This window comes from Littorina saxatilis, linkage group LG2, assembly GCF_037325665.1.
Source record: "Littorina saxatilis isolate snail1 linkage group LG2, US_GU_Lsax_2.0, whole genome shotgun sequence".
NCBI lineage: Eukaryota > Metazoa > Mollusca > Gastropoda > Littorinimorpha > Littorinidae > Littorina > Littorina saxatilis.
The window spans coordinates 52,283,356-52,403,019 of record NC_090246.1 but is presented as its reverse complement, the minus strand read 5'-3'; the positions used below and the strand labels follow the sequence as shown (position 1 = coordinate 52,403,019).

The 119,664-nt window shown below is 43.2% G+C and overlaps 3 protein-coding genes and 1 long non-coding RNA gene across 4 annotated transcripts; 2 read left to right on the top strand and 2 right to left on the bottom strand.

The window, feature by feature from the left end:
• The first annotated feature begins 338 nt into the window (after positions 1 to 338).
• LOC138959207 (transmembrane protein 26-like) lies at positions 339 to 14,814 on the top strand. The gene is made up of 3 exons (XM_070330605.1): positions 339 to 3,584; positions 11,226 to 11,361; positions 11,583 to 14,814. Exons 1-3 carry the CDS (start codon positions 3,292 to 3,294, stop codon positions 12,315 to 12,317), a joined length of 1,164 nt encoding a protein of 387 aa, XP_070186706.1. The 5' UTR covers positions 339 to 3,291; the 3' UTR covers positions 12,318 to 14,814.
• A 25,995-nt stretch (positions 14,815 to 40,809) lies between these two features.
• On the bottom strand, positions 40,810 to 54,772 carry LOC138959204 (alpha-L-fucosidase-like). The gene is made up of 8 exons (XM_070330604.1): positions 54,287 to 54,772; positions 50,796 to 50,902; positions 50,033 to 50,163; positions 48,981 to 49,114; positions 47,974 to 48,071; positions 47,195 to 47,327; positions 42,313 to 42,483; positions 40,810 to 41,454 (listed from the first exon to the last, which is right to left on the bottom strand). Exons 1-8 carry the CDS (start codon positions 54,673 to 54,675, stop codon positions 41,193 to 41,195), a joined length of 1,425 nt encoding a protein of 474 aa, XP_070186705.1. The 5' UTR covers positions 54,676 to 54,772; the 3' UTR covers positions 40,810 to 41,192.
• Positions 54,773 to 54,778: 6 nt separating this feature from the next.
• Positions 54,779 to 59,076, top strand: LOC138959206 (uncharacterized). Its single transcript, XR_011453656.1, has 2 exons — positions 54,779 to 55,251; positions 56,416 to 59,076. It is a non-coding gene; the product is annotated as an uncharacterized lncRNA (long non-coding RNA).
• A 16,292-nt stretch (positions 59,077 to 75,368) lies between these two features.
• On the bottom strand, positions 75,369 to 107,890 carry LOC138959196 (alpha-L-fucosidase-like). Its single transcript, XM_070330596.1, has 9 exons — positions 107,205 to 107,890; positions 105,207 to 105,608; positions 102,563 to 102,669; positions 101,025 to 101,155; positions 99,151 to 99,284; positions 93,492 to 93,589; positions 92,177 to 92,309; positions 90,911 to 91,081; positions 75,369 to 76,642 (listed from the first exon to the last, which is right to left on the bottom strand). The coding sequence occupies exons 1-9, from the start codon at positions 107,207 to 107,209 to the stop codon at positions 76,381 to 76,383; spliced, it is 1,443 nt and encodes a 480-aa protein (XP_070186697.1). The 5' UTR covers positions 107,210 to 107,890; the 3' UTR covers positions 75,369 to 76,380.
• Between the last annotated feature and the right edge of the window lie 11,774 nt (positions 107,891 to 119,664).

Sequence of the window (119,664 nt, the reverse complement as noted above, 5' to 3'; positions counted from 1 at the left end):
CAGCATCATTTAGCCTTTCCTTGAGTTTTAATTTGTTTACACATGTGCAAAATGTTTGTCTTACAACCGTGAAGTCAAATTCACCAACAACTGACAAACATTTGCATAAACGAACAAAGGCAAATAAACAAACAAACAAACAATCAATCAAACGGCAAACAAACAAACAAACAAACAAAAAAACAAACAAACAAAACAGCTTGCCACTTACAACTGAAATTGTGCGTCTGTGTTCCCTACCCCGCAAGTTTTTTCAATTTTCATCGGGGTCATTCTTTCTGGGGTGGCTCAGTCGCCCTTTTACACTCACACACACACTCACACACAAGCGGCACCCGCGCCAGCCTCCCAGATTCCCCCTCTTCACTTTGGCGGGCAAACCGAAGTGAATCAGTTCCCCCTTGGGATGCTGGTTGCAGAGAGCAACTAATAAGTGATTTATCTTTATGAGGGCTTTCTGGATACGCCGCTCTATAAGACTCTACAAGTTGCTGTTCTACGGTCTGTTCTGCCTGCTGCCAGCTGATCACTTCCCTTTGGTGCAGTGTGTGAACTCTGCTGCTGATTATTTTCAAGTTACGTGCATGTGGTGTGAGCTGAAGAATTTACTGTTTCATCGGAATCTCAGATAGAGCCCATAGAACCTCGAAAAGAAATGTGGGAAATATGTAATTAGGCGGTGAGAATTTCTGTTCTACTAAATGCTGTTAAGTATCACTCGGTCTTTGAAATAAATATGTGCTGGCAATGTTTACTACCTACTGAAACTGTCTGGATTTCCCCCCTGAAACAGACACTGACTGGCGCTCAGAATACAGCAAGGGGTACAATAGTGAAGAGCAAGCACTTCAAAAGATTTCGCTTGAACGACTTCATCTACGCTTGCCGTTGAGCCGGTATGCCCATCAGTGTGTCACCAATGTTCTGCGTTGGCAACAAAACTACGCGAGGCAAGGCTAATTTACCCGCGAAAAGGCATTTTGAAACCAGTTGTGCAGTCAGCGACGCGTGAATCATATCAGCCCACGACTCAGCCCAGGTGTGAGTGGTGTCCCCACAGCATGATAAACCGACACTTGTCACGCCTCGCTGCGCAAAGAATATTTTTTTTATTATTTCCCAGGCTACGCATCCGGCACAGACTGAGAACCATTGGACAGACCGAGAGGCTAACAGATTACTAGTGCGGTAGTTCGCCTGGCAGTCTGAGGACTCACGGTTGGTAGAACAAGTTGACAAAGACGGTGTGATTTTAAAAGTGTGTAGATGTTGTAATTGGACCGTGAGTGTTTTTTTCTTCTGTCTAATTTCGGTTAAGAAGGCCAGAGACAGGTCACCAGTTATGAACAATAAAACCCATCTCGGAGAAAGAAAGTAGCCTAGAAGCAAGACGAAACGAAGCTCAGGGCAGAGGAAAAGAAAAACAAAACGAAAGAAAGAGAAAAAGACTATATAGAAGAAAGAAAAGAAACTAAGCTAGGAGTGGTATATAATATACAAAGAAAGAAACTAAAAAGAAAAAAGACAACAAACGAGTGATATATATACAAGAGTGATATACAAGAGTGATATACAAACGAGTGATATACAAGAGTGATATACAAAGAAAAAAACTGAAGAAACAATACAAGAAAGAACGAGAAAAAGACTATAGAAGAAAGAAAAGAAACTAAGCTAGGAGTGGTATATAATATACAAAGAAAGAAACTAAAAAGAAAAAAGAAAACAAACGAAAGAAAGTGGAGAAGAAAGAAACAGAGGACGGAAAAAAAAGAAATTAATCAGGCCTTGGAAATTGCAATCTGCGCCTACAACTTGAATCATCGATCTGTGCATCATGTGCGTTTATCATACGAGGAGGTGCTCTAGTCGGAAATCATCCCTTAACTTATTTCCTCAGATATCCATTGTAAAACTTTGAAAAAAAGTCTGAACAATGTGAGTTTCGCTGAACATGTTTGTCACACGTTGAAGCTAAGCTTTGCATAAATTTCTCTAAAACGCAACACACATAGGACATGTAACATATTATCGATAGACATGTATTAGTCAGGGCAAAAAACAGTCACACTTTAATTTTTTGGGACGGATGGTCAACTTCCGTGTTTTTATTTTAATCTCCCGAAAATACAATCGTTTATCATTTCCGTCAAGTCACACATTATACATAAGTCTGCTTGCCAACATCTTTTTGGATTTTCCGGTTGGCCCGAACGTCACAGTGTAGGTGGTGACTTAAGACTGTGAAAATAAAAAATAAAAGTCCGCTGTAACTTTGAACACTGCGAGGGGTCGCCATTGTGTGTAAAAGATACCATTCTTCTTCATAGTCCCGTGTAAGGTCTCAAGTGTGGTAATTTACGAGTTGCAATGGAGTGCCGCTGACTGTTCGGACAAAACCAGTTTGCCGCGAGAACTTCAGGGTTGCCTGTTTGGCAGTCCGGCAGTTTAGCTACTTTGAAAATCGGCAAGAACTTGTGTCTGTACTGAACAGGACAAGACGCAGTGAGTGGGCTCTGCTAGGTGGCTAAACAATACAAGAGTTTACTGGGAAGTAGTCTGTTGTAACATGGACGGTTTCATTGCGATGGAATTGTAAGTACTGATGAGCGAGTTTATATCTGGTGACTGCAGAGCCCACTGATTGACAAAACTACATCTCCGATGTCTTTCAACGAATGAATATATCACAGCAAGATGGAATCCTTCAGTGACCACAGTTTCGTCACAGCGTAGATATGCGGCAGCCTCCAGACCCCTGTAAGTTCTGACGGACCACCAGTGTGCATTTGTTACCATCAACTTCACAGCTCTGGTGGACTTCCAGCCTGTTTTACGTAGGAGGACCAACCGTCCACAATTGAAACCCTCATTCTCACAACCCGGAAGGCTGTCCCTAATTCATCCCAAAGCTGAACTTGAAGTTGAGCCCGAAGTCATTTTACCCAAAACATTCGCACCAAAGCTTCGTGCAGCAAGCCTCATACAGGCTGTCCTTTAATTGAACCCGAAGTCGACTTCGCGAAGTCTTTTTTCCCCGTAAACCCAGTGCGAAAGCTTCGTGAGGCAGGCTTCGCACTAGTGGACTTGGCCGAATTAAATTGAGGCTTCAAATCGACTTCACAAAGTCCTTTTACCGTAAACTCAGTGCCAAAGCTTCGTGCAGCAGGCTTCGCACTAGTGGACTTGGCCGAATTAAATTGAGGCTTGAAGTACACTTCGTGATCGAAATCGACTTCGCCTAATCAATTAAATACTGAGTAGGCTCGAAGGACCAGTCCACCACCAACCATGACAGCCCCTCAGCGCGATGCGGACGAGGGCAGCACGGACGGCCTGCACAGCAGCAGCGAGAGGTATGAGCAAGGCGGGAAGGATCTGTGCAAGGCGTTCCAGGGCAAGTACCGCGTGGCCGTGGCCATCCTGGTGCGACTCATCCTGCTGGTACACTCCGTGCTGGCCGTGTGGCTGGTGGTGTCCCTGACCGACAGGACCTGGTTGTGGATGCTGCTGGGGGTCAACCTGCTGCTCGTGCTGGAGACCATCTTCACCCTGGCCAAGCGGGGAGGGCGGGAGAGCAAGTGGTGAGTCCGTGTGTGTGTGTGTGTGTGTGTGTGTGGTGGTTGGATGGGGTGAGAAGGGGTGTGTGTGGGGGTGAGGAGGGGGTGGGGGTTGTGGTGTGTGTGTGTTTGTGTGTGTGTGTCAGTGTGTGTGTGTGTGTCAGTGTATATGTGTGTGTCAGTATGTGTGTGTGTGTGTGTGTGTGTGTGTGTGTGTGTGTGTGCTGCTCGTGCTGGATACCATCTTAAGACAGCACTTAAACACTCAGTCTTTGTCATTAGTTGATAGCAAAAGATGTCCGTCACAGTACTAGCAGACGATAGTCAATGTTTTTTGTGTGAGCAAAACAGAGAGATGAAAAACTAATTTCTTTGAGCTATATAAATAAAACCGTTGTGAAATGTCCCATTAAAAGTGCATAGCTCACTAACTTGCCCCGAAATGTTCTAGCTCACATCGAAATAACACGTAGGTTTGAATCTTAATGTTTCAGGGAATGCTTTCAAAGACTAATCCAAGTGTAACCCATTTGAAACTGCGTTACAGTTTGTTTGTTTGTTTGCTTAACGCCCAGCCGACCACGAAAGGCCATATCAAGGCGATGCTGCTTTGACATATAACGTGCGCCACACACAAGACAGAAGTCGCAGCACAGGCTTCATGGCTCACCCAGTCACATTATTCTGACACCGGACCAACCAGTCCTAGCACTAACCCCATAATGCCAGACGCTAGGCGGAGCAGCCACCAGATTGCCAATTTTAAAGTCTTAGGTATGACCCGGCCGGGGTTCGAACCCACGACCTCCCGATCACGTGGCGGACGCCTTACCACTAGGCCAACCGTGCCGGTCTCTGCGTTACAGATAAATACAGGTAAAGGTAGGGGACGAAGAGAGACTGCCGGTTTTACATGGGTTGAAACACCGACGCAATTGTGTAACTTAAAATATAAAACAAAAGTTAAATAACTTTGTTGCTATAGTTATATAAATTATGTCACCACACTTCCAGAATACCGTAACATTAGTGTTTTACTTTAAGCGCTCAGCTATTCACATTTTAAACGGCTGTAATCTTTTGAGAGGATGATTTCTTCACGAGCAGTCTTTGTTTTCTTTTCCGTCCTACTGCGGTACTGTTTGCCCCTGAGTGTGGGGAAATTTAAACTCTTTCGCCAGAGTACATATTATTCAAAATAGCCTTCGGGTTTAGATTTGAATAGATGACACCACACACGAGGAATGTATTAGAATTAGTATGTGAGCGTTCAATTATCCAAAACCAAAAAGGCTATGTTAACGTTGGGTAGTCTTTCGAGACGGTATGTCATCTCCAATAGATAATGTCTGGTACTGCCGTTTTTAGAGCGGCTAAGAAAACTGTTCGCTGATTAAATATCATTTAAGTAATTAGCATAGTAAGGGAGCATTTTCAAAAACATTATAGCAGGTGTGTCAAATGTACAGCGCAGTAAATATCCCTTGAGTATTTTACCGAACATGACCAGGAATGATAAATCAAAAACGGATAAGAAAGTTAAGTTCCCACATCATCTTTTGAATCTTATCGCTGGGCAACGACACAATCGTGCGGCCAGCCACAACAAAACTTATCTGTGATGTTTATATGACAGCCATTCGTCAAAGTTGAGATAGACCTATCAAGCTAGTGCACTGTCTCTTTATTGCGACGTGTGAAGAGCTTTGTACATACATGCGGTTTTAATGAAACGAGAATTGTTTAAAGGAATTGCAGCTTTTTGTGATATTGATAGATAAAGGTGGGGGATCTTTTGCAATGTTTATCCTTTACATGTCTTGGGATGCGCGCGCGCGCGAGTGTGTGTGTGTGTGTGTTTGTGTGTGTGTGTGTGTGCAGAGGGAGAGAGTGAGTGAGGGAGACAGACACACTTGTTGTTGATTCTGAATAATTATGCGTATCATGCATTGTACTATATGATTGATTAAACCGCCGTTTAAACCCAGAAACAGACGCAAATATTTTGAACAGTTCTATTTCTTATGCGTTGAGTAAAAATAAAGCCCGAGACTTAAATTTGTTTTCTACAGTACGTCCATTGTATTGGCAATGACATACGTCTATGATAACAGAAAATCGATCATGATCATTTACCGATATGTTCAATGGTGTGAAAACAGTCAAATGAGCGAGAAGTAGCCTACCGCCTGGGCACAACAATGAACACTCCTCAAGTAAAATATAGAGATCAGCCCTCTCACATATTCTGATTTGTATGGCTGAGTGGAACACTGGAATCAGTCAAGCAAGCAGTTCCGGCCTAGGTAAATGAAAGATACGTATTTTCTGGAATGTTTTAAAAGTAGGAGTGCTATCACACTTGTTTTGAGTTCTCGTTTATTTTGCGGTCTTGCATAGTCAAGTAGGTTGAAGGGTCGTGAAAAACCATCAACCATCTCGTTTCTTAAAAAAACAACCAAAAAAAACAAAAAAACAAAAACCCAACAACTTACAAGGATATTTTGTCAAATCGATTTTTGACAAATTCAAACGATTAACGCACAAAAAAGCACGTTGTCTGACATCCATATAATATATCATTTAACGTGAAAAACCTTTTAAGAGTAACATGGCCCCTCTTTTTACATTTAGTCAAGTTTTGACTAAATGTTTTAACGTAGAGGGGGGAATCGAGACGAGGGTTGTGGTGTATGTGTGTGTTTGTGTGTGTGTGTGTGTGTGTGTGTGTGTGTGTGTGTGTGTGTGTGTGTGTGTGTGTGTGTGTGTGTGTGTGTCTGTCTGTGTCTGTCTGTGTGTGTGTGTGTGTAGAGCGATTCAGACCAAACTACTGGACCGATCTTTATGAAATTTGACATGAGAGTTCCTGGGAATGATATCCCCGGATGTTTTTTTCTTTTTTTCGATAAATACCTTTGATGACACCATATCCGGCTTTTTGTAAAAGTTGAGGCGGCACTGTCACACCCTCATTTTTCAATCAAATTGATAGAAATTTTGGCCCAGCAATCTTCGACAAAGGCCGGACTTTGGTATTGCATTTCAGCTTGGTGGCCTAAAAATTAATTAATGACTTTGGTCATTAAAAATCTGAAAATTGTAAAAACAAAAATAATTTTTAAACGATCCAAATTTACGTTTATCTTATTCTTCATCATTTTCTGATTTCAAAAACATATAAATATGTTATATTCGGATTAAAAACAAGCTCTGAAAATTAAAAATATAAAAATTATTATTAAAATAAAATTTCCAAAATCGATTTAAAAACAATTTCATCTTATTCCTTGTGGGTTCCTGATTCCAAAAACATATAGATGTGATATGTTTGGATTAAAAACACGCTCAGAAAGTTAAAAAGAATAGAGATAAAGAAAAGCGTGCTATCCTTCTCAGCGCAACTACTACCCCGCTCTTCTTGTCAATTTCACTGCCTGTGCATCGAGCGGTGGACTGACGATGCTACGAGTATACGCTCTTGCTGTAAAAATGCAGTGAGTTCAGTTTCATTCTGTTAGTTCGACAGCTTGACTAAATGTTGTAATTTCGCCTTACGCGACTTGTTTTCTTTTTTGGGGGGGATAATTCGCATCTCATTCAAGAAACAAAGGAAAGAAAAGAAAGAAAAGAATGAGTGAATGAGAGGAAAAGAAGTATACAAGAAAGAAGAAAACAAACAAACAAACAAACAAACATATGCAAACAAATACACACACGATCTAACCCACCAACTGGCAAACAAATACACAAACAAACACAGAGACAAACAAACACACACACACAGCAACAGTATTATTCTCTAACTGCCATCATCGATTCACAGAGCAGACAGAAATCAAGACTTTTCCAACGGCCAAACTGACCCACCAACTCAGCCATTCAACCAAGATGTCTACCAACAAAAGCATGTATGGGAGAACAATACAAGCTTGTATGGCAAGCAGATGTTCACAACTGCATTGTTTTTCCTTTTGTTGATTTAAGATTTACTCGAGTGTTTCCATGCCAGGTTTGAGCTTTCAAGCCCGACATTACCAAGGCGTTTTTCTCCCCTCTATGCTTTTGAGAGCGACACGAAAACAGGGCAAGCGACATTCCGGCCTACCGACGCACCACCCACAGGAATACAATTGTCAACTTGGGCACCTTGGTCTGGAGCACATAATATGATTTCAGAAAAATTAAATAACTGGAGAGGGAGAGAGAGAGAAAGCGAGAGAGAGAGAAACCGAGAGAGAGAGAGAGAGAGAGAGAGAGAGAGAGAGAGAGAGAGAGAGAGAGAGAGAGAGAGAGAGAGAGAGAGAGAGAGAGAGAGAGAGAGAGGGAGGAGGTAGGGAGGGAGGGAGGGAGGGAGGGAGGGAGAGAGAGAGAGAGAGAGAGAGAGAGAGAGAGAGAGAATTGAATTGAATTGAATTGAACTTTATTTAACAAGGATTTAAGGCTACGCCTTTTCTTACAATCTGTCCTTGGGACGCATAGACACACAATTATATAGTTACAACATTAAAAATTAAAAAGTTAAAAAGTTAACCAACAAAAGGAGGTCGGAAAACGTGATAATAAAGATGACGATGATGATGATGATAATGATGATGATGATGATGATGATGGTGATGATGATGAAGATGAGGCATGAAGAGCATACATATGTGGTTATTCATAAAATCAAATGCATACTATGCAGGTAATTATAAATATAAGCTGGTAGCAATCGAACATGTAGCAATAGTGTAACAAAAATATGTTCAGAATATACAATGCACAGCATATCTTTGACGTCCATTATGTGGTTTTTAACATATTTTTTAAAACCTTTTAATGACTTTAAGTGCTTAAAGGATGATGGAAGTGAATTCCAAACTGAAGTACCCGAAAAAGCAAGACTGGTCTTATACTGAGAGAGGGAGAGAGAGAGAGAGAGAGAGAGAGAGAGAGAGAGAGAGAGAGAGAGAGAGAGAGAGAGAGAGAGAGAGAGAGAGAGAGAGAGAGAGAGAGAGAGAGAGAGAGAGAGAGAGAGAGAGCGAAAACCAACCAACCGCCCAAGCTGCTAAAATCTAGAGCCTGTAGCACTAGAGCCAAGAACAAACAGTACGAGAAAAAAAATGTCAGGAAGAAAAGAACGAAGACCAAAAGCAAAAACTGAACATAATTAGAAATTTAAATATGCGAAAAACTTGGAAATTTTTAAAGTTGTAGTACATTTTATTAAACCAAATAAAACTAAAAATTGATACTTGTTAAAGGCCCACTCAGCCTTGTGCTAACAGTTCGCCTTTCAATCTCTGATCTGGTCAGGCTTTCACACGGGATAAGACTATCCTTCCATTTGGTCACATACCAAAAATAACAGCCTTGGTGCTGTCTGTTCAAACAAAAATTAATTCAGTAAAAGGCACTGGCAAACAGAAATTACAGCAGCTTTAAACACCTTCTGGGTCTTTTTCATTAAATGTTGAACCGATAATTAAAGGAAGACGGACACACAAAATCAAACAAAAAACAAAAACAAAAACAAAACAAAAGAGAGCCCGAAAACCAACAAACCAAGCTGCCGGGGGAATTTCGGGGGGGGGGGGGGGGGGGGATTTATGTTGTACCTGTCAAAACTAACTCGGTTCACTATCATTCTCACTCTCAGACACAGACACAGACATACAACCGATCGGGAATCAAACCGATGACTTGGGAGTTAACAGTGTTTGAATACTGTCACTCTTATCCCCGCTGCCACTCTGCTCGTTTGAAAGTCGCTTTTGGAGACGGTCTAGCACTATTCTACCTCTGTCACTCTCACTCTCACTCCGGTGTCACGAACTGAAAACTCTGCCTGAACAATGCAATCCTTCTCATTGCGGTCAATGGGGAGGTTAGTCAGGTCGTGAACAAAATAACCCTAACCCTAACCCATGATTCGTTCGGTCAAAGGGTCGCATTTTTTAAGTCCAAGATTGGCGCATGCGCATTGACCGCGATGAAAAGGATTGTTCAGCAGAGGTTTCAGTTCATGACACCGACACCACCACTCTCTGGGTTTCTTGTTGTCACACCGGTATAGCTGGCGCACTGGCACCGGTCTTGTACCACCATTCTCACGTATCTCTCTCGCATCTCCACTCACACTCTGGCTCTTACACCGATCTGGCACTACCATTTACACTCTAGCACCCTCACTCTGGCACCACTCTCGTTCTGGAACCGATCTGGCACTATCATTCTCACTGTTGCACTTTCACCACTTTTCTTACTCCGACACCACCACTCTCACGCCAGCAACTGTGTGGCACCACAACTTTCATTCTGGCACCACCACTCTCACTCTGGCACTGGTCTGGCACCACCATTCTCAGTCTGGAACCACCACTCTCACTCTGGCACTGGTCTGGCACAACCATTCTCAGTCTGGCACCACCACTCTCTCTCTGGCACTGGTCTGGCACCACCATTCTCAGTCTGGCACCACCACTCTCTCTCTGGCACTGGTCTGGCACCACCATTCTCAGTCTGGCACCACCACTCTCACTCTGGCACTGGTCTGGCACCACCAATATCAGTCTGGCACCACCACTCTCACTCTGGCACTGGTCTGGCACCACCATTCTCAGTCTGGCACCACCACTTTCACTCTCGTTTCACGCTCTTGGCACTGGTCTGGCACAATTCTCGATCCTCCATTTTCAATGCACACACACACGTGCACACATGCACATTACGCTGGTACCAGTCTTGCATTGGTTGGGACACATACGTACAGACACACAAACACATAAACACACACAGAAATATTGACGGGAATGGGATTCGAACCAACGACTTAGGAGTCGACAGTGTTTGAATACTATCGCTCTTTTCCCCGCGGCCACTCTGCTCGCTTAAAAATCTGAGGAAAATTAGTAAATATAAAGTTTTAACTGAGCGAATGCTCACTAAAGACAGAATAAACAAACACGGATCAAACCGTGGACCACACGGAGCGATTTTAACATTTATTTCACTGCCCAGCTCCCCGTGTTCGTGGCTGCGAAAGGTGGGCTGACACATACACAAACACGCATGCGTGCATGACTGTGTGTGTGTGTGTGTGTGTGTGTATGTGTGTGTGTGCGTGTGCGTGTGTGTGTGTGTGCGTGTGTGTGTGTGTGTGTGTGTGTGTGTGTGTGTGTGTCCTGTCTGAGTTTTCAGAAACGTTTTTTCTTTACCGTGACAGACCGCATTACAATCCACAAAGAACACAAAATTTAATCGACCCTTAATAATCAATATGGGACATAAACAAAAATTCATCAACCAGCCAACTCCATGTCTGCCAACCTTTCGCAACCACGAACACAGGCAGCTATACGCAGTGAAATAAATGTTATAATCGCTATAAAGTTATACCGAACTACGGCACTGAGTGACTGGTGCGTCGTTACGTGGTTTAATCACTCCGCCAGTGGCTTTTTCTTGTATAGATGGTTATACGCTTATGAAGGAATCGGTTTAGTATTATCCGAGACGGTGAGTTGAACTGTTTTCCCGAGACGAAGTGGGCTTTTAAACAAAAGTTTTTATGAAAACATAATTTCATATTTTGTAACCAACACATGCACTTAAACTTACCTCACAAAACTCTATCTTTATTAGCAAACTTTTGAGTGAACGTTTTTGTTTGTTTCATTTGCACAGGATCTGCCCGTGCTTCGTTGCCTACCTGGCTGCAGTGCTGCCCCCTATCTGGCTGGTGGAGATGGATCGCCTCAATAGATACAACGACGCTCTGGACAAAAGCAACAACCTCACTTCACTTGTGGAAGTCAACGGGGTCAGTTCCTTGGGTTTGAATTCTCTTTAACTGAATCATCATTAATTGTTTTAAAAATAAAAATTATTCTCGCCATCTTCAGATCGACCGACTGACCGACTATTATGGTTTAACGTCCTCTTAGACTTGTTTGGCATATAGTGGGACAGGTATTGGTAATACGCTGAGGATATACCATTGTGTAATTAAATGTCTTTCATATTCGTATCTCCGTTTTTCAGCTGACAGTACCGATCAGACTGGAACCCGAAGTGTGGGTGTCGGTGATGGAGCAGACCCTGCTGTTCCTGCTGGTGCTGTGTCGATGGCTACTGCCCCGCGGAGACATCTCGCGCCACGAGCTCTCTCAGCTCCTCTTCGTCTTCATGGGCATCGCCTCCGACAACATGGAGCTGTTCGAGCTGTTCGACGAGCCGGAGGTGCGCGGGGATCGGGTGTTGACCTACGTCGTTCTGGGCGTGTGGTCCCTCAGTCTGCTGCAGTTCGTCTTCGTGCTGACAGCCACCAAGAACACCCTCAAGCTGCGCGGCGTGCAGCCCGCCATCACCGCCGCGCGGACTCGCCAGAAGAAAAAGAAGCACGGCGTCTGCGAGTTCATGTTCACCACGGAGATCTGGAGCCTGCTGTTCAGCGTCGTCGTTCAGGACGGTCCGTACGCCGCCACCCGTATCTACACCCTGCTGACGTACGACCTCCTCACCTACTCCATCATCTTCTTCATCTGCAAGAACCTGCTCGTCATCTCGCTCGTCTTCTACCGCCTCGCCATCATCTGCGTGGAGAGGTGCATCGACGACGACGATGATGAAGACGACGACGATGATGATGATTCGGTGACACAGAACGGGGGAGGGAGAACGGTGCCCAGCAGGAACAAAACGCTGTTGTCGGGAGCGAGAGTAGAGCCCGCACCTGTGCCTATGACACTCTTCAACAGAAACACGGACAGTTTCTGATAGGAAGAAATACAGTGGAACTCCCCTGTTAAGAGCATCACAAAGTCATGTTTTAAGAAGGAGTTTTTTTTTAATTGGGATACATTTACACTGACAGGTTATTTTGTTTGTTCGTTCATGGGCTGAAACTCCCACGGCTTTTACGTGTATGACCGTTTTTACCCCGCCATTTAGGCAGCCATACGCCGCTTTCGGGGAAGCATGCTGGGTATTTTCGTGTTTCTATAACCCACCGAACTCTGACATGGATTACAGGATCTTTTTCGTGCGCACTTGGTCTTGTACTTGCGTGTACACACGGGGGTGTTCGGACACTGAGGAGAGTCTTCACACAAAGTCAAGTTGACTCTGAGAAATAAATCTCTCGCCGAACGTGGGGACGAACTCACGCTGACAGCGGCCAACTGGATACAAATCCAGCGCGCTACCGACTGAGCTACATCCCCGCCCACTGACAGGTTATGAACAGAGAATGTGAAACGCAAGGTCTTTTAACGGGTTTTATAACGGGAGAGGTCTTATAAATTTATAAATTGGGGGTCTTAAAATGAGGGTTTCACTGTCCAATCATCTGAAAGGGATGTGTGTTTAATCTTGAAGAAAAAACTGATGTGGCATTACCTGACAAACAGACAAGCATCCGAACAAACCAACAAGCACACAAGCACGCTAGCAAGCCATTGGCAAGTAAGCAATCAACTAGTTAACAACCCGCCGAACAAACCAGTATTCCGTTGGAGGAAAGCTATTTAACCTGGACCGGACTTCTTCATCCATGAAGAGACAGTGATATTTCACAACTGGGCAACATGTGAACGAAAGAGGCCAGTCATGTCTCAGTGAAAACAAACAAGAAAATTCACTGCGAAAAATTGTTTTGTCTTGTTTTTTGAATGGATGTCTTTTTCTTTTTTAGAGGGAAATTATTTATACGTGGCTGTGCTTACTTCTGAGGTCCCTGCCATGCTGTAGTTCAACCCGAACTCATTTATGTGATATATACACACGCGTGAAAATATGGTTTCGTTTTCACATCCTGAGTGATCTCTCTCGCGTGTGTAGGATGAAGAAAGCAAAGTCATAGCTATAGGTATTCACGAACCGCTTAATGTGTGATCGCGATAGTTTGAAATAAGTTCAACTTCTTGATTAGGACTTTTGAAAGAAAATTCGAGTCTTTACAGAGCGGAGAGCTACCGTTATCATTAAATAAATATCGATTATATATAAAGAACAGATCTTGCCGCACAGAAATCTAACACATACAGAGTGGACTTTGTGGTGGTCTGACGGTTCTGTTATCGCAAACAGCTTTTACTATGCATGCCAGTAGAGGTCTTAATATCTCGGAGACCATTGTGATCTATGTTATATAATATGTAATGAAACAAGAGTAGGCTACAGTCTTCGTATCAGTCTGGGCTTGTACAGCAACATGGAGGAATTTATCGCAGTGACACAGAAATCAGTATTTTTAAAATGTAATATGTTTGGCCGGTTTAACGGAGTACAAAAAAAGTTTAAGGCCAACGTTTCTTTGATAAATACACAGATTAGACATGATTTGTGTGTTTTAACCTTGAATATATATGTTTATCATCAAATCTACTTCAAGCTCGAAACAACCATAAACCATTAAACCAACCCTAACATAATTGTTGGTTAGAGACCGGTACCTTCCTTTTCGTGTCAAACAACCACCGATGTGTCCGCACTTTAACAGGGAATAACAACATCCTTCCTCTCAGACACATAACAGTAAGCAACTTGCACATAGCTACTCCCTTCGCAAAGTGAGAGTTTTTGCCGAATTTGCTGATTCAGTGATTGACATGGGCGTCAGTTACAAAATTAATCTATCAAAAACTTCCAATCTGCGTAGAAAGGGGCCACGCTGTAGCATGTTGGTACGAATCAAAGTGCAATGATGCCCTTTCAAGAATGTAAAAGCCTGGACGGAACTAGGGTGGTTTACTTGACGGTTTACACGGGAAGTCAGGTAGGTTTCACGATTCCTGTAGGTATATGTGTCAAAGCGGACGGATGTCCCGAGAGCACGCAACAGTCCAGGTGGATCTGTGGTTATAAACGTGTTTGGAAAGTATTTCAAAACGAAAATGGTATTTGATCGAGCGCGCACTGCATAACATATAGCCTACACATCTGAGTTAGTTGTTCGAAACGTGAATGGCCGGCAGGTCTAAGACGGTCGGCAGCGTGTTGTCATTTGATCATAAGACTAGCTTGCCTAAATGTCTGCTACACCGCTTGGAAGTCCTGACACAGATATTTCCGAATGCAGTCGATTTACAAGACGGTTTACATGAGAAGGGAGGTACCTTTAAAAGATCTTTGTCATAGGTGTAAATAAACGGTCCATCAGCTACATTTATTTTTCTGTTATCTATGAGAAAATGCATACTTTTTCTCTCTGTCTCTCTTCACTCACAGACACACTTACAATGATACACATACGTGATATACGCCTACGGCACACACGTAGAAGACACAGCTGGGATGGCCAAATCTCAAAATGTGAACTCGCCAGCCGGGCGAGTAACATCAAGAAAATCACTAGCCCGGCAGAAATTTCGCTGGCCCGGTAGATACCACAGATGATCTGCAGTGTTTATATGGCTTTAAAACTCGATATTACATCCAACACGGTCGCATTTGACAAGAATTTTTATTGGCCAGCCGGACGAGTTGCCACTGAGTCGGTTTTTACTAGCCCGGCGGATTTTTTACTCGCCCCTGGCGACCGGGCGGACGATTTGGCCATCCCTACACAGCCACACCGAGACGCACACCCAGTCACAATGACAGACAATGCGCACGCAGACACTCTCACAGAGAGTAGAGAAAGGGGGAATGTACGTTCTGGCTCACCGATTCCGACAGACCCTAAATATTAACGCAAAATAGGCTTCTGGACTAAACTTTTACTAAAATGAAACATGCGACAAAATCAGAAAAATACTGCATAAATCCATACAAAAAAAATACAGTAAAGTAAGGTTGTTTTGAACCAATGCCGGGTCTGTCGGAATCAGTAACCCAGAACGTACATTCCCCCTTTCTCTCTGTGCAACGCTAAATTTAGTTTCCATTGAAATATTAACTAGTTGCAGCCAGCGTGCGTATTGATCCAATCTGCCCGTCGGTCGGCTAGCCATAACTACCGTATTGATCTGGTAAAAACAAACAGCAAGCTTGTCTTCTATACTGATTCCTCCAATGGCAAGACAAGATTAAATCATGTGATAGCAACAGTTACGTCACGTCCGCCCACCACTTGGTATTGATTGTAACATAGCCTGGTGATTTTGCCATTTCATTCCGGACTCGCCCGCCGTGCAGTTGTGTTTTCTGTGAGAGAAGTGTTTTTACTGTCACTATATTTGCTAAATATTTATGTCTCAAGATAGCATTTCTGAAGAATTAGAGAGAGAACTTCTTCCTCAAGATATGGATCAACAAAGCAGATGGAGTGTAGAACAACTTGGTATCATTGAGGAGCATATATTTCATCATAATAATTATGTTGATGTATTGAATAGAATGAAAAGAGAAGGGCCATCAGAAAGTAGGAAACTACCTAGATTTCTCTCCCAACCAAAAAGAAAACTGACATCTCTGTATGGGGAGCAGGTGAAAAAACGAAAGGTTATGTCACCAGAAGAACTCCATCAATACTTGCAGTCAAAAGAGGTTGATGTGAGTAAGACAGTTAGGAAAGAAGTTTTCTTTTTTTCCTCAGAGAAAATAGGGTCATCAGATGCTGCTATTGAAAAGCTGAAGGAAGGATACAGGCAGATTCAAAGACAGGAGGCCACCAGTATGTGTTTTAACCTTCAGTATGGTTCTCTTCTGGATGCATCTTTCAAATTCTTTCAGGAAGAAAAGGAACGAGGAATTCACAAAAACAAGTGGGAAGAGTGGTTGCAGGCAAACATTGGCATCTCACCAGCTTATTCACGCAAACTGAGAGAGATTGCTCGTTTGCTGAAACCATACTTTAGCAGGTTTTCTACAGTTGGTCTGTCTTTCATTGAAATCTACTCTCTGAGAAAAGATTTGAAGACAATGTTTGAAAGTAATGAGGAGATCAGAAAATATTGGACTTCTCCCATGCAAGAACCACTACAACTCCAAACACGATCCTCTCAGGTAGAAAACACTCAGTTGTGAGAAGTCAGTCACGGTTGAGCAGAGCGCTCCAGGCTGGAGCGCCAGGTCTTTGTATTGCCTGCTATTGATGTTTCTTCCAACCCGTCACTACACTCAGTTGTGAGAAGTCAGTCACGGTTGAGCAGAGCGCTCCAGGCTGGAGCGCCAGGTCTTTGTATTGCCTGCTATTGATGTTTCTTCCAACCCGTCAAACAACTTCTAAAGGCTGCCTTTTCAGGCGGCCGCCGAGTGCACTTTATGCAAATGACTTGTTTATTGATTCAAGCTTTGACAAGTGTACTTGGTGGCTGCTTTGAAACTCAACAAAGCCCACTCCCCCTTTCACACAAACACTTCCCAAACGCAAGCAACTTCCTCTCCCCCGCTGCAGTCAAAACAAAGCTGTCATAGCGGGTTTTCCCGATTGACAAACATTCTTATTACACACTCAGACTATTTGGAGTCGCGTTTGTTCTCCAGTGGCCAATTGCATAAGAATATTCTGGTGATGAATAAACGCGCTTTGTGTCATTAGCATCTAAAGATTTCTTGTTTACAATAGTTGTGTTGATCTGATGAAGCGCGGAACTGATCTTAGGGTTGTCATGGTGAAACACTCGCTTCTGAAACAGTGCTTCCTTGTAGTTATCATGCGATATGCTCGACTTTACAACCTGTTTGCTTACACCCTTTGCTTTTTTAACCACCCCTTTCTCACTTGCAACACTGTACATCTTTGCACGCAATCCAACATACTCCTTAATTATCTTCCCATTCATTTCATCTTTCATCTTTCCAATAACCTTCTTGTTAACATTTGAGTGCAATGGTGATTCTTTAGGGTAGTCGCAAGTGTCATAAAAAGAATCTTTTCCTTTTACTGCAGGACTTTCAGCTTCTAGATCTTTGTAAATGTCATCCGCTGGAATGTCAAGTAAGAATGAATCTGTGTCTGTGTAAAGTACTCTCGATTTGGGATATCTTGGTTTCAAATAATCATACAAAAACTCAAGCATCAACAGTTTTGACAACTCTAGCACAGTAAAGCCTATGAATACTGGTTTGTCAAGCTTGACTACAAGTTTTTTCATTAAGATACCATACAGCTGTTCATGAAAGTATTTAAAGTCTTGATACTGTGGTTTGGATGTCAGCTTGATGGCCTCATTTTCTCTTGTAACAAGTCTAACATCCTTTCTCTTGTGTGGGTTTTCCATTGTCTTACCAAAGCAACTGTTGTTCATCAGTTTAAAAAAGTCTTTCTCTGATGCATCAGCGGCTTTGGTTCTCAGTTCTGTGTTTTTCATGATGTAAGGTTTCATAAACTGTTCTTGATCAAATAAAATTATACGATGAACAGCCTTCAAAATTAATCCATGTCTAATGTAAAACTGTAACAGTCTGTAGTGACACACATACTTCTTTTTGTGAAACAGATTGGGCACCAGCTTTGGAGGTTCTCTTGGGTTTACTTTTAACCTCTCAGCCGCTAAAGGATAATCATTATGTAGATCATGAAGTGATAGTGGATAGTCTAAGTCAACTTCTAGTATCCATCCCTTTCGACTGTCTGGGCCTGCTTTTAATATTGTCAGCACAACACATTGTGAAAATGGTCCTGAATAGATCTTAAAGTTCCGAAGTGGAAGCGTCTGACACATTGCCCAACCATACAAATTGTTTGCATCTAGATACATGATGTAATTAGAAGGTTTCATAGGATCAAAGTCGTCCAAGTATTTGTTGTTGGCTTTGCAGTAATTGTGTGAAGCCATACTGATTCCTCCACGTAGTCCATTTTCAATCATCTGAAGTGTAGGTAGATCTGATAGCAAGTCAATCTTTACTCCTGTAAATCTAAGAAATGCATCCCAGCTCATGCCTGGTGCAGATATGTAATGTGAAGGATCTAGATTGTAGTGCTTCATACATGTTCTTCTGTAATTCTCAAATATATCTGCAAGTAAACAAACATCAGCCAACAAATATTGATCATGATAATCACCCATTGTATTACATCCTAATTTATTCCATGCAGTCTTAGCGTGTTCATAGTCTTCGTCACTTATACCTTTACCCTTCAGCCGTGAGAAGTAAGCATCCTTTGGTGGTAACTCATCTTCATCAAACCTCTCCCACGAATCCATGTATTCATATGGATAGACTCCCTTTCTAACTAAGTCACTGTCAAAGTACTTACATGTGATTGGGAAAGCAGTTAGTGATGAAGATAAAGACTCAAGTGTTCCCATCAGATGTTGAGCAGAATCGTAGAAGTGTAAACTATTCAGAGTAAAGGCCATGTACTTTTCTGAAGACTGCGCAATGCATCTTGCTTTGTATTCATCAGTTACTGCCTGCATGATCAGATGTGAATCATAACCGCGCAAGTTATGGAAGAAGATTGGAAGCTTCCAAGTCTTAGGATCAAACTTTAATTGTAGATTACATTTGCTGTGTGCTGCTCCTCGGAACTGCCCACTTACATGATCATGATCTCTTACTATTGGATTGTCTGTGTTTGGTGTTAGACTTTGTTCGCATATCCAACACTGTGTGGTAGAGTTAAACTGTTCTTGGTCTTCAGGTTTCATAACAATGTCTGAAAGATTCAGTTGTTTGGAGCAGTCATTTCGCACTTGGTTCATTTGCTGTAAGAAGTTCTTTGCTGCATTAGGTCCTCTGTACAATTGCGGTTTAGAATGTTTACCATCTGAACTAACAACAATAAATGCATATGAACAGACTTGATGATTACTTAGAGTTACTGTTTTAGGTAGGTCTTTTGGTAAAGGTCCTTCATATGGCACAATGATAGATTCAAAGTCAGCATAAACAACATAAGGACTTTTCTGTAGTTTGCATACATTCTTAAAATACACTTTGCTGTCTGGCGGCGGTGTTGTTAACTTCACAACCGCATCATCAACGCTCTTACAATGTTGCTTGTGTATAAGTGCTGCATGAATTGATGGAATACGCAAGAGACATCGCCTACAAAAGTCTTGTTTACTATTGTGATTGCTTGTGCTCGCCATCAGTCTACTCATTGTACGAATCAAAGTGTAATGATATTTAACACCATCAGTCATTAGTAACATGTCAACATGGTTAGTATCACAATCACCAATCGTTGGTGAGTTCTTTGATATTCTGACTGGTTTCAGTTCATCTTCCTCATCCCACGTGTAAACATTTACGGTGATGGGTTTGTTTTGCTGTTCAAATTTGTCAATGCTTGTAATGCTGACAGGAAATTCAATACCAGTAAAGTTTAGTTTATTTCTGTATGCATGATAGTTAGACACTCTTTCTGCATTTTTCTTTACACTGTACAGTCTTGCCAGAACACACCACATAAAACATTTGTCATCATCATTCTTTATGTTCAGCACAGCACGTTTTTTGACAAGAGCAGGAGGTAAAGGTATGTAACTTCTACCTCTGATGGGGGCAAATTTACTTAGCTTCAATTCTATTTTTAGAATTTCACCTTCTGACCATCCGGATCCTTTCATCTTTGCATCCTCTGCAGCTTGCTCAAACCGTTTCATCATTTCATCTGCCCAGTTTCCATTCAATTCTGTCATAGAATTAAGTGCTAGTTGTCTGGTTGAAACATGAACTTCTAGCACCTCATCACTGACTGTTTTGTATTTTATTAAACTGACTATCTGCACTTTTACTGGAGGTTCAATCAACAAATTGTTTGGAATTTGTTCAATGGCGTCTTGCACACTGGACTGCACATTTTGAGGATCCGTTACTTGTAATTCAACGGTGTCAAATACTGTCGATAAAGATTCTAATACAGAGTCTTCCATCGCTGTGAGTTTGATTTTATAACTCAAAATAAAAATATAAATTAAAAAAATGAAGTTGCTTAGAATTCTTTCTCAGAGCTTCCATTTTTGTTAACACTATAAAATCTGAAATAAAAAATCATTTAACATTTGTACCACGTGGAACTAATTGTAATTCCTCTTTTACAAAGGCTCTTTGCGGTGCTGGTTCTCTCAAGTAATATATAGGTGGATTTGTCTCTACTACTCTCTTGATTTCATGAATGTCAATACTCCAGATTGGATCCGTTGCACGCTTCCTGCTGTCACCCTCAGCTTCACCGGGTGCATATAAATATCTGACTTTCTGATTGAAAGGTAGTAATGCCACTGGTGTTGTTGACTTTGGAGCAACAGGTATTGTTTTCTGTTTGATTGCATCAACTGGTCTTAACCCTGTAGCTTTAAATACCTCCAGATTCATTGCTCTAAGTACTGATGGTAATCTTTTGACCCATTCAGTGTTACGCAATTTACTTTCTGTGTCCAAAAATTCCTGATGGTACTGATATGAAAACAGTTTTTCTGCCAACTGTTTGTTAAAGCTCTCAACAATAGCCTGTGACCTGTGGTTTCCTGGAATACCTCTCTTCACTGTAACATGATGTTTTAACAGAAGCTGGTTGACAGCTCCTTTAAACTCCTTACCATCATCGCACTGAATCATTCTGGGATACTTTAGTGGTCCACGTCTGTAAATTTCTTGCAGGGCAACAGCTGTAGCTATAGCACTTTTCTCTGTCAACGGTTCAGCATCTTTGTATCTTGTTGCAGCATCAACTACAGTCAGTGCATACTTATACTTCTTCCTTCTGACTGTGTCATGCGGTAAATACAGCAGGTCTATTTGATGAGTGTCATTCGGTTTAATGTTAACAAAGTGTGGTCGTGTAATTTTTCTTGGTGCAGGTAAATAGATCTGCCAAACTGCCTGCTTTGACAACCATTTCTTTGCTATATCTTGAGAAACACCTGCTGCGTCACTGAGCTTGTCAATAGCAGTTCTTCCTTTCCAGTATCCTTTTGGGGAATAATATATTTTAGATAACAAAGCATCACTCATGGTTTTTTAAATGACAGAATATTAAGATTTGACAGCACGCGCAATAAAGTAAACAACAGCCATACCAATAACAATGAAAACAATCTCGCCCACCTTCTGCTCTTCTGAAGGCTGATAAAAGTCACCCAGTTTTGGAGGAGCACTTGTCTTCATTTTCTTTCCAGTTACAAGATAGTATTCTTGAATGGCTGCATCAACATTGGCAAAGGTTTTGTTTGCATGTCCTTGCTGCCTGAGTTTATCATTCATAAAGTCTAACTGCGCAATTCGTTTCTTCTCGTATTCATCCTGTGCTTTCGCCAGTTGTTCCATGGCTTTGTTGTGCCTTTCCCTCTCTTCACCATTTTGCAGTTTAGAAAACAAATAGTTGCTGCCAGAAAATGCAAGCGCATTTACAATCGCACCTCCCACCACCATAACCAAGCTAGCCATTTTATTGTCTTACATGTTTATATTTTCTGGAATAATTCCTTGCTTCACCAGGAAGTCTTTTGTTGCAAAGGAAGCTGTCACAACACCAATTAGTTTAGCACCGTCTTCGAAGTCTAACTTTCCCAAGTCGGCTGGTTTCATTCTGAGGAGACTTTTACCCAGCATTGTGTAACCTACACTCAAGCCTCCAATCACTGCAGCGTGATAAACTAGATTAACTATTGTCTTTTCAGAACTCATTTTTATGTTATCAAAATTAAAATATTAAAATTATTCCATATGAAATGAATCCACTGCAGGTACTACTGTGGGCTTTTTTATTGTTTGTACTGCTTTGTTTGTTGGTTTTGGTGTTTCTGATTTTGGTGTTTCTGGTTTTGGTCTTTCTGACACTTTATATTTGCCTTGCCAAAGTTTGTAAAGCAAGTATCCACCTCCTCCAACAACAGCTGCTACAGCTACTTTTCTGTATGATAGAAATGAAGATTTTAATTCTTGATCAGTTTGTGTGACCTTAGTCACTTCAGGAATGTTTGGTGTCTGCTCAACTTCAGACATAATGTTCTGCTTTGCCTTTTGATTTAACTTTTTTTGTCTGTTCCATTCGGCTAGTTTTTTTCCTGCTTCTACTCTACCAGGTTTCTTTGTCACTGTGTTCACTTCTGGTATTTTCGTCTGCTCCACTGTCTGCTTCAACTGATCTGTCATCTTTTTTATTCTGAAAATTAATGTGTTTGAAAGTAATTAATCCAGCAACAAATGGTACTAATAAAGCACCAAATCGATAATACAGGCCACAGGCAAGAGATTCGAGGGACTTGGAAACAACAGGGTCATGAGTTAGATCATGTGTTAAGTCTTCCTCCGAGTCGAGAGGTGTAAAATGTCCAAAAATCTTTGTGTACAAACCTATAACAGTCTGTCCAATACTTCTAACCATCTTAGAACCAAGCACTGATTCATACCGTCCATGATACTTTTCTATATCTTCTGAGGAAAGATGTTGTACTTCTTCCACAGTTAACTGCTGCCCAAGGTAGTGTTTTGTTTTTCCACAAACAGCAAGTGAATACAATCTTTCTTTTTTATCAGGTATAGTCCTACTGTCACAGATTTCAATATCTGTAGCAGTCTGCATCAGCAATTCATCACAGTTCATTTTATTTTGATGCAGAATAAAATTAAAATCTAGTAATTAAACTTGAGTAAGAACTTAGGTAGGAACTTAACAAGAACTTAGGTAGGAACTTAGTAAGAACTTAGTAAGAACTTGACAAGAACTTGGGTAAGAACTTAGTAAAAACTTGACAAGGACTTGTGTAAGAACTTGACAAAAACTTGACAAGAACTTGAGTAAGAACTTGTCAAGAACTTAGCAAGGATTTCTACAAACATACATACTGAACTGGTTGATCAGTTTTTAAAACCAGTTTCGAGTGCTTAGAAGATTTCAGATTATTCTTTATTCTTTCTCTCTCCTGTTTGTTTTCAATGACATCATTTTCTCGAAGACACTCTTCAAAACTGTCACGGTCCTTTGAATAGAACAATGTTATTGTTTTGAGTTGCTCTCTAAAGTCTTTCAGAACTGCATTGTATTTTTGTGTTAATATCCAAACTGATATTAATGCATGTCGTCCACTGAATGCAAGCTTTGCTAGTGCACTTTTCTTTCTAACAATGTCACGTTCTGCTGCACAGTCATCAATAATAAACAGTGTTGGCGTGTTCTGAAAAAGATCGAAATAATGCTCCAAGCAAACATTTAGACGATCAGAAGGATTTACAATAAATATATTTTGATCAGACCATATGAATTTTCTCTCCTTGTATGTTCTGTTATGCTTTATGGTTGGACAGAATATGACTATGTGTTCAAAGTGATTTATGTAAACAGTCTGTAATAAATCCAAAACATATCTTGTTTTGCCGCAACCTGTTGCCCCACAAATCAAAGAACAGTGTGGATCTTTTGGAAGAAAATCTAGATACTTCATTTTAACACGTTCAATAAACAATATCCTGTAATCTGCTTTCAGAGATGTTTAACTGCGCATCTGACACAACAAACACGTAGATCTTAACTGATTTACTACTACTCCCTACTTCCTTTTCAATTTGTATTGTGATTCCTTCTGATCCGTTTTCAATTCGCCTTCCACTTCCATGCAGTTTGTTGTCGTCAGTTGTTCTGAGATCCAGCCATAACGCATATTTATTTGTTAAGAAATCTTCTACGCCAACACCGTGTAAATGTAGATCTTTAGCCACAAGATCAGATGTTGGGTCTTTCAATCTTCCTCCAGTAAAGTACTTTCTTGCTTCATCATAGTGTTGGTATGGCAGCATGCCAGATGCAAATATTTGGTTTGGCTGCCCTTCAATTGTGCAATATACTCTATTGATTAGTGGATTGTAAAACTTTTCTATTTGCCTTTCATATGAATCTTTTGGTTCCTCAAACAACATAAGTATTCCCTTCATTGACCTAGCTGGTGTATTCAAGTTAATGTTCCAGATTGGATCAGCCTGGCTTTTTGAAAGTGTACTGTGATTCAACACTCTTTCATAATAGATAGGCAGCTTAGAACTGTACTGATTTTCTATAAGTCTAGCCAGTTCAGGATGGTTTACAACATCAAACTCTAAAGAAATTCCAGACACCTTATACTTTGCTTCCGGGTCTTGTGAAAGCATAACACGATCATAACTATTGAAAGTCAGGTCGTATGACAGCCTGTCACGCAATGCTCCTTGATAGAAGGGAGGATGTGAATTTATGAGTTCAAAGTCAAGTGGAATACAAAATTTGTTTCCAAAAGCAACATTGACAGCGTTATCTTTTTTGTTGTCAGCTTTATCTCCTGCTCCTATTCTAACTTTTATCCCATTGTCTGACTGAATCCCTTGAAACACTCTGTTTTTCTTTTCATTGTCAGTCAACCAATTATCTGCATAAACTAAAAATACATCTGCATTATTCAATGACATCACTTCCCGCCCTTCCAGTTTGACAGTAATCTTCCTCACAATTGCTCTTCCTACATTATAAGCCAAAGTCCTATTTGCATCTGAGCCAGATTCTAATTCTAATTTGAATGATAGTCTTACAGTGCCTGGTACAATAACATCGTTCTTACCTAGATTAGGAAACCTAACAGTAAGTATTTCATTCTGATCAATAGTAGAAGGATTATTTGTAACTATAACTGTTTGCCTTATTCCTTTTACCCCGAGAGGTTCTTTCAGCCTTCTGTAAGGATCAAGAACAGAACCGAACGATTGTGCCATCTTTTTTTATTTTCAAAATAAAAAATAAGTTACAAATGGCAGAAGGTGGATTTGAAGATTTATTTGAGCCAGCGGACGACATGAGCGAAGCAATCCCTTTGGTTCCCTACCATCATTCACTGCATTATGAGGTGGCACGACATGAACTTCTGGAAGGTAAAGTTAGAGATTTCTACAAAAGTTTAGGAGAAGAACCTGATGTTTTAGATCCAAACCAGTTCAAAATGGAAGCAAATCATTTATATACAACTAGCGATAAAGGAGAAAAAGTCCAACTTACATATAAATCTAATCCTGCTAAGTTTCTATCAAAAGTTTCACTAAAACAAAAACTTACTGCTAATCGACTTAGGCAATTAGATATTGTGCCTAGCATACGGTCATCACCTTCCCATGTTGTTTCCTTACTTCAACAAGCAGAACTAGGACTACCAACTGCTACTCAAATAGAATCTGTTCCATTGCAAGATCTTAATAAACTTGCAGATGAGGCTGATCAACTTATACAAGAGATAGAGACTTCTTTTTCTGAGGAAACTTCACTGAAGACTCCACATGAACTATTACCTATGAGAGAAATAGAAGCCCTTAATCAATCACTACAAACCATCAGAGGTGAAATAGCAAATAATCTGTCAAAACTAGGTCAGCTGGATGAAGATATAAACAAAGAGAAACAAAAACTTGCTGATGCTGATGATTTGAACCTAGAACAAGAAGTAAAAAACAGAATTTCTAAGCGTTTAAAAGATTTGCAGGAGGAGAAAGCCATAAGGTTAGAAGTTCTAAGTAACAATAGAGAACAACTGAGAACACAGGTCAGCAGAATAAAAAATACAATTCAAAGAATCCTTTACGAAGACACAACTCTTGCTGAAAGAATTAGAACGCTTTTCAGAGAGCAGGGAATCACAATAGCTAGTATACTAACTGCGTTAGGATTTGCAATAAGCACATTAGTGTTAACACTCACAGGTGGCACTGTCACACCTCCACCTTCACCTTCATCTCCATCTGATCCGGGATGGGTAAAGAAACAACTCAAACACATTGCAGAACTATTAAAGAAACTAGCAGCAAAAGCTTTGGGTGCACTTCCAGGAATCATTGGTTCAATTGTTAGCTGGCTGTTATCTTTTGCAGGTAAAGTTGTTGGTTTCATGGCTGAACATCTCTGGACTCTAATAGTTTTAATTGCAGGTGTTCTGCTAACGAGAATAAAGCAAAAGTAAGCCGACACCCACTCCACCAATTACTAGAGCAGTCTTCTGCGATTCATGATCATCACTAATACTAACAGCTTGATCATCCCTAGTGACAGAATGATCTTCACCTGCAGCCCGATCTTCACTTGTCACGCTTTGTTTCTGTTCATTGTGATATGGCTGTAGCATCGTTCTGATTTCTGAATTCAGTTCTTCACCCTTTCCAAGCGGCTGGGTGTCACTAGCAATAATGATTTCATTGTTATAATTTGTTATTGTTCCAATCTGCAGCTGGAGATCAGAAGGTAACATGTAAAGGCCGTTACCAACAGCAAAGTCAACTTTTGATCTTGCATAACGGAGAGAGTCTTGATACCTTTTGATGCTGGAAGGCAGATCAACTGCAGAGTTTATGACATCTTCTAAATTTGATAACAACTGTTTCTGTGCACCAAACCCTGTGCTTGTTCTCATTATGTTTGATCGTGTCTGTGCCTGCGAGCCTAGCAAGCACCACGCATATGTTCGGATAGATTCATTGATCCTTTCAACACCTGATCCAGTGAAACCTTTGCCGGTGTCTAATATAAAAGTAGTCCATGCATTGTGGTGCTCTTGTTCTATTGATCCTAACTGTACCTGCACATTTGAAGAAAAAGATGTATGACCTGGCCAGTAATCAAAATTATACCTCCTGTGGACACCCCATAAATATAGTGTTCCCATGCCATGGTTTTTGTCTTGCTTTTGCCTAAAGTCGGTCTTAAAATCTATATTGAATTCATTGCAGAGACGCTCATACACTTTCATGTTTATCCTATTGTTGAATGGGTTCCAGCTCTTTTCATGCGGCATTGGTGCCTGAAGTTCAGACAAGATTCTCCTGCACTGATAGTAAACGTGAAATGTGTACACACACTTTGTCAGTAAGTTTGAATTATTCATGTGGTCTGCATAGGACACTCCACATCCTGTGGTTGCACAGAATATTGCAAAGTTTAACTGATTCTGATAGAACTGAATTGGGTGAGAGTTCCACATCTTTGGAACACTATCATTTTTGATTGGGGGATTTAGGTAAGAATGGAATGGGTCAGGCACTTTAACGCGAATGGATTCTGTTTCTGTTACAGCAAAGTCCAACTCATGGAAAGAAATAGTCTTTGGATTGTAATATGGTCCAGTTTTGTATTTAACATCTTTGTTGAATTTATACTGACTCATTTTTGTTGTTGAATAAAAAATGTTTATCACACTAACAAATGTGAAGACTGGTGTGCCAGTTAAACTTGCAAACCCTATCAACAATCAAAATGGAGGAATGAAAGTTGCACTGCATGAAATTATGTACAAGGTTACTTGGTATAATATCAGTAAAAAAAAGAATAACAACTGGGTTAGAATTAATGGTAAAACACATTCTGTAGAAGATGGTTACTATGACTTCTGCACTTTAGAGAAAGAATTGTTTGCTCCAGTAGGTATTACAGCGAGTTTAAATCATGCAAGTCTCATTGCTACTCTTACTATGCCCAAAACTAGAGAAGTAAACATTGAGTTTCCAACCAAACTCCTTGATATGCTTGGAATTACAAAAATATACAAGGGAACACGTCCCATTGACATGGATGTTAACAGTGTACTGTTTGTTCACATGAGAGAGCTTAACACATCCTATAATCTGTTTAATGATCAGCGTTCTGATCTGCTTAGGATTCTTCCACCGAGTGATGCCTCTTTTTGTAAAATGCACGTGCCAACATTTAAGACACTTCAGTTCAAGGACTTGGAGGAAGGGTGTCATGAATTCCTACACATTGATCTGAAAAATCAAAGTGGACAACCAGTTGATTGTTTGTTTAACATTACATTGGAAATAGTTCCATAAAATATTGAGTATTAAAATGTCGAGTGGACCTACAATAGTTTATCCTGTTGCATGTTCAACTATAGAGTTGAAAGATTTAGCAGACGCTATCGACTTTGAGAGCAATGCTGAAGTTGGTGCAGTGTATGCATTCGAGTTTACAGACACTGGTCATTACAAGAGAAAGGAAATCGACGATGAAAAGAAACCAAGATTCCTCAAACTAGGTCAAATCCGTGATGTTAATGTACCTGATCCAATTGTCGATGACACATTCTACATGTGGAAACATCAGAATAAAAAATGGGTACTTAGTCCTGTTATGAAAAAGATTGACTGGGAAATGAAGTTTGAATTTGTGAGTCCATACACTCTTGTTGGAAAAGACGACACATTCCGTAAGTCAATCAATGCTAAACCACTAATTGTTAGCCTTGTTCCTGCGATTAACAGCAGGGGAGAAGTTGCAGTTAAACCTTTCCATAAGAACAACTATCTCATTCACAGAAAACAAAGTGTTGAAAAGGACGCTGACACCATTGTCGATTTTATACCCAAGCTTCCAATAGGGCAGAATGCAACTATGATATTTGATATAGTTGTCAGGAAAAGGGAAGAAACCACAAACACTGTTCTAATGAGAGGAATAAATCTCAACTGGAGACCATTAAATGTTGAAGAAGTCAGAGTATTTATTGCTGTTCAAAAGGATTCTAACACAATAAAGAAACAGACGTCAAACCAAAATGTTGTTGTTAACGCAGATATAAATAATTTAACAGAAATAAGAAGTATTAATCTTACTTATCTTGATTTGATTGCTTTCTACTATACAGATAAGGTGTTAAGCAATGAACAGCTTCAAAGCTTAGCAGAAACACTGGCCAGTGAGAATTAAGATAAATATTTTATATTTTGCATTAAAAAGATGACTAGCAGTGTGAAGCTTTATCCTAATATTGATGAAAGTGCAGCAGAAAGTCAACAATTCAGACTGGCACACATTAGTAATATACAAAAACAACTAGAAGATGAATTAGAAAAATATTCTCGCGCTAGACGTAAGTACTCAACAACTTACAACAGCCTTTCTAATGCCAGCACTGGTTCTACTATCCTTGCATCAGCTGCAGGTGTAACGGGAACAATTCTGTTAGCTACCGGAGTAGGGACTCCAGTTTCTCTAATCCTAGGCGGTGTCGCAGCAGCAGTTGGTGGTTTATCATTTATAGCATCAGCTATAATGAAAAAAATTGTGAAAAAGCTTGAAAAACACGAATCCATTTCCACTCTTGCATCATCAAAATTGTCTAGCCTAAAACTGTCTATCAGTAAAGCACTTGAAGATTCAAAAGTTTCTGACGAAGAATTCAAACAGATACAAACAGACTTTGATGACTACAAAAGTAAGAAAGCAAGTATTCAAACAAAAACACGAGCTGAATATAACAAGCCAATCGATATAGAAGATCTGAAAAAGCAGTTTTTAAAAAAGGGGATTCAAATAGGACGGGAAGAAAAAGTAAAAATAGAATCACTTGTAAAGAGTTAACTATTCGTTTAGACAGTCACATTGCATGTATCAGATATAATTCTAACAGTGAAAGAACATATGAAGTAAAGTTTGTAAATGAGAGAGCGTATTGAGCTTAAGAATGTTGTATAAGAGAAAGGGAGAATGTACGTTCTGGGTTACTGATTCCGACAGACCCGGCATTGGTTCAAAACAACCTTACTTTACTGTATTTTTTTTGTATGGATTTATGCAGTATTTTTTTGATTTTGTCGCATGTTTCATTTTAGTAAAAGTTTAGTCCAGAAGCCTATTTTGCGTTAATATTTAGGGTCTGTCGGAATCGGTGAGCCAGAACGTACATTCCCCCTTTCTCTAGAGTCAAGCATACAGATGCAGACACATACAAGAAGGCACACAGACACACAGAGATTCACACAGAGAGAGAGAGACAGAGAGAGAGAGAGAGAGAGAGAGAGAGAGAGAGAGAGAGAGAGAGAGAGAGAGAGAGTTTTTATTCGCAGAGTTTCGGCTTCCTTGCGCACCGAACCTTCCTATTATCTTACTCAAAACAAATCAATCGAAGGACTGGATTCTTCTGCATTCGTGGGCTGAAACTCCCACGTACACTCGTGTTTTTTGCACGAGTGGAATTTTACGTATATGACCGTTTTTTACCCCGCCATTTAGGCAGCCATACGCCGTTTTTCGGAGGAAGCATGCTGGGTATTTTTGTGTTTCTATAACCCACCGAACTCTGACATGGATTACAGGATCTTTTTCGTGCGCACTTGGTCTTGTGCGTGCGTGTACACACGGGGGTGTTCGGACACCGAGGAGAGTTTGCACACAAAGTTGACTCTGAGAAATAAATCTCTCGCCAAACGTGGGGACGAACTCATGCTGACAGCGGCCAGCTGGATACAAATCCAGCGCGCTACCGACTGAGCTACATCCCCGCCCGAAGGACTGGATTGATTGATTGCCCGAGGAGGGTCTGAGGCTATTTGTGAAGGGATACTTTATTTTCTCTCTCTTTTACTATGCTAAGAGATTTTTGAAATCTGCGAAGAATGTCTCTACTGACATTCAGTATATATCATATATATATATATATAATCAAAGATGTGAAAGAAACAATTGAAAGTCAGGAGAGACTTTCTTCTGAGATTTGTTAAAATCTCTTAGCAGAGCAAAAGAGAGAGAGAGAGAAAAGTAACCCTTCACAGATAGCCTATTGAGAGCATCAGACTCTCATCGGGGGGCATGAGATTTCAAAGCGAAGTCCCTTTGTGGGGTATGCATAACAGTGAAATCTAGTCCTGAGGAGGACCATTGTTTTACTACCAAGACCAGACATGTGTTTCAACACTTATGTGTCTCGTCATTTGTCGGGTGGTAGAGATGGCGAGAGTTGTCTATACAGGCCAAAAGGCTAACAAAAACAAGTTAAGCTGCCAAGCTGAAATACAATCCTATAGTCCGGACCGAGTCAACGATTGCTTGGCCAAAATTTCAATCTGGTTTAAAAATGAGGGCGTCGCAGTGTCGCCTTAACTTTCACTAAAAAGCCGGACAACATGTCATCGAAGACATCTATTGAAAAAATAAAACAATTACCTGGAGGTATTAGATGCAAGAATCTGTATGTAAAGTTTCATGAACATCAGTCCAGAAGTTTTCTCCGAATTTAGGCCAAACAAAAATATAAGTTAGTTTAGGGTAACCCGACCGACCCTAATTTTTCCCGCCAACCCTAACACTTTTTTTTCATTTTTCAAAAAAAAAACCCCAACCTCTGGCACAATTTGCGAACCATACCAAGACTAAAAATAAAAAATAATTTTTTTTAAAAAGCTGGCCTACCGACCCTATTTTGGGGGGTCATGTTACCCTTAACCAACATATATTTTTGTTTGGCCTTATAAATTATATACACACACACCCAGCACCTAGCTGGTCAATCTGAAATCATTAAGTCAAAACTTGACCAAATGTAAAAAGACCCAGTTAGCACAAATATTGACAACAAATAGGTGTTTCCAGTTTTGTATAACTTTATTTACACAAATTTGCATTTGCATAATTTGCAAGTTTTAATCAAACTTGAGTTGTAAACACACAAATGTTTTGGCAGTCATCTATTGTATTTATCTATTGTTTCTGATTTATACTAGTTAATTTATAAACTCATTGCATGTAATATCACACACACACACAAACACGCTCCTCGTTTGAACCCTGATTTAGAGACTGTAGAATTTCTACAGCTGCATAATACTACTCAAACAGATCATGAAAATTATTTTTTGAAATAAAGGCTCATTTCTAAACCATTCAAATACCATGAGCAAAAATTTCACCTTGGTCCACCGCAAAAATCAAGTTTGCATAACCATTTAAGCTTTATCCACAAGTGTAAAAATGTAAACAAAAACCCGTAAATAACTTGCAGTATTGCTCTACATATGAATAACATTAACACCAAACAAGAACACTTTTATGTCAAGTTTTATGAGAAAAAAGTGAAAGCACACAGTGAACCTCTTAACAAAATACAGAGAATTGAAAAAATGTACACACTCTTTTAGATTTAAAGAGAATGTCATGGCTGCTGTAAATAACAACCCTCAGTTCAAGTCATGAATAAAAAAAAAAGGGACTTTTCAAAAAGAATTGCAAAATACACTGTAATCAGGCCAGATGTCTCGAAATCTTAAGGTGCATGAGGAAGAAGACCTAAAAAACATATTTGCTGTCAGGTGTTACCAGACTGAAAAAGGAAGCAAGGTACACAAGCAGGCTGTATCCAAATTGGCATACCTGTTCACTACAACAGTAGTTATGTCACATCGTTTAATAATCTGTGGCATACATTTATCTGGAATTTTTAGACACAATGCTCACTGGAACATTTGACTATTTTTAGACATTATTAACAGTACTAGGTTACATTTTGAAAAACAAATTATTAAACAAATTTATACTGGAAACACAAGATAATATATCAGGATTAATAAAAGATCATAGAGCTTCAAAGATGCAAATACAGTAAAACCTGAGTCTAGCGGACCCTTATTGTAACGGCCACCTGCTACATACGGACAGTTTATCATGGCACGAACACGATTTCAACAATAACTAACCTTTAACGGGCGGACACCTGCCACTTACGGACGCGGACACGATTTTTCGGACCGTAGGAAGTGTAAACACTGTCACAAACGGACACAACGTACATAAAAACGCAACTTCGAAAACTCGACTGTTATGCAGACAGTGCTCGGCAGCCGTAGCCGTAGCACAAATGGTTGTTGATTGGTTGTCCTGTCCCTTTTCTGACCAATCAGTGGCTTGTTTAGATGGAGACCCACTTTCGCTTCGCTCACTTTCGCTTTTCCGCATTGTGGATACAGTCACAACCAAAAGCAACAGTAGACTACTGTGTTTGAAAATGGAATCTCCAGCAGGAAAAAGAAAAGCGTTGACTTTAGAGCAGCGTGTCGCTGCCTTGAAAAAACTAGATAGCGGCCCATCATGCCGAGATGTGGCGAAGGAGATGGGATGTGGTAAAACACAGATCGCGAGGATCAAATCGGAAAAAGAAGACGTGATGATCTCTTTCTCTTTGTAAGCAATCGTTCGAAGGAAACAATAGTTAACACAGCTAAATTTTTGTTCCATGCATTTATGCTGAGACTAGAAAAACTGAATGAAACAAGAGCTGACCCAATTTGGTCGAGACACACTGCGGAATTTCCCGTTGAATGACTGATGAAGAGTCAGCTATTTTTAGCTTTGTGTGACGTCCGACTTGCGTAAGTTTGAATGCACAGTGTGTGTAGGGAACGGGGTAGGTGGGGGGGGGATGTTGTTGTTGTTGTTTGCTACATGTATCATTTGTTTACTCACATTTTCAGTGAGTCTCATGTTCAATCCAATAAATACATACTACAGGACTGACAAAAAGTGTCTTGTTCATTTTACGTGCTCTTTGTAAAATATTGCCCCGGCCCCTCCACCTGTGAAGAAGGGACACCTGTCTAATAGGGACACTATTACCATTCCCAAAGGGTGTCCGTTAGAGACAGGTTTTACTGTAGCAGTAGAATCTGAGGGCAAACAAAAGCAAAGCATGTGCAAACTGGAAAATGCTTTATGAGACCCCAAAAAAGCAGATACTGTTTAAGTTAATAATACCACTGCAAAAAATATATCAAAGCGCTGCACGATAAAAGAAGAGTTTATGAGTCAAAACAAGCGGATTTAAATTAATACCAATGCAAAAAGTAGTGGAGAAGAATTGCACAAGAAAAGAACAGTTTATGAGCAAAAAAAAGCAGCAGGTGAGTTAACACCAGCGCAAAAAGCACTGCAAAGCATTGCACGATAAAGGAAGTATCTTTGTAATCATTCTGTTCACATCATTGCCCACAACAGAACAAACACATCAGGTCAATTCATCGGTAAGTCCAAGCAACACGAATTTAGAAAAAAAGGAAATGCATTAAGTACCTTTGAACCTTAATTCCTTCAAAATTGCCCCTTAAAAAAAGTAAATGAAAATATAGCTACAACTTAAAACTTCAATGCAAATGACAAGCAAAGACAAAACACTCTTCACACAGATAAACACTATCCACACTCAAAACACTCTTCACACAGATAAACACTATCCACACTCAAAACCGCTAAGCAAAGAACAACACAGAATCAAAAAACAAGGAGGGTAGATAATTGGAACGTTTATTATTAACTTTTCTTTATTTGGTGTTTAACGTCGTTTTCAACCACGAAGGTTATATCGCGACGGGGAAAGGGGGGGAGATGGGATAGAGCCACTTGTTAATTGTTTCTTGTTCACAAAAGCACAAATCGAAAATTTCTTATCAAATTTTCATTTAATTAATATACTTACCAACTCACATAAATAGCATTAACTTCAGTTTGATGCGTTAGACATTGAAGCACTGACCCTGGTAACAGGGGGAGATAACTCCCAAAACAAAACAAACCCTTGACAACGGGTCCCGGGAGTTACCTCCCCTCACCGGCTGCCCGCGCATGCGCTGGACATACTGCCGGTATAGTCATTCCCACTGAAACACCACCTTAAACCACACAAAGCGGGGTAGGTAGGGAGGGCATTAACTATGTGAGTTGGTAAGTATATTAATTAAATGAAAATTTGATAAGAAATTTTCGATTAAATAACATATTCTTACTACAACTCACATAAATAGCAGATTGCTACACAAGGAGGCGGGAAACTCACCTAAACCTTCGGTAGAACCTGGCCAGCTGCCACCATGGCAGGCAAACAGCTCGAGCCATCTTGCCTAGTGCTGGCAATATCACGTAGATAAAAGTTTATGAAAACGTCTTCAGACTTCCAGTATGCTGCTCTGAGCACTTCAGTCATCCTGCCTGAGCGCAAGACCGCTAGAGAGGCGGCCCAGGCTCTCGCCTCATGCGTACGAGGCGACCGTAATGGGAGAACGGAGCGTCCCCCCCCATGTGTCTGCCACCACTCATATGCTTGCCTTATAAGCCCGGCAGACCATCTCGCCAAAGTCGTCTTAACGATATCCTTATCCCTGGCTACGTTTAACGAGATGAAAAGCAATTTCTGAGATGAAGCTCTTAACGGAGCCGTGCGAGACAGGTAAGCCCGCAGAGCCCGGACCGGGCAGTTCAAGAGGTCAGGGTCACCGCGCGGTAAAATAGAACGCAGCGACTGTATGTTCACAACAGGAGACGGCTGGTTAGGTTTTTGATTCTTTGCTAAAAACACAGGCGAAAAACGCAAGATAACCGAGCCATCCTTTTCGAAAGAAATATCCTGATTAAGTCCAGAAAGAGCGTGAACCTCGCTTCCCCGACGCGCTGACGCAAGCAAAATAAGTAGGAGAGTCTTCTTAGTAAGGTTAGACAGACTAGCCTCTTTCAAAGGTTCGAAAACCGAGGAGCGCAAAAATTCCAGTACCAGTAAGAGATCCCAGGCTGGGACAGACGTTCTGCGTGAAGCAGAGCTAAGAGCGGAACCTTTAATGACACTTGCGATCACCCCGTCCAGGGCAATAGAGCGTCCCAACTGCTTGAGGGTAGTGGAAATGGCAGAACGACGTACCCTGAGGGTAGACGCCGTCCGACCTTGGGAGGACAGCCAAGCCAAATGATTTGCAACCTGCATAGTACGTGGAGACAACGGGTTAACGCCGTTAAGACGACACCACTGGGCCCAAGCAGCCCAATGGGACGAATAAACAGCAGAAGTAGATCTTCTATGCGCCTTCTGCACCAATGTCAGAGTGAGGTCTGACGCCCCAGCGCGCTTCAACGCTCTCCTGACAGAACCCAAGCGTGTAGAGCCAGGAGATGAGGGTCCCTGTGAGGGATCCCCGACCTCGGTTGCAGAAGCTCCCCTTCTCGAAGATCGAGAGGAATGGGTGGACCGTCGGCTAGACGAAGAAGGTCTGGAAACCACGCCTGGCTCGGCCACAACGGCGCTATGAGAACCAGCCTTGGCTTCTCCAAGTCCGCCTTTCTCAGAACCTTGCTCAGCAACGAAATGGGAGGGAAGGCATAAGCTACCAGATCCTTCCAGTCTATTTCCATGGCGTTGACCTCCCAAGCCTCCGGGTCGGGCACTGGAGACACGAAGACTGGGAGACGCCGAGAGAACCGGGTGGCAAACAGATCCACGAGGGGTTTGTCCACCTGCGTCCACAGACGCCGCAGTGCTTGGTGTGCGATAGTCCACTCCGAGTGCAGAATCTGCGAAGTGCGACTGAGTGAATCTGCCAAGATGTTCAGGCACCCCGGAAGGTACTTCGCTGAAATCACAATTCCCTGAAGGAACGCCCAAGCGAGAATCTCGCAAGCTCTGTTGGACAGAACCAGCGAGCGCGTACCCCCCTGCTTGTTCAGGTACGCGGCCACAGTTGTGTTGTCCGTGTGGATCAACACATGCTTGCCCCGCAACGAGGCGACAAACTCCCGAAGCCCGAGGCGCACTGCTTCCAACTCCAGAATGTTGATATGCAACGATTTCTGATCCTGGTCCCAAAGACCGGAAGCTGTGTTCCCCTCCAGATGAGCTCCCCAACCCTGAAGGGACGCATCGGTAAAAAGATGCAACTCCGGGGGGGGCAAGGAAATCGGAACGCCCTGAGCCAGCCAGGCCGAATCCAACCACTGCCTTGTTGACTCCAGGAACCATCCCTGAAGGGGAAGAGACAGATTCCAACCTTGCGAGGCTGGATCCCAGGCAGAGTTCAGAAACGCCTGAAACGGGCGTTTGTGAACTCTGCCCAGAGGAATCAGGGTAGACATCGACTCCATCTGGCCCTGGAGTGACGCCAACACCCTGACAGGCGCGTGGCGGAGGCTTGACAGAGACCTGACCAGATCCTGCAGCACAGTCCAAGCTAGGGTGTCGAACACCATGCCCAGATAAGTGAACTCCTGAGAGGGAACCAAGTCGGACTTCCCTTGGTTCACGAAGAAACCTAAGTCTCTCGCAGTCTGCAAGACTATCTGGGTGTGCTGCCCGCACAGGGACTCTTGTTGACTCAGAATCAACCAGTCGTCCAGATAAACTCTGAGACGAATCCCTTTCTGGCGCACTAACGCGCAAAGCTGGCGCACTATCATGGTGAAAATCCAGGGTGCTAAAGAAAGCCCGAACGGCAGCGCCCTGAACTGGAACACCCTGTCGCCCCACAGGAACCGCAGCCACTTTCGATCTGACCTGTGCATCAGAATGTGGAAGTACGCGTCTGTCAGATCGATGGAAGTGACCCAGTCCGACGGACGAAGGGCCTCCCTGACAGACGCTGGAGTCTCCATCTTGAACGGAACTTTCCGGAGAAAGCCGTTCAAGGGAGACAGATCCAACACCGGTCGCCAACCCCCTGACGCTTTCGGGACGACAAACAGTCTCCCGTAAAAGCCAGGGGACCGACGATCGATGACCTCTTCTACCGCTTGCTTCCGCCTGAATAACGGCACAAGCCTCTGGATCGGCGGGGAACTTGAACCTGGGTGTTGTCCTGGTTAGAGGGGCCTTGTCCTCCAACCAGAGCAACCGGAACCCCGATCGAACCACTCCCGTAACCCAAGAGTTGCTCGTAAGAGCCAACCAAGCTGGAACGGCCCTTGAGAGGCCGCCCGCTACCAAAGGGGTAGGGGCTAGGGGAGTGGCTGGATCGGGGAGCCTTCATTGGGGGTTAGGCTTGCCACCTGACCCCTTCTTCCCGAAGGAAGGTCTCTTATTGTAGGGGCGAGAACGGCTGCCGCCCCTGTGCGACCTCGTCTTCTGTCCAGAGCCGCGAGAAGATGAAGGCGGCGCCGAACCACCTTTTTTCTGACCCTGCTTAAGGGCAAGCTCAGACAGCTTAACAAAATGCAAGTCCTTCGCATCTTGAGACTCTCGCCTGAGAGCCTCAAGAGACTCAGGACCCAGTAGGCTCTGACTCGCGAAAGGAGAAACTTTCAAAGCCTCAACAGTGGCTTTATCCGACAGTCTCGAGTCCTTCAACAGAGCTTCGCGACGCCACATCACGGCCTGCGTGTACAACTTGGCCGAAGTTGCGGTCTGCTCAGCAAGAGCTGCTAACAAAGTTACAACATCTTCTTCCACCGCGTCGTCTCGGAACTTAAAGGGCTCCAGCGACACAGAGATGGATCTGGACAACGCTCTAATAAGAGTGTCAGACACGGAAGACAATTCGAGAGAAACTCTCCCAGCTTCCTCAATCGCGATCACGCCGGCTTCGGTACAGACTGAAGGCCTCTCCTTCTTGTACCCATCCTTCCGTAAGTTCGCCAGCTCCGGAGTGACCTGAAGCGGGGAACTCGGAAGCGCGAAAGAATCGATCAAATGAACAGGCTTCCCGTACAGCCTAGGTTTACGGTTCAAATCCGCCGGCATGCGAGAACAATCACTCGGCGATGCCAACCAATTTTGAACAGACTCCGGCGCATCCCCATGTGCAGTTAAAAGAGGAACGATGCTATCGGAATTGGCACCCAGGACCCTAGCCATCTGATAGGCTATAGAGGGAGACTCCCAAAACCGGAAGCGGACACCAGCCTCACTGTCCCCCCGGAAATCGCCAAACGCGGAAGGAGGTGCTGCTAGCCGTGAAGACGAAGTTGACACCCCTTCCGCAAAATATCTAGAGGTAACCTCAGCGGCGGCACTCAGCGCGCGTGAGAAACTCCTCTCAACCCGAAAGTTGTGTTCCGCCTCAGAAGAGTCGCCACAATCTTCGTCAACATCCCCATCATCAACAAAGATGTCCGATGAAGACCGATCATGACCGGAACCATCATTGTCCCTAAACGGAACTGATGAACTCGTCGTACCGGAACCCTGTGTAACCACACCAAGGGGAACCGGTATAGCCGAGCTGCTACCACTGGTAGCTGGCAATCCGGAAGGAAAGGCGACCGGAAACACACCTGTGCTTTGACCGGAAGCCGACCCAACCTGTCCCCCGCCGACCACAGCCGCCTGAGCGGAAGTGAAGGCAGGAAACGGATTGCCGTTACCACCAACGACCGGAACCCCCGTAGGCTGTGAACCGGAAGTCGATGGTAACGAAATGAAAGTGCCACGATCTCTCGGAAGAGATCCTGTGGCCGGAAATCCCTTTGCCGAAGCAGTTGAACCTGAGTACGAGGGACCGGACGTACCGGCCCCAGCGTCAAGGGTGGAATAACCGTCGAGATGAGCAGCACGCATTTGCGCCGAACACCCCGAACTTCCACTAACACGTACCTGATCGGCCGAAGCCGAAAGCTGAGGATCAGCAACGTCCGCCGACGTAATCGTAGCAGAAGGAAGAATCCTCGACAAAGAGGCAGCGTTGCCAACCCCTGGAGGCAAAGCTGGAATGGTGGAGTAAGACACACCCCTGTCAGTAGCCAGCATCTCCCTCATTTGATCCTTGAAAGTAGAAAAAAGAGCAAACAATTCATCGCGCGAGACCGCCTGAGTCTCTTTCTCCTGCGGCGACAACACAGGCATGCTAGCAGGAGGATCAATCGAAACACGCAACGACTCCTTGCTCACCGGATCAAACACACTGACCAGAGGTCGTTTCGCCGGCGAAACTTTATCTTTATCTTTCGAACGCGACTTCTTAGATTTACTTTTAGACGAAGACGCAGACCCAGAACTGCCCAGCGGCGACCCCACCGGTACCTGCTTGGCAGAGCTCTTCCCCTTGTCCGCCATCGAAATGACAAGTCACAACGAGAAAATTTCGCAAAAATAATACAAAATTCTAAAATGCAAATGGCGGCATGCACCCGTAACACCGGGCACTGCCTACACTAGGTTGAAGTAACAAAAAACTCCAGAAATCGGAGTCAAAAGTTCCGCAACCGGCAGACAAAACAAAAATGCAAATGGCGGCATGCGCTTGTAACACAGCGCTCTGCCTACAGTAGGTTGAGACAACAAAAGACCCCAGAAATCGGAGCAAAAAGTTTCACAACCCAAAAATAATCAAGCAAAAGAAGGCAGGCACCTAAACAACGGTGCTCCTACCTGAAAGCGCCAAGTTGACGAACAGAAAAACTTCGTAAGACGAAGTGCAAAATTTCAACAACAATTACAAAATGCAAATGGCGGCCGGCACCAGCTAACAGTGCCCTGACCGTTATAAGCCAAGTTGAGAAGAACAAGAAACTCCGACAAGTTAGAGTCAAGTTCCCCAACAAAATACACTTTGCAAATGGCGGCAAGGCAAAACAAGATAAACAAGAAAGATCTCACCGTAGTAGAGGCAAGAAGCGTTCAGACTTCAAAGGGTCAACGGCCTACCGTGGCAGGCCAGCGGCTGAAGAAAACAGCCAGAGTGCAAACACGTCTATTCGCTAGCGTGTTGAAGAAGGGAATGGCTATACCGGCAGTATGTCCAGCGCATGCGCGGGCAGCCGGTGAGGGGAGGTAACTCCCGGGACCCGTTGTCAAGGGTTTGTTTTGTTTTGGGAGTTATCTCCCCCTGTTACCAGGGTCAGTGCTTCAATGTCTAACGCATCAAACTGAAGTTAATGCTATTTATGTGAGTTGTAGTAAGAATATGTTATTTAATCAAATATTTGCTCCAGGGGCTTGCAACGTAGTACAATATATTACCTTACTGGGAGAATGTAAGTTTCCAGTACAAAGGACTTAACATTTCTTACATACTGCTTGACTAAAATCTTTACAAAAATTGACTATATTTTATACAAGAAACACTTCACATGGGTAAAAGGAGAAACAGAATCCATTAGTCGCCTCTTATGACATGCTGGGGAGCATCAGGTAAATTCTTCCCCCTAACCCGCGTTTTTTTTATTATTAACAAAACAAACATACATTTTATTTTGTCAAGAATAAATGTTCAATTACCTACCCTTCTTGTTTTTTGTTCTGATTTAATGGAATGTTAGCAGTTTATCTCTTTTTGGATTAAAGAAGAACACAGCATTGCTCAGGCATTGGCCAGGCCCTGAAGCTTCAAGGCCCAGGCATAGTCACAGGGCATCTGGTAGAAAGGAATGACTGGCATGTTGACCACCATCTGGCCCTGCGGGTTGCGCGTGAAGGACACTGGGCGGCTGTAGCCCAGCATGGAGACCTTGGTACCCGCCGCAATGCCAGGCACACCCAGCGTAAGGGTATCGTTCTGAGGCCAGTCAAGCACGATGGCATACACATCAGTGTCCCCAGAGGCTGACTTCTTTGATGTGTACCTGGTGCGGAGGAGAAAGGAAAGGAAATTAAGATGAGCAGGCCAAAAGTAAACTGTAAAACTCTTGTGACCTTTGTCAAAGGCACTGTTTATTTAAGGTGAAGTAGTTTGACTTATATTACCTTAATTATGCAAGGCATGTAAAAAAATTGAAAATTAAATTAGGAAGTATGCAAGTCATCTAAACATTGATAACAACAGTAAATGAGAGTAATACCTAAATAGTCTTCTGGCACTTGAGAAAACACTAAATGCATGAAAATAAAGAAAGGACTTTCATCCTCCATTAAGCTGGTTTGCTGTGGTACATGGTCTTTATTCATATTTACAATCAAAAAATAATCTGACTCCTGTGCAACTACATCCCACTTCATAGTTTAATAAGTAAAAGGGGCAATGCTTCTGTGTTTTTTCTTATAAAAGTTCTGTATATGTTTGCACAGTTGCTACAACTAATCTGTCATTTAAGGCAGATTATAAAATTTCTTTAATTGTGAATGATGCATAACCAACCTACCTGTTGGGTTCTCTCCCTCACTCATTCCCTAACCAACTAAACATTACTGTCAAGAAACCCCTGTATCTCAACAGCAACATAAAGTAATGAAACTGTTCAAATGGTACTGCCCCTGAAAATCTGAACCCTGCATCCATGGCACAGACTGAACAGGTACCATGGCACAGTAACCTGTTCTGTACTGCATCACTCAGTGAAATATCTACACACCTGGACAACATTTCTTGAAAGATACCTTGCAGCCAGCTGGAAGCTCCACTCATTCGCAAGACACATGAACATTTGTTACATCCAGTACTTGAGGAGAGCTGGAAATTAATTAAAGAAATGCAGACTGCTTACCAAACACCAGGTGTGACAGTATCATTGGCTCGGATCCAAGGAGTAGTGGCATAGATAGCTTCTCCATTCACACCCAGCCACTGGCCCATCTGACGTAGACGCTCTTCAAAGATGGCTGCAATGCGGCCTTCCTTGGTGGGCCCGACGTTCAGGAGGAGATTTCCACCACAGCTGCAGAGTGAACATCACAACTATAAGTCTTTGAAACTAACTGTGGCATGACCTTTAACCTTTGCCGGATGCCGCTTTTGACTACACACTCCTGACGATGCGGGTTTGTCTGAACCCATACATTTGAAAGAGGCTTTTTACCGTTTATTCCTCTAACGACGATGCGGGTTTGTCTGAACCCATACATTTGAAAGAGGGTTTTTACCGTTTATTTCTCTAACGACGGGGTGGGTTCAGGGAAACCCACAGCGCTACTTCAGTGGTTGCATCGAGTTTCTCCCTTCACCGACCTCTTGCAGGGGAGGGAGAGGGGGAGGGAGAGGGGAGGGAGAGACTGAGAGAGACTGAGAGACTAAGAAAGAGAGAGAGAGAGAGAGAGAGAGAGAGAGAGACTAAGAAAGAGAGAGAGAGACTAAGAAAGAGAGAGAGAGAGAGACTAAGAAAGAGAGAGAGAGACTAAGAAAGAGAGAGAGAGAGAGACTAAGAAAGAGAGAGAGAGAGAGTCTAAGAAAGAGAGTGAGAGACTAAGAAAGAGAGAGAGAGAGACTAAGAAAGAGAGAGAGGGAGACTAAGAAAGAGAGAGAGAGAGAGAGAGACTAAGAAAGAGAGAGAGACTAAGAAAGAGAGAGAGAGAGAGAGACTAAGAAAGAGAGAGAGACTAAGAAAGAGAGAGAGAGAGAGAGAGAGAGAGAGAGAGTCTAAGAAAGAGAGTGAGAGACTAAGAAAAAGAGAGAGAGAGACTAAGAAAGAGAGAGAGGGAGACTAAGAAAGAGAGAGAGAGAGAGACTAAGAAAGAGAGAGAGACTACGAAAGAGAGAGAGAGAGACTAAGAAAGAGAGAGAGACTAAGAAAGAGAGAGAGAGAGAGAGAGAGAGACTAAGAAAGAGAGAGATACTAAGAAAGAGAGAGAGAGAGACTAAGAAAGATAGAGAGAGAGACAAATAAAGAGAGAGAGAGACAAATAAAGAGAGAGAGACTAAGAAAGAGAGAGAGAGAGAGACTAAGAAAGAGAGAGAGAGACTAAGAAAGAGAGAGAGAGAGACTAAGAAAGAGAGAGAGAGAGACTAAGAAAGAGAGAAAGAGACTAAGAAAGAGAGAGAGGGAGACTAAGAAAGAGAGAGAGACTAAGAAAGAGAGAGAGAGACTAAGAAAGAGAGAGAGAGAGAGACTAAGAAAGAGAGAGAGAGAGACTAAGAAAGAAAGAGAGAGAGAGAGAGAGAGACTAAGAAAGAGAGAGAGAGAGAGACTAAGAAAGAGAGAGAGAGAGAGACTAAGAAAGAGAGAGAGAGAGACTAAAAAAGAGAGAGAGAGACTAAGAAAGAGAGAGAGAGAGACTAAGAGAGAGAAAGAGAGACTAAGAAAGAGAGAGAGACTAAGAGAGAGAGAGAGAGAGAGAGAGACAAAGAAAGAGAGAGACTAAGAGAGAGAGAGACTAAGAAAGAGAGAGAGAGAGAGACTAAGAAAGAGAGAGAGAGACTAAAAAAGAGAGAGAGACTAAGAAAGAGAGAGAGAGAGAGACTAAGAGAGAGAAAGAGAGACTAAGAAAGAGAGATAGACTAAGAAAGATAGAGAGAGAGACAAATAAAGAGAGAGAGAGAGACTAAGAGAGAGAGAGAGAGAGAGACTAAGAAAGAGAGAGACTAAGAAAGAGAGAGAGAGAGAGAGACTAAGAAAGAGAGAGAGAGACTAAGAAAGAGAGAGACTAAGAAAGAGAGAGAGACTAAGAAAGAGAGAGAGAGAGACTAAGAAAGAGAGAGAGAGACTAAGAAAGAGAGAGAGAGAGACTAAGAAAGAGAGAGAGAGAGAGAGAGAGACTAAGAAAGAGAGAGAGAGACTAAGAAAGAGAGAGAGAGAGAGACTAAGAAAGAGCTAGAGAGAGAGAGAGAGACTAAGAAAGAGAGAGAGAGACTAAGAAAGAGAGAGAGAGACTAAGAAAGAGAGAGAGAGAGAGACTAAAAAAGAGAGAGAGAGACTAAGAAAGAGAGAGAGAGAGACTAAGAAAGAGAGAGAGAAAGAGAGACTAAGAAAGAGAGAGAGACTAAGAGAGAGAGAGAGACTAAGAAAGAGAGAGAGAGGGACTAAGAGAGAAAGAGAGAGAGACTAAGAAAGAGAGAGAGAGAGACTAAAAAAGAGAGAGAGAGACTAAGAAAGAGAGAGAGAGACTAAGAAAGAGAGAGAGCGAGAGACTAAGAAAGAGAGAGAGAGAGACTAAGAGAGAGAGAGAGACTAAGAGAGAGAGAGACTAAGAAAGAGAGAGAGAGAGAGAGAGAGAGACTAAGAAAGAGAGACAGAGAGAGAGACTAAGAGAGAGAGACAGAGAGAGAGACTAAGAGAGAGAGACAGAGAGAGAGAGACAGAGAGAGAGACAGACAGAGAGAGAGACAGACAGAGAGAGAGAGAGACAGAGACAGACAGTCAGATAGACAGACAGTCAGATAGACGGATAGACAGACAGACAGACAGACAGAGCAACTGACAACAGACATACAGACAGAGAGATACGGACAAACAAACAGAGAGACAGACAGTCTCTTGGAGACAAACAGGCAGACAGACACTGTTCCGCCGCTTTGGTAATTATGGGTGTAGCAGAACCCGCGCCGTCGGCAGAGGGATAGTTACAATCACTACTACTCTTTAAAAGTATGGGTATGTGTGAACCCGCGCCATCGGTAGTGTTTATGTAAATTATCATAATCAATTAATTCTGATGTTTTGTCATGTACACACTAAAAATTTGCAGACAGAGAGCAAATTAGGTGTGTGAGAGATACTTAAAATTTCAAAACGATACCTTTAATGGTTCCAGAGTTACAATGATTTTAGTGTGTCTCTGGGTACAGGTGAACCCAGGAAGCACGGCAAAGGTTAATGAAGGATTTGTATTAATGTAGACAACCTGAATGGCCTCATACATCCAATTTACCAACCCTAATTCTGATTGGATACTGGAGGAAGAACTCAGTCATAACTACATACAAAAAATTACCAAACACAGATACATACAGGGTGACCCAAAAAAAACGAGTACCCAAACAAAACGTCATAAATTGATCAAAAATAAAGCAATCTTCATAAAATTTATTTACACACACAAGTAGCCTCTGCATGATTTGCACAGAAAATGTTAGCGTTCTAGCTTGTCTTTCAGGAAAGTTATGCTCATTCTACAGAACATGCTCCAAATGGCCTCCCCCGGATTTAAATCCCCCAGATTTCTATCTTTGGGGGTTCCTGAAAGACAACGTCTACAGGAACAACCCACAGACAATCACAGAACTCAAGAGAGCCATCACAACAACCATTCGCGGAATCTCGCAACAGGAGTGTGTGCGGGTGATTGATAACTTTGCACGGCGAGTTCAAGTTTGCCTGCAGCGGCGCGGAGGCCATTTGGAGCATGTTCTGTAGAATGAGCATAACTTTCCTGAAAGACAAGCTAGAACGGTAAAATTTTCTGTGCAAATCACGCAGAGGCTACTTGTGTGTGTAAATAAATTTTATGAAGATTGCTTTATTTTTGTTCAATTTATGACGTTTTGTTTGGGTACTCTTTTTTTTTGGGTCACCCTGTATTCCAAGATCCTCAAAGGTGAAATCAAGTAAATCACTGTTAAAAGCAAAGAAGATTCAAGCAGGTGGGAAGACAAATATAAACAAACCCTGAATACAATCCAGAAGATTTTCCTTGCTGGTGTTTATGTTCAGGTAAATGAGTGTAACATAACTATTATTGAATGCAAAAGTGTGTCAAATAACAAAGGGAAGAAAGGGCTCATAAAAAAAGATACTGGTGAGGGAGAATAGACACATTTTGGAAATAATAAATTCTGACGTGTTTGTATGGGTTTTGCAAGAGTGAATACCCTTGATTTTACTGAGACACACAATCCACGGGCCAGTCACGAGGGGTGTGTCTGAAACATGTGGACAAGGAGCACATGTCAATTGTTTGTCTCACCAAAAGCAAGGGTGTTCATTCTTTCACACCCCACACAAACTTGACAGAGTTTATTCCGAACATCATCGATTATGAGGAACCAATCTCTTCGCACTTTAGATATTAATGGTACAGTGGAACCTCCCGTAACGACCTCTCCCAAGAACGACCCCCTCCTTTTGCCGACCGAATTTATCGGCACGGATGCCTGTCACACTGTAACTAACGTCCCAAGAACGACGCCCTCCTTTTTCAAACAACCGACCTACCACATAGGGTCAATAACGACTTTGACCTTTATACCAGTGAGTGTCAAAACTCGTAATTACCCTGCACAGGCGGAACACGCACGCCATTAGTCACGCATTAAGAGTCAGGGGTGGTAGTCTGTAGTATGTAGTGCGTGCAAGATCAGTGGCCTACGGCTGTCCTCTTCTCACCTTTTGCTATTACAATTGAAGGAAAGCCCTCGAAGTAGGGGGGAGGGGGAGAGAGAAATGGGGTGGGAGGGGTTGGGTAGGCGCAGTTTGAAGGACAACTCAATAATGAATTGCTGTGTACATATTCTGTGAATGTGTGCTCACCAACTGAGACCTCGGGCCAAAAATCAGAAAGAATGACCTGCTCAACAGTTGCCTCCCCTGTGAAAAAATTATACCTCCCAAACTCCCAAAAGACCCCTCCATTTTTTCTGGACATGTTCAAGGTCATTAGAGGGAGGTTTTACTGTAACAATAGAACCTGCAAGTTTCATCATCGAAAATGACCAACCTGACAACTTCAGCCAGCAGCTGTGTAAGTTCATCCATGGTGTTAATGTCGCTTGCCTGCACTTGGTCGCGGTAGCTCCATCCGTACTTGTCCATTATGGTAGCGTCTTCAAACGTGTGCTTCTGGATCATCCCTAACATGCAAACAACACCAAGAATGAAACCATAGAAATTAAGAAAGGGAACAATGAAATACTATTGTTTTCATTGTAGACTGGTATCCCATAACATTCACACATTTATATACACACATCCTCTTACAGGCATCCCATTAAACAGACATTTTGCCAAAAAATGTATGAAAATATTGGAAATGAAATCGCCAATTAGTCACACAGACCTTTAATACCGTATTTTGTTTGAGCTATTTGACAACTTTAAATCAATCATAGTGCTTAAGGCTCAATTTGACCCGTTACCGTTTTGTTGTTGTTGCAAGTGCCAGAATTCGTACTTGTACAGAAATACTGGATGTAATACAGTGGAACCCCCCTCCCCCCTAAAAGATCCCCCTCCCAATTTAAGACTGGAATTTTTACATTTTTCATGTATAACCTCAGTATATTCACCTCCATTTTAAGACTCCCTCCTTGCAAAGCCTTGATTTTCTCAGATTTGTGAAAGTCTTCAACTGTAATAGCTAGCCTTATCACACACACACACTCACACCCTCTCTCTCTCTCACATGCGCACACTAACTAAACACACAGTTCATTGTTTTTTTCTTGACAGAAACCAATAATATATTGTCAAAGCAAAAACACAAAGAAAAGCTCTGACCTGGGTTGTATTTGTCATGACAAGTCCAGTATCCACCATGTTTGCAGTTTGTATCACTGCCCCATCGGTCATTCGTCACCACAGTGTCCTTCACAGGACTGTACACACAGCAGAAACGTGTCACAGAGTCTTCATAATGGATTACTAACACAAACAGCACATAACATAAAACAATTGCATGAAGCAAACAAATTAATCTGAAGAAATACCAGCAAACTCATATAATATGAGATCACAAAAGCCTGAAATCTAATTTTCGAAACAACAAAAGCAAAATTATGCAATCTAATGGAATCTTGGGATATCAAGAATGATCTCTTGAGCGTTGAAAATGCTTGAAATCTGTAAGTTGGTGGGAAAAAAATCCCACGCCTGACAAATTTTACCACGCACTGATCTGCATTTTCAAAGATTACTTGCTAGTAGGCTACTCTACATACACGAAAGAGGCATCCCATATATCACTACCATATTTGAACATGTGTATTGACACAATTATTTCTATTGTGACATGTTCTCACACTTAATTTTGCTTTGATGCAAGAGATATCACTTTCAAAGTGACGCTCACGAAGACACGTCTTGGTTTTAGACGATCTGACCTGACACAACAGCGCACCGCAATAAGAACAAAATTGTTGGTTTTTGTTTCTTCCGTCTTGTTTTGGTTTTTAGGTAAATACTTACCTCTTTTCTTTTGAACTTACCACATTATGATGAACTTTAACTGATTAAATGCTCAAATGAAAGTAAACCATACAAACTCCTTCAGAGTACTTTAAGTTAAGAGTGTCAGTGTAGATGAATGATTAGCAAGTCAAGAGAAATGGTCTGAAGTTCAAAAGGGAACCTCTACCGCAGAGGACACACACGCACTCGTGCTTTTCAGCTCTAAAAATAACAACAAAACAGACACACGCATACATGCATTTCCAGGTTTTTGTTTCAGCTATAAAACTAACATTTAATTCATGCACAAAGATAAACGCAACAAAGAGACTACAGACCTGTCATTGTAAAGCCAAGAAATGAAGTTGGTGGAATTCCAGTACTTAGAATCCGCCTCCCAGTTTCCATCTGACCAGACGACCTCTGGTTTGTAGCGATTCACCAGCTCGTAAAGCTCTGGCATGGTCTTGCTCTGTTGCAAAACAGGGACATTTCAGTGAGAGACAACATGCATGTTACATGTAGCTCATACATGTGTAGAAAACGAAAACTAAGAGTGTCAATTCCTATTTCATCCCCCTAGCTTCAGACACTGAGAAACCCTAATCATGGGTTAAGGACCAATTTAGAGCTGACTCAATAGATGACATAACTCTGTCAGGGATATTATGGCACTTGGAAGAGTTGTATTTTTTTAAGTTGAGGCAAGCTAGCGACACATAGCTTAGTGGAAATTACCAGTGGAGACACGCTGTTGTCCCTACAATACCTGAACTTAAAACTGCTTGTCTTTGAAAGAAAAAAATCTGTCATTACTGTGCCCCCTCCATATCATGCAGTGTTGTTCCCAGATAAAGAGGACAATAATTAGTCACTTCTGTGGAGTTGGACTTGGATTCAAAAATATATATACCGGTCAAAATGTCCTCGCCGCAAACAAATAATTGTGCGGAAAGACATCTGGTGTGCCAAAACTTTCAGACATTCGAGCTGGGGTCAGAACAATGCATCAGATAAAAAACAAAGCGTAAATGACCAAAGACGGAGGCCTGGGAACAACATTGATCGAATCAATTATTTACTGGAGCGCCAATAGCAAGTCTACATTGGTAATTACCACTGCGCTATATAGTTAGGTTGCCTCACCTTCAAGTAATACAACTCTTCCATAGGTCATGAAAAATCTGACATGAGTAATTTCTAAACATTGTCTATTATGCAGACGCAAGTGACAAAGACTTTTAATCCTGCAGTTGCAGACAGACTATCTGAATAATTAGAAGTGACAAGCATAGCAATTCTATAAAAGTGGTCACGTGCTTAGACATAAAGCTTCAAAACCGGAATAGAACAACATTATTGGAAGCATATATTCAAAAGAAAAACTAACACTGACAAAATCCTGAGTTGTAAAATTATTTTTCTTGTCTGCCAGGTAAAGCGGATTGAAGAACTCGAACAAAGAGTGGTAGAGCCCAAACTTCAGGTTCGTCTTGGCACGTATAGCAGATGCAAGGTCGCCTGGGAATGAGAAACAGTGGAATGCGTTTAATGTGGACTGCGTCACAGTACGTGGCATAGACATAAGAGTTTACTTTGCACAGTATACATGTAAACTTCTGTGAATGATAACTTTCATCACCGGAACTATAATATAAATGAAGTAGAGTTTATAATCCCAGTGTGTAATATTAAATGTATAGAAAATAAGTTTATAATTAATGTAACAATTAACATTTAACTTTCCGCCCCTATACATAGGTGCCAGCTATTAATCAAATCCCACACTAAAAGTAAATTTGTACATGATGTATAACATTTGTACAAATACACAATACAAAATGTTTTGCATAAACATTTGTGGGGCACTTCAAAAAGTAGTAAAGTTTTCTGATGGCTGTATCAACAGAGAAAGATCAAATGTTAGTCTTGGCATGGAAATTTTTTCGGTAAACATGTACTACTCCACAAATTATATTAATTTAATTCTCACAAAACAACCACCTTTAAGTTTAAGTAACTGAATACTATCATTCTCCAAAGACCAACAATTTGAGGTTAAACATTTAGATTGAAACTCCAACAGGTGGCCTGCAGCGCTGCACAAAGCACAAAGCAAAGCAATCTATGATGGCATAAGACCTGCAGCTCACCCACGAGATCCCTGTTCGGCCCCACATCCATGGAGTTCCAGTTCCACGAATACTTGGATGGCCACATGCAGAATCCTTCATGGTGCTTAGCTGTCAGCACCACATACCTGGCAAATCAAATCAAACAAGTTAGTTGTCTGAACTTCAATCTCCAAGCCTTGGTCTACTTACAAATGACATTCTCGGTCATTGAGACAGAATGACACACAAGAAGAGTCAGTTTTAGATAACACACATGTATGCAACAGCATTCATGCAAAGAACAATGTGAAAATACAATAACCAGGGGAGAGGAGCTAACCAGTTATGCAAGAGATAGCATAGCCTTTCAGCTGATAACCAGTTATACAAGAGATAGCAATTTATTAGCTAATATCAATCAATCAATCAATATGAGGCTTATATCGCGCGTATTCCGTGGGTACAGTTCTAAGCGCAGGGATTTTTTTCCTTTATTTTTATGCAATTTATATCGCGCACATCTAGCATTAACCTCTGGTTTAACACTATTGTGACTAGCACTGCCACGGCGTTTACGTCCTGCCTGCCCAAGCTTGCCACCAAGAAACTTCCCAAAAATCAGTAACTGTAAAGAAATCTGTCTAGCAAGCTTGAATTAAGTCCAATCACCACCAAATTGTGTGTACTAATTCAAAAATGGATGCCCAGTTCAGTCGTGCTATTTATAAGTTTGTCACGCGATTTGTTTTAGCAAAGGGGGGTGAAAGGGGGGTGAAAGGGGGATAATTTGTGTTTTTTAACGTTTTTTTGTGTGTGTTTTATTTTCTACTGCTTTTTTTAAAAGTTATTTTTTAACAGAAAGTATTATAAATAATGTTATAACCAAACAAGGTGTAAAACCTATGAATTAGCTGAAATATTGTTAACATTGTACACAGAAATAAGGAGACAGTACAAAGAAAAAAACAAGCAAATCACGCATTCACTCACAGCATCCTGACTCAAATGAAACAAAACTGTAGATCTAACACTCACCAAATGATGTCTAGGTAATCCATATTGAATATAAGTCACATTTTCACAACAAAGTACCAACTGTACACCTATGAACAATTCCAAAAGGATTTGAAGGCTCCAGCCATCCATTGTTATCAGTGCTGCCACGCCCCCATAGCTCCTGCACGATTCCGAGATACATGTTCGTCTAGCAGTATCACCGCCAACCACGTGTAGTTTGCCGACTCGTACTAGCAACAACGGGACTGTTTCTTCCTCACTTTCACTGCTTGTATCGCTTTCGTGAGGCGAAAACGATACGTCCGAATCATGCTCTACGGGATCCTCTAGGTCCAACATCCGAAGAATCTCCTCCCGAGACAAGGCTCGCCTTTGATTCATTTTTTTCCTCAAAAACGCACACAAATCAGGCGGATTTGCAAATGGCAGAAGGGGACGCCAAGTGTATCAAGGGAAACAACTCAATTTATTTGCAAGCTTCAAAAACCGGGAAGCAATCACGAGTCGTGTACCTTGTATGTCTAATACTAAAATAGTCGCTTCCCGTCCGTGGGCGTTGCAGCGCTATTACTAATATAGTCGCATCCCGTCACGAAAGTGTTAAGTGCCGAGACGCTGAACTACGCTTCACCCCTTAAGGGGAAGTAACCCTAAAAAAGAACAGCCTAGAACCCGTGTGAGATGGAATATTTTTACACAATACATCACGCATTCACATCGGCCAGCAGATCGCAGCCATTTCGGCGCATATCCTACTTTTCACGGCCTATTATTCCAAGTCACACGGGTATTTTGGTGGACATTTTTATCTATGCCTATACAATTTTGCCAGGAAAGACCCTTTTGTCAATCGTGGGATCTTTAACGTGCACACCCCAATGTAGTGTACACGAAGGGACCTCGGTTTTTCGTCTCATCCGAAAGACTAGCACTTGAACCCACCACCTAGGTTAGGAAAGGGGGGAGAAAATTGCTAACGCCCTGACCCAGGGTCGAACTCGCAACCTCTCGCAAGTGCGTTACCCCTCGGCCACCCAGTCCTGGTATAAAGCCAGACTCAGACAGGACATCACCCCGTATCACACACCCCTGAATGGCTTTGCTGCTGTGAAGGTGTAAAACATGATTTATCTCTGTTATTAGTATAGCCTACAGTCTTTTTTTCATTATTGTATTTTAAGTTAATAGCACACTTGCATTACCTGCAGCTTAGACCTTTGTAGGCAGCCACATGAAAATGAGGTCAATTCAATTGTCATAAATTTACTGCCTGGGAGACTGGTGAATGTCAATAAGCATGGTTGGATAAACCAGTATGCAAGATCTTGCATGCTGTAAGAGGAATAATTCAGCTAAGCTTCGCTACTAGTTTGTTTTATCTAAATTTAAAATGAGCTGCATCTATATATATATACGACTTGTGTCTGTGTGTGTATCTGTCTGTCTGTGTCTTCGCGATGCACGGCCAAAGTTCTCGATGGATCTGCTTCAAATTTGGTGGGCTTATTCACAGAGACCCCGGACACAACCTGATCGATGAGATATTTCAACACGTGCTCTCAGCGCGCAGCGCTGAACCGATTTTCGTTTTTCACTGCACGTTACTATTTTTAGATCTCCCTTCCTTCGTGCGCCGGCGTCAATCCATATTCCCGTTTGTACGTTACTATATTTAGAAGGTCACTGCACGTTACTATTTTTAGATCTCCCTTCCTTCGTGCGCCGGCGATGGCGGCGTACACCCGGCAAAGCCGGGTCCCCGGCGACGGCCGGGTATTCGGCTCTACTTCTTCCCGGCGAAGCGGGTATTCATTCTAGTATCATATATATATGATTATATCCTAGCTGTTTGTCAAGTAGCCTCCATCAGAACAGGCCCATAAAGTCAAGTCTGTCTTTCGCTATCGAAGGTTCACCCTTACCGCAGCAGCCAGAGATCTGAAGGTAGTTTATGTAATTGCAAACAAGCATAAAAGCACCGTGACAAATCACATCGCTTTCTGGTAAGCGGACCATTATCATATTTCAAATAAAGTTGTTGTTTGTTTGAGAGAGGGTATATCAATTAGGTCTTCATAAAAACAAATAAGTTTCATATAATATAAAAACACATTTCCCTCTAACAACCCTCACACACTACTGGGTCACAGGATAACCACATGACATTCCTTTTCGTCATACAGACACTGAGTCAGCAAGGTGTCAACACCTGTTGTAATCACATGCAAGTGTAAAAGAATGCACTGACATGGAATTTTACTGATAAAACATGTGATATAGCATGCCGTGAGGTCTTGCCGAGGAGTGTTACTGTGCTGTTTGAAAGAGTAGTCATTATGAATTTCAGCATCTAAGTCGCAACACTTATTCGACTCTTAAAATCATAGTGGTCTGATTACCATGAATCAATTCTGAGAGAAACACACAGCAATAGATGCACATATGTTTTTTCGTGTGCTTTTTTTAAATACAGGGGAACATGTAAGTAACAAAGGGTTTCAAATGAGCTATACCTGGCACCCGAAGCGTTAAAGATGTCCGCCCACTGGAAGGGGTCGAAGAACTCTGCTTTGAAGAGCGGGCCGAAGTCAGCGTAGGTCCAGTCCGGCGGGTAGTTGTTCTGCATGTATTGCACGATGTCCAACTCCGGATTCGGCCCCTTCCACAGGTACCAGAGCCAGGCCTTGACGGCCGGTACGGAGAATAGTCCCCAGTGGAGGAAGATGCCGAACTTGGCTTCCTGATACCATTGCGGGATGGGACGCTGGTCAAGCGATTCCCACGTCGGTTCGTAGCGCGGACTAGTTGGAGCCCACTGCTGCACCACTTGCCAGTGTGCTTGCACACAAGTGCAAAGTATTATCGTCAAAACAGCAATGTACGTCTTCATTCTGTCTTGCATAGGGTGTTTACTGGTGAAAGAGATAGAGAGGAGCGAAATAGCTGCGTTTTGTTTTGTAACCCCCTCTTTGTCACATGTCACATGATAACGACTTTTCGCACATGCGCAAGCGTCCCTAGACACATTTTAAGGGAAGTAAGTCTTGTCTTGTCTTGTTGGGCGCATAGTAAGAATCCGGGGCAGAGTTGGAATCTCGCGGGACTTCGTCACGCCTCAGTAGATTTCCAACAAAGCGCGTCATTTCCGGAAACGCACCGACTCATTCTAGAAATGGCCCTCCTTTCGACTAGCGATGCCAGTCTGATCGCCAGTCTGCCTCTCGCCCTTGACCATGATGGGTGACCACAGGGAAGAGGTGGACAGTTTTGTCGTGGAACTTACGCAGAAAATACAACCGTGCTCACGCAGAAGAAATATGACAATATTGTGCTGTTTCTAAAAACAAAACGTACGGACCACATTGAAGATGGGAAGTCTTCGAAGTTCAAGTGGTGGGTGCGTGAAAAGAAGTTTCAGCTCGTGAACTTTCCAGGATTGGACTTAAACGACGTTCTCTGCATACCCAGCAAACAAGAGGTAAGTTCGTAGTTATGAAACGTGACTGAAAGTATTTCGCTATGTTGTTTTATTTATTTTTTCGCATGTTTATTTTTGTACAGTTAATGAGTTGTGGTTATCTCAACTGTTCTTGATTCCATGGCTGTCAGTGTCACTGTCAGCCAAATTTCTGTTGACATTGAGACTGAAAGTATCAGATGACATGTTCTATGGTCCATCCAGTGAATAAAACTCAGTTTCAAAGTTCTATGCAACCATGTGTGATCAATGATAATTCAATGTGTAACAGGTTTCCTAAACAATCGTCCATGTAATACGAGCTGTGTGCCTGCCATTAGAGTCATGCATTTTCAGTCCTTTAAAGTTTAAATGATTCGTATCATTCTCTGTACTTTTTTCTGTAATACTCTAGTTATAATAACACAGACATGCAACAAAAACATATCCATGTCAAACATTTTGGTTTCCATGTCAACAACCAGTCAGAAATCAAGTTAAAACCTTAAACACAGGCCGAAAAATAAGTTATTACCTTTTGTTGTTCATAACTTTACAGTTACACCGTGACATAGTTACAATTTAATTGAATATTCTTTAACTTTAAGTGCTCAGCTATCATTGTAATAAAAGATGAAGGTGTTCATAACTTTACACTAATCTTGCTTAAAATTAATCTGAACAATGACAACTCATGGCTTAAAATTTATTCAGTTACTTCAGACAGAAGCTAATTAGGTTCATTAATATATACTTATATAACTAGTTTCAATATTTGCCCCCAAACTTCCTTGTTCCTTTGATTCCTACAACATTGGTCTTGCTTAGACTTAATTAATTCATTTTGTACTGTTCATGCAGATTAATCGTAACACTTAACAAGTGTCATCTGTCAGTTGTAGAACTTGTACCCTCTCTTAATTCCAGTAGAAAGCACTATAGTTACAACAGCATATATATATAATATGATAAAGAAATATCATTTTGCGCTCTGAATTCTCAGTATTTCTCAGTTAATTATGTAAGTGTCCACTTGATCTGTTGTTGTTGTTGTTGTTGTTGTTGTTGTTGTTGTTGTTGTTGTTGTTGTTGTTGTTGTTGTTGTTGTTGTTGTTGTTGTTTTTTAATATATCCAGACCTCAATGAGTTGTTAAATTGCTATGATTGTTGCTTACTTGTGTGCAGAATGCTGAGTCGCTGCTGGCAAACATTCCAGTGGCTGTGATGCGACAATGTCACTGCCAGATGTTCAGAAAATACAGTCATCAGAGGCTTCTGCAACATGGACGTCCTCGAGAAAAAAACATGTGCGGCATGCCATTTTGCTCAAAACCAGATTTGGCAGACTGGGTGCAGAGTGAGAAATGTCACTCCTGGTGCCACTTTGACTGTGCTGGGGTGGAGATGACGAGAGCTGAGGTCTCGGCAGAAGATGTACATTTTGTGTGTGTTGTGTGCAAGGACTGATGAGGAAGTGTTGATTTATGTCTTCTACCTTCCACCTGCATGGGTTTTTTTCCTTCTCAATTTGTTCATTAGTGCTGTATGATGTTCACTCACAGACTTTTCTCTGCACATATTCAGGGTCCTGTGTGTATGTGTTTTCAAAAATCATGTTGTTGTTCTTTCCAAATCGTCTCTTATTGACTCACCTGAGTAATTGGCGAGTCTAAGAATTCATATACATGTGTCAATCCATATATCCGGCCAAAAAACTTAACATTTGAGGTTAGCTTGGTTGTTTTTCAAGCTAGTCCTCTGAAAAATGTAGGGTTCGATGATCTTACAAAGTCCTTTGTACTGGAAACTTGCATTCTCCCAGTAAGGTAATATATTGTACTACGTTGCAAGCCCCTGGAGCAAATGTTTGATTTGTGCTTTTGTGAACAAGAAACAATTGACAAGTGGCTCTATCCCATCTCCCCCCTACCCCCGTCGCGATATAACCTTCATGGTCGACAACGACATAAAACACCAAATAAAGAAAGATCTTACAAAGTGACCTCAGTTTGGTTGACCCTCTTCAAATTTTGGCGTCACAGCGGGGTCATGTTTGTTTCATTGGATTAAAACTTGTGCGTTGAAGCTATATCAGATGTTTTTGAAGCCACAGGTTTGAAACCTTGTATACTTCTAGTGTTTGATAATCTCCAGACTTGACCTAAGTTTGATTGACCCCTGTCAAGTTTTGGGGTCACAGGGGGCATGCAGTCATGTTTGTTTCATAAAACTTAACGTTGAAGTTATCTCAGATGTTATTGAATCTTAAGCTTTGTAACTATGAAAACTTCAAGGGTAGTTGTAGTTGATAGCCAACATGAATCTAGTTTGAGATACCCCTGTCACATTTTGGGGTCACTGCGTTGTGTCATTATTGCATTGCACAACTTTGTTACATTTTCCATATGTTTAAATCAACATATTCAGGGGGTGTCCAGAACGTATGTGTGTATGTGTTTTCAAAAATCATGTTGTTGTTGTTTCATAGTGGCACTGGGTTTCTTGTGCAAAGTTTAAACGGATGTGTTTTGTAATTTTTTTTAGTCGTGCTGTACAGTTTGACGCCAGTTTACAAGTAGTGCTTCTGCTGAGCATCAAGATGTGATTAATGTATTTTTGCTGTCTGTCTTATGGATTCTTGTGCAAAGTTTAAACAGAGGCATTTTATGATTTTTAAATTGTGCTGTACAGTTTGACGTCAGTTTTCAAGTAGTGCTTTTGCTGTGTGATTATTTTGATGTGATTAATTTATTTGTGCCGTCTGTTTATTTTTGTGTGTGGGTGTGCCAAGTTTTTACAGAGGTGTTCTCCTGTGAATGTGAGTTTTAAGTAGTGCTGTACAGTTTGACCCCAGTTCACAAGTAGTGCTTCTGCTGAGCATCAAGATGTGATTCATTTATTTTTGCTGTCTGTCTTATGGTTTCTTGTGCAAAGTTTAAACGGATGTGTTTTGTAATTTTAAAGTTTTTTTTGTGCCGTCTGTTTATTTTTGTGTGTGGGTGTGCCAAGTTTTTCAAGTAGTGCTTCTGCTGATCATTAAGATGTGATTCATTTGTTATGTGCTATCTCTTGATTGTGTGTGTGTGTGTTAAAGAGACATGTTCTACTGTGGCATTTAGATGTGCTGTACAGTTTGATTGCAGTTTACAAGTAGTGCTTCTGCTGTGAGATCATTGTGATGTGATTAATTTATTAGTGCTGTCTATTTGTTGGGTCAGTGTGCCAATTTCAAAGTGTGTCTTCTGTGACATTATAGTGCTGAACAGTTTGACCCCAATTTTCTAGTTGCTTCTGCTTTGTGATCATAATGATGTCACTAATTTTTTTTCTTGTAATTTTCTTGAAGTATAGTTTTTTGTGTGTTTGACTGTCAAGTTCAAACAAGTATCTTCTGTAACTTTTGAGATTTGCGTTACCGTTTGACCCCAGTTACCAAGGTTTGCCTCTGCTGTGTGATAATTGTGGTGTTATAAGTTACGTTTTGCAGTCTTTTGTGATTTCTTTGCCATCGATCCATTTTCATGCAAACAGCACAAACTAAGCAGTAACGTACTTTGTTTTAATCAATAAGGCAACTGAGGCTGTATCCTGAATAATGTCATTATTGTGGGTATGAAAGCTTTGTGCACCGTAAAATATTTTTTTACCCTTGAACATTTCTTCTGAATTCCATCTTCTAATTTTTGTATCTCTGTATTTGTGAACAACAAACTTGCCTAATGATGTTTGCCTTTCCATTTTGTGTGTATAAAACTAAATGAAATGGTGTGTGTGTGTTCATTGGTGCTCATACATTTTATGTGGGTTTTTTTGTGGGAGAATTAAAGTTTTGATTTGCATCACTGATTTCTTTGTGTTGGTGTTCCTGTGAGACTGTGGGGTCAAAGACAAGCATTTGACCTAGGGTGTGAGTGTGTGTGTGTGCATTGCTCCTCAAGCATCATGATGTATGAATTGTCTTTTCTTGTCTCAATATAATGACATATATAATTTCATGCGGCTTTCCTACTAAGACAGAGAAGTGAATCAAATGAAACATAATGCATGTGGGACGTACAATAAAAAATCTATATAATTGTAATCATGTGAGGTGTTAAAAACGTGCATAAATCCCTTCAATTAACAAGATGTTATGGTTTGAGTACCTGAACCAACCTTGTTATTTTTTCCGTTTTAAAGCCAGGCGAGGCTTCTTAATCCTCACCTTAAATGCTAAAATTCGTTTTTGGCTGCGTGCTGCCCCTGCAATCCGCCAAGGCCTAGGCGGCCCTTGGACCCCGGCAGTAAAAAAAAAAGTTCAGTCGCAGGCAAAATTCAGACTCCCACCCATGTAGTGTAAAGCCATTAATCACAGTCATAAGTTTGTTTTCATATTCTGTTTGTTTGTAAATTCAGTTCATTGATCTCTGTTTTGGTCTTTGCTTTGTTGCTTTGGTTGAAAAAAGTGACCTCTCCTTCTGAGAAAGCTACCTCTCTTGTGTGGTGTGTGAATTTAATTAAACAAATCATGAAATGTATGCATTGGCAGCTAGTGCTTCCTTCCCTTTGTTTATCAAAGACCAAAAGGCATTATTCAAAGAAAAGTCATACTCAACTTATATGATGCAATCAAGCACACAAAATGTAGCACATATAACATAGCACAGTTGTTCCAAAGAAATATAAGAGCATCCCTTGTACCCCCCAAAAAAACACAAAAACACACACACCTTGCTTAGCATCATAATGATTGGGATAGGCAGACACTGTGTACATTGAAACTGGAGATGTATTCAAATATGCTGTACCATATTACCAGGTTTTTCACATATGCACACAAGCACACATTTAGTGCTAATTTTTGCATTAACTGACTTTAATCCTTTCAAATTCTTACACCCTCTGTATGAAAATTATGGTACCTCCTGTTGATCTTGTACATGTGCCACCAGGACAAGTTGTTCACAACCATTACTTAAACTGTTTCTAATGATGAAAAAAGTGTTGAACACAAAAATATGTCATTTTGTTCTCAGTATTTACACATTCTCAAGCAAGTAATAAAAAATTGTTCTGCGCTTCTGCCCATATATATAGCTATTGAATATAATCTTTCTCTCATAGAACACACTTGGGACATATACATACATGCATCTTCAATTTCTGTGACACTGGGTGTTCCCAATGACACAAGAATGGCCGGTCACAATGAGTTAACAGTCAATAATGTTAACAATAAACCTGTTAAGATGCAGGCGGCATATCATAATGAATTTGATACTGAATGCTGTTGGTGGCTTTTGTATTGACAATAAAATATAAAGAACGCAAAAGTTTACGGAATACACAGAAATTATCAAGCGAGTTTGTTAATGGATTTTACTTTACAATAATATAACATACTTACTTTTAGATAAAAGAAAAGAATTAAGTGCAAATACAATTTCCACTCAGTAAGTTACATTTTTGTGCAAACTGACCCAAACTAAATGTTAACTGGTCCCTTGACTCCTACTTACAGTTACCAAATACCTACCCTGAACCCAACTATATACATGCATAGATGTTTGGCATGATGATGATGGTGTGCTTGGGGTGTGTGTGTGCGGGTGTGTGTGGAGGGGGGGGGAATGCATAAATATAGCCACACACCGTTACCAAAACCAACTATACTGTTTCAACTTTAACACAGTACATTGAAGAAGAAGACAATCAAGCAACAATTAAGTTACGCATGAGTGTTGTCAACGTTACTTAAATTGTAAGGGTAAACTTCACTAGCACCAGTTAAAATGGCAAACTGAAGCGCTCGATCGTTTGTTCAGAACGACGTCCGACTGAAGTCAGTGTTTATTTTTCCAAGGTTCGTAAGTAAGAAAAATAGCAGTTGGTATGATTTTGTCTAATGCATCTGTTTTATTACAACCAACTATTAATATTTTAAACATACGTTGATCATTGTAGTCCATCAATTATCATTTAATCATCGCATTCTAAGAAAGAGCAAAATTCTCACTCTGCGCGCGGTTCATTTCCAGAATCGCGTAGCGCGAAGTTGGAATTCCAACAATGGCGGCCATAGTTGGAATTCCAACAAAGCGCAGGTCATTTCCGGAAAAGCGCCGCTGACTAGATGGGACGCAACATGTCTTTCCATTACTGCCCACAATCAACAGTAGTGATTATTTCGGCACTTGATGGGATGTTGCGCAAGTCCAATAAAGCAGCGTTTCCAGCATCCAAAAGTCCATTAAGATTCACAGGTTGGGGAGTATGGGGGGGGGAGGGGACATGAGTCACAGTGGCTACTGGTTTAGTGCAAGGCGCGCGACACAAAGGTGTCGACAGTGCGGGCCTCGACGACAGCTGCTGGTAGAGAGTTCCAGTCCTTCATTGTGCTGGGTAGAAAAGCGGCACTCCGATACTGAGTGCGGCAGGTGATGAGGCCGAACTGCTGGCAGTGGCCTCTTCGCTGGCGTGGTGGTAAGGGGGCCAGCTTCGACTTGATGCCCGGACAGTGGACGATGCTGTTCGTGATCTTGTAGAGCATCGATAGGCGGGCAAGCTTCCTGGCGCGGCTCCTCCAGAGACTGCTGTCGTGTTCTCGTCGTGTTGGACGGTCACATGCATATATATAAACAAACTGGTAGACTATAAATGAAGCAGACACAGGCATGGAGGGTTAGCGTGTTATTTATTCCGCCATGATTCTCCCAGAATCCCCAGCAACCTTTTTACGTCAGGGTTCTTGCATATTGACAATAGAACACGGTTTTTAATGACGTCATAACATTACATCCCCCTTACTTTACGCTTATTTTTTCTTTTAGAAAACAAAGCAAATTAGCTCTTCAATGTAACTATGAGTATGACTTTCATAGATGAAAACTTCAACAAAAGAAAACATTCCTGTGCTTCTTTCACACTAGTTAAACATAACCAAAAGTCACAGATCAAGAATGTTAGGCCGCTTGACCACGCGACCGCTTCTTGTGGTCACAGGCCGTTCATTGGGCAATCCCTCAGACGGAGAATCTGTCTCCCTTTGTTCTGAGGACGGATCAGGAGAACCACCGTCCTCCCCGCGATGTCCTGGGCGTCCCGCATCAGGAGGAATGGTTGTTGACGCTTTGTCTGGTGACTGCTTTGGGGTTGGTGCATCACTCAGACGTCTGTTGAGGTGTCGGCGATTTCTTCTCTGTATGCCCGTCTTTGTCTGTAGTTCGTATGACCTCGGAGCAACTGGTCGCAAGATGACTGCTTCTTTCTCCGTAGGTGTTTTCAGCCACACACGTTCTCCTGGCTTGAGGGTAGGAAGGGGTTGAGCTCGGTGTCGCTTGTCGTGGTTTTTCTTCTGTGCCTCTTTCTGCTGGACATCGGCTGACCGCATGTCGTGGAACTTTGGCCAGTCTGGAATAAGCAGATTGGGAACGGCAGGTACCTTGGTTCTCAAACGACGTCCCATAAGTCTTTCCGCTGGACTGAAACCGCACTGCAGAGGCGTCGCTCTGTAGTTTAACATGGCCACGTACGGATCTTCAGCTTTCAGGAGCAGCTGCTTGAGGGTCTGCACTGCTCGTTCAGCTTCTCCGTTGGCTTGCGGATACCGTGGACTACTGGTTTCATGGGTGAAGCCATATTCTTCAGCAAACCTTGAGAACTTGTCAGCGTCAAACTGAGGGCCATTGTCCGTCATCATGACTTCCGGGATTCCATGCCTGGACATGATGCTCTTCAGGTGTTGGATGACAGTTTCACTGGTGGTCGAACGTAGTAGTGCCATTTCTATGTACCTCGAGAAATAGTCCACCACCACAAGGTAGTCGTTTCCACGCCAGTCCATCAAGTCGACACCCACTTTCTGCCATGGATAATCTGGCACTGGTGTAGGTTGCAATGGTTCTGGTGGTGGTTTGCGCTCCTTCACGCAAGTTGCACATTCTTCTATCATGACTTTTATGTCTGTGGAAAGTCCTGGCCACCACACTGAAGATCTTGCCAGCGCTCTGCACTTTACGATGCCCTGGTGACCTCCGTGGATTTTGCTGAGAATGTCCTGCCTCATCACTTCTGGAATGACAAGACGGTCCCTGAACAACAACAGTCCTTGTTGTACCGTCAGGTCGTCTCTCACTGTGTGAAAAGGCTTAAGGTCTGGTTCAACCTTGTTAACATCAGGCCATCCTTTGTTGCAGTAGTCTTTCACTTTGCAGCAAATTATATCTTTCTGCTGTTTGGCCCTGATTTCATCCATGCGCTGCTTTGACGCTGGAAATCCTTCCACCACTGACTTGACGTATGCTGCAACATCACTGTCAAGCTGTAAGTCTGACGTCTGTGGAGATCCGACTGGAGCACGCGATAAGGCGTCAGCAGTTGTCAGATCCTTACCAGCTGTGTAGATCACGTCATACCGGTACCGCATCAGCCTCATACGGAACCGTTGAATCCGTGGCGAAAGCTCGTCTAGCTGTTTTGACTTGAGGAGTGCCAGAAGCGGCCTGTGGTCTGTCTCTATGGTGAATGAGGGAAGACCAATCAAGAAGTCAGCGAACTTCTCGCAGGCCCACGTAGACGCTAATGCCTCCTTTTCCACCTGGGCATACCGCTGCTCGGTGGACGTCATAGATCTTGAAGCAAAGAATACGGGTTGCCATTCACCGTCTCTTTCCTGGAGAAGGACAGCTCCCAGCCCGTACGACGAAGCATCAGCTGACACTTTGGTAGGCAAGGATGTGCTGTAGTGAGCCAGCACTGGTGGTGAGGTCAGCTGTTCTTTCAGTCTTTGAAACGCTCTCTCCTGTGCGTCTCCCCATGTCCACTGAATTTCCTTTTTCAGCAAATCACGTAGAGGTCTGGTCTCTTCTGCCAGGTTAGGGGAGAACTTTCGGACGAAGTTCACCAGTCCCAAAACACGTCGTAGTTCAGGGACGCTCTTAGGTCGAGGCATGTTCCTGATAGCCTCCACCTTGTCCGGATCCATCTGCACACCATCCTTGGAGATCACGTGTCCGAGAAACTTGATGCTTGTTTGGCCGAAAGCACACTTGTCATTCAGTGTGACACCAGCATCTTGAAGCTTTTCAAGTACTTGCTTCAGACGTTGGTCATGCTCGACTTGGTTGCGTCCGTACACCAACACATCATCTATGTCGCATATGACCCCTGGAATGTCTGACAACAGCTGCGACATGATGCGATGAAAAACCTCGCTCCCTGACGAGATTCCGAAGGGTAGACGTTGAAAACAAAAACGTCCGATTGGTGTAATGAAGGTCGTCAACTCTTGTGAGCTTTTCTCCAGTGGAACTTGATAGAAACCGCTGTTGCAGTCCAGTTTAGTGAATACTGTTGCCTCCTCTAACTGTGCGAGGAGTTGATCTGTAGACGGAAGAGGATAGTTTTCTCTCTTGACACTCTCGTTCAGTCTGGTAAGGTCTACACAGATCCTCACTGCATCATTATGTGCTTTCGGCACCACAACGATGGGGGCACACCAGTCAGTTGGAGTGTTGACTGGTCGAATCACTTCCTGATCTTGCAGTCGCCTAAGCTCCTCCTCTACCTTCTGTTGAAAAGGGAGTGGAACACGTCTCGGTGCTGTCACTGCATACGGCACTGCACTGTCCTTCAGGCGAATCGTATAAGTCTCTTTCATTTTCCCAAGTCCAGAGAACAGCCTGGGGAAAGTCTTCTGAATGCGTTCCTTGTCGCCTTCTTTCACCGTTTCCACACGCTTCACGAGTCCTAGCGCCTGAATTGCTGGTCTCCCTAACAGAGGTTCTTCTAGGTCTTCAACCACGTAGATGTCTTGAATGCTCATGGCGTTCTTGACTTTCATTTTTGACGTGAACTGTCCCAGCACTTTTAGTGGAATTTTACCTGGGCCAAAGAGTCTTTTCGAAGGCCTCTCAAGCGGGTATTTGTTTTTGGGTACCATCACTGCTGGCATCACTGTTACGTCTGCTCCAGTGTCCATCTTAAACTGAATGTTTGACTGCTCTAGCTGAACGTCCACATGCCAGGCGTCAGTTCCTGCATTTGACACTGCTCCCAGATATGCTTCATCTTTCACTTCCTTCACAGAAGCTTGGCTGATGGGCTTGCTGAAACAACAAACTGCATAATGTCCTTTCTTCAGGCATTTTCTGCATTCGGCTTTCGCGGCAGGACATGACTCTCTGCCATGCTGATCTCGACCGCATCTGGTGCACTTTTGTGACCTTTCTCCGAGATTTCGGCTTGGACGCTTCCACTGTGTTTTCGGATGCTGTCCCTTTTGCATAGCATTCGGAACCCCCTTTAGGCGATCCACTGTTGTTTCCTTAGACATTTCATGGAGTTGTTGCTGGGATGACTCATAAGCTCTGCATATGTCTACTGCTTTTTTAAAAGTCAGTGTTGAATCTTCAAGAAGTTTCTCCCGCATGGTATCACTTTTGACACCAACGACAATTCTATCCCGTATCATACGGTCTTCCATGATGCCATAATTACAGTTCTTAGCAAGTTGTCTAAGGGCTGCCACATACGCATCGATCGACTCAGACGAATCCTGGCGTCGAATGTGAAATTTGTATGTTTCGAACGCTTCATGCGTGGCTCCCACACAAAATTCTTCCAGTTTCTTGATGACAACGCTTATGTCTTTCTTGTTCTCACCTTCAGAGAACCTCATGCTGTCATACACCTCCATTGCATCTTCGCCAATGCAGGCAAGCAACACTGCACACCGGTATTCTCCTTCTTCTTTGTCCAGTCGAGAAGCAATCTCATAATTGTCCCATTGTCTTTTGAACTTCTTCCAGTTTTGGGATAAGTTGCCTTCCATAACCAGCTTTGAAGGTATTGGAACATTGGCTGTGTAATGTCTCCTCTCTGCCTGTAATGGTGGTTGGTTCGGCTGCTCTGCCATACTGGATCTCTGCTGAATCCGTACCACTGAACCACACCTTTCTTTATTTTTGGAGTGTGCGCTTCCTACTGCGACGCTACATCTAGTTTGCTGCTGTCGGAGTACGCGATTTTAGATCGAACAAAATGCTCTACGGCACGCGCGAACAAAACTTTCGACTTGCAATCTCGTACATAAAGTTTTTCACACTCACTGCTTCGCTACCAGCCACTTCTGACACCATGTCGTGTTCTCGTCGTGTTGGACGGTCACATGCATATATATAAACAAACTGGTAGACTATAAATGAAGCAGACACAGGCATGGAGGGTTAGCGTGTTATTTATTCCGCCATGATTCTCCCAGAATCCCCAGCAACCTTTTTACGTCAGGGTTCTTGCATATTGACAATAGAACACGGTTTTTAATGACGTCATAACATTACAACTGCCACCCAAGGGAGTCCAGCATCCGGCTGACACTTGACGTGTTGTGGTAGCGGTTGCAGACGAATCGGGCATAATCAAGTCATAATCAATTAAAACCTCTGTGATGTATGTGGTAGTTATTTTAACATTACAGGATTATATACTGTTCAAAAAAAAGAAACGCATAGCTTGTAATATTTGGTTAATTTAGTTATATGGCTACAAGGATATCCACCAAACTGCAGAAAATGTTTATCTGGTCGTCGACCTTTCGTCCATTGCCACAAGTGAGCTCTGCACGTGACGCATGCGTTATCAGTGGCTACAATGTCAAAATTGCTCATTTGGCATGACCACTCGTCATGCTTCAGTGTAATCTCGTGAAACTCGGGGAATATTGAGCTCTCACCATGTCTTCCAAAACCCATAAAAGCGGATTGTTCGCCACAAAGAAATCAGACGACAATTCAGCGACGAAAGATGGCCCGATTGAGCAGAGAAGACCGCCAAATTGCATTGGGTCGTTTACAAGCAGGCCAAAGTCAAAGTGCAATCGCCAGGCACTTCCACGGCACTTCCACGTGTCCCAGAGCACCATCAGTAGACTGTGGGTCAGGTTTCAAGCCACTGGCTCCGTTGCTGACTTGCCACGAGCGGGAAGACCAAGGGCGACAACTGCTGCTCACGACCGCTTCATACGGCTCCGCCACCTCCGGAATCGTTTCCTGTCGGCCTCATCTTCTGTCCAGGCTCTCCCCGGGCCACACCGATTATCGGACCAGACCGTGCGGAACCGCCTGCATGAAGCTGGTTTGAGAGCTCGCAGACCTCACAGAGGAGCTGTCCTCACCCGCCGCCATCGCCAGAACCGAGTGCAGTGGGGCAACCAGCACCTTCGCTGGACCGTCCGGAATCACTGGAGACACGTGTGGTTCAGCGACGAGTCCTACTTCCTGCTCCAGCGACATGATGGTCGGAGGAGGGTCTACCGGAGAGTAAACGAACATTACGCGCCCAACTGTGTGGATGAGGCACCCGTTCATGGTGGTTTGTTTGTTTGTTTATTTGTTGCTTAACGTCCAGCCGACTACGCAGAGCCATATCAGGACGAGTTCATGGTGGTGGAGGCGTCATGGTGTGGGGGGCGATCAATACCGCTGGAAGGAGCACCCTGGTGCACGTCCAAGGGCGCATAACTGCCCAGCGATACGTGGAGGAAATTCTGCGCCCACACGCCCTTCCTCTTCTGGCTGACCAGGATGCCATATTCCAGCAGGACAACGCTCGCCCGCACACAGCACGACTCACCACCCAGTTCCTCACCGACCACCATGTCCAGGTGCTTCCCTGGCCATCCATGTCGCCAGACATGAACCCGATAGAACACCTCTGGGATGAATTGGACAGACGTGTGCGCAGGCGAGAAGAAGCGCCGGCAAATCACCGCGATCTATTGCAGGCACTTCAGGAGGAGTGAGACACCATCCCACAGCAAGATATCCGGCATCTGATCCAGTCCATGCCCAGAAGGTGCCGGGCAGTTGTTGCTGCTCAAGGCAGTCACACCCCCTACTGACTTGACAGCCTCGGCACCCAATCGTATTGATTGACTGATTGATTTGAAGATGCAAATGAACTGTGTGTGCATTCAACTGTGTCCATACCAAATTTCAAACAAATAATCTAAATATTGGATTTTCTGTTAATTTTTTCGAAAAATAAAACAAATTTGGCAAGTAGCAACTATGCGTTTCTTTTTTTGAACAGTATATCATATATGTTCCTGCTGTCGTTGTGGCTACTGTAAGTTGATGTTGTTGTTACCGCCGCTGCCCAGTATTCACAACAGCAAGCAATCCGGCGCACGCCGGCGCGAGAATGTGAGTGTGTGAGTGAGTGTGTGTGTGGTGTGTCACTGTGCGCCGAATGTGTGTGTGTGTGTGTATGCGTGTGTGTGTGTGTGCGTTCTCAGTATGACTCGACTACACCCGGCTGAGCGGTGATGCGTGCGTGCGGTGCGGCGTTCGCAGTGCGTGGCGTGTGCCCGGTGTGACAGTGTGTGTATGTGTATGTGTGTGTGTGTCAGTGCCGGTGAGCGTGTGTTGGTGTGTTTGCCACTGAGTCACGTGTGTACGCGCGTGCGGAATGCGTGTGTGTGTGAGTACTAGCTAGCAGTCAGTACCCGCCTTCAATCAGTGTCACATGAGCATCAGGATTTTCTGAAGTCCGATCATCAAATTGAAAAACATTTAAACAACGAAGTAAATTGAGAGAGAAAGAAAAAGAAAACTACACAGCACAGTCAGTGTGTGTGTGTGTGTGTGTGTGTGTGTGCGTGTGAAACTGACCAGTTTAATCTGACAGTGAGCGTTAACTTGAGGCATAACGCGACAATAAGGTGGCGTGTGTGTGTTTGTGTGTCACTGAGTGTGTGTGTGTGTGTGTGTGTGTGTATGTCCGCGTTCAGTTTCAGTCTTTTTTTTATGCGTGTGTGTGTGTGCGTCCATGTGTGTGTTTCAATCTTTCTTACTTTCCATACGTCAGTTTTAGTTAAACCATAGACCTATATTAGAATATAGGTCCCTGGTTAAACCAACTCCTGTATATCGCCAACTGCAATCTCATCTTGAACACGCGGCCAGTACAACTGCAATCTGTGCAATAAACGACCCGTTGCTGGACAATTACTGAAACTCGAAGACCCACAGTTTTTGGCAGGGAAAGAGAGACGTCTGAGAGGGGGGCTGGGAGACGCTGAGCCAGGGACAGTCCGAATGGAGTTACAGACATGTGACACCGATTGACTCCCCCAAATCAATATCGCAAATAAGTTGCTTATATTTTACCTGTCAGTTTTTGAGTGCCGGCGTGGAAACAAAGACACACACAAAATAGAACAAGTCGCGTAAGGCGAAATTACTACATTTAGTCAAGCTGTGGAACTCACAGAATGAAATTGAACGTAGTCCCAGAGACTATAGAGTATACTCTACATTCTCTGGTAGTCCGCCGCTAGTGCAAAAGGCAGTGACAGTGACGAGCCTGTTTGGCGCAGTAGCGGTTGCGCTGTGCTTCATAGCACGCTTTACTGTACCTCTCAGCCGGGCCGGACTACAGGGGGGTTATGGGGGTTGCGCAACCCCCCCCCCCCTAGCCTAAACATGTACCTCACTTATTTAATTTTTTGTTTATTATTGTTTATCTTATGCCGTTTCATGCAAGGAGTGACCATTTTCCTATCTCAGAATATGACCTACCCATCAGCTTCAGGTGGCTTTTCCCTCTGACCCCCACAAGGGGCTCTGCCCCTTGACCCCGCCAGGGGGAACTTCCCCTGGACCACCACTGGCAACCCCCCCCCCCCCCCCTCCTCTTAGCCTAATCCGGCCCTGCCTCTCTTCGTTTTAACTTTCTGAGCGTGTTTTTAATCCAAACATAGCATATCTATTTTGGAATCAGGAACCGACAAGGAATAAGATAAAATAGTTTTTAAAACGATTTCGGAAATTTAATTTTAATCATAATTTTTATATTTTTAATTTTCAGAGCTTGTTTTTAATCCAAATATAACATATTTATATGTTTTTGGAATCAGAAAATGATGAAGAATAAGATGAACGTAAATTTGGATCGTTTTATAATTTTTTTTTTTTTTTACAATTTTCAGATTTTTAATGACCAAAGTCATTAATTAATTTTTAAGCCACCAAACTGAAATGCAATACCGAAGTCCGGCCTTCGTCGAAAATTGCTTGGCCAAAATTTCAATCAATTTGATGATGAGGGTGTGACAGAGCCGCCTCAACTTTTTACAAAACGCCGGATATGACGTCATCAAAGACATTTATCGAAAAAAAAGAAAAAAACGTCCGGGGATATCTTTCCCAGAAACTCTCATGTCAAATTTCATGAAGATCGGTCCAGTAGTTTAGTCTGAATCGCTCTACACACACAAACAGACAGACACACACACACACACACACACACACACACACACACACACACACACACACACACACACACACCACGACCCTCGTCTCGATTCTCCCCTCTATGTTAAAACATTTAGTCAAAACTTCACTAAATGTAAAAAAGGGCTTCTACCAGACAGACTTTACTATGACACAGACTTGTAATTATGATGACAAACTATTCAAAAGCCTGTATTATAAAGACTGTCCTGCAGATTTCTCCATTTTTTTCACACTTGTTTCAACTCACTCTGAAAATATCACACACACACACACACACACACACACACACACACACACACACAGAAAAAAACACACACGCACACACACACACGCACGCACGCACTGCACACACACACACACACACACACACACACACACGCACTAGCCGTAGATGACTAGTTCCCTGGCCAAGAGAACAACCTGAAAGAGACTTTCCACAGTGGAACCCCCTTTTTAAGACCCCCCCCCCCCCCCCCCCCCCCCCGTTTTAAAGCCTCTCCCTTTTAATAACCTAGCTTTTCAGAGTTTATGTTCATAACTTTACTTCTATGTCAGTCAGTCTTCGCTGTTGGTGATAACAGTGCGGATGGCTCTTTTTCAAAGCCATTACCACACAGGTTGCATTACGATACCTTTTGAAAGCTATGTTTTTGTGCGTGGCATGGAAAACTGAAGAAACAGCACAAGCTAGGACAGTCCAATCAATATTTGGTAAAGTGGCGGAATGAATGGTCTTTCCAATCATATAACTTGTTTTTCAAAAAACGGCTTCATCACACACATCTGCACCTAAACGTATCTGCCGAGTTTTTTTTATGACGGGTATATAACTCAGATCACAATGGTCTCCGGCATATGTAGTCCTCTCCTGGCATGTGACTGTTTGTGGTAATAAAACCGCCAGACCACCACGAAAAGAACTCTTTATGTGTTGGATTCCTGTTTAGCAAGGTCTATCCATTTAATGTAATCGATATTTATTTGATAAGGTATCTTTCCATTTTGTAAAGTGTCCAATTTTTCTCTCTCAAAGATACACAATTAATTTAGCAAAAACTTCTCCTATCTGGACAGGAAGCATGCAGCTAGGCTGTAGAACGTTGGTCTGTGTGAATGTTCCCTCGGCTAAATGTAATGGTTTTGTGTGATATGAAAAAATTATAACCACTTCTCTCTCCAACTCTATTCACTTACCAACACACTTACATAGTTCGACAGACATACACAGTCATACAACAAAACGCATAAAAGACACACAAAAACACAGAGACGTACACACAGACATATTCACACAGAGTCACACATACAGATAGACACAGACAGACAGACAGACAGCCGGCCAGCTAGACAGCCCGCCATCCCGACAGATGGACAGACACAGACACAGACACAGACGCACACACACACACACACACACACACACACACACACACACACACAGACGAGAGAGGCTGTTAACTCATAATGCAAGCACTGGAAAACTATCGCAACCTTGTACTTCACAGGGTCAGATACTATTCCCAGTTAATCGCCGAATAAAAAAAAATTCTGACAGGGAAGACAAAGGCCTAAGTAATTTTCAAGACTTGTTGCAAAATCTGGTTTCCACTGGAGTAATGCCAACTCTTGAGCAACCAAACGAAGCACGAAAACTCATGCACTCTTGTGTAAGTGCACTGTTTTCCTTCCTGGATTTCAATCCTATCCCCAAATCTGTTAATCTGGACACACGTTGTGTCAGACGTAGTCGTACAGCTGAGCTGACGGTCAGGGATTCCACAAATCAATCTTGACAACCTACACCAAAAGATGCGGGCGTTTTTAGGTAAGAAAGTATGATAGTTTTGCGCATTTATTAATATACACCGTAATTAGCAGTGGTAATAATTATAAAAAGTAAAGTTATCCTACAAGATAATTTCAACACTATTCATCAGAATGATTTGAACTTTTGCAGAAATGTTTTAGACATGATGATAAATGATTTGTTCGAACGGATAAGCTCTAGGGAAAAAAGTTAAAGATAATACACATGTTTCAGTTTTCATAGAAATGTTTTACCCACAAAGCAACATTTGTATCTCTTTAACTGTTTTTCCTAGAGAAAATCGTTTCGAACAAAACATCTATCAGAATGTCTAAAACAATTCTGCAAAAGTTCAAATCATTCTGATGAATAGTGTTGAAATTATCTTGTCATCCGTGAACTAACATGGCGGATTATGACATTATTCAGTTATTCTGCAGAAAAACCAAAATGCTGGAGAAAAACGGTCTTTTCCGTCTACAGCATTTCTGCATAATGTCATCTTTCGCCGAAGCAGTGTTTTTTTCTGCAGCAAAACATTTTACTGCAGTAAAATTGAAATCAAGAATGCTGCAGTAAAACGGTGCTGTTGTTTTACTGCAGAAAACCTGTTTTTATTTTTTCTGCAGCATTTTGTACTGGCTCTTGGCGGATTATGACATTATTCAGTTATTCTGGAGAAAAACCGAAATGCTGGAGAAAAACTGTCTTTTCTGCAGCATTTCTGCATAATGTCATCTTTCGCGAAAGCAATGGTTTTTTTCTCAGTAAAACAGTTTTACTGCAGTAAAATTGAAATCAAGAATGCTGCAGTTCATCTACTCCATTATATTCTTCGTCCTCGTTGTCTTCCTCGTTGTCTACCGCCTCATCATCCTCGTCCGTGTGCACCGAAAGAGGGATGAGTTCGAGGGCAGTCAGTGAACTTCAAATACCCAGAAGATTCCCCCCATCCACACTCGCGAGACCTGCCGCCACTACCAACAGACTGTAATGTAATGCGGTCTACCGCGGAGAGAAAGCGAGTCGACAGCAGCCGATGTCCGTATGATGCAGTCGACTCTAGACGTGGTGGTTGCTGTCTTTGAACAATCTCAGTCTTCGCACCTGCTCCATCGCTTTTTAATTTTTTTTTAATATATGCAAGAACGTCCTCGTCATCTGCATTGTCTTCCACCGGCTCGTCATCCCTTGTGTACACATTTAGGACGACGATGATGTAAAGGCCAAGCACAGTGCTCACGAACAAGAGAAATAAAGTCAGCAAGGGAAAGAGCAATAACGCTAAGGACATCCATGGCTCCCCGTCGTGAAGTGTTCTAGCAAATCTGGCGGCATGAAACCAGGAAGCTGTTCAATGTATGCATGTCTGTAATCCGAGGGCTAGCCGACTCTACGGACGACGTGGATATTGTTTTCTCCCCATTTCATTTAGCATTTTGGTCACAGGCAGTATTGCCGTCGTTAACATGTAAAAACACCATTGACTACTAACTTCAAGGTTGTTTATTTTGAAAGTAGAGCTATTAAATTTGGAATCAACGTTGTCGATTGATGAGCAACTTTGGTTCCGCATTATTTGATGTATGCAAAATGATAGCCAATAAGAGTTCAGTTTTAAATTAAAGATCAATAGTCAAAAATAAGAACCTTTCCCAGGATTAAGCAGTTGATACCGCGTTGTGAGATTTCTGCCATCCAATTTTTGCAAGTTGTAACAACTCGTGTAAGAACTGCAAGGTGGGGATGGGGTAGGGTGAGGTAAGAGAGTCTTGTTGGCAATATTTGTTCATTGCTGTTTTTGTGCATTTCTTTAAGTCGTCATATTTACACTGATACTAATTAAATCTCGTGACAGAGGAAAATCAGTGTCAAAACCCAACTCACATTTGCAAGCCTATGGGTATTCGATTGCCCGAGGAGGGTCTGAGGCTATCTGTGAAGGGATACTTTACTTTCTCTCTATTTTGCTATGCTAATGAGATTTTTGAAATCTGCGAAGAATGTCTCTACTGACGTTCAGTATATATCATATATATATATATGTAACCGAGTGCCGAAACACCACAATCACCTTTGGAGGCGAAGTCCAATCAAACAGGATTGAGAATTTTAGAGCTTATTTCTAAGCCCTATAAAAACTGTTATGCATTCGCAAAGGAATCCATGCACATACAGAGAGACAAAAGCCGCCAGACCCCATCACAAACAGAACTCTACAATCCACAGGTGTTGCCTTGCGAGCTGTGAAGGGCGACGGTAGTCTCCCTGTCACATATAAAATCAAAGATGTGAAATAAACAATTGAAAGTCAGGTGAGACTTTCTTCTGAGATTTGTTAAAATCTATTAGCAAAGCAAAAGAGAGAGAGAGAGAGAGAGAGAGAGAGAGAGAGAGAGAGAGAGAGAGAGAGAGAGAGAGAGAGAGAGAGAGAGAGAGAGAGAGAGAGAGAGAGAAGTATCCCTTCAGTCACAGATAGCCTATTGGGAGCATCAGACCCTCCTGGGGGGACTGAGATTTCAAAGCAAAATCACTTTGTGGTGGACGTATCACAGTGAAATCTAGTCCTGAGGAGGACCATTGTTTTACTACCAATACCAGACTCGTGTTTCGACATGTAAGTGTCTTATCAGTGGGCGGGTGGTAGTGCGGCGATGGCGAGAGTTGACTATATATATATATAGCTAACAACGTTAAGCTTGCAAGCTGAAATGCAATCCTATAGTCTGGACAGAGTCAACCGGATTGCTTGACCAAAATTTCAATCAATCTGGTTGAAAAATGAGGGTGTCACAGGGCTGCCTCAACAAAACAGCCAAACAACACATCATCAAAGACATCTATTGAAAAAATAAAACAATTAGTTGGGGGTATCATATGGAAGAATCTGTATGTAAAGTTTCATGAACATCAGTCCAGTAGTTTTCTACGAATATATATACACACAAACGCACACACACACAGCACCTAGCTGATCTATCTGAAATCATTGTCAAAACTTGAACAAATGTAAAAAGACTTATCACAAGTATTAAAATTAATACAACAAATTGGTGTTTCCAGTTTTGTATAATTTTATTTACAAAAATTTGCATGATTTGCAAGTTTTAATAAAACATGAGTTGTAAACACACAAATGTTTTGGTAGTCATCTATTGTATTTGTCTAATTTTTACTGATTTATAAAAAAAAAGCAGCCATTGATATAGACCACCGCAAAAAAGCATTGTAATAATTCTGTTCACATCATTGACCACAGAACAAACACATCAGGTCATTTGATTCTCACAAGAGAAGCAAATTCAGCAAAACAGTAAATGAATTAAGTACCTTTAAACACCAATTCCTTCAAAATTGCCACTAAAAAAAAGTAAATAAAAATATAGCTGCATCTTAAAACTTCAATGCAAATGACAAGCCAAGACAAAACACTCTTCACACAGATAAACACTATCCACACTCAAAACGGCTAGGCAAAGAACAACACAGTTCATCAAAAAACAAGAATGGTAGTTAATTGGAATGTTTATTATTGACAAAACAAACATATATTGTGCTTTGTCAGATCATTGCTTTGTTGTTGTTCTTTGGTCATTTACGTTGAATGACTTGTTATACATCGACATTGATAGTTTTATTCTTCTTCTTCTTCGTCGTTCGCTAGATAGTTTTATCATAAGAACCTTTTCTAATTCCTATTAACTCGATGTTCTTTAACTATATTTATACATAAATGCATATTGTAAAGCAGTATGCATTGTTAGAGGATTTTTTTTAGTAGCAGTGTTTAAATGACGAAGCTGCTTTTCCCAGTTTTACCTAAGAGACCGACTGTATATTGTGTTATTGTATTTGTCAGACTTGATTGTACCAAGTCCCTACACATGTTGTAATGCGCTTAGAGCCAAATATTTTTGGTTTTTTTGTAAGGGATAGGCGCAATATAAATACACTTTATTATTATTATTATTAAACGTTCCAATTGCCTACCATTCTTGTATTTTGATTCTGAATTTTGGAACGTTAGCAGCCTTTCTGTTTTTGGATTAAAGAAGAACACAGCATTGCTCAGGCATTGGCCAGGCCCTGAAGCTTCAAAGCCCAGGCGTAGTCACAGGGCATCTGGTAGAAGGGAATGACCGGCATGTTGACCACCATCTGGCCCTGCGGGTTGCGCGTGAAGGACACTGGGCGGCTGTAGCCCAGCATGGAGACCTTGGTACCCGCCGCAATGCCAGGCACACCCAGCGTAAGGGTATCGTTCTGCGGCCAGTCAAGCACGATGGCGTACACATCAGTGTCACCAGAGTCCGACTTCTTTGATGTGTACCTTGCATGGAGGGGAAAGAAAAATAGGCTAAAGCTGGCTAAAAGAAATTAATCTGTAAAGACATTTAAGACTCAAGCTTAAATGTTGTTATGTCGGGCGAACGATGTACTCCTGTATTCTGAATTGGTTTATTCCTATTCAGCATGCTACTGTGTCAGCATTTGGTCTCGAATGGGTGCAACCTATTTGGGTTATTCTCAGACAGCTTAGTCTGGAAGCAAAACACCGGGGATGTTTACACCAGCACCGAACTTGTTGCACAATTTTCCAGCTCCAGTTTTGTTCAATTTGTCTAGCTATACCAGTCACCTTGCTTTTGCTCCACCTACACTTTCACTTTTAAACCACCCACCCACCCTTCTATAGGTTAAGGATTGCTTAACGTAATCCTATTTTAGTCGCTTAATTCACAGGTGCCAAATCTCATAAGGGCATATCCAGCGTCACGGACGAGGCATTCGGACGAACATAAAGGCACGTGGAAATCAACAAAACAACTATATTAAGTTGACAATGATCGAGGATTATCCATCTTGTGACTGTTGTTCTCTGTGAAGTATGAAATAGAGAAATATTTAATTTGTGGGCGAGTTCTTCGATGTTTGATGTGCGTCACGGACGAGGCCAAAATTCTGTCCTATTTTTCAATCACAAAGAAGTAAGTTGATATTTCTGCGAATTGTGTTCGCTGTTTTCGTTCATAGCGATGAAACATTAATGGCAAGCATTGCTCTTTCGGTAAAGATAATTCAAAAAGTTAAAAAATAAATCACATTTCGGAGAAACGCTTGAACATTTGTCACGGACGAGGCCAGTACGCGTCACGGACGAGGCACGTACGAAATGCACTATAGTAGTGACGTCTTCAGGAGATCAACAAATTTTATTATAGCAACATATCGTTTTCAGTAGTCACCCACAATGTGAGACTATCATTAATTTGGGTCAGTGTTTACATTCGCTCGTTCGTCCGCCCGGGTTACGTCTGTCCGTTAGCTTTAGTAAGCATACAGAAGGATCCTCAAGAGCCCATGAATATTTGAAAACAAAACTTGGTGGATAGGTACATATGGGTAATATAATCTGTCGTGCAAAGTTTCAAGGTTGTAAATGAAAGGTCAAGGTCAGATCTATGTTCGAACCTTGATTTTTTTCAGATTTGTGTTGGAGAGTTATCCAGCCAAAGTTTTAATCCAATCAAGTTGAAAATTGGTATTGTGACAGAGTGTATATTAAGAAATGCATCAAAATTATGAGCTCGAATGAAATATGTTTTGATTGCATGCGTTTGAGCATGTGTCTGTTTGTCTAAATATGGACAATACTTGTTGCACCAACGGGTTTTTTCTCGCATATAAATAAAACAAAACACTTGTCAAAGGTTAAAAGACAAACGATGCTGTTTATTTAACAGAATTTCGGCAAGTTGCTTTTATTTAACTTCAGGATTGTTAATTTCCCTCCAACATGAGATAACAACTGAGCATGCAGCTTCCACAGTAAATGGTTAAAATGCCAATTAAAAGTCAGTTTCTGAAAAGGCAAAGTAAAGATTGTTTCCAATTACAATGTAAAGTCAAACTAACTTGTCTTTTCCACCGTTGCCGAATCTGTTACAAATCAGCGACAGGGCGACAGCGTAGCTAACTTCGTCACCCCCCTCCCCCCCTCTCCCCCCCTCCAAAACAGCACATTCATTGGCATGTCAAAATATTGACACTGAGGGACAGAGAAAGCGGCAACAAAGTCATAATAACATGAGGTAACAAATGAGCACGAAGCTTCGACGGAACACACTAAATGCCCAATAAATAAGCCAGTTTCCGTTAAGATTGCTTCCAATTATTGACTAGTGTCAGACTTGTCTTTACCACCTTTACCGAATCGGTAACCAATCAGCGACACGGCTCACTTCTTCCCCCTCCCCCCTAAAAACAGCGTAATTGGCACTGCCACTGTGAGCGACAGCGTAGTCGGTAGATGCGTCAAGTAATCGCAGGTGAGTATTGTTGTGCAGGCTCCAATGGTACTCGTTCGAGGGCTTTCAACGGCAACGACTGTTTCGGCGTCTTGCAGGTTGAATGGACACATAATGTTTTAGCTGGTGAATGTACCCGACGTACATCATTGGTTTGGTTGCTTTCCCGAATGTTACAGTTTTACCTGTCGCCTGGACCACCGTTATTGGCTGCCCCGAAAGCATTTTACTTGTGTATTTCACTGCAACATGACATGTCTCAGTCTTCTTCTTCTTCTTCCAATAATGTTCAGCGATCAATGAATTGACCATTATTAACATGTTGGTGAAGTGCAAGTGTGTGTCCTTAACAAAGATTAAAATAAAAAAAAACAAGAAGGGCAAAGCCCATACGACTCACATGCTTGACCTTGACCTTTACATGACCTTGACCTTCAGGGTCAAGGTCAAATAACTAAACCTAGTAATGACATCATACACTAAGAACTGCTTTAGACATTTTTCCTACCAAAATACAATGTGACCTTGACCCAAGGTGAAGGTCATCCAAGGTCATGCAACACAAAGCTGTTCATTCAAGACATAGGAAGTACAATGGTGCTTATTGGCTCTTTCTACCATGAGATATGGTCACTTTTAGTGGTTCACTACCTTATTTTGGTCACATTTCATAAGGGTCAAAGTGACCTTGACCTTGATCATATGTGACCAAATGTGTCTCATGATGAAAGCATAACATGTGCCCCACATAATTTTTAAGTTTGAAACAGTTATCTTCCATAGTTCAGGGTCAAGGTCACTTCAAAATATGTATACAATCCAACTTTGAAGAGCTCCTGTGACCTTGACCTTGAAGCAAGGTAAACCAAACTGGTATCAAAAGATGGGGCTTACTTTGCTCTATATATCATATATAGGTGAGGTATTCAATCTCAAAAACTTCAGAGAAAATGGGGAAAATGTGAACAATAGCTGTTTTTTAGGCAACATTTATGGCCCCTGCGACCTTGACCTTGAAGCAAGGTCAAGATGCTATGTATGTTTTTTGGGGCCTTGTCATCATACACCATCTTGCCAAATTTGGTACTGATAGACTGAATAGTGTCCAAGAAATATCCAACGTTAAAGTTTTCCGGACGGCCGGACGGACGGACGTCCGGACGGACGGACGGACGGACGGACGGACGACTCGGGTGAGTACATAGACTCACTTTTGCTTCGCATGTGAGTCAAAAATAAAAATAAAATAAAAAAATAAAAAAAAGAGGTGGGGCAGGGGGAGGGCGGTTACTGTGCCTGTATGGCCCTCATTGCCCTCAAGCAGAAGGCATTATAGGAGGGGGCCTCGACAACATCTGATGGGAGGGAGTTCCAGTCGACAGTGGTCCTCGGGAAGAAAGAAAACTTTCTGTAGTCTGTGCGGCACGGGATTATTCCCAGCTGTTGGCTGTGGTTGCTGCGACGTCCACTTTGAGGTTGCCGCTTGAGGCCGACGCAGGAGACGCAGGCTTGATCGTTGAGGATCTTGTGGAGCATAGCGAGTCTGGCGCAGCGACGTCGTTGTTGTAGCGTAGGCCACTCGAGTAGCGTCAGCATATCTGTGACACTAGAGGTGTTATGGTAGCGGTTTGTGACAAATCTGGCTGCTCTGCGCTGGACCTTCTCAAGGGTTGTGATGAGCCTGTCGGAGTGTGGGTCCCATACTGTGCAGGCGTACTCAAGAATAGGGCGGACCATTGTCTTGTAGGCCATCATTTTGGTGAGGCTGGAGCATACCTTCAGGTTTCTTCTCAGGAAGCCCAGCGTCTTGTTGGCCTTGGCACAGATCGATGTTCTCGATGTGCTGGGTGAAGTCAAGTTTAGTGTCTAGAATGACCCCAAGATACTTGGTGGAGGTGACTCTCTCCAACGTCTGGCCGTGGAGGGTGTAGTTGGAGAGAGGGGGAGAATGGCTTCGGGTGAAGGGCAGCACACAGCACGTGTCTGGGTGGAAGGCCATGTCCCATTCTTTTTCCCATTGTTCTAGGCGTTGGAGGTCCTCCTGAAGCTTGGCTGGGTCTTCTGCGCAGGTGATGAACCTGTAGACGGCTGTGTCATCAGCAAAGAGTCTTGAAGGGGAAGATATCTTGGAGGGGAGGTCATTGATGTAGCAGAGGAAGAGGCAGGGCCCTAGGACAGAGCCCTGGGGGACTCCGGTCTTCACTTTGACAAAGCTGGATTGCGCACCATCCACCACGACTGACTGCGTGCGGCCGCTGAGGAAGTTTGCGATGAGGCTGTTGGTCTTTCCTCGTATGCCGTAGTGGTAGAGCTTGTGGCAGAGCAGACTGTGGTTTACACGGTCGAGAGCTTTGGCAAAGTCTAACACCACTGCCTCCGTTGTAGTACCACGTTCCATGGCTGTAGAGACTTCTTCGATGAACTCGAGTAATTGTGTCTCGCACGAGCGGTGTTTACGGAAGCCGTGCTGTTGACCGGTCAGGATGTTCTTGGTTTCGAGGTGGTTCATGATGCCACTCACTAAGATGTGTTCCAAGAGTTTTGAGCAGATACAGGTGAGCGAGATGGGGCGGTAGTTGGAGGGCTTGTAATGCTCACCCTTCTTGAAGACGGGGGCAACTGTGGCTATTTTCCAGTCAGAGGGGACTTGTCCGGAGTGTAGAGATGAGGAGAAGATGGAGGTTAGGATGGGGGCCACTTCCTTAGCGAGTTCTTTGAGAACGTGGGGTGTGAGTCTAAGAATAGGTCTAAATTAATCAGCTGACTGATTTCTGATGAAGCACGCGCAAAGACAGGGAGACAAAAGGAAGGCAAATACCGCTATAACACATCAAAAAGTGCCTCGTCCGTGACACAATTAAGTCAGCAACTGTATGTCTGGCAAATTAAATAAAAGCGACAAATAGTGCCTTTCGAAAAGCTTGAAGATAATCTCAAGTAAAATTTCTGTATAAAACGAAATGCAATCAGTACATGAATTTTTGTATCCAAAATGTCACGGACGAGGCCATTTAGGGGGGTGAGTTGCATTCTTTAATATTTTGGCTACAAAGAGTTTCAACAACTGCCGACTTATATCACAGTATACATCAATGTCAGTCTCATGTGATATGATGATTACTGAAATTACAACAAAAAAATTGGATTGTACTGAACCCGAATATAAAAAAAGTGACCAAAAACGTCACTTCATGCACAGTGAAATCCTCTTAAACAATATGACTGCTAAACAAGGGACATAACTCAGTGAGGAAAATAAAATATTGATTATGAACATATGAACATTCTACAACAAAGCCAGCGTACCGAAATAAAGAAATTTGTGTTTTAATTTCAAGCGTTGAGAGAGCTAATTTTTTGGACATGCCCATAACAATTTTTATAGCATGTGTTTTTGCATTACTGTTGTGTTACGGTGCTTTGTGGGGGCATAAGATAGACATGGCCACAGGCGAAAGTAATTCGGCTTGGAAGCACACACTATTCTGTAACTTTAAGGATATCTGCAGGATCCTCCCAGGATTGAGCCCTTACAAAAGGCCATGTTGTTGTGGTCTGGTTCAGTGGAGGAGGGTCCTGTGGCTGCACCATTACCGACCTGTATCCATTGCTAGTCTTTCTCACCCTGTGAGAGCCAGGGGTTGGCGTGCTAAACAGAGTGATTTGGTTGGTGTACACCACCAGATTACTTCTGCAGGTATGGTACGTAATGGGCAAAACAGAGCTGAGACGTCAGCCAGGGGCCTGCTGATTTGCTGGTACAGATGAGGGCAATTGGATACAGAGAAGCGGAGGGGGTGCATTTCTAAATTATGATTTTACAAAAGTGGATAATTACTGCCTGTGGTTATGTCTATCTCCCCACTCTGCGCCCGATTATGCCAAAAAGTAATAATCTGATAGAACAGCAATATGTTTTGTTTTTGAACCTCTGTATCTGTGTCAGAGGAATTGTGCTTTAGAGTAAGAGAACAGCTAAATGTTTGGGTGTACATGTATAGACATTTTACCCGGGTCAGGGTTTTTTGCTTAAAGAAGAATGTACAGCAGCAGGGCCGGACGAGGCGAAGAGGAGGGGGGGGGGGTTGCCAGTGGTGGCCCAGGGGGATGTCCCCCCTGGCGGCAGGGGCGGATCAGTTCATTTTATGACTGGTTTTTTTCAAAAGTATATTGTGAAGATATGGGTGTGAAGGCGCGAAGCGCCGAGCCGACGGCGCGAAGCGCCTAGCTTGCTAGGGGGGTCCGGGGGCATGCCCCCCCGGAAAATTTAAAAAAAAAGGATGCAAAATGGTGCAATCTGGTGCATTCTGAGGATGATCATTACCAGTTTCAGGCAGCAGATTTTGTCACTGATTAATACCCCAAAAATTGAAACTCAATGTAAAATAAAGAAATGCATACCTCATTCAATATTTTTATTTTTTGGCTGGGGGGGGGGGGGGGGGTCCGGAAACCCTAGAACCCACCCCCCCCCCCCCTCGTTGTGGGGGTCAGGGGGCGAAGCCCCCTGAAGCTGACGGGTAGGTCATATTCTGAGATAGGAAAATGGTCGCTCCTTGCATGAAACGGCATAAAATAAGCAATAATAAAAAAAAAATTAAATAAGTAAGGTACATGTTTAGGCTAGGGGGGGGGGGGTTGCGCAACCCCCATAACCCCCCCGGTAGTCCGGCCCTGAGCAGCAAGTTTGTTGCTAGTGGAATTTTGAACCCCAGTCAGGGGAGTTTGTTGATGTGTGGATACACATGGGTACATACCAGTTCAATAAATATTGGAACTGTTACTACCAGAGTTAAGTCTTAGATTGTGCGGTATGAGGATGGACGTTGTGTGTATATGTGTAAATATGTCATAAGTGGTGTCTCGACATAAGTCTGGGGACCTCTGTGTAAGGCAAAAGTTTTCATTCGGTAGAGACGCTTAACTTATTATCCCTGTTCCACGGAAGGCTTGTACACATTTTGAAAATAAGATTCAGGAAACAAATGCATGCAAATGCTTTAAACATAGACAACAACAGTAAGTGAGAGCAATGCCTAACTGGTCTCCTGGTACTTGAGAAAATAATAAGATGCACTTTGGAATGAACAAATGACTTTCATACTCCATATCTGTAAGCACAGAGTGGAAATCACCAGTCCAGGTCTCCAAAGTGTGATTCAATACGATCAAGTAGTCATTGATGCTATTAGAAAGAGTGAACTATGTGACAAAAGGGAACACCATCTCGGATTGACTGTGCAGGTGAGTAGTTTACCTCTAGACAGCAGAGTCTTTTTTGTGGTCTAAGACGCAAATGCAGGTCATTGCAGCAAATCGAAAATTTTTAATTAAATTTTCATTTGATTAATATACTTACCCGAGTCACATATTTAGCATTGACGCAGTCGAGATGCTAGGTAGACTGAAAAAACGCTATCCCGTCTATAGTATAAGGGAAGCAACCCAAGCAAAAAAGTAGCAAGCTTGCTACCCTGGGTTGCCTCCCGTAGCGTGCATCACGCCACAGCTCTCGTACCCAATACGAGACACCCTCATTCGACTTCTAGAATACAAAGAAACTAAAAGCGGGGAAGGTGGGAGGGAATTACCTATGTGACTCGGGTAAGTATATTAATCAAATGAAAATTTAATTAAAAATTTTCGATTAAATTACATATTCTTACTCCGAGTCACATATTTAGCAGATAACTCCAACAAGGTGGTGGGTAAGATCAAAAAGTTCAAACTCACTCTAAAGTTCTGGAGAGACAAAAGCCAGCTGCCGCCAAGGAAGGAATAGGCCGAGACCCATCCTGACAGAGGGCAGCAATGTCTGCAGAACCTGATAAGACAAAATCCTAGCGCCAGAAGCTGTGCGCAGGACATCATCCAAACCCCATAGGCCAAACAGGCCAAGGAGGAGGCCCAGGCCCTGGAAATGGGCTCGGGCCGAGCCGAGGAGAAAGATAGCATAAGCTATGACAAGGCGGAGGGCAAGAAAATCCCTTGCCAAGAAACTGGCCCACTGCCAAAAGTCAGGAAAGGATCCCGTGAGAAAGCAACCACTGACTCACTCTAAACCCTTGCCAGGAACTGGCCCACTGCCAAAGGACAGAAACGGACCGAGAACCACCCTGATTGACAGCCGAGATGTCTCTCAGGCAAGAAATGCGAAAGACGACCTCAGAGAGCCAGTAAGCTGTGCCCAGCACTTCTTCCAATCTTCTGAACCGTAAAACAGTCCGGAAAAGGACCCCAGTCTTGGATAAACCCGACCAAGTAGAGGGAAGGACAAGCTGCCCCCCCCCCCCCCTTAAATGGAAGGAAATGCTAATGGCCTGGAAAAGATCCGTGCGTAAGGTTGCCGGCTAAGCCCTGAAAAGGACCGACCCTCACGGAGACCATAAGGCAACCATGCCAAAGTAAGAAAACTTTGGGATGGAGTGAGGCCCAAAAGGCCGTTGAGAGAACAGTCAGCTCCGGAAGAGTGACCAAACTCCAAACCGGAAAGAGAGAGACGCCTGAGTATCAAGTACCAGGGTCCAACTCAATGAGCAAAACTCAAGGGAGACGGTCACCGGTCGTCCCCTGCCCATCCCTGCGAAAGCAGAGAGAGGGGTAAAAAAGGGGACGAAGCGACCTAAGGTAGTGCATAAGCACCGCAAATGCGGACCCGCAGAGCGAACCAGCCGTCAGCCTCCCGAGACCAGAGTTCTCAGTAATAGTCATAGTTGCAAGTGAAAAAGGGGTGACCAGGCCGGAAGCCCAACCCAGCAGAAATCGTCCCAACTCACATCATGCAAGCATGATGGAGAAGAGGAAGAGACGAAATCCGCAGTCACAGGAACCAATTGCCAAAGTCGCAACACGACAGGCAGGAGACTATAACACAGGCTAAGGCCGAGAGCCTTGCTGCCCGTAGGCCGGCCATTGCACCAAAGTACTCAAAGTACACAGGCACAGTAAGAAACCAAAAGTTTCGGCCGCCGAAAAAGATGCTGGCCTAGAGGCCAGCACCGAGAAAACTGGAACATTAGCTAGACCTCTGCCCAAAAAGGGGAGGAGTAGCCAAAAAACCTGAGAAAAAGTGACAAGCCAAGAATGACTTCTCAAACATGCAATGCCCAGATAATGCACCCTCAGGAAAATCTGAATGTTACTTCCGAGGCCAACTCAAGTGAACCTTAAGTTTGGACGAAACACCAGAACGCGTCTGATCGCTAGAGAAAGACAAAGTCAGACTCGGCGAAAGACAAACCTGGACCGAGTCCAGAAGCTCATGGCAAGAGAAAACGGGGAAGCCCAAAGGCAGAAACCCCCTTTTAAACGGAAATCGACCTCTCAGCACCCATACGCTGGGAAAGAGAAAGAATGTCGAAGCCCGAAGCCACAAGCACAAGGAAAGCAACAACCACCACCTCCAACGGATGAAATGGCTGTTGCTCCCGCCGAGGCTAACACCCCGAAGCCCTAAGGCCGGCTGTTGTTTCAAAAACCCAGCGTACCTATGACGGCTGTGAAAGAAACAATCTCACCTGAGCTGAGGACGTAGGCCGCTTAGGCTGAGTCCGCTTAGGTATAGCCTGCTTAGGAGCGGCCTGCTTTTGCTGCTTTCAAATTGAAGCTCAAAAGAAGGGAACCGCTGTTCTCTGTTGGTCTCAATCCCCTGCTTCTGGCATGAGAGGCCAGGCTGCCGGAGAGAGACCGTCCACCAAGGATGACGAACTGAGAATGTTCCTTGTCGACTCCTCAGAAAACCGGGAGTGGGCAAGAAACAAGTCCCTTCCGCACGAGACCGCATGGGAATAGTGCAGAGAGGACAGCCTCATCTGTGCCTCGTTCACCCTTGTAAGTGTGGAGAGGAGTGAGACACTTCCTCCGCGTCCTGCCCTTTACTAAGGGGAAAGGGCGCCAAGGAATCTGCCAGAGCGCAAGGAAGCGCCCGCAGGAGAGCCTCGGAAATGGAACTGAGTTCCGAAAGTTGTCAGCCCCCTTCCTCGGAGAATAGGAGATTCTGCCCATAGAACGGCAGAACCGAATCCTTCCTCAACGGCTTCGTAAGAAGCGAAAGAAGTTCCGGCGTGACCGGAAACGGTGCACGCGGACGGGGAAAGGCCAACAGGCGGCGACGAGACGACCTTGGCCAAGGCAACTTCCTCTGGTCCGCTAAGGGCACGAAGGAGGAAGCCTGCGCAGGAGCGGCAAGGTATTCCGATGCCAGCTCCGAAGCAGAACCCTGAGGAACCAGCAACGAAACCGACGCCGGAGGCCACCCCCTGTCGAAGAGGGGGGCTCGGCGAAAAGGCAAAAAGGCGAAAAGCTACTAAGGGCGATTCTTCAAACCAGAAGTAGCTGCTTCCTCTTTGCCAACCGAAGTCCTTCCTGTTGGCAATCGATTGTGCTCATTCCCTAACTGAGAGGAGGATGAGAGGGACCAAAAACCAAGGAAAGTGGGAGAGAGGAGCTAGCGGCCACCACCTGAGTGTGTGGATGCTGCTGTCCCAACAGAGGCAAGAAGCCTGTATGCCCATAGGGCAAGCCTTGTTCGAAATTCACCGGCGACCAAACGGAAGCAGCGGGAACTGAACCGGAAAATCCGGGAGGAGCCGGAAGTGCGGCAGCAACAGCAGCGCTATGCCAGAGCTGGTGCTGAGCCACCTACGAGCTGAAGCTCGGAACCCAAAGGTAGGCCGTAGGCCAGAACCGGAAGTGACAGTAACCTGTGCACTACCCGCTTGACCTACCCTCCTGCCAAGGCCGGAAGCGAAGCTGCCGGAAATGGCTGCCGTGCAAAGGGCAAAGCTCAAACCGGAAAGGGCCATGGGCTGCCCACACACCGATGAACTAACATTTCCGGCCGGAGCCGGAAGAGAAGCTGTCGCGGACGACTGCTTACGTATAGCGCAGCTTAAGCCGGATGGGATCATTATTTGTCCACGTTCCAACGAGGCACTACTTCCGTGAACCGGAAGTGCCGCTGTCGCGTACGACTGCCGACGTAAGGCAAGGCTCAAACCGGACGTGACAGTAGCCTGTGCACTAGCCAGTGACCCTACACTTCCGGTCGGAACCGGAAGAACAGCTGTCGCGGGCGACCGCTGTCATAGGACAAGGCTCGAACCAGACGTGACAGTAGTCTGTGCACTAGCAAGTGAACCTCTACTTCCGGCCGGAGCTGGAAGCGGCTGCCGCGAACGACTGCTGACGTAAATTCGGAAGCTGGCCAGAGCCGCCGAAGGCAGCTGCTCCTCGTACCCGGACCCGAAGTCCGAAACGCCACCTGAAGGGGACGGCTCATAGCCAAAAGAACCCGACAAATGACGCTGCGAGGGAAGGCCGTAAGCCGAACGCCCATCCTGCTGGCCATCGATGAAACTCTCACCCCTGACTAAGAGGAAGATGAGAGTCACCAACGACCGAAGGCAGCTGAAGAGAGGAGCTAGCGGCCACCACCGAAGTGGGTGGCTGCTGCTGTCCCAACAGAGGCAAAAAGCCTGTATGCCCAGGAGAACCACCGTATTCGAAATTCACCGGCGACACAACGGAAGCAGCGGGAACCGAACCGGAAAAGCCGGGAGGAGCAGGGAGTGCAGACGCAACAGCAGAACTATGCCATAGCTGGTGCTGAGGAGTCTGCAAGCCACAACCCGGAAGCCCTAGGCCAGAACCGGAAGTGACAGATGACTGTGCACGACCCGTTTGACCTACATTTCCTGCCCAGGCAGGAAGAGCAGCTGCCGGAAACGGCTGCTGTAGCAGGGCAAGGCTCGAACCGGAAGGGACCATGGGCTGTCCGCGAACCAGTGAACCAACACTTCCGGCCGGAGCCGGAAGCGAAGCTGCCGCGGACGGCTGCTTACGTAATTCGTAGCTCAAACCGGCAGGGACCATGGTCTGTCCGCTGTCCAGTGAACCACTACTTCCGGCCGGAGCCGGAAGGGAAGCTGCCGCGGACGGCTGCTTACGTAATTCGTAGCTCAAACCGGCAGGGACCATGGTCTGTCCGCTGTCCAGTGAACCACTACTTCCGGCCGGAGCCGGAAGGGAAGCTGCCGCGGACGGCTGCTTACGTAATTCGTAGCTCAAACCGGCAGGGACCATGGTCTGTCCGCTGTCCAGTGAACCACTACTTCCGGCCGGAGCCGGAAGTGCAGCTGCCGCGGACGGCTGCTGCGAGCACATACCTTGTGACGACCGTATCCCAAAAGGGACCTGCTCAGGTGCACTCCCGCAAGCGGTAGCCACCGAGCGCCGGCCGAGAAGAGAAACGCCTCCCTGTTCACCGCCTCCAGCACCAACGCCGAAGCCAGCAGGCTGGACAGGTGATCCGGAAACAACAGGAACACAGGAAGCCAACGACCGAGAGTCGCACACCCCCGGGAGGGAGGCAGAGCTGGAAACAAGGTCCGTCCACGCCATCTCAATTTCTGGAAGCAAAGAGGACAAAAGGCTAGCCACAGACGTGGTAGCGGTAATGCCCGCCGCCCGCGAGCCAGACGAAGTTTCCTCCGGCGCCGAAATGGGCACCGAAAAAACGAAGTTAGTCTTCGGGTCAGAAACGTGAACCGTGGGGTTCCTAGCCGAAGAAGTAGAAGCCGAGGGCTTAGGTTTGCCAGGGCCTTTGCCCTTACTCTCGGCCTTAGCTGCTCGCTTTTTTCTCACTATCAGACATGCTGTCACGCGAGAAAACAAACTACTGAAAATACACAAGTCTCTAGGACGTTAAAACTTCAGCAGAATAAACTAGCACAAAGTACAAGTTACAAGCAGGTAAAAGTGCTACTGGTCAACGCTAAAAGTCCGAGCACGGACCCAAACTAACCAGCAAAATACACCACGTGTAAGCGAAAAATGGCGACCAAAATGGCGGCCACAGCAACAAACTACCGAGCAAAATTCACAAGTCCGCGGACGAGAAAATTCTCAGCAGAATGGCAAAGCAAACAACAACAAAATGGAACAATCTCACCGCTAGAAACAGCTATGAGCAGACGGGGAGCCGAGGCTGGTGGGTGTCAAGCAGACAGCAAACAACAGCCTAGGAGCGAAATCAAGCACGACCTGTCTCTCTGGCTGAAAGATGTCGAATGAGGGTGTCTCGTATTGGGTACGAGAGCTGTGGCGTGATGCACGCTACGGGAGGCAACCCAGGGTAGCAAGCTTGCTACTTTTTTGCTTGGGTTGCTTCCCTTATACTATAGACGGGATAGCGTTTTTTCAGTCTACCTAGCATCTCGACTGCGTCAATGCTAAATATGTGACTCGGAGTAAGAATATGTAATTTAATTCACCTGTAGGGGTGTTTTTCCCCCCTGCATGAATCTGTAAGCTTGTTTGCTCTGGTCTATATTCACATTTACAATCAATCAATAATCTGACACCCTCTCTGCAACCCCATCCCACTTAATAATCTAATAAGTTGAATGGGCACGGTTTTTCTGTGTATCTCTGAATGCACAAGGCTTTTTCTGCTCAAAGCTCTGTGTATTGATATAAATCATGTGTCATTGAGGCAGATTTCAAAACGTAGCAACTGTTATTGTGAATGAAGCATAAACAACTTAACAGTTCGGTTCTCTCCCCTACTCATGCCCTAACCAACACAAAATACCTGTTAAGAAAACCCCTGTATTTCAACAACAGCTGGCACCATAAAATATTGAGAAAATGTTTAAATGATATTGCCCCTACAACCCCATCCATAGCACAGACTGAACAGGTACCATGGCACAGTACATGTATAACCTTTTCATGTACTGTGTTGCTGAGGGAAATATCTACACACCTGGACACACTTTCTTAAAAGATATCCTGCAGCCAGCTAGAAGTGAGCCACCATAAATATTTTTACAAATGTATATTTACTTGATTTTACAAGCTGCATGTCTCAGAAGTAATGTCCTCTTCCCACACGCTTTCGTCCTAGTCTCTCCTTGTGGTTTCCTGAATAATCTCCCCCCCCCCTCCCTCCCTTCCATTGTACCCCCACCCCTGTTTTCTATTTTCTCTCTCTGTAGATTCCTCTGTTTTGATTTAGTTCCCCACCCCCCACAATTTATTCTTCTAGTTTATTACTGTCATGTCCACCATCATGTGTGTAATTAAGTATTGTTTCGTAAAAAAAGCATGTGCTTGAGTACGTGTCCTAGTCATATTTTCAATGTTTCATGTCATGTATTTTGAGTAAAATTTTGTTTAAACCAAGTAAGCCACTCATTTGCAAGGCACATGAAACTGGGTTACAGCCCAAAAACACTACTTCAGGAGAGCTGGTGACGGGCTTCAGTAATAACATGCCGACTGCTTACCAAACACCAGGTGTGACAGTATCATTGGCTCGGATCCAGGGAGTTGTGGCATAGATAGCCTCTCCATTCACACCCAGCCACTGGCCCATCTGACGTAGACGCTCTTCAAAGATGGCTGCAATGCGGCCTTCCTTGGTGGGCCCGACGTTCAGGAGGAGATTTCCACCACAGCTGCAGAGTTAATATTATATCACAACTGTAAGTCTTTAAAAGAAAATTAGGCACAACAAATAATGCATGATTGTTTGGGTTAATTTAGACAAACTGATTGCCCTCATACATAAACTTTAAACGAACCGTCATTTTAACTGGATACTGTAGGAAGAACTACATACCAAACACAGATATCTATATATTCAAGATCCTCAAAGGTAAAGAAATCGGGTACACGCTGTTAAAAAAAGAGATAAGCAAAGATTCAAGCAGGTGGGACGACAATTATAAACAAACACTCTATACAATCCAGAAGATTTTCCTTTCTGGCGTTTATGTTCAGATAAAATGAGTGTAACATAACTTCATTATTGCACAAATGTGTCAAATTTCAACAAAGGGAAGAAAGGGCTCATAATACAAGATACTGGCGAGGGAGAATAGATGAATTCCGGAAATAATTCTGACGTGTTTGTATGGGTTTTGAAAGAGTGAATACCCTTGATTTTACTGAGACAAACAATCCACGGGCCAGTCATGAGGGGTGTGTCTGAAACATGTGGACAAAGAGCACATGTCTCTTCTGCGTTCGTGGGGAAACTCCCACGTACACTCGTGTTTTTGCACGAGTGGATTTTTACGTGTATGACCGTTTTTACGCCGCTTACCGAGGAAGCATGCTGGGTATTTTTGTGTTTCTATAACCCACCGAACTCTGACATGGATTACAGGATCTTTTTCGTGCGCACTTGGTCTTGTACTTGCGTGTGCACACGAAGGGGGATAAGCCGCTAGCAGGTCTGCACATAAGTTGACCTGGGAGATCGGACATATCTCCACACTTAACCCACCAGGCGGCCGCGGCCGGGATTCGAACTCACGACCTTCCGATTAAGAGGCCGACATCTTACCACCCCGCAACAGCGCCCGTCATGTCATGTCGAGCACATGTCAATTGTTTGTCTCACTAAAATCAAGGGTATTCACTCTTTCACAACCCAGACAACGGTTATTCCGAACTTTGTCAACTATGAGGAACAAATCTCTCAGCACTTGAGATATTAATGGTAAGTTAAATAGAACTTGTAATTTTCATCATCGAAAATGACCAACCTGACAACTTCAGCCAGCAGCTGTGTAAGTTCATCCATGGTGTTAATGTCGCTTGCCTTCACTTGGTCGCGGTAGCTCCATCCGTACTTGTCCATTATGGTAGCGTCTTCAAACTTGTGCTTCTGGACAGTCCCTAACACACAAACAACACCAAGAATGAAACCATAGAAATTAAGAAAGGGAACAATGAAATACTATTGTTTTCATTGTAGACTGGTATCCCATAACATTCACACAGTGATATACATACATCCTCTGACAGGTACAGTGGTCGCCGCTTAATAAAGCCACTTCTGGACCGACAAAAAATGGCTTTAATAAGCGGCGGATTTATTAACCGGCGGTCCAGGATTACGTCATTTTCGAAAAAAAAAATCTTCTCTTTCGTCATTTACACTTGTTTGAATCTAAACAAAACTTCACGAAGGATGTTGAACTTTTGTTTTAATTATGTACATGTACGTGTACTTTGATCACTTCGGTACATCAATAATTTCACTGTCACCGTCACGAATCATTACTCGGCAGAGAAGAACGATTTTATGAGTGTTTGTTTGTTGGTCGTCTTCCACATCAGAACAAGATAATGTGAGTTTTAGTCACAAACTACGTGATTTCTCTGAGAAAACTGGCTTTAATAAGCGGCGGGTTGGTTTTATTAACCGGCTTTTTCTAATACATAAGATATAGTGATAAATCCGGACCGTCTGAAATCGGCTTTTATAAGCGGCTGGCTCTATTAACCGCGGTTTTATTAAGCGGCGTCCACTGTATCCCATTAAACAGACATTTCTGGTACTTAGCCAAAAAAATTCCCAAAAGTATTGGAGATAAAATCGACAACTGGTCACAAGTCAGACCGTTTAGTATTTCATTTGAGCAGTTTTTTGCAGACAAATATGATACAATCACAGTGATCAAGGCTTGATTTGACTTTTTTTTTTTTGAAAGTGCAAGAATTCGTACTTTTACAGAAATACTGGATGTAATACAGTGGATCCCCACCCCCTTTAACCCAATTTAAGACTTCCCCATTTTTGAGACTTGAATATTTCCATTTTCCATTCATAACCTCTGTATATTCACCTCCGTTTTTAAGACGACCCTCCTTTTTTTAAGACCTCATCAGTATTTTCAGATTTGTGGAGGTCTTCCATTGTAATAGCTAGCACTATCACACACACCCTCTCTCTCCCTCACATTCACTCACTCACACATGCTCGCACACAGTTCGTTGATTTTTCTTTACAAAAACAAACACTTTATTGAAGCAAAAGTTTGTTTTTTTAAATGAAAGAAAAAAAGAAGCTCTGACCTGGGTTGTATTTGTCATTACAAGTAAAGAATCCACCATGTTTGCAGTTTGTATCACTGCCCCATCGGTCGTTCGTCACCACAGTGTCCTTCACAGGACTGCACACACAACACCAACATGTCACATAATTATCGTCCTTGTCCGATTAAAACCTCGTAACTCAATGTTTTGCGAAAGCTACTTTTTTACATCAAAATAATCTACGATTTTTTCTCTATTTTTGGGTTATTGTGGTAAAAGCCTAAGATTGCTGGAAGTCAGTTAAAAATGGGTAAACAAATACCTCGTATATCATTTTGGCAAAACCGCGAACCAAAATTACACGTAACTTGAGTTACAAGCTTTTTTTCGCTCGCGTGTTTTTCAGTTTTGGCACTAAACTACTGGACCGATCTTTATGAAATTTGACATGAGAGTTCCTGGGAATGATATCCCCGGATATGTTTTTCCTTTTTTCGATAAATACCTTTGATGACGTCATATCCGGCTTTTTGTAAAAGTTGAGGCGGCACTGTCACACCCTCATTTTTCAATCAAATTGATTGAAATTGTGGCAAAGCAATCTTCGACAAAGGCCGGACTTTGGTATTGCATTTCAGCTTGGTGGCTTAAAAACTAATGAGTGAGTTTGGTCATTAAAAATCGGAAACTTGTAATAAAAATTATTTTTTTATTAAACGATCCAAAAACAATTTCATCTTATTCTTCGTCATTTTCTGATTCCAAAAACATATAAATATGTTATATTTGGATTAAAAACAAGCTCTGAAAACTAAAAATATAAAAATTATGATAAAAATTAAATTTCCGAAATCGATTTAAAAACAATTTCGTCTTATTCCTTGTCGGTTCCTGATTCCAAAAACATATAGATATGATATGTTTGGATTAAAAACACGCTCAGAAAGTTAAAACGAAGAGAGGTACAGAAAAGCGTGCTATGCAGCACAGCGAAACCACTACAGCGCTGAACAGGCTCGTCAGTTTCACTCCGTTTTGCACAAGCGGCGGACTACGGTCATTGTGAAAAAATGCAGTGCGTTCAGTTTCATTCTGTGAGTTCGACTGAGCTTGACTAAATGTTGTATTTTCGCCTTACGCGACTTGTTATAATTTTATTTGTCAGCTCTTTTATGGCAATGACAAGATCCTGTCTTTTTGATCTTTTGTTAGTTCTTAATGCTTCAATGGCTGCTTTGGAGTCAATATAGCTATCTTTTGAGGAGGAGTGTTCTTGAGGTTGAGATGAACAAGCGACATGCAGATGGCAAGGAGCTCAGCTGAGAAGATCGAGTTTCTGTTGCACAGTTTAAATTTCCCAGTCAGGTCATCGCTGGGGACTACAAAAGCTGCGCCAGCCTTCTTGTCATCCAAAACTGACCCGTCTGTGTAAACATGAACATGGCCTTTGTATACAGTATCAATGTGCTCAAGGGCTTGTATCCTGAGTAATAACTGATCATCCTTTGTAGCTGTATAATATTCGGTGTCAAAATTCATTTCTTTCATTGTCCATGAGGGATCACGAGATATGGGGTTTTGGGCCACATCATTTGGGTCGACACTGATTTCGTTAAAGAGTGAAGCATTGAATTGAGCCAGTGAGGTGAAAGTAGTGCCAAAGTGGGCCTTTTTGTTTTGGACATGGTTGTAATGCGGTTGTAGCTCCTCTTTTGTTGAGTTTTGCACTGTGTTGGCTCGAACATTGTAATCCGCGCAGCACTTACGTCGTCACATGTCAAGAGGGAGGAATCCTGATTGGTGGTATACAATGGCCTGCTTTGAATGCCTTGGGTGTCCGAGGGCAAGCCGAAGGGCACGACATTCCGCTGACTGTAGCTTATCAAGCCATTTTCGAGCCGACGAGAAGTAGGTCTCCTGTCCATATGATAGTCTTGATCTTATAAGAGCTCTGGTGATGTTTGTTAGAATAACTGGGCACTTTGCCCATGGTTGGGCAGCCAGTATTTTAAGAAGGTTGATGGTCTTATTTGCTTTGCTTAAAAGATACTTTAAATGAGCAGTCCATAGTCCATTTGAGGTGAAAACTACGCCCAGATATTTCATCTGCTGACTGGGTGAGACAACAGATTTATCTAGTGAGAACTGTATCTTTTCTCGATCTTCCAGTTTTCGGTTTGTAAAGACAACGAATACAGTTTTCTCGGCAGAGAGAGTGAAGCCATTCTCCCGCATATAGTTCGCAATGTTATCTATAGCTGTTTGCCACTCTTTAGAGAATTTGTGTTCTGTTTTATAGGTTTTGTTTTGATACTCTTTGCATAGAGCAATATCATCCGCATAAAGCGTCAGTTCGGCTCCATGTGTTTTAACTGTCGATATGTCATGCAGCATAATGCTAAAAAGCACTGGTGCTATTACTGAGCCCTGTGGCACTCCCATGTCAACTTTGCGAGTGGATGATTTGGCACCTTTATAATCAGTTTGAAAGGATCTGTTCAGTAGAAAGCTTTTTATGTATTGAAACATATTGCCACTGATGCCTAATTGCTTCAATTTGAACAACAATCGTTGGTGCCATACTGTGTCGTAGGCTTTTTTGATGTCAAAAAAGACAGCAAAGAGAGACTTCTTGCGTGAGAGAGCTTTCTTAATTTTGGAGGACAGTTTAACAATGTGATCCGAGACACCCCTGCCTCGACGGAAACCGGCTTGACACAGAGGTATTACCTTTTTTCTTTCCATTTCATCTTCTAGTCTGGATTTTAGTATTCTTTCATAGATTTTGCTCAGATGGGAGGTCAGAGATATAGGGCGCCAGTTGGAAGGGTCAGCTCTTGGTTTTCCAGGCTTTAAAATGGGGATCACAACAGCCTCTTTCCAAGCTGTGGGAATCAGGCCAGACTTCCAGCATGTTGAATAAAAATCCAGTAAAAGATTTAATCCTTGGTTTGGTAAATGTTGTATGACCTGATAGTTTATTGGATCAGAACCACAGGCGGATCGGACTTTTGTCACCGATGCTATAGCCGTTTTCAGTTCTTGAATGGATAAGGGAGCATTTATTTTTGAGGAAGGGTTGAGTTCTGGGTCGTTTAAGTCATGTTTACCCTCCCACTTCTTACGGAAGAGTTCCTGCTCACATAACAGTTTATCTGTTTGGCTTGCTGCTGCAAAAATATCTGCAAACAGTTCTGCTTTTTCAGGGAGGCTTTCATATTTTTTTTCCTGCGTGCATAAGGCCAAAAAAAAAATAGGTCTGTTTACGGTAACCCGACCGACCCTAGTTTTTTCGCGCGACCCTAGACTTTTTTTTGGCATTTGGGAAAAAGAAAAAAAAATCTTGTTTTTTTTGGCAAAATAACGTAAAAATATGGTTTTTTGGAAGAAAAAAAAATCCCGACCTACCGACCCTATTTTTTTGGCCTATGTTACCGTAAACAGACCTTTTTTTTTTTGGCCTAAGAGGACGTTCAACCTGCTTGTGTCTGCATTTGAATTTTCTTATTTGGTCCAAATTTTTCCAGCATCCCTGTAATCGCTCACTTTGCTGGACATGTTTTCAAAATATTCTTTTTTTGCTTTGTCTATAATTTTGTCACATTGTTTTTCAATTAATTTCATATTGTTGTGGTTTTGTGCAGACCTGAAGCGATCATACTTCTCTTTTGCAGTTCTTTTTAACCTGATGGCTGTTCTGCATTCTTCTGTTCACCATGGGCTCTGATCAGTTCTACTGGGTCCGATAAAAGGTTTTGTTTTGGGGATTGACAATTCCATTGCATTCAGCAGGTTTGATCTTAGCTGTTTATATTTGTTGTCGATACTTTCTTGGGACTCTGGATTGCCATCCAAGAGGGTATGTGCATCTGCAGACTTAGTGACAGCGTCCTTGAAAGCTGCCCAGTCTGCCTTTTTATAATTGTATTTTAAGACTTTTGGACCTGGCTCTGTGTGTGGTGATTTCCCAATAATGGATATCATGATTGGTAAGTGGTCGCTTTTTAATTTATCTGACGCAATTAACGCACCAGTCCGTTGTTAATCCGAGAGTGGGAATAACCAAGGTTATGTCAATGGCGGAGGGGTGTTGGTTTGAAATATCGGGTATTCTGGTTGCTGATCCGTCATTTAGTAAGTACACATTTGATTGCGTTATATAGGTGGCAAGGCTCTTTCCCACGGCACATGTCTGATCGGGGAACTTGGCATCCCACAGGGGGTTTCGGCCATTAACATCTCCTCCGATCACCCAGGTGCGTCTTCCGTCGAGCTCTGGGAGCCAGCTGAAGATCCTCTCTAAAAACACATCTCTCCCGGCAATACTTCAACCCCTAGCCTGTTCAGTATCTGCCACAGTGAGGAGAGGGGTCACTTGCCATCGTAGCGCGCTGTGGGCCGGCTGGGGGCGGGTTGCTATTTCATGTGCACTATGAGTGCGACTACACGTGCCTTGGCGTGTGTGTGCGAGTGTGCGAGGGCTGTATTTTGTATATTGATTATTTGATACATGTATAAATGTGTCTCCAGGAATATGTTTTGTTTTAATCTTGTGTCGATACTATTTAGTTCTGCCTCGTTATTAGCCATTGGGTATAACTGTTTTATCATCACTGCTTTGTTGTTGTTCTTTGGCCATTTACGTTGAATGACTTGTTATACATCGACATTGATAGTTTTATTCTTCTTCTTCTTCGTCGTTCGCTAGATAGTTTTATCATAAGAACCTTTTCTAATTCCTATTAACTCGATGTTCTTTAACTATATTTATACATAAATGCATATTGTAAAGCAGTATGCATTGTTAGAGGATTTTTTTAGTAGCAGTGTTTAAATGTCGAAGCTGCTTTTCCCAGTTTTACCAAAGAGACCGACTGTATGTTGTGTTATTGTATTTGTCAGACTTGATTGTACCAAGTCCCTACACATGTTGTAATGCGCTTAGAGCCAAATATTTTTGTTTTTTGTAAGGGATAGGCGCAATATAAATACACTTTATTATTATTATTATTATTAATGTTTCTGTTATACATGTTTAATAGGAAGATAGATGGGCCATCATTCAGCAGAAGTTCAACTAGGTTTGAATGTATTTTTGTGTCAGCCGGAACAGGGGTTGGGTGAACATTGTACTTCAGATTGTCTCTGAACTAGGTTACTGTGTACTTGATAGTTTGTGCTCCGCTCGTATCATCAACCTGATAATCTGTGACGGGTGGGTAAAAGAAACCAGATATGAAGGGGAGTTTTCCCGCATGACAGAGTGGGGACTGTATCAATAACACATTGAACATGTTGTTTTGAGAGACAAAAGCCGCCAGACCCCATCACAAACAGAACTCTACAATCCACAGGTGTTGCCTTGCGAGCTATAAATAGCTCGCAACTTCTAAGGCGAACAACTCTGCAGAGTCTGCTGTGAAGGGCGACGGTAGTCTCCCTGTCGCACATGAATAATTGGTAAGTCGAGAGAAATGGTTTGCAGCTCAAAAGGGAACCTCTACACACACACACACACACACACACACACACACACACACACACAAGTAGATACACACATATTTTCAGCTCACAAAAAGAACAACAACAAACAAACAAAAAACGGATGCACACATACATGCATTTCCAAGGCTTTGTTTCAGCTCTAGAAAGCATTTAATTCATGCACAAAGACCAACGCAACCAAGATACCACAGACCTGTCATTGTAAAGCCAAGAAAGGAAGTTGGTGGAATTCCAATACTTAGAATCCGCCTCCCAGTCTCCATCTGACCAGACGACCTCTGGTTTGTAGCGATTCACCAGCTCGTAAAGCTCTGGCATGGTCTTGCTCTGTTGCAAAACATGGACATTTCAGTGAGAAACAAAATGCATATGGCTTATACATGTATGTGTACACAATGAGCAAACAAAAGACTAGGAATGTCAATTCCAGATTCATCACCCTGCATTTCATACACTGATCATCATCGGTTAAGGACCAATTTAGAGCTGACTCAATAGATGACATAACTCTGTCAGGGATTTTATGGCTTTTGGAAGAGTTGCATTTCTTGAAGGTACGTGAGGCAAGCTATCGACACGTAGCTCTGGTCGGACATACTGCCCCGTGTGGCATGGCGGTATGCCCGCAACCAGCAAGGTGCTGAAAACTCTCCGCGAAGGCTGAATGGAAGGGTCAGGTGCCGAATTGTGACTCTTGACTGGTCAGACATGGTGCCTGCACCCAGCAAGGAACTGATCAAGAACTCAAGGGGCAGGCTGAACCAAAGGGACAAGTGCCGAATTCTAAACGAGAATGGCAGAAGTGTCTACCATCCTAACATCTGGAGGATTGTCACTGCCTCCTCCCGGATTGCGTCCACCGCAACCAAAGGCAAAATGAACTCTTTAAATTAAACTTCGGAGATAAAATTGCTAAAATTGTTTTAAACTAAAACGCCCCTAGAATATGGATTGGCGGAACATCTATTGCATAGCTGTAAGTGGCGGGAGATAAGCATGGTAAAGGGGGACACTGCATTCTGTTGTATTTTGGTGAATTTGTACCTGACTTAGGCAGGGTCCACGGTGTGAGCCCAAGCGAACCACAGGATGTGGCTAGCGTAACCACGGGGGGGGGGGGGGGGGGGGGGGGGTGTCTACCCCGTGGCCGGTTCTGGATCCTGCTCCATCCAGAAGATCTGAAGCCTGGGGCTGGTAGCCAAGCCCCGCAAACTGCAGCATGGGTGCCGTAAAGTAAGCACATGGTAATGGTTTCACACCCCGACCATGCTGACTCAGGGGTAAATGAAGGTTTGCAGCCGAGCTGAGACCCGTTGTTGCCAGCTAACCTGGGGCCAGCTTTTGGAGGGGTTGAATTTCATGGTAAAGCAGTTACCCCCTAACCATGCTTATCTTCTGCCAATCCGTGCGATCATGCCAAACGTTTACCTATGTTATCTTCTTATCAGTCTAGTAAATATGAACTTGACTGATCATAAGTCTTGTGTTTTTTATTGATTATCCCCCTTAGCATGATGGGGAATATTTGTGTTACATGGTTGTTGGTCTTGTCATAATTAGTCACTTGGCGTTGGACTTGGATTCAAAACATATATTGGTCAAAATGTCCTGGCCGCCACAAAATTGTTGTGTGGAAAGACATCCGCCATTCCGGTGTGCTTGGGGTGAGAACAATGCATCAGATTCAGATCAAAGAAACAATGCATACATGACCAAAGGCGGAGGCCTGGGAACAGCATTGATCGAAGTTAATTATTTACTGTAGCGCCATTGGCGTGTCTACACTGCTAATTACCACTGAGCTGTATAGTTAGGTTGCCTCAACTTCAAGTAATACAACTCTTCCATAGGTCATGAAAAACCTGACAAGAGTTATTTCCGAACATTGTCTATTATGCAAACGCAAGTGACAAAGACTTTTAATCCTGCAGTTACAGACAGACTATCTGAATAAGGAGAAGTGTTAAAACAGACATTCTCATTGTCACGTGCTTAAACATAAAGCTTCAAAGTAACTGGAATAGAAAAACATTATTGGAAACACATATATTCAAAAGAAACACCAACCCTGACAAAATCCTGAGTTGTAAAACTATTTTTTTTGTCTGCCAGGTAAAGCGGATTGAAGAACTCGAACAAAGAGTGGTAGAGGCCAAACTTCAGGTTTGTCTTGGCACGTATAGCAGATGCAAGGTCGCCTGGGAATGAGAAACAGTGGAATGCGTTTAATGTGGACTGCGTCACAGTACGTGGCATAGACATAAGAGTTTACTTTGCACAGTACACCTGTGAACTTCTGTGAATTATAACTTTCTTCACCAGAACTATAATATAAATAAAATAGAGTTTATAATCACAGTGTGTAAAATCAAATGCATACAAAATAACTTTATAATTAATGTAACAATTAACATTCAATGGGGCGGGGATGTAGCTCAGTCGGTAGCGCGCTGGATTTGTATCCAGTTGGCCGCTGTCAGCGTGAGTTCGGCGAGATATTTATTTTTCAGAGTCAACTTTGTGTGCAGACTCTCCTTGGTGTCCGAACACCCCCGTGTGTACACGCAAGCACAAGACCAAGTGCGCACGAAAAAGATCCTGTAATCCATGTCAGAGTTCGGTGGGTTATAGAAACACGAAAATACCCAGCATGCTTCCTCCGAAAACGGCGTATGGCTGCCTAAATGGCGGGGTAAAAAACGGTCATACACGTAAAATTCCACTCGTGCAAAAAACACGAGTGTACGTGGGAGTTTCAGCCCACGAAATAAGAAGAAGAAGAAGAAGAAGAACATTCAATGTTTGGCACCTACAGGGCGCTTCAAAAAAAGTACCCGATTTTCTTTTAATACAACAGACAAGTCAGTAACTTTATTGAAATCATTTTTGCGTGATATTGTAGTCAGTTCATAGAAGTTGTGTCCCCAGTTCACAGCTTTCAATTGAGATCGTCTGTTTCTTCACACCACGTGATCAATGTAGCCACCCCGTTTTCCAATGACAGACTGCATCCGCATTGCCATATTGTTCATTACATTGGGGAATATTTCCTGTGGGATGTTCTGGATTTCTCTGAGAAAGTGGTGGGGCTCCATCCTGATGGAACCACTGTGTTGTCATTCGGATTTCATTGTCCCTTCTCTTATAGTTTTTCCATTTCGATTTCTCGATACTGATGTTTCAATGTCTTTTGGGGAACTTTTTTTTAGACACCCTATACATAGGTGCCAGCTATTAATCACATCCCACACTAAAAGTAAATGTGTACATGATGTATACAATTCATAAGTTGTACTAACACATAATATGCTTAAACATTTGTGGGCCACTTCATAAGGTAGTGTAAGTGTTCTTGATGGCTGTGATAACAGAGAAATATAAAATGTTAGTCTTGGCATGAAAACAGTTTCTCAACGGTTAACATGCACTACTTCGCAAATTATACCAATTTAATTATACTAACAACCACCATTAAGTCACTGAGTACTATCATTCTCCAAAGACGAACAATTTGAGGTTAAACATTTAGATTGAAACTCCAGCAGGTGGTCTGCAGCGCTGCACAAAGCAAAGCAATCTATGATGGCAGAAGACCTGCAGCTCACCCACGAGATCCCTGTTGGGCCCCACATCCATAGAGTTCCAGTTCCATGAATACTTGGATGGCCACATGCAGAATCCTTCATGGTGCTTAGATGTCAGCACCACATACCTGGCAAATCAAATCAAACAAAAAAATAACCAGTTAGTTGTCTGAACCAAGTCTTGGTCTACTTACAATCATGAATGACATTGAGACAGAATGACACACAAGAAGAGTCAGTCTCAGTTTCAGATACACGCATGCAACAACATTCATGCAAAGAACAATGTGAAAAATATAACAATCAGGGGAGAGGGGCTAACCAGTTATGGAAGAGATAGCATAGCCTTTCAGCTGATAACCAGTCATACAAGAGATTTAGATTTATTAACTAATATTACCCAATATTGACGGACTGTGTGATGATATCTTCTGCTATGGTCTGTTGAGACAGTGATATCAAAATCGAGACCGGAGGTCGAGATTTTGATATCACTGTCGAAACAGACCAATAGCAGAAGATATCATCACACAGTCAGTCAATGTTAGATATATTGCTAATTCTCTGGACATTTTGTATTAACTGTAAAGAAATTACAAAAGTATTTGTCTCAGTTTTGGCTGTTCCATATCCCTCCCTCTGATTATTATTTCTTTTTGTTCACTCTTTTCTTGTACTTTTCAGTATTTCAAAATGTCTTTTCTTTCAAAAAGTCTTTAGTCACTTGCTCAACTAAATTCTGGGATCATTACATTTTCATATATATTTGTTTGTTTTTAAATTTAGGTGTTTTTGTTTTTGAAGTGGGGAAGCAATAAAGAGGTCGTCGATATCAAAACTGATATCGACGGAAATGTCGTCGATATCACTTTTGCACTGAGCTCAGTTTTGCCCAATTGACCAATGGAAATCCACGTAACATATGAAATAGCAATATCTATCTATCTATATATATATACGACTTGTGTCTGTCTGTCTGTCTGTCTGTCTGTGTGTGTGTGTGTGTGTGTGTGTGTGTTCGCGATGCACGGCCAAAGTTCTCGATGGATCTGCTTCAAATTTGGTGGGCATATTCAGGTAGACCCCGGACACAACCTGGTCGATGAGAATTTTCAACACGTGCTCTCAGCGCGCAGCGCTGAACCGATTTTGGTTTTTCTGTTCATCTTCCCAGATCCATTCCCAGTAACTCTTCCTTATCTTCTCCAGTGTTTTGCGTTTATCTCCCTTCCTTCGTGTGGCGTCAATCCATATTCCCGTTACTACGTTACTATTTTTAGAATGTCACTGCACTGTCCAGAACGCTTTCCTTGCACCCGTAAGTTGTCCTCACTCTAAAAGTGCAAAGGTCGAATCAATTTATAGCCACGCGAAAAATACACTGTCATCTATCTCTATATAATTATAGATATCGATATACATATATATATACGGCTTCTGTGTGTGTGTGTGTGTGTGTGTGTGTGTGTGTGTGTGTGTGTGTGTGTGTGTGTGTGTGTGTGGGCAACACCTGTGGATTGTAGAGTTCTGTTTGTGATGGGGTCTGGCGGCTTTTGTCTGTCTGTATGTTCTGGCCTTTGAGAAGCCATAACAGTTAATATAGGGCTTAGAAATAAGCTCTAAAATTCTCAATCCCGTTTGAGAGGACTTCGCCTTCAAAGGTAATTGTGGTGAACCGCCACGCTGTCTGTCTCTGTCTCGCGATTCACCCCGGCGAAGCCGGGTATTCCTCTAGTATAGATATATATATACATTTATACATGTATATATATTCTCTCTCTCTCTCCCCTTCTTTAAAAAAGAAAGTTATAGAGAACCGGGCATATATCACTATCAGAGCGTTTGCTTTGCCAGTCACATGAAAAAGAGGTCAATTGTTACATTTACTGCCTGGGAGACTAGTGAATGTCAATTAGCATTGTTGGATGAACCAGTATGCAAGATCTTGCATGCTATGAGGGGAATAATTCAGCTAAGTTTCCCCACTGGTTTGTTTTATTTAAATTTAAAATGCGCTGCATATCCTGTTTGTGAAGTAGCCTCCATCAGAACAGGCCCAAAAGTCAAGTCGGTCTTTCAGGATATCGAAGGAGGTAGTCTGAGATCTAAAGTAGTTTAGGTAATTGCAAACAAGCATTAAAGCACCGTGACAAATCACATCGCTTTCAAGTAAGCGGACCAATATTATATTTCAAATAAAGTTGTTGTTTGTTTGAGAGAGAGAGTATATATCAATAGAAGTCTTCATAAAAACGAGTAAGTTTCATATAAATAACACATTTTCCTCTAACAAGTCTCAAACACTACTGGGTCACAGGATAACCACATGACATTCCTTTTCGTCATACAGTCAGTCAGGTGTCGACACCTGTCGTAATCACATGCAAGTGTTAAAAATGCTGACATGGAACTTCAAGTGATAAAAACAAGTGCTATTGCCGGCCGTCAGGCCTTGCCAAGGAGTGTAACTGGGCTGTTTGTGAGAATAGTCATTAATAAGTTCACTTTTCATCATCCAAGTCCCAAAACGTATTCAATTGACTCTGGTCTGATTGCCATGAATCAGTTCTGAGAGAAACACACAGCGATAGATGAACAGTTTTGTGGATTTTTTTTTAAATAAAGGGGAACATTTAAGTATCAAAAGGTTTTAAATAAACTATACCTGGCTCCCGATGCGTTAAAGATGTCCGCCCACAGGTAGGGGTCGAAGAACTCCGCTTTGAAGAGCGGGCCGAAGTCAGCGTAGGTCCAGTCCGGCGGGTAGTTGTCCTGCATGTATTGCACGATGTCCATCTCCGGATTCGGCCCCTTCCACAGGTACCAGAGCCAGGCCTTGACGGCCGGCACGGAGAATAGACCCCAGTGGAGGAAGATGCCGAACTTGGCTTCCTGATACCATTGCGGGATGGGACGCTGGTCAAGCGATTCCCACGTCGGTTCGTAGTGCGGACTAGTTGGAGCCGGCCACTGCTGCACCACTTGCCAGTGTGCTTGCACACAGGTGCAAAGTATTATCGTCAAAACAGCAATGTACGTCTTCATTCTGTCTTGTGTAGGCTGTGTACTGAGGAGGTAAATGGCTGCGTTTTGTTTTGTAATCCCCTCTGTGTCACATGTGACATGTTACACGATCAACTTTTCGCACATGCGCAAGCGTCGTCCATAGACACTTTTCAAGGCAAGTAAGTCAAAATCCAATAAAAGCAGTAGAGAACTTAGACAGCTTGCACCCACTGATCTAATCAGTGCTTGCACCCTTGTGCTGCGACTTGTTTCAGTACTGATACAAAGTCACAAGTGTAGAAGATTGTGAATCTAGTCCCGAGTGAAACACAATGACAAACGCCGGTGTAACACGAGAAAATTACTCCCACGAGATTTTTACTCCGGAGTAAACATTTCGTACGAAAAAGTTACTCCCTTTACGAAAAAAGCACTCCCCCATTGCACGAGAAAATTACTCCCCAAGACAGGTGAGTTCCGAGTAAACATTTCGTACAAAAATGTTACTCCCCTGACGAATAAATAACGAATAAATTACTTCACCCCAACACGAGCAATTTAACCTCCCATGCCAGGTGTACGAAATTTTTACTCCCTTGTCCCCTTGTTAGTCTTGGTGGTGGAAGGGGTGGAAGGAGGGTAGCGCGACATTCGTGTGCGCGAGATCACTTATTGGCATTATCCCTTCGCCCGCATCCCATTTTTGCGTACGAGATATTTACTGGAAGTAAAAAAATGGGGAGTAAAAATTTCGTGGAGGGAGTAATTTTTTCGTGCCTTGGGGAGTTCTTTTCTCGTACGAAAAGTGTACTCGGAGTAAGAATTTCGTACGAAATATTTACTCCGGAGTAAATTTTTCGTGGAGTAAAAATTTCGTGTTACACCTGCTCGCGCGCGCTCTCCCTCTCTCTCCGTCTATCTCTCTCTCTCTCACTCCCTATCTCTCTCTCTCACTCTCTCGATCTCTCTCTCTCACACATCCTGGGCACACAATGGCGGCACACACTGCACAAGTACCCATGCAAAAACCCACGCACACACTGACACACTGACACACAAACACACTGAGACAGGGCCCCGAACATGGACCCTTTGCTAATAACTGGCTTGTTTTTTTGCGAAGACTTCGGAAGTTTTATGATCACACCAAACATATATATATGTGTCGATAAAACTTTATACCATAAAGAGACCCCAGTGACAACAAAACCACGAGCAAACCGTCCACGCAGTGTTTTTCGAAATATTCTTGTATGTTGGTGTTTTGAGGTGTGAGTTCAGTTTTGACCCTTTTCTTTTTCGGTCATTCGCGTTTCGTCAGTGCTTTAGGGAGAGCGACTTATGTTCAAAAATGCGATACGTTCAGAGTCCGTTGCTCAATTGAGAACCTGTTATCAACGACAGGAGACTGCATAATTGCAACCAGGATACGGTATGTAATATTTCTGTATTCCCCCCTCTGCTTCTTTGCCTCTGTAAACTTGTAGGGGTAGTTATTTTTCGATAATGACCCAGCAACCAAACAAATAACGACCCAGCAACAGCCTGAATCCTCGATAGTGGTTGTTCTGTTTCGGTACTACTTTTTACGACTGAAAAGTTCCGAACGCTCTAATGTACGAAGTATACATCTCTGGAGCAAACAATACAAACATACCGCATTTAAATGAACAACTACAGGCCTGAACACATGAATCTCCATATAAAATCCATGAGTTCGGTTGTTTTCTGAATCTCATCTGCCGTGCCGTCAAGCCGTTCATCACAAGCAATTTCCCAAGGCAAGTAACTCATACTTTGTCTAGCGACAAGAGTAGTTCCCCTTCTTTTCACTCAGTTCCTTCGACAACAGACTGCAATCCGACGGTCAGTTTTCAACAATATTTCATTTAATAAACAGATCACACGCAACCAAATGCACACATCTCATCAATTTAAACAACATAAAGGGGTTTCATACACTATTTTCCCCAGAAAACTGAACTTCATACAGTTTTTAACGTTGGAACACGGGTGCAAAAGTTCGTCTGCTAGTCCCATTTGACGAAAAAACATTATCCTAAGCGATACTAAAACATATACAGAACACACAATATCTGCCTTTGCCGCCACGGCAGAATAACAGCATATCTGTGTACTTGATTTTAGCCCAAAATAGGAAAACTGACAAGAAGTGTTAACAGAATGGAATGATTTGCACGGAACTATACAACCGCGCATTAATCGATCGCCTGCGCAGGTTGACTGGTTGAGAGAATAGGATTCGATCAAACTTTCGCAAAAAAACTCCTCTTTTCTTTGAATAACTGAAGAAAGGAGGAATAAAGAGGTTACACACCTCGTCTCAGTGATTATCAAAAATAATGGTCTCAGTTCGCGGTCATGAAAAAGCTCGCTAAAGCTCGCATTTTTCATGATCCGCTAACTTCGACCATTATTTTTGATAATCACTGAGACTCGGCGTGTAACCTCTACGTATTATGTTGTTTCAGTGTTTGTTTGATTTCTGTCAGTTTGTGCCACGTACGTGGACCAGTCGTTTCCAAGATCATGATAGTGGATTCAGTGAAGAGTGCGTGGTTTTTTTTTTATTTGAAGGTGTAATTTTTACAACCATATCAAATCAGTGGAGCCGAGTTTCCTTCTTTGGCCCATGCATTAGGATTCAGCAAGCTGTATATATACAAGATGTCAACAACCACCACTGATATAGCAGTATCCCTTCCTTATTAGCCCTCAAGCAATCCATTTAGGGAAAGCTGATGACAAGCCCTCTGCTGCCTTTCCGAGCTCTAAAACATCGCAGAACACAACCCTTGGCAGGGGTGTTTATGTTATCGCTCGGCCAGGAAAGAACAAATTTGCAAGCAAGACAAGGAAGAGAAATGAATTTCTGGCTGAAAATGTGCACAGTTAAGAAGTCACACACTGAGTCAGTTTAGTAGAAAGAGACATAGTCAGTACTATCAGGGCTGCTTAATAATAACACACACATTTTAAATCATCAGAATACACTCTCTGCAATCTTCTATACTGATTGCACAAAGAAACATTCAATGCGGAAGAAATCAGTTAAATACTGCTGTTTCCTACATGTCGAACCGGTACATAAGAATCACATTATGTACACCGCCAACCGAAAGACCAAAATTGTCAAAGTTTTGTAAGTGAACACTACATCTTACAAGCAACAAAATATGCATGTTAGTGCATTTACACCTCCAGCATACATACAGATTAAACTTATTACGCTTAAAACAATATTTATGCTGTTTTCAAGAAGAAAAAAGTGAGTGTGGTTTAAGCTTTTTGAATATTCCGCGCAAATTTCGATGCTCCGCCTTGCAAGGTCACGGCGGCCGTTAGCTGCTGAAATCTGTGGCACCATGCATAGGCGGTAAAGGCGCCTTCCTGTAACATTTACGTGGTTTTAAGTGTGTTTAACATTTCTCAGTTCCTGGAGCCCTTGCAATGATTATAATGATGACAAGAAGCAGAAGTTTCAAAGTAGTGTTACAAAATGTGGTTGTCTTGAAACAATTAACACAGGGTTTTTTCCATGTTGAGTGCAGCTGAGAATAGTTCTGTGTGAACTCAGTTATGCTGGTCCGCAGTAACCGAGCCGCTACTGTCGGAACTCGCGATAAAAGATAGGCCTAACCACAAAAAACACAATCGGCACTTTCTTGAAAAATCTTCCTTAATCTATTGGTATATATATGATATTACACTGACTAACCTTTTCATCTAAACCCTAGTTCTTCTTTACGAATGAATGTATTTTCTACTTTTGACGAGAAAAAAATAAAATGTATTCAGCTAGAGCCTATGCTTTCTTACTGCTGGGTCGGTGTCTGTAGCAGACGATACTTTGCCGCTCTGACAGAGAAACTGAATACAAGTCTAGATAGAGTAAAGATAATGCAATGAACTTCGATATTTATCAACAGAGACAAAAGGTTCCTTTGGATATGCTTTCAAATAGAGATATTATATTCAGCAAGTATTTGTGTTGTTGAGTCAGTAGTGCATGATAACAGAGATATAATATAGCCTACATTGATCATCTATCTACATAATTATGTCTGATCACTGATGATAAGTTGGAACTCCATTTTGACAATTTTAACACAGATGCATATATTTTCGGGAAAGTGGGTGAAACACTGCACACTTTTCTTGGCAGTGCGGCGGATCTATCCAATTATAATTAAATTCCAATCTTTAATCCCCCCCCCCCCCCCCCCCCCCCCGGGCCTCTCTCCGGCTGCTGTTTCTAAAATCATCTTCTTTTATTTTGTTAATCTGTTTGGGGGGCTGGGGAGGGGGGGGGGGGAGATTGTGTGCTTTACAGAGCTCTGTTAAACAGATTGCTATTAACCTGTGTTACGGCCACTTCAGTGAATGCAACTCGGTTCATCCATACTGTGGCATACATAATCCCGTTTATTTAAGACGGAAGCACGTGACCATCCTGGCAATACTCTCTAGATAGATAAAAGAAAGTGTTAGCAGATTATATTTCACAGTTTTGGTTTTAATCAATAAGTGCTTGAAGCGATTTTAAATTAGCATAATGATTGACCTTGCTAAAATGTGCAACTGAGATACTTTATCGAAGTTTTTAATACAACATTTTGATGCAGTCATGGCAACGCGTATGCTTCAAAATGTCGTCTGCAAAACCCCCACATACATAGCAAAAAAGCTCTGGTCTTCGCTTTGCAGACTTCTCCAAGAGTTTTTACTGAGACTCGGTTCCGAGATTCTGAATTATAAACAGTGGCCACCAGAGATAAACAACGCCAACTCGCCTGCAGGCTAGCGGCGAAAGACAAACCGTTTAACGCTTGACGAGCAGGGGCTAGTGTTTTGTCAGCACACGCTAAACAAAACAAGGCAGCTATAACACAGGACTGTGAGCTCTAATACTGAATTCGCCTCCACTGTTTTGATATGACATGCCTACAATCACCATTCCCCTCCCCACTCCTAGCCAACGTACCCCCACAATCTAACACACCTGGGCCCATATTCAAGAAGATTCCGACAGTGGTTTTGTCGGTACGAAAAACCGAAAACTTCCGATAACCCCCTGTCGTGGAATTCACTAAGAACCAGCGTCTATCGTAGGCACTGTCCTACGCCGAATAAAGTTAGAGGTGCCTATCCCTACCGATGAGCACTGTTGTCGTTACGATAACTTTGATTTCAAGATTGCGGCCATCAGTTTGCAGCGATACCGGGAAAGCAGAAATATTCTAAGACATACGATTTTGGGGGACGGGATACATGCACAAATTCATATTCCGCGGGCACGATATTTTGCAGTTGACTGTTGACGGATGTGATAACTGACAACATTTAGTTTGCGAACAGAATGGGTGCCTTGCCTCTTGTCTCGCAAGTGATAGCATACTCGCGTTGCGGTTTCACGCGTCTGGTGCATATCAAGATGTATGCGTGGCGCCGATTTGGTGTGAGCCAGCCACGGTCAGCCAGCCACAGCAAGCCGCGCAGCCTTGACAGGGCTCAGCCGCTCAGCTGCTGCGTCAGGCGCACGCGCAGAGCGACCGTAAACAAGGGAATCCCCCCGCTAGCTATCGGGGAGGCTGTCCGATGCCTGTGAATTCGGCAGTACGACAAAAGTTGTCGGACAGATCGCTATCAAACTCCGGGGCGCTTGTCGTAGGACATGCAGTCGTATCGTCTTGCATACGCGCCCATACACACACACACACACACACACACACACACACACACACACAAACACTGAAACACACACACACCGCACACTGACGCACACACGCGCGCACGCACACGCACACACACACACACACACACACACACACACACACACACACACATATGGAGAAAAGCGTAGTGGACATACATTGTTTTCGTATTTCTTTTTTTTCTCCTGTAAGTGCCTTCTTAATGTACAAGATGTAATACAGTACACATAGCCCGTGCGCTGAGCTGAGGAAGAAGGTCACCTAACCTGACAACTTTACGGTGCAGCCAGATTGGAGTTTTCCTCTATTCCTTAGTAAAACTTTGGTACCAGCAGGTGAGTTAATCGTTTTCACATGCATCTGTTGCTTGGGTAAACTCTGCAAGCTCAGAAAGCCGACTGACCACAAAGGGGCCTTTGTTCTAGTTACCCCCTCCCCAAAACATCCGGCCAAGACGGCGACTACTTTGGCTGGACTTGGCGCTCCTGGTAGATGAACAATGTGTGAAGTGACTCGAGTTTGAGATTTTAGGATTTCCTTTGCTCTACCTTTTCTGAAAGTATTTTAATCATATTTTTATATGATGCAGTATATAATGTCCCCTTTACACACACGCACACACACACACACACACACACACACCCCACACACACACACACTCTCACACACACACACACTCTCTCTCTCTCTCTCTCTCTCTCTCTCTCAGTCTCTCTCTCTCTCTCTCTCTCTCTCTCTCTCTCTCTGTTCTTTAGCCTTCTTTTCCTCGATATTCCTTTCATTCGTATATTCAATATATGTATTCATTTATTCAGTAGAATGTAGACGTTGTGTTAAAAGCACAGTAAGCCTCCCGTAAACCATCACAGAGCTCCTCCGAGCGTCTACATACAGTACAAGCATACTTCCATTTGAACGCTCACCGAACGGGAACATCCTGGCTGCTTTCTGTCGAGCGTGAGAAATTTTCAAAGAATTTATTTTCGTGGACTTGCTCCTCTACAACAATGGCGCCTCGTTTTGGTGCTGGACGGCTGTTATGAATATTCAATACCGGAAATCACGCCCGGACAGTAAGCCTCCCGTAAACCATCACAGATGATACTGTCAGGCTTTTACACACAGTACAAACACCCTTCCATTTGAACGCTCACCAAACGGGAACATCCTAGGTGCCCTACGTAAAGAGCGAGCAATTTTTAAAGAATTAATTTTGCAGATTGTCTCGAACACTTTTTGGACCCATCCTGAACTCAGGTCAAAAATGAGTTACTTCCCTTCGGGTCTCATTCTATCGATGTAAACTGGCGATAGCCGTGGATCGATGATTATCAAAATGTTTTTGGACCGTGGTGCTGCGTTTTTGCGCTGGACTTAACTTTTAAAATCTAAATAATAAATTGACAGCTTGTAACACAAACATTCTTTAATCATAGAAGAATTCTTTTTTCATCAAGACAAGATTAGTACAATTCGAAGTTGTGAAAGTTTGAAAAAACAAAAGCCCGGAAGCAGGGTCACGCAAGGGTCGTAGCAGACGACGGTTTATGCATATCGCCGTTCCTCTCAACAGTCAAAAGCCATCGCTAGAGTTCTTGTGAACCACAGCCGTTTGTTTCGTGCATAAAAACGTGCTATTGTAGATAAGCTCACATCGAGTCGCATTCAAATGACTAACTGACGACTACATTGTGAAAAAGGGAAACTGGATCACACGGGTTCACGATGGCTCAGGGGTAAGATAAACCACGCAAAAATAAATTCTTTGAAAATTGTTCGCTCTTTACGGAGGGCACCTAGGATGTTCTCAAGCGGTGAGTGTTTAAATGAAAGGGTGTTTGTACTGTGTGTAAAAGCCTGACCGTATCTGTGATGGTTTACGGGAGGCTTACTGTGCCTTTAATCATCTATATACGGGAAGTGTGAGTGTACAAAGATTGTAACCGATTTGTGCAGACGGTTTTTGGCTCACGTAAGTGTAGCCTATGCGATGCTAAACTTTGTCTGTCTGTGCGTGCGTGTGTGCGTGCGTGCGTGTGTGATACTGATAGAAACTTTAACATTTCCGAGTCTATGGATAAAGTTCGCATAAGAAGATTACGTCTCGGTCAAAAGTGTTTGACGTCAATTAATGCATCACTGATGACGTCATGCCTCCCTGTAGTCTTTCTCTCTCGCGCGGTGTGTGTGTTCATTTTGTGCACATGTGTTATTGTTACTGTTTGTGTATGTGAACTCGTGTCAGTGTGTGTGTGTGTGTGTGTGTGTGTGTGTGTGTGTGTGTGTGTGTGTGTGTGTGTGTGTGTGTGTGCGTGTGTGTGTGTGTAAGAAAGAGAGACTGAGGGAGAGAGTGTGTGTGTATGTGTTTGTGTGTGTGTGTGTGTGTGTGTATGAGTGTGTGTGTGTGTGTGCATGAGTTTGTGTGTATGTTTGTGTGTGTTTGTTTGTAAAGGTGTGTGTGTCCGTCTGTCTATGTGCGTATGAGTGTGTGTTTTGTATGTATGACGGAGTGATTGAGTTTGTGTTACTGTTTGTCGATTTCTGACGGGAGCCTTGAAGGCTTCGCCTCTTGTTATCGTGGCAATGGCCGCTGGTGCTTTGAGCACGAGTTGTTTTTGTGGGTTTTCACGGGCATGGATATGCCGTTTGATATCAGCGTCTGGGGTACGTTTGAATTGTTCCCTGTCTGAACTAAAGAGACAGAAGGAGTGTTTTGTGTGTGTGTCTTTATTGCTCTTTGAGAGACAACTTGTAATCGGAAGCAGTGTTGCAGTTCGTTTGCGTTTTAGTCCGGCTATGAGTGTTTGGTATGTACGAATACGTTGTAAGGTTTGTCGTTTAATGACATATGTTTGTACAGTTCATGTAGTTTTTTTAGTAGAGGAATTTTTGTTTATTTTTGTAGGGAGTCTAGCTTCAATTTGTAAGGAGGCTGATAGCAGCCTCGGGGGCCCTCCACCCCCCCCCCGCCCCCCTTCCTCCTCCTCCCGTGTTGCCAGGGAAGGATTTTTATTGGTCCCACTAGTGAGGGCCCCAAAGGGTTTAAAATCGTGATCGTGATTGGCGTTTTTTGACCTTTCTGTGACCGTGATTGCCGAAATTTCCATTTCTGTGATCGTGATAGGACTTTGCCCGTGATCCGTGATGACAAAAAAATCAAGTCTCGTGATCGTGATCGTCATTTGTTTTCGTGATCGTGATGGACATTATTGCAAAGCATTTTATTTTCAACGTACATTTTTCACAGCTGTATCACTCTATGATCCTCTATTCGTCAAGGTGTTTGTGATCGTGAAAACAAAAATCAAGGTAACTGTGATCGTGAAAGCTAAAATTTCCCTTCCCGTGATCGTGATGATACCCCCCCTTTGGGGCCCTCACTAGTGTGACGTAGGAGTAAGCCCGGTTAGCTATAAAAGCCAGTGTCCTCGTGAGGCCAGGGGGTTGTCTGCTGCTGCTCGCCCGAATTTATCTTCTTCCTTTCGACGGTAATCAGCGAGCGACTGTGGCATATGAGCTGCCTGACTGACTTTTGCAAATGTCTCAGCCAGCACCTCGGCCTTAAACCAGGATCTGGGTATCAATGAGTTGAGGAAGGCAATCCAAGGAATCAAATCCGGAAATGTTGCAACCGGCTTAGACCCCATTTCATACAACATGATACGCCGGTTTCCTGAGCCCATGCTGGAAGTGCTGCTACAGTTTTACCAGCACTATTGGGCGAGCTCAAAACTTCCCTCAGCTTGGAAAAACGCTTTTGTGATTGCTCTTCCCAAAGACGGTAAACCCCGGAACCTGCCGACAAGCTACCGCCCAATTTCACTCACACCTCACCTTGGCAAGGTATACGAAAGAATTGTAAAAAACAGACTAGAACACTTTCTTGAAAAGAACAACATTCTTCCCCTCTGCCAGGCAGGCTTCAGAAAGGGTCGAGCCTGCATGGAGCATGTGGTAAAACTTACAGCCCACATCAAGAAGGCACGAGGCAGAACAGTGCTGGCAACCTTCTTCGACATTAGAAGAGCATTCGACACGGTCTGGCATGGAAAGCTAATTCAGAAAATGTCCAACATGGGGATCTCAGGGCGCCTGCTGGAATTTGTCCAGGAATTCCTCACAGACAGGTCCATGGCTGTTAGAGTGGGGCAGTCCATCTCTCAAACACATGTCCTAGATATGGGGGTGCCTCAAGGAAGCATCATAGCCCCCATATTGTTCAGCATCATGGTCCACGATGCAGCAAACCTGAACCTCAAGGAGGCCTCATTGTCTCTGTTTGCCGATGACATGGCCCTCTGGGAAGCAGTCAACTGCAAGTCAGAAAGAACAATCAAAACAAAAATGGGGCGGTACCAAGCAAAAGTCGACCAGATCGCTGACTACATGCAGACGAATGGCTTTGAGCTATCTACCGAAAAAACCGTGTTCATGGCCTTCACAGGAGTGCAGCTTGTCAAAAGGACATGTTCCATTACCATAAATGGGGTGCAGCTGGTGCCAGCAGATCAAACCAAGTTCTTGGGAGTGACATTCACAAGCTCTCTCAGTTGGGGCTCACACATAGACTCACTTGTGAGAAAAGCTCAACGCTCCCTAAATCTGATAAAGGTTCTGAGCAGAGAGTCGTGGGCAGCCGGAAAACCATTGATCCACCTTGTCAGTGCCCTTGTTCGGTCGCGCCTCAGCTACGGCCAAGAGGCTTTCTTTGCAGCTCCGGACAGTCAGTGGGCAAAGCTTGAAAGAGTAGAAAGAGCCGCTCTCAAAGTGGCGCTGGGGGTCCCCAGATCGGCAGTCTCCACTCTAGTTTACCAGGAAGTGGGATGGCTGCCACTGAAAGAGGAATGCCACCTCAGATGTGCACAACTGGCTGTCAGAATACACTGTGTCCCAAACACGGCAGTGGAAGTATTTACCCCAGACATGGGAGATACCGACCACATGCAATACAAAGCTCTTGAATCCAAGACTCATACATACCAAACAGTGCTCCCAATATACAACCATGTGAAGGGCATATGGGAACAGAGTGCCCTGTCCAAGGAAAAGCTGGTTACAGGTGGTACTCTTCCTTACCCTCCATGGCTGCTTGAAGCCCCAAATCTGATCATGGACTATGGAGACGGCCTCAAAAAGGCAGAAGACCCATTGCTGCTAGCCACAGTTGCAAAAGAAAAGATCGATCAACGATTTAAAAGCCACCTACAGGTCTTCACAGATGGTTTGATCCTGCAGTCAGGGGAGGCTGGGTGTGCCTTGTCGATTCCTGGACTTGATATAACACGAAAATACAAGCTAAACAAGGGGATCAGCATCTTCTCTGCAGAGTTATTTGCTATCTACATGGCCTGCACACTGATAAACGATCTGCCAACCCCACCTCTGGGGGTGGTCATCCTTACGGACTCAAAATCCTCGTTGCAAGCACTTGCATATGGCACCAAGAACAGAGGAGAGATGCAAACTGAAATTCATTTCTTAGCCCACCAAATTATGACAAAAGGAACAGACTTTTCCCTCATGTGGCTGCCATCCCACACAAGAATCCGGGGAAATGAAATGGCGGACAGAGCAGCAAAAGCAGCGGCTATGTCAACCATGCCAGTGACAGACATTCGGCTCTCCTGCCAGGAAGCCAAACTGCTGCTAGCCAAGCTAAAAAGAGAGGAAAGAGAGCAGACACTGTCACAAACATGTGAAGAGAGAGGATGGATACACCTCCCCTACAATAGGAAAGGGCACCACCTCCCACTCCCCCCGAGACCCATGAGCCTGTTGCGTCGCTTGCGCACGGTCAGCAGCCGCATCTACTGGGACAAGGTAGTCTGTCAGTGTGGCAAGACTGGACACCTCACACACGTGTTTGAAGGTTGTGACACTCTCAAGGAAGAGATGTCTAGTCTCATCCGCTACAGAAAGGAGAATGCTCTCAGTCTGGGAGACTTTCTCCGCCCACACCCATCACTCGGAGAGAAACCGATGATGGTCTTGGTCACCAATCTGTTCACCTCAACTGTTGCGAGCTGGTTCTAGTGTGCTTGCAGCAGACCCAGCACAGCACAGATCCATTTCTGGAATCTTAAGCTAAATGTGTCCCAAGACACACATTTTGTAGTCCTGGCATCCTGAAAGGCAGAGGCCCCAACCTACAGGTTTGCTTCCATACCAAAAACGCCCCCAGACACGGGAACTTGGGAGCAGAGGCAACAGCTCCGCTTGAACCTCAAAAACCAAATGTGCCTCCAGACACACAGATCCCTTAGACGGCCGAGGCTGTGGCCTCTAAGGTTCTCTTGTGGCAAACCGCCTCCTGACTCTGCATCAGATTGCTTGCGCTGGCATCTGCTTACATAGACCCACATTAAGTCACCACCGTGTGGTAGACACAGACGACATTTGGTAGCACTGACTGCCAGCTTTACGGTAATGCGTACCCCTAGCGCGGCTCTGCTTGGGTGGGAATGTTCTGAGCAAAACACTATGTGTTACTCCATACCCCCCGCCCTCCATGGAACTTCTTGACCCCAACCAATTGGGGGGGAGGGGAGTTTGCCCAGTCGGTAGAGGTGCTGGCTTTAAAACCGGTTGTTACTATCAGCGTGGGTTCGACCCCCAAGTTCGGTGCGGGATGTGTGTCCCAGAGTCAACTTTGTGCAGACTCTCCTCGGTGTCCGAACACCCCCGTGTGCACGCATGCGCACGATACAGATCCCAGGGTCACAGCGAAAGCCTCAGGCCTTGGAAACACGAATACATGCATGCAAAAATATGAAGCTCGGGTGTCCGTTCGGCCAACAGCCAATAAAGTAACCATTTCAGTACTGACCCAAGACGACCCAACCCGGTCCCTAGCCCATTCAGTTCAGGTCTCCTCTAGCAGCCGGCAGCCAGCTGTCTACATCCCCGCCCCCCCCCCCCCCCTGCATTCTTATTTTTTATTTTCATACAAAGCCGGGTTTTCCCGTGTAACATGCCCCTAATGGCTTTGTCGTGAGGGCGTAAAACTTACATTTTCTCTCGAGACCAGGGGGGAGATAGTGTGAGCTGGATAACAAGTGCTTTCGAACCTGATATCCACGTTCATAGTTTCTCTCCCTGGAGTTGTGTGTGTGTGTTTTTTATCAGAACAAGTGCTTTCGAACCTAATCTGGGCTCGATACACAACTCTTGTCCCGCTTGCATAAGTGAACAGTGCGCGCTGTCCATTTGGTTACCACAAAGCAATTGTAGAGTAGCACTGCGCGCTACTCTAAGGTGTTCCAAAAGCAGTATTCGAGCGGCGTCGCTTGATCGTTTCCAGGCCCCGAACCCCTGCCCGATCTTACCTGTAGTCTAGGACTTAGGATTTGTTTTCGGAGGGTGAGTTAGACCATCAGGGTACCCACGGGTCATGCCCGATTTCCCATCAATCTAAACACTTTGAATATTTGTCTGTATAGGCTCTAAAAGTCGTTTCCAGGCCTAGAAGTGCTGCCCGATTTGTTGGCAGTCTAAAGACTTAGACGATTAATTTTGTACGTGAAGCACAAGAGACTGTATTGTTACCAACTTGAACTTAGCTTTTGTACATATATATTTTCTACTAGAATGAATACCCGCTTCGCCGGGTAGCCGGCTTCGCCGGGAAGAAGTACTTAGAGCCGTACGCCGGCTTCGCCGGGTCCGAACAATGGACCCGCCAAGCTTAGGTCCCTCCCAGATTCGTGGAATGGGAACAGCACGAAAATGATTCAGTGGCCATAATGCCATTCCTGACCATATCGAGTCCCATCCTTGTCGACGAATGTAACCGTGTTAATCACCTTTGGAGGCGAACTCCACTCAAACAGGACTGAGCAAGTTAGAGCTTATCTCTAAGCCCTTTTGAACTGTTATGGCTTCTCAAAGGAAGGCCAGTACATAAAATTACACAAAAGCCGCCAGACCACATCACAAACAGAACTGAACAATGCACAGGTGTTGCTCACATAGAGACACACACACACACACACACACACACAAACACAGAGAAGCCGTATCTATAGAGAGATAGATGACAGTGTATTTTTCGCGTGGCTATAAATTGATTCGACCTTTGCACTTTTACAGTGAGGATAATTTACGGGTCCAATTTACGTTCTGGACACTGCGGTGACCTTCTAAAAATAGTAACAGAACGCCGGGAATATCCGAAGATGCCCCCTTCATACAAAAGTGCACCATACGAAGGAAGGGAGGTAAACGCTGAAAACATGGAGAAGATGAGAAGATAAGGAAGAGTTACTTATAATGGTGAAATGAACACAAAAACCAAATTCGGTTCAGCGCTGCGCGCTGAGAGCACGTGTTGAAATATCTCATCGATGATATTGTGTCCGGGGTGTAGCTGAATACGGTGTCCAA

What these genes read in the sequence shown, in the direction of transcription:
- LOC138959196 (XM_070330596.1), bottom strand. An exon ending in TTTAACGCATCGGGAGCCAG is followed by an intron (nt 102,670 to 105,206) that starts GTATAGTTTATT and finishes TTGATTTGCCAG; the next exon opens with GTATGTGGTGCTGACATCTA. An exon ending in TAATGACAAATACAACCCAG is followed by an intron (nt 92,310 to 93,491) that starts GTCAGAGCTTCT and finishes TTTGTGTGTTAG; the next exon opens with GGACTGTCCAGAAGCACAAG.
- LOC138959204 (XM_070330604.1), bottom strand. Translation starts at nt 54,675, where the DNA reads ATGCAAGACAGAATGAAGACGTACATTGCTGTTTTGACGATAATACTT. An exon ending in TCTTGGCTTTACAATGACAG is followed by an intron (nt 48,072 to 48,980) that starts GTCTGTAGTCTC and finishes CTGTGTGTACAG; the next exon opens with TCCTGTGAAGGACACTGTGG. An exon ending in ACTGTCACACCTGGTGTTTG is followed by an intron (nt 41,455 to 42,312) that starts GTAAGCAGTCTG and finishes CCTCCGCACCAG; the next exon opens with GTACACATCAAAGAAGTCAG.
- LOC138959207 (XM_070330605.1), top strand. Translation starts at nt 3,292, where the DNA reads ATGACAGCCCCTCAGCGCGATGCGGACGAGGGCAGCACGGACGGCCTG. An exon ending in GGAGGGCGGGAGAGCAAGTG is followed by an intron (nt 3,585 to 11,225) that starts GTGAGTCCGTGT and finishes TCATTTGCACAG; the next exon opens with GATCTGCCCGTGCTTCGTTG. An exon ending in CACTTGTGGAAGTCAACGGG is followed by an intron (nt 11,362 to 11,582) that starts GTCAGTTCCTTG and finishes TCCGTTTTTCAG; the next exon opens with CTGACAGTACCGATCAGACT.